A 133,681-nucleotide genomic window follows, 5' to 3' on the forward strand; every position below is an offset into this window, starting at 1 on the left:
GGAGATACAATGAGGACCACTGGCCCTGCGTTCTTTGGGTCCTTAAGGATGCCCCTAATTTCTCCCTTCCCCTTCCTCCTCTGAGCCTCAGGACCAATCTCAAAAACTTGTTTCAGGAACCGGTGTGGAGGTTGTGCCAACCTCCTAAATATCTAATGTGACTACACATCAAGAAATCAGGGAATCGACCACTGACTGGGTCCATCAACCAGGGACCCAGTACTTCATTTATTACTGGCCTCATCTGCCCTCACTCTAACAGAGGCCCACGATGACTCTGCATCTTCTGGTTTCAGTCTCAACTCTGCCCCTGTGTTCAGCAGTCCTCAAAATGTTTGAGTATTTCCTTTCTCCAGTGGGTGGTTACTTGAGTCAATGGCTGTTGGTTCCTTTGTGGGAGGAGGAGAAAAATCATTCTCTCTCCATTTGGTGTTAACTTCTTCCTCTTAAAGACTTGAGTTTCCGTCTGAAAATTGGCTCAGATCCAGATGCTGGGCAAGGAATCATAGTTGCTCATTTGGGCAACCGTCCTCAGCCACCTAGTTGTCTATCCATGAATGGTTTGATTTTGATTGAGGAGCCCACTCATTGGCTGCCCATCTGTTTCACCCACCCTTGTCCTGGGAACCATCTCTAAAACTCACCAGGTGACTTCCTCCCGACGCCTTAACTTCCCTTATCATGAGCTCATGCACGTGGCTTCTGACTGATACGCAGGGAAGCCCAGCCCTTTGTGCCTATACTGTTGTACAGTCCTATTGTCCCCACTCTGCTTGAATATCTGAACACCGATACCTCATACCAGCTTGTTTCCTCTTTATACTGCCCTAGTTCGCCACTGGTAAAAGTGTTACAACCTGCACATTCTGGAACTATCTACCTTATGCCAGGACCTTATCATGCTCCATCTACCACCAGTGCTGAGGGCCCCGGGGCCAGCCAGATGGCTGACCCAGATCCTAAAATCCTGTCTTAGTATCTGCCGCCTCCACCCCTTCCAATACAAATTATCCCAAGTGAGACTGTCTGGGAAGCAGCCTCTGAGATGGAGATCAGTCCATAGGAGTGCTCTTGGGATCAGGACCCAGGGAAGGAAAGAAGGTAGAGGCGGTGGAAGGGAGACATCCTCTGAGTTCAGGCAAGGGGGACTGGCTTTATACTCCCACACTGAGCAGGCATTGGGTATGGGCTGCCAGGAGGGAGGGAGCTGGGACCTGGGAGGGAGCTGGGACCTGGGGCAGGGCAGTCTCCAGCTGAGGCAATGCCAAAGAGGGTTAAGTGCTAAGGGCTGTGTCCTGACACAGTTCCAGAAGCTGGGGGGCGGGAGGAGATACACCCCTAAGTCCTGTTGGGGGGATTTAAGAGAAGCATCGCTCTTTCCACTACACCATAATACCGTTGTTGCACACACAGACTCTAGAGTGATACAGTAGTACATTACCCAGGATCCAGTGGGTATTCAGATCTTCCCATGGTCCCCAAATGCCTTTTATAGCTTTATAATTTTTCAATCCAGAATCTAATTAAGATTCACTCACTGTGTTTCGTTGACATGTCTATAGAGTTTTTTTTTTTTTAAGATCAGTCCCCCCCCAGTTGTTTTATAGGGCTTTCATTTATTTCTTTTTTGTTTTTTATGATATTTTTGCGAAGTCTAGGAGTTTCGTTATTTTTTTCCTTTTTTTTTTTTTCACGGACAGTCATTTTATAGAATGTCTTGCAATATTTCTCACTTGATGAGGTTCGTGCTAAACATTTTTGGCAACAATATTCTTACACAGGTTAACAGCAAGGGTCATTTTGTGCCATCGCTAGTGACGAAGTTTGGTCATTTGTAAACGTTAGGTATCAACCAGTCTCTCCATTGTCAAGTATCTTTTTCTTTTTTTTTTAACTTTGAGATTAATATGTAATCTACACGGTGATACTTTGAGTTGATTTGAATGACCTGCTTCTCCCCAACCTTTCACCACTCTGGTTCTATGAGCATCCATGTCTGGTCTCTTTCTGAGTCAGTCAGTCATTACTCTGGTGGTTAAGAAGTGGTGATTTTTCTAATCCCAGCATCTCTTTCTACCTTTCTCAGCAGATGTTCTAGAAACTTGCCTCATTTTTTCTAGTGTGCTATTAGTATGGAGTCAGACATTCTTTTTTATTCAGTGGGCTAGAATCTCTTCACATTATTCTTCTTTTGCTGCTTCTATTGTCCCGTGTTTGGCCAGCAGAAGCCCTTTCAGGCCGGTTGCTGTACGCTTTTAACGCACCGTGGTCATTCACTGGGTGTTTCCGTACTTGGTGGCACCAGATTTTTCGAGGCTCACCTTATGCTTTTCCCTGCCCTTGACTGGGAATTAGCCACCTCTCTAAGGGGCTCTGGTTCTTCCCAGTGAGGAGCACTATTTAGAAACCAAGATCCGAGCTCAAGCTGACCTTCATTATTACTGTGATTGCTTCAGGGCCTTTTAGTGGAGAAAGCTAGAAATGTGAATATTCCAAATGTCTGAAGCATACACTGATACCTGATTCAAACCCCTAACTCCATATTCCTTACCTCCCATTTCATATTGTATTTCTCTCCTCCCAGAGTGAGAACCCTGTTTTCAATTATATCAAATATTTGCTTTCTCCTCTAATACCTTTGCCTAATTTTTAAGCATTTGTCCTCTTTTTATATGCTTTACTCTGGTAATTTTCATGGTTATATAAAGATGACTCCCTAATAAAATGATTTATCCTAAATTTAGCGTTTGATGGATGCCCTAAACAAAACTCATCATTCTGTTCTTGGCCGTACAGTTCAGGAGGGCAGCTAGTGTTCATCTCAATTACTAATCGATGTCCAGTAGACAGCATCATATCTAGCAGGCAGTCAGTGCTCGATAAATGTATGCCTTCTAGAACAATTCATCTTGCAGTAGCTTGTAGGATTAGAGCACAACTATCTCTACTAATCCTGACTTACGCACTTTAATGAAACAGTGAATTTTACCGCATGTGTTTTCTCTCGGTGTTTTGAGAGAATGGATTCGAGGTGAGCTCATGGTGACAGAGAGACAAGAGCCTCCTGCAAGAGCTGCAGCGGCAGGGACAAGGGGTAACTGCTGTCTGGGTGTCACACCATCTGCTGACACACCAGGACCCAGTGCAGGGGACTGATCATCTTGAAAGCAGAGCTCTGACTCCCTCTAGGAGCCCTGGTCCTTATCATCTGGTCCCAGCGGAACACGGCAGTGCTAGGGGCTGGGATTAAAGAACTCAGGCCCAGCTGGTTACAGCCCAGGCGGAGGGGGCCCCCAGCATACTGTATCAGATTCTAAGTATTTGGCAAGCATTAGCTCATTTGATTTTACAACCCGATGCACTAACTACTATCTTCATCTCCACTTCACGGATGTTAAGACTGATGGAGTCAGTCACTTGCCCCAGATCACACTGCCCGTAAGGGCTGATCGGGGTCTCCATCCCAGAGGTGCCATAAAAAGTCATAGAATAGATATTTTAAGATCTGCAAGGTCTTAAAAGGTTTACCTATTTTCTCCACCAAAATACAAGCGAGGGAAGTGACACAGGCAATGAGATCACACCCAGGAGTGACACACGTAAGACCACGGATGGAGCAGAACGTCCACACTCGAGACAAATGGAGGGCTGGCGCCATGGGGCCCCACAACTGTTGTCCCCCCTTCCGAACCTGTGAGTGGTATGCTGAGCCTCATGGATTTCTACTCAGCAACGTGCTTACATTCCTGCTCTTCTCCCTGCTGTGTTGTCTAGAACATGCAGTGCACCCTCAGAGAAGCATTCTGCTGTCCTCGAAACTGGAGATGGACCGGCGTGTTTAGAAGCAAGACAAAAAAACGCCCCCAGCCCCATTCCTTGCTAACATTCCTGAAGGTGACCTGGTGGTTTGAACACACGTACGTGTCCACCTGATGCCTCAGCCTCATTCATCAACCCACCCAGTGACTCTTGCAAAGGCTCAGGGAAGCTAGAAAAGGACCCTGGGGGCCGTTCAGCTTCTCCCCTGCAGCCCACTTACAGGAAGGCAGTACTGTTCTTACAGGCTTGTGGTTGCTCATCAGTTTTCATATTACTCACTGTTCAATTCATTTTTGTGGAAGTAGTTGGCAAAATAATAAAGCATTTGAAGATATCTTTCTAAATAGATTAATTTATTTAATGGTTTTGAGAAGTCAAGAGCAGCATACAAATTGAGAATGGGTATATATTTTTATTATTTTTTATAGTTCCATAGTCTTTTTGTAATTTATGTATTACTTTTATAATTTATATATTACGTTTGTAATTTAAAAAAAAAACAAAAAACAAAAAAACTAGGGGAGCCTGGGTGGCTCAGTCATTAAGCATCTGCCTTCAGCTCAGGTCATGGTCTCAGGGTCCTGGGATCAAGCCCTGTATTGGGCTCTCTGTTCAGTGGGAAGCCTGCTTCTCCCTCTCCCACTCCCCCTGCTTGTGTTCCCTCTCACTCTGTCAAATAAATAAATAAAATAAAAACCTTTAAACAAAGAAACAAAACTTATTTCCCTATTTTAAACAAACCCTGACATTTTGGCATGGCTAACTTGTGCATAATCAGGCTAGGCGTCCAATCTTAATGGTTATCTAAATGTGAGTACGGAATGAATTATCACACTGAAAGGTTTCTCAGTGGAAAACTTGACAAAGATAGGTAAACTTGGAAAAGATATTTAAATTTTATTTATTTACTGAAGATTTATTTATTTATTTATTTTTTAAAAGATTTTATTTATTTGTTTGACAGAGAGAGATCACAACTAGGCAGAGAGGCAGGCAGAGAGAGAGGAGGAAGCAGGCTCCCCGCCGAACAGAGAGCCCGATGCGGGGCTCGATCCCAGGACCCTGAGATCATGACCTGAGCCGAAGGCAGAGGCTTAAGATTTATTTATTTGAGAGTGAGTGAGAGGGAGATTAGAGAGGGAGAGGAGACTCCCACTGAGCAGGAAGCCCAACTCGGAGCTAGGTCCTAGGACCCTGAGATCATGACCTGAGCCAAAGGCAGATGCGTAGCGGCCTGAATCACCCAGGTGCCCCGGTGTTTAAACTTTATAGATGAGAAAGAGCAAATGACTCCTACAGCATTTTTACTTCATTTGGTTGGATGTTCTTTTCGAAAGAGCATAAGAATCAAAGCCTGGGTTAGCCTGTGGCCTGTTGCCTCTTCCTTCCTGCCCACCCCAAATACTCTGGACTTTTGAATGCCTCTTCCTTTCTGCCCACCCCAAATACTCTGGACTTTTGAAGGGTAGTCTGGAACTGTGAAATCAGCAGAGGCTCTTAAATTATCTTCTTACCAAAAAATTTTAGCAGTAGCATATCACTATTTTTAGATACTTTTAACATCTCATTGTGAAAACTACTAGTTACTGTTTCTATGTAACAAGAGAAGACAGTGACTTTCTTATGGTAAGTTGTTTATTGTAAGATAATTTACAAACATCTTGCTGTCTTTATTGGTTAAACAGTGGACCAACAATTTCTTCTGACAAGGACAGCAGTAAGCTAAAAATAAAATCAGCTGGCTGAATTTTTCTTCTTTACCTGTAAAACAAAGTACAGAACAAATAAAAGTCAGTTTTGGAGGGAAAAACAGCGATATCAAGAGATAACACCTGTTTAAGTGGGGTTTAAAGAACTGACTTTACATAATAAAATGTTACTATAAACTAGCTGTTCTCAAATTTTGGTCTAGGAACCTTTCCATGGGGTCCATGAAGGCAAAACTATTTTTCTTATATGCCTGTTTTACTCATTCTGAAGAGTATATGGCATTTTCTAGAGGCTACATGATGTGTACTATCAGGACAGAATGAATGCAGAAACAGGAAAATCTAGCTCTTTTCTGTTATGTCAGACACGAAGGGGTCCTGAGAACCACCACTTTTCACTGATCTGTATTTAATATTTCAAAATAATGCTAAATCTCTATTCATAAAGTTTATTTGATTAAAACAACAAAAAAGCCCCTGGCATTACCCATATGCTACCACAAGCTGGCAGCTACTATAAATGGGCCAAAATCTACATCTCAGAGAATCTGTTTCAGGGTTGCTTAATCAGCGTCAATCATATCTAGCTGGATTTCTTTTGGAGGGGTTTGGGGAGAGAGTGTGAAATACTGCCACTTTACCTCTTGCCTGAGGGCGAAACTTGGTTTTCATTAATCCCTGGTTATTATGTTAGGAGAAAAGACAAAACAAGCCAGTCAAGAAGCATTCCATGCTAGTTAATCAGGCATCATTTCCAACTAAAAACATCCATTTCCGTACTCGGTATCTTGAACATACGATGTAAATTCGTTACCAAAATACTCGTTTAAAACAGATTCAATGACTGTTATAAAAAGTTACTAATTTTGGTCTGGTTTAGAACAATAAAACCATGTTGATGCAAGAAGGCAAGACTACGCAAGTATAACTGAAGCCACTACTTCTCCTATGAATAGCACACAGTGTATTACCAAAGAGCCAAATGTGTTTGTATTAAATAGTACAGTTTTAACCCAGATAACTGATAGGTTACAGAGCATGCAATCCATTCATATAAACACGCCAAGCTTGGACTGCACAGCCAACCCTTAAGAACGGATTTAGTCTACTTTTCTAGAAAGCCAAAATTTAACAGTCAATTTCAGATTCTCAGTTTTTATGTCCCAATCTCCCTCTCCTCGTTTCCCTTGGTTTTGCTCCTCTTTAGCCAGGTTTCCCAAGTTTCTAGAGTCCTCAATACTGCAGATACTGTATCCTCACATTTTATTCCCAGCATTCCCTTTTCAAGAGCCAAACCGGATTCTTGGTTCTTTGGAAACCTTCAGAAGGCAGCTCTCTCCCCCAGGCCTCCTCACACTTACCACCAAGAAAACAGCTTAGCATTAGCAATATGATACACACCAAGGAAGAGAATGAATAATATGCTTATGTAATCCTCGCCTGAGCCCCCACATTATAGAGGACAAAACTGAGTCACGGAGAGAGCATCTCAGCCAAGTTTATCACGCTAGTAAGTGGCAGGGCCATTCATCATTGCGCTGTGCTCCCTGACGCTAAAACAACATTAGTGACTAGACGAGAGATGGGTTAGTCTTAACAAAGTCATGCTTGGAAAGCAAAATAAGACAAGGACGCCTTGGCTAGCAAGGCTGATGGATCTGACTGACAACTTATACAATGGTCTCCATCAGTTTTATGTGTCTCTTTGGCATTCTGCCCAGTTTCTATCCTGGACAGACTACACTTAAGGACCAACTTAAATTTCACCTTAGTGACAAACCTATCTATCCCTACTTCTTAAACATGGATCCACATTTTCATACAACTAACGAAATGTTTTTTCTCCCTCTTCTGAGTTTCCATTCCTTAGGGCACATCACTCATTCACTCAACAAATATTTACTGAGACGGTATGTGCCAGGTGGTAGGGCTACAAAAGTAAGACACGGTCACTCCCACGCCACAGGAGTATAGGCAAAGGCAATTCCTAATAAAATAGTGTAAATGCTGAGAAGGGGAAGCACAGGACAGTAAACGATGCCCCACCCGAATGGTGAAGGAGGACTTTCTGAAAGAAAGGCTTCTCTCAGTTCAGCACAGAGAAGTGGGAGTCTATCAGAGGAAGAATCCAGGGTGGAAAGGAAGAAAAGGGCATTTCAGGCAAAAGCGCACAACATGTTTGTAGAACTGGGAGTACATCCATGCGGCTGAAGTTCAATGGCGGTGGCAAGACTAGATTAGAGAGTCTAGTGGCCAGAAAACACAGGATTCCGTATCTCAAGCTAAGGTGTTTTGCAGGATGATTAGGTAAGAGAATGGATTCTACTCTTTTCCTAACAGTCTGTTGCAAGGTCAGACGGTAAATACTGTAGGCTTTGTGAATCACATACTGCCTCTTTTTTTAAACAAAATAACTCCTTCAAAATGTCAAAACTGCTCTTGGCTCTGAGCCACAGTACACTGACGCCTTTTCTCCTGCAATTTCTAAGGTGTCTCTTTTCCCTGTGAGAGCTGTGAGCTCTCTGAGGGCAAATATTGTCTCCCCTACATCCTCAGTGTCAAGCACAGGGTCTGACACATTAGGGGCCCTTGATATCCTTGTTAATTCAGGAGAGAAATGACAAGGATCTGCATTACGTGGCATCACGTAATATCAAGGGATATTTAGAAGGTAAAATTTACAAAACTTAGTCATCAATTAAGAGGAGGTGAGAAAGAAGAGTCAAAGATAACTTACTATATATTTACCTCTCATCAAGATCACCTGCATGTTTTTGTTATCCTGTTACAACACCAAAGCCTTGATCACATCCTCTGACACTTCCTAGTGCTGAACTTGGCACATGGTGGGGGTTCAATTTAGTCATTTTAAAAACAGAATCCCCATTTTCTCAACCCAGGCTTCACAAACCCTAACATATCTAGACAACCAAGAAATTTTCTTGAGGAAAATGGTACATTATTATAAGGTACTAATATAGAAAATTTAGTTAAGGAAAGAACCAATTTTGACCAAAATTTACCAAAACACCGGAGATTTACATGAAACCAAACCCAAAACCAGTCCTACAGGGGGAAGGCTTGCTTTATAATGTTTTAAGTTCCAAAGACAGGTTTTATAAATGATAGTGAATTATTTATATCCTTATTCCTAATGCCTTATTCCTCATTCCTAATCATTTACATCCATACTCCTAATGGTACTCTAAAGCTTTCCTAATGTTCTAGAATAGCAATATGCTGATTTCTAAAAAGAAGAAACTAACCCAAAAGTTTCGGTGTGAGACAAGCAGAAAAAACAGAGATCTCATTTTCACCAAATCTTAATTAGATTACAAGGTTAGGCAATGGATCGTTTCACCTTGAGCAAAACAAAACTGAAAGCGAAACGCTCCCGTTCAGCCAGCAGACACGGAGAGAGGAGGAGAAGTGTCTGAAGGGTGTCCATCTGCTGCTACTTACAGAGCTGCTGCACCAGAGATGATTTCAATCAACTCTTTCGTGATGACAGCCTGGCGGGTGCGATTGAACGTCAAAGTCAGTTTGTCAATCATTTCGGCTACAAACAAAACAAAGGGATTAGACAACGCAATCTAATACTAGAAAGAATCATTTGTTCCTTAACATATTCACAGATGCATGTTGCTTAGTTCAAAAATAAGAATTTTTATGTCTCTTTGGGTAGCAAGCCTGCCCTCTCAAAAATTTCACAAAGGTATTTCTACCTCTTCCACAGACACCTCTTCAAAATACTTGCAAACTCACTGCTACCAAGTTTCATATACTTCCTTTAAGGTAGAGATGATTATTTTTCCATCTTTTGAGATGAAAAACTCAAGGAAGGACATGGTCATTGGTCTAAGATGTCACGGAATCAGTGGCAGAGCCTGGGACCAGATTCTTGTTCCCTTGCTTCCTGGTGTGCTTAGGGACGGTAACGTTTGGCTACAAAGGTCCTCACGCTACGCTCAGCAGGAGAGTGCTCTCAGAGGAGACCCGCTGTTGCTTACAAGCGTTCTTGCTGGCGTTGTCCATAGCCGTCATCCTGGCACTCTGCTCACTCGTGGTGGATTCCTTTAGCGAATAGTAGATGATGTTGGCCAAATTGTATTCTTGGTAATTCTGCAGCACGTCGGCATCGACATCGTCATAGATGCTCATGCTCTCTGTTCAAACAAGGCACAGATTTCTTTGAAGTTATACAGTAAAGAGGGATTGAATCAAAAGAGCTTACTACTATAAAAACCCTTAATAATTACAGAGCAGAAGTCAACAAAGTATTCCGTTCTCGCAGTTTCATCTATTCCCACTCCGCGAGTACGGCAGATTTTCAGAATATAATGTGCGGAAGCAAAGCACCTGATACTCTACTACAAATGCTTAACGTAATGAAAACTAAGAAGCCAACAATTAAACTAACATCTCCGCATTTCATGGTCATGAAGTCCTCTGGACAGCATACAACTGGCACAAGGTAAGCAAATACTCAGTAATTTTTTTTTTTTAATAAAAGAATTAATGAAAAAATGGAAACTCGTACAGAAATCCCAAGCCAGCCATCTGATAATTGGAGAAATCTGCAGGTGTCCATCAGGAAAAATGAGAGGGAAATGGGATACGAAAGTGTCGGGGCAGGAATCAGAAGCCAACATACATCTTGTTGATTATGCTGCAGAAATTTAGAGGCACAACTCAACCTTCATTGGTTAGGGAGAAGTGCTGAAGTACTATTGTATTTCATCAAACTTAAAATGCTGTGGATGATACCCCTGATTTTGGAACCATTAATAAAGTAACAAGAGTCAATCAATTAAAAATGGCATGCCACTGACTGGTAGGAACATCCCAACCTCAGAGACATGAAAATGTTAAAGAAGTGTACATCTTAATACATGAGATACTATGTATAGAAGGAGGAAATGCCTCGGGAAAATAAAATCGGTTCCAGAATATTATTTCTAGGACGCTTCACTGAGCAATGATGACGTTACTCCACAGTAGGACAAGAGAACTGAGTGGGTCAACATCAATCAGTTCTGGTCACGACTCCGGAGCTGCTACTCGGGCTGTGCTTCGGCAGAGTTCCCAGAGACGGCAAAGCCAATTCTAGCCACGCTCTTCCATCTTTGAGAACAGAAAGCATGTGGAATCATGTATTTATTTATATTCTATTAATGAAGGAATGGAGTAGGAGTCATTAATGAATGGATTAAGAGATCACGGACGCCACTGACAGATGGTGATAGAGCCCGACTATTCGGCGGCTGCCGAAAAGGCCACCCTGACAAACACTATTTTCCCAAACATCTAAATCTCTGCTTTCTACACAGGAAAACACCTTTCCTGCAAAAACTACTTACCAGCACTTGCAACGGTTTCAAGTGAAAAAATGGGCTTTTCTTCTGTCTTGTAGGAGATGACAGACCTAGAAATTATACAAATATCAATCTCAAAATAATATTTTAAACTGTTAAGTATTTACTTAAAGTATGAACATAAGCATGAAAAAGCTTTGATTTCTAAGTTTTTCTTGCCTGAACTGATTAAAGATGATAGACCCTTCATCAAATTCATATCCAGAATTTAGCAGTTCAAGGGCAATGACGGATGCATCTCCAAAAGTAGGAGGTTTTCTTCCCACTTCTTTGAAGGACACCAGAAACTGGTCCGAGTGAGTCCTATAAGAGAATCAGGAGATTACACAGAGTAGTGTAAAGGAATACGTCTGCCTAAATAACACAGGGAACGAGGAAAAGTATTATCACTGTGAATCAAGTTTTTTGGCGGGGCCAGGGTTCGGGGGATAACAGGGATGCCGTCACCGAATGGAGTTGTTCCATCCACTATCATGATTATTTAGTGGCTGCAAGAACTAAGGACTAATCATCAGGCCTCTCTTGTGCTGTATTTCTCTCCTTCCCATCTCAATTAAATGCTGCTGACTTCTGACATTTCTAGGCTGTGCTGGCTTGAGAGTCCTCGTTCATTTAAAATGCCAACTGGCTTTTGATATTCCTGTCGTGCTCCACTCATGGGTTGGATGAAATAGAAACAGGAGACAAGTAAAAAACAGAAGAAATCTATATATTCTGATAGTCCTGAAAAAATGCAAATAAAACCCTCTCTGTGGGTATAAAAACAGGTAACCAAAAAAAGGACACCGTGCTGAGAGAGACGATCGAAGACATTCCCCTTACTCATGCTTGCACCCACTGCCACACCAACAGTATCTATTTCAATTACCTATGAAGTATACCCCTGATTTTATCACCAATTCCAACAAGCATGACTTCCTTCCCGGCTGCTGTGAGCGTGGCCACCTCATTTTTCATCTGTTTAGCAACCGAGGAATGAATAGCACCACAGAGCCCTCGATCTGAGGACACACCGATAAGCAGGTGCTTCTTCTTGTCTTCAGGCACCTTAATATCAGCTTTTTCATACAGAGCTTAAACACAAACAAACAAACAGCAAGAATTTAAAACTATGTAACATATACAAAATACACCCCAAATCCCTAATTTACCAGACTTGAAGGAGTTGGCTGTTTTCGAAACGATGCGTTTTAGTTCAGGTGGCATCAAACAATACAATCAAAGCTGTCTGTGTACTTGATCCATCTACCATCAGGCTGAAACCGTGAAGGGTTCAATCTCTGTATGATAAAGGCTCCAAAAGCCAATTAATGGCCAATTTACCTCAAATGTTGACTTAAAGAAATCTCTAGTACAACTGAAGAATTTATAAGGAGGCCCGAATCACAGAGTACCAGCTTACCTAGCCTTGTGAAGGATGCAGAGCTTCAGGATACAAGCAAAAAAGTAAGAAGCAGGTACTTACTGACCTGCTCATATAACCTGCGTATCAACTCTACAAAAGCCGCTGGCATTAAACCAGCAGATGCCACTCTGATTTTGGGCATTGCTTTGACCACCTCACTGGGCTGGTCCAGTCTTGTAAGCAGCAGGGGCCAAGAGGGGATAAAAAGGATGAAATATGCACAGATTTTACTGGGGAAACAGAAGAAAAGGCTGTGGGAGAAGGCAGGAAGGAGTCAGGAAGGCCATCACATCCTGACGCAGGTCTGACCTGCAGGAAGGAGGGAAGAGGGCTTGGGTGGCAGCTTCCCGGAGCACTGTGCAGTTTAGGGGAAGTTCAGCAACACCGCTGGGGGGCTGCACGTCTCCCAAGGACGTGCCTGCTCGAGCATCCTGCCTGCTCAGGGACCGGCTAGGCACCGCCTGTGGGAAGCGTGGCTTGGGTGCGGACGCAGGGTGAATTCAGTGGCTGGGCCCCCGCAGGTACAAGGCGTGTCCTCACGGCCACCACAGTCACCCATCTCAACAAAATTCCTGCCATCACCTCTGTCATTACAGAGCAGGAGTTTTCTGATTCAAATATTTAAGATGATCAACCACTTAATAGCTAACAGTTAGTACTGGGTTTGAAGGACTTCAGAACTGATCGGCAGCCATGGCCTGAATTTTTAATGTTACCACAAATAGTCTAATCAGACCTGTAAGCCAGCTGCTTCTTTGTGAGATAATTTTGTGATTATGGGCTCTGGAGGGAAACAAATTTATTACATTTTCTCGTATCAGCAAGAAAGGTGAATAGTGAAGTAACTTTCCCTTTCCATATAAACAGGCTAGAGTAATTTATCAACCAAACTTTACTGAGCCACCAAGGTGCTTCGGATTTATTGTGCAGCGAATGGGACTCGTGAGAGCAAAGGGCTGGAGGCGATAAGGACGGCTGGAACCTCGCCTACCTACCAACTGTCCTCTGACCCGTCACATGAAACTGAATGTGGCATTTTTAGAGCGAGGACTCATTTCCACCACAGCCTACTGCTCTATCATCTTCTCACGCAAAGTTTTTTTTTTTTTTTAAACCAGTATAAATGGATGTTTAAAAAATATGAAAGAGCACAAGAAACTTTTACATGAGCAATTAAATCTAACATGTAGATGTATTAATACAGAGATAATACATAAATTTTCTTCACTTTGGAAATAAGCAGAATTTGCCTTCTTTACGGTTGACGTTTAAACGTTCTACTCACGTATTCCTGAGTCCTGTCCATGCCTGCCCAGTCACCTCCGCTGCAGGGTATCACCTTCGCACCCCGCAGTCTCAAACCAGCAATATCACAACCTCATAGGATGAAGTCGAGCACCTGAGTTGAATGCACTATATTTCTAAGTTCTTTTGAATATATAGTTAATAGTCTGGGCAATTTTTCAGAGTATTTTCAACACGCACAGAGTCACATACAGCAGTTAACAGGCAGGCTTTGATGCCAAACCACCTAGGCATGTGACCTTGAGCAAGTTAATTGATTTTAGTGTTTCTCAACTGTAAAGAAGGGACTCTAGACATTCCGACCCTCGTAGGGTGGCTGTGAAAAATGAGTAACGTCAAACACAGAGACTGGACCTGTTGTCACCAAGCACCAGATAAGTCATTAGTGGTGATCTCTGTTAAACAGTTCTTTGTAATTTGTGAATTACACCCTTCACTTACCCAAAGACCCAATCCCGTATACTCGGGCTGGTTTCAGCTCCCTCTCAGCTCGGGCATATTTTGCTGCTGCTACCATTTTCATAGACTTGGTGATTTTCTGGATGTTTTTGATTGACTTTAGTCGTCTGGTAACTGAAAAACAGAAGTACTGTGTCATGCTAAAAGGGTTCTCGTTTCACTTGTGAATTTATGGCAGTAGCTTTCTAAACTGTAAGGTAGAAAAATCAGCACTTAGACGATCGACTAACAGCACAATGCTGAGGCTTGATGTCAGAAAGAGTACCGAGCAAAGGTTAAAAGCCAGCTGCTGCTCAGACAGGCAAGGTGGCCACGTGAGTGCTAACAGAAGGTCAAACCCAGCTGCCTCTTAGACAGGACAGGATGGCCACAGCACATTATACATTTAAAACATTTAAATACATTGTCATGTATTTAATTAAAAAACATTAAGTATTAAAAACATTAAATACCATTGTCATGGTACAGACAACAGAATCAGAACAACTGTGTGTTGCCTCACACTGGTCTTTTCCAAAACAAGTTCAATGTCACACACATATGAGCTAGAATTATTCTGTCAATTTTGATCAAATATACAATGGGCTAAAGCAGCATATTTTTATTTGTCAAAATTTAGCTTTTCTTCATTCACATATTGAGATAAAGTACTTACTATCTTTTAAAGTTGCCATATTTCGAACTTGGATCCTGAAAAGGAAGGTTTTAAAAATATTTTAGTTTTCTGAAAACAGCCCCATAATCTAAGAAAAACCATCAAAATTAATGAATTTAAAGAATGTCCCACAAGGAAACAATCTATTAAACACAGGACTCTGATATACATATATTTATACACACACATATATATTTAAGCCCTTAATGATACCAAACCCTACTGCCAAAGGCCTCATTTTGTCTTCCCTAGCACAGACCTTCCACCGCAGTCACGATGATCAAGTTCACACATGCTCTTGCCCCACCTTCATGCCTTTGCCTGTACTGCTTCCACGACAGAAAAGTCTTCTTCCCCTTCTCAGGCTATCCAAGTATACTGAAAACCAAGGTCAGCCCCCTCTAAAAAGCTACCCTGAATTCCTTAGTTCGCTGAAACTTCTTCAAGTAACACTTAGGATCAAGTATACATTCTAATATGACCACACGTGTGAAAGTAGTTTATTTAAACCAATTTTTAACTTCTCCAACTCATGCTAAGCAAGGCACCTGGGTGGCTCAGCCGGTTAAGGGTCTGCCTTCGCTAGGTACTGGGATCCAGCCTATAGTCTGGCTCCCTGCTCAGGGGGAGCCTCCTTCTCCCTCTCCTCCCCACTCATGCTCTCTCTTTCTCTCAAATAAATAAACAAAATCTTTAAAAAAAAAAAAAAGGTACTAAGCAGCTACTCTGCTCCTGGACATGGTCTGTGACCACAAGAAGCTCACTATTATCTCATAAACAAGATTCATAAAAACTTAAGATTTACATAAAATGTACGTTAAATATTTTTCTAGTCTTTATGACTGAAGTGCTAATGCACAGAAGTAAAAATGATTTGACTTAAATATATGTTAAACACACACATGTGTATATTAATAAAAGCCACATTTATAAGAGATCAATACCAGAGGACTGCCATCTTACTAAGGAAGACAACATGTTATCAAACAGAAATTATCTGTTAGCCCTTAAATCTCTACAAAGTGTATGCATTGGCTCAGAAAGCTCCATGGGAGAACGGAAGAATCTGTAGATTTGTGCATAAATAAAGAAGGCCTAAGGAGGACATTCCCAAATAGGACGTACTCTTGAACCTGGAGACACAGGTTGGGTTAAGTTTAAATTTTATTTTATAGGTAGCAGGGAACAATGAATATTTATAAGCCACAACCAGTTTAGTTTTTCAGTGAAGTACCACGGACGGCAGCGAAACCACAAACTGACGCTGGAACACTGACGACATGGGGACTCTGTGGGATTGCTGCAGCCTCTGGACTGAGAAGGCAAGAACCTCAGCTACCGTGCTGGCAACAGGAAGATGAGATGTATGAGCAAGTTCTTAAGAGTGGAAAGGAAACCAGGAAGAATGATTTCCACTTTAATGACCTGAGTAGATAGCATTGTCGTTAACCAAGGTAGAAAAACTGAGTGGGGATGATCTCTCTAGAGATAATGAACTTGATTTATTTTTTAAAATTTTTTCTCACCATAGCACATACTTTCCCCACTGTCCATCACCTAGGCACCCTATCCCTCCCACCCCCGTCCCCTCCAGCAACCCTGTTTGTTTCCTGAGATGAAGAGTTGAGATAATGAATTTTAATGAATATGACACAAAGCCCATGGGATGAGGTGGAAATGTCCAATGGGTTTGGGAAAAATGTGAGATTTTTGAGACTTGAGAAAGAGAACTGTAACTCATGGAAGATGAAAGCTGGTACCAAAATAGGCAAGTAGAATTAGAAGCAGAGGGAGTATTTCCTAATTTTATGAGGCCAGCATTACCCAAATATCAAAACCAGATAAAATCATTTTAAGAAATGAAAATTAGAGGACATTATCTCTCATGAACATAGATGCAGAATTCCTCAACAAAAGATTAGCAAATTGAATCCAACATGTATTAAAATGAATTATACACCACAACCAAGTGGGATTTACTCTAGGTATACAAGACTGGTTCATCATTTAAAAATCAAATAAGCGGCTCAGTGGGTTAAGCCGCTGCCTTCGGCTCAGGTCATGATCTCGGGGTCCTGGGATCGAGTCCCACATCAGGCTCTCTGCTCAGCAGGGAGCCTGCTTCCCTCTCTCCCTCTCTGCCTGCCTATCTACTTGTGATCTCTCTCTGTCAAATAAATTTGACATTTTAAAGATTTTTAAAAAAAATCTTTAAAAAATCTTTAAAAAAAATCTTTAAAAAAATCAAATAATATAATGCATCACACCAACAGGTTAAAGAAGAACAATCATACGGCCAATAGATGCAGAAAAAGTTTTTTACAAAATCTAATGCCCATTCACAGTAAAAAAAAACAAAAAACCAGCCAACCAACCAACAAACCCTCAGCAAATTATGAACAGAGGATTTCTTGAACCTGATATAGAGTATCTACCAAAACCCTCTGTGGTTTAATGATGAGAAACTACGATTTTCCCCCTAAGACTGGGACTAAGGCAAAGATGTCCTCTTTCCTTACTCCTATTCAAAACTGTACCGGAAGTCCTGGCTTAGGCAGTAAGACAAAACAGGAAATAAAAGGTATACAGATTGGAAAGGAAGAAATAAAGTTGCCTTTGTTCATAAACAACACGACTGTCTATGTAGAAAATCCCAAAGTATTGGCAAAAAAATCCTCCTAGACAATTTACAGCAAGGTTGCAGGATACAAGGTCAAAATATAAAGAAGTCAATTGCTTTCTTTTCACAAGTTATGAACAACTGGGAATTTCAAGTTAGAAAAATAATAGCATTAAAAAAAAGAAAGAAAGAAAGAAAAAGAAAAACAATTAGCATAGAATTGTAGACTTAAAAATGGTGGTACAAGGAGCACCTGGGTGGCTCAATGGGTTAAGCGTCTATCTGCCTTTGGCTCAGGTCATGATCCCAGGATGGAGCTCTAGGGTTGGGGGGTGGGGGTGGTGCCTGCTCACCAGGGACTCTGCTTCTCCCTCTCCCTCTGCTCCTCTCCCCAGCTGGTGCTCTCTTTTTCTCTCTCTCTCAAATAAATAAAATCTTTTAAATAAATAAATCTATAAATATATAAAATACATACAGAAATATAAATAATTCTTTCATAAATGGTTAAGATGATAAATTTATGTGTTACTTTACCACAATAAAATAACACACAGAAAAAGACATATAAATCTAACAAAATATGCTACAAGAAAACTACAAAACTGATAAAAGAAAGATCTAAATAAATGGAGAGAGATTCCATATTCATGAATAGGAAGATTCAATGTTACTAAAATGTCCACTCTTTCCAACTTGTTCAATACAATTTTAGACAAAACCTCAGCAAGTTAGTTTGTATATATCAATAAATCGATCTTAACATTTATATGGGAAAGCAAAACACCCCAAATAGCCAACACAATATTGAAGAACAAAGCCAGAGAACTGACAGCGCCTGATTTAAAGACCTAGTATGATAAATCTGGTAATCCAGACATTGTATTGGTGAAAGAATGGGCAAGCAAATCACGAGAAGAGAAGACAGAGCCCAGAATTTCACTCGTAAGTGAGATCAATAACAACAACACAATAAATGGAAATACAAACAAACTGGCAGTTGCCAAGGTGAGAGCGGTGGTGGTGGATGGGCAAAATGGGTGAGAAGGGAAGATACAGGCTTCCAGTTACAGAATGAGTAAGTGAGGGGAATAAAAGACACAGTGTAAGTCAGAGAGAATCCAGAAAGAGACCCGCACGAATACAGTCAACTGACTCATGGCTGACACAGGAGCAAAGTCAGTTAAGTGGAGAAAGGATACTTTTTTTTTTTTTTTAAATATTTTATTTATTTGACAGAAATCACAACTAGGCAGAGAGGCAGGCAGAGAGAGAGGAGGAAACAGGCTCCCTGCGGAGCAGAGAGCCCAATGTGGGCCTCGATCCCAGGACTCTGGGATCATGACCTGAGCCGAAGGCAGAGGCTTTAACTCACTGAGCCACCCAGGCGCCCCGAGAAAGGATACTCTTTTTCTACAAGTGGTGCTGAACACCGGACATCCATATGGAAAAAATATTAACCTACATAATAATTCTACACTTTGGGGCACCTGAGTGGCTCAGTGGTTTAAAGTCTCTGCCTTCGGCTCAGGTCATGATCCCGGGGTCCTGGGATGGAACCCCACATCAGGCTCTCTGCTCAGCAGGGAGCCTGCTTCCTCCTCTCTGTGCCTTTCTGCCTACTTGTGATCTCTGTCAAATTCATAAAAATCTTAAAAAAAAAAAGCTTTAAAAAAATAATTCTATACCTTTCACAAGAATTAACTTGAATCACAGATCTTAAGTGTAAAACACAAAACTGTAATACTTCTGTAAGATGTCACAGGAGAAAATCTAGGTGCCTTGGGTCTGGCTCTAAATTTTTAGATAAAACATGAAAACCATGATCCATGAGAGAAAAGTGATGAAGCCAGACTTTATTAATTTCAAAAACTTATGCTCTGTAAAAGACACTATTAAGAGAAGGAAAAACCAAGCCACACATCAGGAGAAAATGTTTACAAAACATGTATATGATAGGGGCGCCTGGGTGGCTCAGTGGATTAGGCCGCTGCCTCTGGCTCAGGTCGTGATCTCAGGGTCCTGGGATCGAGCCCCGCATCAGGCTCTCTGCTCCGTGGGGAGCCTGCTTCCTCCTCTCTCTCTGCCTGCCTCTCTGCCTACTTGTGATCTCTCTCTGTCAAATAAAAAAAAAAAAAACAAAAAAAAACCATGTATATGATAAAGGACTGTTAGCTAAAACATATAAAGAACTCTTAAAACTCAACAGTAAGAAAACAAACCTAAATAAAAAATGAAAACATCTAAACACAAGTCTCACTACAGATAAACACATGGCAAATTTGCATTAAAAAAAAAAGGTGCTTAGTATCTATCATGTCATTAGGGAATTCCAAATTAAAACAATGAAATATCACTTCACACCTGTAAAAATGGCTAATTATTATTATTATTAATTTTTTTTGAGAGAGGTAGGCAGAAAGGGTTTTTTAAAAATATTTTATTTATTTCATAGAGAGAGAGATCACAGGTAGGCAGAGAGGCAGGCAGAGAGAGAGGGAAGAAGCAGGCTCCCTGCCGAGCAGAGAGCCCGATACGGGGCTCCATCCCAGAACCCTGAGATCATGACCTGAGCCGAAGGCAGAGGCTTTAACCCACTGAGCCACCCAGGCACCCCCAGAAAGAGAATCTTAAGCAGGCCATAGGCCCAGCATGGATCCAGGCACAGGGCTTGAACACACTACCCTGAGATCATGACCTGAGCTGAAACCAATAATCAGATGCTTAACCGACTGAGCCATCCAGGTGCCCCAAGAATGGCTAAATTTTTTTTAAAAAATGATAATTCTAAATGATGGCAAACATGTGGAGCAACAGGAACTCTCACTAATTGCTGGTGGGAATACACAATGGTATGGCTACTTTGGAAGATTGGAAGATGGTTTGACAGTTTCTTAAAAATCTCAACAGTCTTAACATATGATACAACAATCTCGCTCCTAGGTATTTACCCAACTGAGCTGAAAACTTATGTCTATACAAAAACCTGCACATGAATGTTTATAGCAGTTTTATTCACAATCGCCAAAAACTGGAAGCAACCAATATGTCTTTCAATATGTGAATGAATGGAAAAACAAACGTGTACATCCATACAATGGAGTTATTCAGCAGTAAAAATAAATGAGCTATCAAGCCATGGAAAATATGGAGGAACCTTAACTGCATATTGCTAAGCAAAGAAGCCAATCTGAAATACTATATTCTGTCTGAGTCCAACTATCTGACATTCCAGAAAAGACAAAACTATGACAAGAGTAAGATCAGTGGTTGCCTGGATTCTGGGGAGAGAGTTTTAGGGCAGTGAAACTAGATACATGTCATCACGCACTTGTCAAAACAACAAAAAGAATGACCTTAATGAAACCACGTACCTTAAGAACGTATCACTATGGTTTCATTAATCGTGGTACATATACCACACCAATGCAAAATGCGATTTAAGTGGAGAAACTGCCCAGAGTGGGATGTGGGTATACAGAACTCTCGTTACTCAAGTTTTCTAGGAATCTGAAACTGTACTAAAAAATAAAGCTTCTTTACAGTATCTTCAGAAAAGGATATTATAAAATTATGGTTATGATCCCATTTTTGTGACTGTATGTGTTTATGTGCATAAAAAGTCTGAAAGATCATAAACAAAACATTATTTTTAACAATCTCTCTCTCTTTTTTTAAGATTTTATTCATTTATTTGAGAGACAGAGCAAGCACAAGTGGCAGGCAAGAGAGAAGCAGGCTTCCCAGATGAGCAGGAAGCCAGCGTGGGGCTTGATCCCAGGACCCTGGGATCATGACCTGAGCCAAAGGCAGAGGCTTCACCAACCGAGCCACCCAGGCGCCCCAATAATCTCTTGACTTATTTATCTTACTACTAGTATTTCTTTTAAAGATTTTATTTATTTGACAGAGAGAGAGATCACAAGTAGGCAGAGAGGCAGGCAGAGAGTGAGAGGAGGAACCAGGCTCCTCACTGAGCAGAGAGCCCGATGTGGGACTCAATCCCAGGACCCCAGGATCATGACCTGAGCCGAAGGCAGAGGCTTTAACCCACTGAGCCACCCAGGCATCCCTCTTACTACTAGTATTATGCAGCCATAGAGAAAGAAATATAGAGAAGAGGACAGAGACTACAAGAAAAATGAGATTAAGCTGTAAGAATGGATCCACTAATGGAAAAGATAAAAGCGGTCAAATACTTCCAAGCTCTGGACTTCAGAGCACACTTCCTGACATACCAACCATTCCATTAACATCTTTTTATAATGGAAAATAACATCATTTGTTGATTTTTTTTTTTTTTTTTTGGTGTATCAACTTGTTCACTCCGACCAATCTAAATGTACAGAATGAGGAGCGACATTTGGACATTATGGATTTAGGATATTCCAATTTAAGGGACGTAAGTTTCTAGTCAGAGAATATGGGGAATAAATCTAACTACATGCCATATTTGGATGAACACAGAATGCTTTGGTTTCCCTAAATATCCCAAGTGAGAGGTATGAAGAGGTAGATCTTTTGTGATTCTTTATGCTGGCACACGCCCTAATTTTCTACTTTGAAGTGCTCTCATGTTTAGCTTTCATTCACTTCTAAAGACATCGATGTTACTCTGTTTTTAAGTACAACTTGAGTACATACAACAGAAAACCATAAGCTGACCCCAACTCTCTCTAGGGGCAGCTTGCTTTACTGAATATGTAATTTTTGCAAAAGAAAATACAAAGTTTTGAATCAGCTATTTGTTCTGGAATACTGCAACAAATCCTGAGAAATCCTTGGGAGATTACTAGAGAAACCTGAAACATATCAGATATAGTGGACAGAAAAGTCAGAGTTGTGGATTACCATTTTTTTAAAAAGATTTTATTTATTTATTTTTGTGTGAGAGAGAGCGAGCGAGAGAGTATGAACGGGGGGTAGGGGGATGCAGAGGAAGAAGCAGGCTCCTCACTGAGCAGAGAGCAGACGTGGGGCTGGATCCCGGGACCCTAGGATCCTGACCTGGACTGAGGGCAGATGCTTCACCAGCTGAGCCACCCAGGCGCCCCTGTGGATTACCGTTATTCACTATGATCATACAGCAGTGTTAGCAAAACTAAAAGTAGTAGAGAAGGGAGCCAGCAAGGTTGCTGGGGGAAGGATTCCTCAAAGAAAATACAGAGTTTGCAAGACTGTGAGGGTATATAATGCTTTATAAATATAAACATTAATGAAGCAGCAGCAGCAGCAGCTAATTCTTAGGGAAAATGATGAATTAGGTCCAATTCCAATAATAAATGATTGTATGAAAGTCCATCACCTGCCTGTCCACCAAAAAAATAACTCCCTGGCACTTCCTCCCCCACGATCACCCATGATCCAGTCTCGTTTGGCAAGTACAAGAAACCTTCTGACATTTTATGGAGGAACTGCATAATGTTGTTTACAGTTTTCAGTTCCTGTCTTTGGACGCACACCAGCATTTCCCCTACCACCTCTGTTCTGTACCAACACGGACTCATTTAACCGTCGTGTAACCCAATCAACTGTGCACTATTATTACCTCCATTTGACAGATGAAGAAATAGTGGCAAAGGCACTAATGTGTCTAGGGTCACACAGCCAGGTGAGTGGCCGTCGCGATCCAAATCCTGGTAGCTGGCTCCCGAGTGGGTGGATCTCCTATACCGCACACCCTGATGCCTCACATTTTTTTTTTTACTTTTACAAATAAACATCTGCCACCTCAATTTTGGGATGCGATCGGCCTTCTGTCTCCTGAAGTGCCATTTCCCTTCCTTTTCAGCGCACATAATTCAGTTTATGGCTAGTGATTTGCTACTGTAACACACTCCCGCTTTAGAGAATGGGGAACACGAAATAGAAATGTATATTCCCCTGATTTGAAGACAGAAAAAAATCACACTTGTCTTCCTTATCTCCATTTTCTTAAATGCAACTTAAAAACAAGTTCCCAAAATTTAGTGTATTTTACTGATACCCTAAACAATTAATATAACTTCACTAAGATTTTAATAGGGCCTAATATTTAGCCAATGTCAGGAAGCTAACCTCCCTGAAACAAAACCTGTAAAAATAACAAGCTGCATTTTTAAAGCTTCCAATAACCAAAACAGAAAGTGCCCCTTTATGGTTCCGTAAAAGCAAAGCTATTTTTTCTCCCCTTCCAAATTAATTCTGTGGAGTGTGAAACATTAAGGTGGTTTTCATTTCTGAATTTAAAAGGCAATTATGAGTGGGAAGCAACAGGGGACCCGGAGTAACAGAATAACTTGAAAATGTTTTCCCTCAATGCTTGATGAATATTCATAACCTACCAGGTTAAACCAACATTCTAAAGGTAAGGTTAAGGTCAGGACTACAACCTATCTATCTGTCAAGGTAGGTTCCAATTTAGGAGTCTAGCAGTTATGTCAGACTACTCTTACTTAAAACCATCCTTTATTTTAAGATTTTAAATTGCTTTATAAGGTTTTTTTTTTTAAATTGCGACAATTTTATGTAAAATATTTTATCCCAGTTTCAGAAACTCTTTCCACTGGATACTACCTCAGGTAAAAATACTGACAGATGACATTTCTGCACAGCAACAGGGGAAGGAGAGCTGATGTTTGCTGAGCACCACTGCACGCCAGAAACTGTCCCGTAAAGCTAAGACCATATGTATTTGTTTACCATGACTTTTTAGTACTTTCCACAGTACCAACTTGGTGCAGGGCAGACACCCAACAAATGCGTGCTGGGTGATTAACAAATGGGACAACCTACGTGACAGAGAATCCAACTAAGGTGATTTAATTGCCATGAGTACTCATTTTCAGTATTAAAAAAAAAATCTGACTTTGAAGGCAAATCCATCAACAGTTTTCGGTGGGTATTCACACCCGATTTCACTACCTCATTACCCTAATTTTTTTCTCTACTGTTAAGAATTCTTGGCTTAATGAAAAACGAACCTATTTCCATTAAGGCTCTACAGTCCCTCCGCAAGAAAATTAGGACACAAAATCTACTTTTGCGCTGCAGCTCGTTAGCATTCTTCCTTACTGTGAAACCGAAGAATTGCGACACTCAGCTTTTAGCCAATAATCTCCTCAGCACCGTGTCTGAAATTCTTCCAGGCTCTGTCTCGCTTCAAGACATTTCATCCTATTGTATGGTACGACCCACAAATCAACATTTATCTGCCCATTGCTTGGCCTTCTAATACGCAGGGTTTTATCCCGGAAACCGATGTTTAAAATCCTTAAACTTGCACGGCCGTTCACAGACCGCGTTTGACAGCCATCCAATCTCCTCCTCAGGACCTTGGGACCATTTCATGACCTTGCAGGGTTACTGCTTCAACATAATGGTTTCAAGACAGTGCTAGGCGTCTCTACCTTCTGATCGCCATCAGACGGATTTTTAGGGTCCCTCTTGCACCCGAACTACCACAAGCCCACGAAAGCACGTATTTTACACAGCAGTGCCCAGCCATGAGCCCGCGCTGCGGGCTAAGCGCTTAATACACGTCCCGGCTGAACCGAACGGCTCTGAATGGCCCATGCAAACCCTGCCCAACACTAGAGGGTTTCAAAAGGCGTCAAGGGCAGAAAGCACAGCTTAACCTTCCCCTCCCCCTCTGTGGGCCCGGGGACAGACTCCTCGGTCTTCGCCTGTGCCCGGCACGCAGCAGGGCCTCCGTAAGTATGTATTAGCTGAGTGAATCCAAGACCGCCCTGAAATCAGTTCAGACTAAAGTCTCAACCCCGAGGTCCCAGATGACCGCTCCTCGTGGCCCTCACCCCCCCACCCCACCCCGCCTCAGGAGACGTGGCGAGCCCTTGCTGTCACCGCAGCCCCTTCGTGCACCCTTCCCGGATCGGAGGGGCTTCCGGCAGCTCGGGCTTCTCCGGGCCTCCTCCGGACAGGGGTCCTCGCAGGCCCTGCGACCCCTGTCCCGTCCCACTCGCCTCCACTCGCTTCCTCCTTCCCCTGACCGAGCTCCTCCATTCCTCGTAACCCTCCCGTCCCTTCGCAAGCGACCATACCATTGCGGCTGCACTGCCCAGCCCGAGAGCACAACGACGCCCGCCCGAGAGAACATGGTGGTACCGGCCCGGCTGAAGGTCGGTGAGACAGGCCTCACCGCGCCTGCGCGGGTCCTTCTCCAAGCGCCCTCCCACCCGGCTTTCTCCTTCAGTCTCGCTTCCTCCCGCCAGAAGGAGGGAAGCCTCGCGAGCGTTGCGGGGCTCAGCCTCCTGAAGCCCCACCTCCTTCCTATTCGCGGCTGGTATTTGTCCCGCCCACCCACCCTCGTCAGCTTCATTCCGCTTCCGGTTGACGGAGCGCTGGGGTTCAGCAAAGTTGACGCTGAGGTGGTCGCGATGGGGAAGTCAGATTTTCTTACCCCAAAGGCCATCGCCAACAGGATCAAATCCAAGGGGCTTCAGAAGCTGCGCTGGTATTGCCAGATGTGCCAGAAGCAGTGTCGGGACGAGGTAAGCGGGCCTGGACAGGGCCCTGCTGGACATCCAGGTTCAAGCCCCTGGCGCTGGGGTTGAGGGAGTGGATCTCGGGTCCCTTAGTCCGGGCTCCGCGCTGCGCGAGTCAGCTAATCAGCTCCGCAGGGCCACCCTTAGCTGCAGCCCTCATCCTAGGGGAACCGTAGTCTTCGACACCTCTTTCCTCCACTATCTTCCTCCGAAAAGAAATGAAATAAGAAAAGGTTTTGCAGGTCTGGTAGACGTGATGCTACCCCAGCTGTCCTAAAACGGGGTTGTTGGACAGTGCTGTGCCGGATGCCCCGGGGGAGAACAGTAACAATCGTCTCTGACCTGACGCAACTCAAGAGAAGCAGGATGGTTAGGATTCACAGCTCTTTTCGGGGTCAGATGAAAAAGGAAACAGAGCCCTGGCACAGTACTCATCTAACGAGCGTTTAGGGAGCGCCTACAGTGTGCCAGGCCCAGGATATTGCTGTGGATAGGGTAGTGGGCGGGAGTCAGACTGTCAGAATCCTGAACCCCAAGCCGCCCCGCTGCCTAACTGTGTAGTCTTCGCCAAGTTGCTTCTATTTCCCTCTGCCTGTTTGCTTCTCTGGTAAAGTGGAAGTAACAGTTGTACCTACCGGTAAGATCGTGAGTTTTAAATCAGTGGATTATGCGTATAGTCGCTGAGGGTCTCTGGGGAGATCTTAGAGAGTTTCGTATGCCGTGCAATGGAGTTTATACTTTTTCTCATTAGTGAGGTGGATGATAAAGCACTTTGAAGAATTGAGAGCAAGCTAGTGACAGGATCATATTTTTCTCTGGAGATTGAGTTGGGTTGGGCAGGTGCAGAGGAACACTGGGTAATTGGAAGAATCTACTCCCGTGTTTCTGCCAGCGAGGGATGAGATACTGAAGTAGGACTTACATTGAATAACACTGATGCAGTTTTTCTTTTTCATATCTCTCTAGTTCATTCTTTTTTGGTTTTTATTTATTTTTAAAAAAGATTTTATTTTTAAATCTCCAGCTGAGCAGAGAGCCGGATGTGGGGCTCAATCCCAGGACTTTGGGATCATGACCTGAGCCAGAAGGCAGAGAGGCTTAACCCACTGAGCCACCCAGGCGCCCCCATTTCGTTCTTTTTTAATAGTCAAAGTGAAATTCTTAGACAGAAAACTAGAGACCAGTACAGTGAACATCCATATATCCATTACCCATATTAAATATTTTAAATAACTTGGCCTGTCTTTGTTTTTTTAAGAAATATTTTATTTATTTACTTATTTTTAAGATTTTATTTATTTGTGGGGCGCCTGGGTGGCTCAGTGGGTTAAAGCCTCTGCCTTCGGCTCAGGTCATGATCTCAGAGTCCTGGGATTGAGCCCCGCATCGGGTTCTCTGCTCAGCAAGGAGCCTGCTTCTTCCTCTCTCTCTCTGCCTGCCTCTCTGCCTACTTGAAATCTCTGTCTGTCAAATAAATAAATAAAATCTTTAAAAAAAAAAAAAAGAAAAGATTTTATTTATTTGTTAGAGAGAGCACAGGCAAGGGGAGTGGCAGGCAGAGCGGGCAGAGGGAGAAGCAGGCTCCCCACTGAGCAAGGATTCCTGATGTGGGACTGGATTCGAGGACCCTGGGATCATGACCTGAGCCGAAGGCAGCCCCTTAACCAACAGAGTCACCCAGACGTCCCTTCAGAAATATTTTAAACTAAGTTCCAAGCATCATGATATTTCATCTCTAAATACTTAAGTATGCATCTCTAAGATATTTGGATATTTTTCTACATAGCCACAATATACATCATCCCACATAACAAAATTAACAAATTCTCTCTTTTTTAAATTTTTATTTATTTTTAATTTTTAAAAAATATTTTATTTATTTATTTATTTGACAGACAGAGATCACAAGTAGGCAGAGAAGTAGTCAGAGAGAGAGGAGGAAGCAGGCTCCCTGCTGAGCAGAGAGCCCGATGCGGGGCTCGATCCCAGGACCCTGAGATCATGACCTGAGCCCAAGGCAGAGGCTTTAACCCACTGAGCAACGCAGGCGCCCCAACAAATATTCTCTTATGTCATCTGATACACACTCCATATTCACATGTCCTCCCTTGCTCCCACAAATGCTTTTTAAAAGTTTTTTTCAAACCAAGATCAAATCAAAAGCTATGAGTTGGATTTGTTATTAGGACTTTAAAAAAATAGATTTTTTTTTTTTAAGAGCAATTTTAGTTTCACAACCATAATGAGTAGAAGATACAGAGATTTCCCATACACATTAGAGCCCCACATATGTACAACTTCCCCATGATCATCACCTTGCAACAAGGTGGTACTTTTGTTATAATCAATAAAACTACATTGACACATCATCATGACCAAAGTCTGTAGTAGGGTTCACTCTTGATGTTGGACATTCTATGGGTTTGGACAAACACATAATAACATATGTCCATTACTATAGTATCATACAGAGTAGCTTCGGTTCCTTAAAAATCTCTGTGTTGGGTTATTCGGACTTTTAATTCTCTCTCAATTCTAAACTGAGTATAGAACATACGTGTCTTACTCTTTCTACTGCCCCCCTGAAACCCAGTTCTTTTTCTTTTCTTTTTAGTTAATTGTTTTATATGAGTATCCTTGACACACATTACACACACATTAGTCGCATTAGTTTCAGGTGTCCAACATGATCTATACCTTATGTATACACAACAAGTTTGTACTTTATGCTGTGTTCACAAGTATATCATCTGTACCATACAACATTATTACAATACCGTTGACTATATTCCCTGTGCTGTGCTTTGTATTCCCATGACATATTCATTCCGTCATTGGAGGCCTGTATCTCCCACTTCACCTGTTTTGCCCATCCCTCCCCCGCCCCCCCCCCCCCCCCCCCGCCCCCTGGCGACCTTCAGTTTGTTCTCTGTATTTATAGGTCTGATTGCCCTTTTGTTTTTGTTTATTCATTTGTTTTTAGATTCCACATATGGGTGAAATCAGGAAATTTGCCTTTCTCTGACGTATTTCATGTAGCATAATACTCTCTGGGGCCATCCATATTGTCACAAATGGCAAGATCTCGTTCCTTTTCATGGCTGATACTCCATTGTCTGTGTCTCCATCCAGCTTCTTTATCTGTTCATCTTTCTTGATGCGCGTTGCTTCCATATCTGTGCTTTTCAATCTACTGTGGTTTTTCTGACATTGACTTGAAGAGATTAGACCAGTAACTGCCTTGGAGCATTGCCACTTTATGGTATGAAACAACTAAGTTTTCTTGTGGTTGTCTTTCACCTTCCTTCTTTAACTTACAGTTTCTGTAAACTGGAACTTAGAGCTGAAGGCCTGATTAGGTTTGGGTTAAATATTTTGGGGAAGACTGCTGCATAGGCGATCCCATGTATTTCCTATTACATCACATAAGGAAGCCCATAAAACCTTATAGTGCTAAGATATTTGAGTAAATATGCTGGCCTGTAAAGTAACAGTAGAAATTAATATTTTCCCTTTTGCAAGAGCAAGTTACCAGTAAGGAATATATCTAATCTCCCATCAACCTTTTACTTAGGTGTTTTAGCATCCTTGTCGTAGTCCATTGTTGCCTTAAGAGTTGCAAAGGGAGGGGCGACTGGGTGGCTCAGTGGGTTAAAGCCTCTGCCTTCGGCTCAGGTCATGAGCCGACACCGGGCTCTCTGCTCCACGGGGAGCCTGCTTCCTCCTCTCTCTCTGCCTGCCTCTCTGCCTACTTGTGATTTCTCTCTGTCAAATAAATAAAATAAAAATAAAAATAAAAAAGAGTTGCAAAGGGATTTTTTTTTATATTTTTCTAAATTTATTATTGGCTGCCATTCTTTTATAAAAATGTCCTTTTCCTCATTAACTAGGGCTATTTGATCCTTAAATGTTACCATAAAATATGGTTCCAATGGGAAAAGGAGGATAAAGGCTTAATTCTTCCCCTTGGTTACCAATTTCAGAGTAAGACGTTTGGTGGTGGTTCTGTCCTATTTGCCCTCAAATCTGTTCATTGCCTTCCTTCCCTGGAGAATGACCTGCAGAAGGAGAAACTGATTCCTCCAAAGTCTTCCCGGGTCTCCCTATCTCTCAGTGTTGGAAGATTGAGGGAGAAGGTGGTCAGATCCAGAATATCCCCTCCTGCCCGTCCACTCTCATGGGTTTCTAGAATTGAATAACATCATTTTATTTCCACTTTATTGATTTATTTTCAATTTATGGAAAGTAGTACTGGTTTTCTCATTTATGAGACTGATACTAAGTTTCCTTTTAAGATACATTGAAGTAATTCACGGGTACTACACAGATGAGGTAGAAACAGTATGGGTAGTCTATAGGCAACCAAAGCCTGGGAAGCTAAACAAGATGAGTGGTGACATCAGGCTAATGATGTGGGATTGAGCCGAGGGACGGGAGAAGAGTTCTTTAGGAGGAGGCGAAGCGGGCTTGGTGATACACGGAAGGCGGACCTAGAGGACGACTCGAGGGTGCCTGTCTCTAAGGTTCCCTGTGGGTGTGCGACTGTGCTGTTCACTGAAATGGGAATACAGGAGGAGAGATGCATTTTTCATTTCTCTTTCTATGAAGAAGGTGTAAATGTTAAGTCGGATAGATACAAAGCCAAAGCTTGTAACCCTTTCACAGTCGTCTGAAGAAGATGCAGGTTCAGTGTATTTAACATGAGGTTTCTGTGATATGCCACGGTGTATTTCGGATAATGATCTAAGGTAGACTGAAAATAGTCCCCTTAATGGAAATTCACTACCGACCCAGTTTCCTTCATTCCATCCCTCCGAGAACTCGCACAACACTACATGAAGTAAGCGCTCAACAGAATTTGTTAAAGTGATTTAAAAAACAAAATCACACACACCCAAAAAACACACAAAAAAAACCAAAGTCACTGTTCTGTCAGATTTCTTACTAATGTCAGTTTTCCAAAGCAGTGTTTTTCTGTCTCTGTCATCCATGGTTATACTTTAATTAGGAGTGTTGCGTAACTCAACCTCGTAAAAAACTTTTAAATAAAATAATAGCTTAAAGCTAGTGATTTTTTAACTTTTTTTCTTTTTTTACAATTTATCATCAAAGAGCAGCTTTTTAGGGTTGATTACGTACTTCTGTTTAGGGCCCCTTATGATGACATACATCAGAATGTAACTGCGACCTTTGCATCTTTGTAGAATGGCTTCAAATGTCACTGTATGTCTGAATCTCATCAGAGACAACTCTTGCTCGCTTCCGAAAATCCTCAGCAATTTATGGATTATTTTTCAGAGTAAGTAACTTAAAGACATCCTTTCCTCATGAGCTTTATTTAGTCGGACATTGAGTAGATGCTTAGTATTTTCTGTATTGGGAGCTGTGTCCATTCCTTACACATTAGCACGATAGCTGTAGTACCCTGTGCTCAGGTTTTATTTTCCTTTGACAGTTTATCATAGTATGAAATTGTTGCAAAAGTGCTTCTCACAATTTAGTCTTGCACTTCAAACCTAAAATACTATCTTTCTTTCTAACTCGGTTGTGGCTCAGAGCACAGCTCCGGAGTCAGACCGTCTGCCTTAAAGCCTGCAAGTCCAGGCTTCTCTACTCAGGAGCTGTGTGACGGGCCGAACCACTTACATTTGCTTTTGTCTGTGCTTTTGTCTGCTCATCTGTAAAATGGGACTAAAAACATCATCATCTTCCAAGTGTTCCCTTTATTCTATGCAGTTTATTTAAAGATTAATGAGTTAATATTTCTAATGTGTTTAGAAGAGTACCCAGTACTCGATTAATAGCTGATAATTATTATTACTATTAATGTCCAGTTTTACTTCTAGCTCTTTCTTTCCAAAGTTCTAGACCTTTTGGTCTTAGGACCCCTTTCCACCCTTAAAAATTATTGAAAAACCCCAAAGAGCTTTTGTTTATATTTGATATTGATACTTGATAGTGATACATTGCTATTTGTAAATTAGACATTAAAAATGAAAAATTAATGTATTTATTATTTTATTTAAAATAACAATAAGAGGAGCTCCTGGGTAGCTCGGTAGGTTAAAGCCTCTACCTTCGGCTCAGGTCATGATCCCAGGGTCCTGGGATCGAGCGGCACATCGGCTGTCTGCTCAGCAGGGAGCCTGCTTCCTCCTCTCTCTCTGCCTGCTTCTCTGCCTACTTGTGATCTCTGTTTGTCAAATAAATAAATAAAATCTTTATAAAAAATAACAATAAGAAACCTATTGCATGTTAAGATAAATGAATTTTTTAATTTAAAGAGCATATCTTGGGGCGCCTGGGTGGCTCAGTGGGTTAAAGCCTCTGCCTTTGGCTCAGGTCATGATCCCAGGGTCCTGGGATCCAGTCCCACATCAGGCTCTTTGCTCTGCAGGGAGCCTGCTTCCTCCTGTCTCTCTGCCTGCCTCTCTGCTGCTTGTGATCTCTGTCTTTCAAGTAAATAAATAAAATCTTAAAAAAAAAAAAATAAAGAGCATATCTTTTCTAAAACAAAAAAGGTAAGAGTGGCATTGTTTACATTTTTGCCAACTGCAATGTCTGACTTAATAGAAGATGGTTGGATTCCACAGCTGCTTCTGCATTCAGTTTGTTTCAAAATGTTTTGGGAAACACAAAGAAAACCCACCCTGTTCATAGATGTAGAGCTGGAATGGGGTAATATTTTAATAGTCCTTTTCAGATAATTTTGCATATTCTTCTTTGATATTACATCAAAACAATGGCATGGTAGTTTCTTAAACTTTTTTTGGGGGGGGGTTATTTATTATTATTTTAGAGGTTGTGCACCTGGGCTTGAGTTGGGGGATGGGCCAAGGGGAGAGAGAATCCACAAGCAAACTCTCCACTGAGTGTGGAGCCAGACGCAGGGCTCGATCCCAGGACCCTTAGACCATGACCTGAACCGAAATCCAGAGTCAGTGGCTCAACCACCTGAACCGCCCAGGCCTCCCTGGCATGGTAGTTTCTTAAAGATTAGTTGCAGTGTAGAATCTGAAACCACATCAGCAAACTTTTTGTACCCTATTACATCATGAACCCCTGACCTTTCACTTTGTACTTCTCACACCTGCGTGTGATTTTATATCATCATGCATTGGTCATTTGTAAAATATTGGCTCACCGTGTATTCGGAATGGTGACACATTTCATGACATAATAGCATAAAATCACTTTTATTAATATCAGCGTCGGTGTCATCAGCAATGTCTTGAAGTTTTGGAAAGTACATCAGACTCTCAGTGGCTGATGCTAACTTGCCAGATGCGGATTTTTGCTCGAAAGCTCAAATTTTATCATTGGCCGCAAGTACCGTCAGTTGTTTTCCTTGACATGACAAGGCTCCCTTTGTTTATGCTTGAGAAAATGTCTACTAAATATCCAGTTTGGAGTAATCATGGTTGATCTGTCAGTCATTGTTTCCCACAAAATGGTGCTCTGTGGAAAAGGCAGTTCAGCACGTGGCCCAAACAACGGCACAAGTGATTTGCTCACCACAACCACTGACCAGCGGCAGAAGTGGTTAACTCATAGTCGCATTTCATCACACAGGATGGTGGAAGGTTGAGTTGTAATACTATCAATGATACTGCATTGTCAAAGACATTCTTGATGAAACTGACATTGACTTTCACTGCGAGCCCCTGCCCATGAAGAAGACCTGGGCTAGTATACTGTGGCCTCACCACCCACTGCCTAGACTTGGCTAAGATGCCAGCAGGTTCGCCCTGCATGGCTTTTGTGCCATCAAGGCAAGTAGCACAGTGAAAAAGGCAAAGAGGATTTATCTGAACCAACCAAAGCTATCTGGAGGGGCACCTGGGTGGCTCAGCCAGTTTAAGCATCTGCCTTCAGCTCAGGTCATGATCCCGGGGTCCTGGGATCGAGTCCCACATTGGAGTCTCTGCTTAGTGGGAAGCCTATTTCTCCCTCTCCTTCAGCCTGCTGTTCTTCCTGCTTGTTCTCTCTCTCTTTCTCTCTTGCTCTCTGCCAAATAAATAAAATCTTTTTTAAAAAATGGAAAAAATTAAAAATAAAAAAACTGTCTGGAATACCACTAGGCTACATGGGCCACATTTGGGGAAATACCATTCTGGCAAGAGCCGTCCGCACTAGAGCCTTCCTCCCCACCCTCATCCACTGTGTCCACGGTAGCTGCCCTCCACCTCCGGCAGCCTCTGGAAGGGTCGCTTGTGCCTCTCTCCATCTTCCTCTGTATCTTTTCTTAACTGTCCATAAACACCTCTCTGTTTTCCATTCTTTCCTACTCCTCCTCCCGCTGCTTACTGTCTTCCTGTCTTCCTGAATGCTTCTGCCTGTCCCCCAGCTCCTCAAATGCAACAACGTTCTTCAGGGCGCCCACTTGGCTTTCTCCTTAGTACACAGGAGATTTGTCTTGAGTTGTAGATTTTTTTTTTTTTCTGCACAATTCTTTATTTCTGAAGGCTCTCTCAGAGCCAACATTTTAAAGCTAAGGGCAGTATTCTGCCCACCACATCTGCTTATTATCCTCGGCTGGCTGATGACTTCCTACCTGGAATGCCAGTCTGGGAAGTCCTCATCAAGTTTCCTCTACGGTATCCTTTAAACTTGCATCCTCTCCATTCTCAAGACTCCAGTAATAATAGTTCTTATTCTCTCTTGCCCAAATTAATTCCCTGATTTCCTCACTGGGCCCCCAACTGCAGCTTCCGCTCCTCCCAATCATGCTTTATGCCCGTGGGTCACAAACCTCTTCACGCATCCGAGTCACCTGGAGGGCTCGGGACCATAGTGGCAGGTTCTGGTGGGGCTAGAGACTTAGCATTTCTGTCTAGTTGCCCGGTGATGTCAATGCCACTCCTCTGGGGACCACTCTTTAAGAATTCCTATTCTATACTTTCCGCAAGATTATCTTTCTAAATCACAGATTTTCACAGACTAATTCCTCAATAAATTATTTGGTGCTTTTCCACGGCATGCATCAAACCCTCCCTCTTGAGCATGACATTCAAGATACTCTGAAGATTAGCCTTCCTGGTATTTTCCAGCTGTGTTTTGCACCCACACCCCATTCTTCTGTTCTATCCCACTGCATCCCCCATTTATATCTACTCTCAACCTTAGCCCAATTAGATTTTCATTTCCCAAGTGTGACGCTTTCGTATCTCTGCCAGCTGGGAAAGGTCTTCTCTTTCTCTTCACTTCTAAAGTCCTACTTGTTTTTTATTTTTATTTTTTAAAAGATTTTATTTATTTACTTGAAGAGAAACAGCGAGAGAGGGAACACAAGCAGGGGGAGTGGGAGAAGGAGAAGCAGGCTCTCCGCCGAGCAGGGAGCCCGATGCGGTGCTCAATCCCAGGATCCTGAGATCATGACCTGACCTGAAAGCAGACTCTTAAACCAACTGAGCCACCCAGGCACCCCTAAAGTCCTCTTTAGACTTTGCTGCCCATATTAGGAATCTCCCTGGCCTCCCCTGATACTTTGTTACATCTCTTGCAGTTTGGTTTCTATTGTGATTGCTTCTGCTAGATTGTAACCTGGGTCCGGATTTGTGTTTTACTCACGTATGTTTACCTGTGTTAAGGACACTTACCACAGTGTACTCAGTGCAGAGGGACACAGTGAGTACCAATTTCCCGTGGAATAAGGGAAGTTTTTTTACCATCAAAAAGACAAGTGTCGTTATGCCAATTCAGTAGCACTAAGACACTTGATGAAGGAACCTCTGCAAAGATGCGTAGTCACTTTGGTTATGGCTTCTCTGCCAACGCTGACAGTTTCCCTCCAGACTGACTTTGACCTGTCATTCTGGAAAGCTATAGTCTTTTGGGATTCCTTCCTTTTTCAGCTTTGAAAGATTCTTAACAGATATTCACATAGATGGTTCATGTATCATTGGACATTGAAACTGTATGGTGGCTTACATTTCAGAGAAATGATGCTTTATATTTGTAAAAGTGACATAATGCTTTCTTTTCCTTTCCGTATTAGGGAATTCCGAAATGACTTTCTAGAACTTCTCAGGAGACGCTTTGGTAAGCATCCTGGTGTTGCGCATATAGTAACATCACCATGTTGTAACCTGCCCAGGAGTGATGGTGTTGCATTTTGTTCGTAGGCACTAAGAGAGTTCACAACAACATCGTGTATAATGAGTATATCAGCCACCGGGAGCACATCCATATGAATGCCACTCAGTGGGAGACTCTCACTGATTTTACAAAGTGGCTGGGCAGAGAAGGTAAGAGTAAGACAGGATGTGACTAGTTGTTACGTGGCTCCAGTGCAAGGAGAGACAGTTGTCATAATTTCCATGTAAATTTATGGAAACTTGGACAGATAGGGCAATGAAAAACTGGCTGAGAGGAGCATAATCTTCCAGGATTGATTCTGTGGGTTACACTTGAATATGGAGTGTCTGGAATGGTTCTTTTGATCGTGCAAAGATGTATCACCAAAGCATCCCCTCTCATCTGGGGTAAGAATTACTATCAGTCCTTCCCTTTTTTTACCCCCTTATTCATTTTACTTTTGGAAGCCTTTGTTACCCCTGCTTAAGGAGGTAACAAATATTTAAATATTTAAATTTATTTATTTATTTATTAGAGAGAGAGAACACAAGTGGGAGGGGCAGAGGGAGGCAGAGGGAGACAGTCTAAATCCGATTCCATGCTGAGGGGGGAGCCCAATGCGGAGCTTGATCTCATGACCCTGAGATCATGACCTGAGCTGAAATCAAGAGTCAGACCCCCCCCCGACCAAGCTAGGGAGGCACCCCACAGAGTTCTTTAACAATTTGTTGGAGCTTATTCCATTTCTGATCTTCCTAGGCTAAAGCTTAGGAAGAGAGGAAAAAGAAATTTTGTGTCAATGTATTACTTATTCAGTGTGTTCCTTTATTCCATCTGATGGGGAAAATTTCTGCTTAGTTAAGTTAGCAGAATATCATGTTCTCCTTGAACTTTAACTACTTAGACACAGTTAACTAATTACTAAGCAAGATAATACTTCTTTCATGTGTTTCCCCTGCTTACATAGTTGACTTAACCTAGCTAGTGAAAAATCAGAATACTAATTTTTTCTGTCTAAGGAGGTAAAATATTCCACTTAAAATATCTAAGTGTCATCAGCTGTGAGCATGGAAAATTTGTGGGATGCATGAATTTGTGTATCTGAATGTGTTTGAATGAATGTGTTTGAAGGAATAAGCACATGATGCAGAGATCAAACACATTTGTATGTACTTTTAGTTTAGATTGTATACAAATCTTTTATTTTTAAATTTTTAGAAAATTTTTTATTATTATTTTTTAATCTTTTATTTTTTTTAAAGGTTTGTGCAAGGTGGATGAGACACCAAAGGGCTGGTATATTCAGTACATAGACAGGGACCCAGAAACTATCCGCCGGCAACTGGAACTAGAGAAGAAGAAGAAGCAGGACCTTGACGATGAGGAAAAAACAGCCAAATTTATTGAAGAACAAGTGAGAAGAGGTCTGGAAGGGAAAGAACAGGTGAGTGCCAGTATCATTCCAGGAAGCAACAGGAAAAGGTCTCAAACAAAATTTTTAAGCACTGAATGTAATTTTATAGGTCTCGTTCCTTAATTAAGAGAAGAAAGAACATGGCTGAGTGTAAAAGCCTAGGTTTTGGAGTTGAGACAAATCTGGGTTCATTTCCTAAGTTACTGCCTCACGGTCTGTGAGGAAGTATATAAGATTTCCTTATATACTTATCCTTATCCCTCGGATTCCTTATCCCTCAGGCAGCGCCGATAGCTAATGGGGGAGACAAAGCAGATCACATCACTTGGCTGGAATTAATGCAGTGCTTAGTTAAACAAAGTGTGGGAACCTGGAGATCCAGCACCCGGCCCAGCCTGGGGAGGGTGCAGAGTATCTGAAGGTAGCTACCACTGGGCTTGAAGAAGCAATGGGCAAAACGCAGATAAATGGGGCAGGTAGACGTGTTTCAGGTGGTCCAGGTGTTGGCGTAACTAGAGTAAGGCATTTATTTTAACAAATATTTATTGGGTACTCCCTTCTAGGCCTTCTTCTAGGCACTGGAGATAGAGCAGTAAACAAAAGGTAAAAACTCCTGCCTCATGGTGCTTACCTATCAGAAGTTATGTGTGTGTAGGAAAATAACCTAGTATATATGTGAACCACTAGCCATTTAGTATTTTTAAAAAGCTTATTGTGGTATAAAATACATGTGATAAAGTGTATGATGGGCGTTACTCTTAAGGTGACTAAAGCTCAGTGAAATTTTACACGTGGATGTGTCTTTAGATGGATGGATGGAAGCAGAAGGATGGAGAGCCTGTGTAGTGACCCCCCCAGATCAAGATACAGACCGTTTCCAGACTCACAGTCATTCCCGGTGAATAGTTCCCTTCCTCCAAGAAGGAGCCAGGGTTCTAACGTAGCACTATTGATTATCTGTTAGTGTATTCTTGAACTTCGTAGAAATGAGATTGTACCGTATACTCCCTGTCTGGCTTCTTTAACTCAAACAGAACGTTCTTTATGTTTCCTGTACCTGTGTTCTTTCCTGTCGGTGTTTAACTCTTTTTTTTTAAAGTGATGTCTGCTGCTCCATTTTATGAATATCACACAACTTACCATTCTCCTGTTGAGAAGTGTGTGGCTTGTTTTCAGAGTTTGGCTATGGTGAATACAGGGGCTCTGATCATTAATGTACATGTCTGATAGAAGCTGTTCAGTACAGAGCGATGCCGGAAGTAGCCGGTGATAAGAAAGTGAAGATCTGTTTATGAGTCAGCTTTTATACCATGTTAGTTGACCTTGATAAGTGATGGGTGCACGTGTTATAATGGTACTCTTTCTATATGCTTGTGTTAAGATGCATTTATTCACAGTCTTTTAGGAGTTTTCTGTATTAAAGTAAAACAATGGTTAAACTGCTGTAATTGTCAAATTTAAACCCTTGCCTAAGATCTAAAAGCTTTTTTTTTTTTTTTAAGATTTTATTTATTCACTTGACAGAGAGAGATCACAAGTAGGCAGAGAGGCAGGCAGAGAGAGAGAGAGAGGAGGAAGCAGGCTTCCCTCTGAGCAGAGAGCCCAATGCGGGGCTCCATCCCAGGACCCTGAGATCACGACCCAACTAGAAGGCATAGGCTTAACCCACTGAGCACTCAGGCGCCTCAGATCTAAAGCTTTTTATTTCTGAAATTGACTCACCTTTTTCATTTTTAAACCTCTGCTTTCAGTAGAGGGACAATGGTAATTTCCTATTGTGGAAATTAAGAAGGATCACATCTTATATGGAGGAAATTCGTTTACCTTTTGTAACATTTTAGCTTAATTCCACTAAAATCTTCAAGTTAATTTGCACTCTTTAAGTATAAATAGCATCCTCCCCTTAAAGGCGGGGGAAATCCTACTGCTCAGTGTTTCCTCATTTCCTCATTTCACTCTTAAATATTATCAGTTTTTAAAACGTAACATCTTGTCTTTTGCCTTCCTTTATGAGATCCTAATGGAGAGAAGAATATCTCAGCTGCATCGCAAGACAACATTTTTTTTTTTTTTTTTTTTTTTAAACACATCAGCCTCGAGGCTTTCACTGTCTTGGAAAATGCAGTTTGCCTCTTTTTTTTTTTTTTAAAGATTTTTATTTATTTATTTGTCAGAGAGAGAGAGAGAGCAAGCGAGCACAGGCAGACAGAGTGGCAAGCAGAGTCAGAGGGAGAAGCAGGCTCCCTGCAGAGCAAGGAGCCCGATGTGGGACTCGATCCCAGGATGCTGGGATCATGACCTGAGCCAAAGGCAGCTGCTCAACCAACTGAGCCACTCAGGTGTCCCCGCAAGACAACATTTTTATTAGTAGAAATGACAGTTAACATTTATCAAACCCTGTTGCAGGCGTTATGCTAAGTGCTTCCTTTATTTTATCCTATTTTATCCTCATGACACCTCTAGATGTGCATAGTATTCCTATTTCATAGACAGAATAGTTGAGGTACAGGGAGATGGTGAGATTGACAGGTGCCGGAGCTAATAACGTACAGAGGGGGGTTTGACCTGCGGTTCTGCATGAGTTAGTCTTAGGCTCTTGATCTTAACACTAAACGCTCCCACTGTATAGAAGGGTTTTGCTTTTTAAAGTAATTCTCTAGCTAAAATTCTTTTCTATTTTTTTTTAAGATTTTATTTATTTAAGAGAGAGAGAGAGCAAGCAAGAGAGAGCATGAGCAGTGGAAGGGAGAGGGAGAAACTGACTCCCCCACTGAGCAGGGAGCCCGATGCGGAGCTGGTTCCCAGGACCCTGAGATCATGACCTGAGCCAAAGGCAGATGCTTAACCCACTGAGCCACCCTGGCACCCCATCCTCTAGCCAAAATTCTTAAGGTTTATTGTTTTATGTTGTTTCCTGTTTAAATTGTAGTAGAAATAAAAATGTAGGTAATCTTCTGCAATGTGGTACAAAGAAACCACTTTTTTCCCCTTTGGAATAATTCTCAGTTGAAGAATATTTGCAGCACATATAATTTCTTAACTAGGATCTTAATCATTTTATTTTATTTTTTAAAAAGATCTCATTTATTTATTTGAGAGAGAGAGAGAGAGAGAGAGAGAAACAAGCAGGAGGGAGGGAGAAGCAGATTCCCCACTGAACAGGGACCTCAATGTAGGACATGATCCCAGGATTCTGGGATCCTGGCCAGAGCCTTAGGCAGATACTTGACCAGCTGAGCAACCCAGGTGCTTGGATCTTAACCATTTCAGAGCTGCATGTTGGAGCTGCCTTGGCAACATAGGTAGCAAGTCATAGTTTGGGACTCTTGAATATTGATAGGAAATGCACTGTGAACCAAACAATCATCCTCTTTTTTTCTTTATTCTTTCTTTCTTTTCTTTTTTTTTGCCTTTTAGGAGGCCCCTATTTTTACGGAATTAAGCAGAGACAATGACGAAGAAAAAGGTGGTTTTACTTTTTTCTTACTCTTTTAATATGGATGATTTTATATCGGCTCTGCCAAAAACTAGCGCCATGTTTGGGGGCAAGATGTATAATCTGTCTGGAATGCATTGTTTTTACCGGTTTATGAAAAGGTAACAATGAACCAGGTAGGGTGCCGTCAACTACAAGTAACAAAACCAACTAAAACTAGTCTAAATAATAAGGAAATATGTTGCCAGAGTAAGAGTCCCAGAAGTAGAGCGGTTCTGGATGCCAGGCCGTCTGTCAGCCGCTGGACACAAGGTGGCGGCGGGCACTTTGGCCATTGTATGCACACCCACCTTGTCCAGAGGACGACGGAGGGCATCTCTTCCGGAGTCCCCTGTGAGCAAGGAAACTTTACTTAGAAAACACTCCTCCGGCCAGCAGACTTCCTTCCGAATATCACTGGCCGGAGCATATCAGCCTCCACCTGAAGCAGTCACAGGGAAATGAAGTGGGATTATTCTGATTGGTTTAGAGCAAAAGAACCTTACTAATACCTCCTGAATCTCCCCCCCTCCTAATCGCATCACTTCGGACATTAGGTTTTCAACATACCAGTTTTAGGGGGCCACAGACATTCAGACTCCAGCTCCAAACCATGTGTAAGAGCTGTAATATACACCCAAACAGACTTGGAGTCCTGTCCCCTTAGCACAGGGAGGGGGAGCTGTGGAGGCAGGGAGTGGCCAAGGCAGTCGTTGGTAGCTCAATTCCCAGCTCTGTGAGCATTGCTCAGTATTATCTGCAGGAAGTCATCCTCTCTGGGTAGCTGGGTAGCATTCCCGCTCTTGTTTATTCAAAATGTCCACCAGCGTCTATGTGGATACATTCTGATCTTATCTGATAAGTTTTATAATTTTCCTGAAACATACACGCATGCGTGCACGCACGCACCAACACACACACACACTTACTATATGTATGATGAAATATGCATGTAAAAAATATATCATTTTTTCCTTCCAGTTACATTCTATTTGAATAAAGGAGCATGTAGTTCGGCAGCAACGTCCTCCAAATCCAGGTGAGCTCCAGGAGCAGACCTCTTGGAACTTGAGAGTTTTGTGAAATGCTGATGACTACGTTTTAAAAGCTTCAGGACTGTGAATTTTTTTTTTTCTGGTTATAATGTTTTCCCTTGTCTTGTTTCCGTTTGATGGTGGTTTGATTTTGTTTGTTAGGAGCTATTTTTTTTCCTTACCTGTCCATGATGATAGGATGCTTCTGAGGAAAGGCACATTTCGAGTGAATGCCTCACATGACAAGTTCTTGCTTTCCTGCGGGTCTTTCTCCGCATAATGGTCCCCTCTGTGTAACGCTATTGATTTTTCTATCACAGCTCACTCACCGAGTTTAAGTATTAGCTGGGGGATACAGTTTTTGTTCTGCCACCTGTGTTAAGATGTTGTGAGACAGAGACTAGGTTACTCACGCATCTTCTTAGCCCCTGGTGGAGGGCACACGTGCCGGTCGGCGTGCACTCGTAGCCGCCTCCCTGCTGCCTGGTGTAGTCACCGAGCAGGGCCTGACGGAGCTTTTCAGTAAAAGGCCACATAGTCAATATCGTAGACGTTATTGGCCATCGGTCTTTGTCACAACCACTAGACTGCCATTGGAGTGAGAAGGATGCCGCAGACAGTGAGTCAACAAACGCACGTGGCTGTATTCCAGTAAGATCTTATTTCTGAAGACAGGCAGCAGCCTGCCTCTGGCCCTCAGGTTGGAGTTTGCCAAGCCCCAGCATGGTGCGTGGTCAGGCGCCTCTGTTCCCTTTGCACCTTCAGTGCTTATCTGTCCTTTCCCCAAATATTTATTCACTGTCTGTGATGCACAACGTGTCCGGTTTGGTTACGGAGATTAAATAAAACGAGACAACGCATACTCAGGAAAGGACCTTCCTACTGGTATTTCCCAGCGTCTAGCAGAATTTTGTTTGGGGTTGGCCAATATTTGCTATTTTACTTAGTATTTTAACATGTGGTTTATTTAAGAGCTAACTCGGTTTTCTTGGGTAAGTTGTAGGCCAGTGCTTCTTGGCACGGCTAGGTAAGCGGCCAGGAGATGTGAAGGAAATAGATTGAACCAATGTACAGCTGCTTCGGGATGTCTGGCCAGAGATCTTCGCTTTGACCTAAACGTTTCAGAATTGACACCTGTGTTAGATACACGAAGGAGGTGGTCAGTTGGGTTCCACATACGGCACATTTGAAAGGAAAATTGTTTTCACAGTATTGGTAGGATATGACCTAGAAGACAGATTGTTTTCACAGTATTGGTAGGACATGACCTAGAAGACAGATTCACATGTATCAACCCACACGTGCCTTACGGTTTTGGACCTGTACCTGTCTCACTCAGTTCTCCCTTATTGCTTGTTGTTCCTGAGTGTGAATAAATGTTAAAATTGGTCCCAGTGGCCCCCAAACTGGTCTCCCTTGTATTAGTTTTCTATGGCTGCTGTAACAAATTAGCATAAACCAAGTATCTTTTTTTAAAAGATTTTAGTATTTGAGACAGAGGGAGCAAAGTGAGAGAGAGCACAAGCAGGGGGAGGGGCATAGGGAGAAGCTGACTCCCCGCACACCAGGGAGCCCAGTGCAGGTCTTGATTCCAGGACTCTGGGATCATGACCTGAACCAAAGGCAGACGCTTCACCAACCGAGCCACCCAGGTGCCCCAAACCAAGTGTCTTGAAACGCAGAAAAGTTTTGTGTCTCTGGAGGCCAGAAGTCTGAAGTCAGTATCCTTGAGCTGAAATCAGGCTGTGTGTGGAGCCACACTTCTTCCAGAGGGTCTGGAGGGGCGGGGTGGGGAGACGTTCTTTGCCTTTTCCAGTTTCTTTTGGCTCTTGGCATTCCTTAGCTTGTGGCTGCGTCCTTCAGTTTTCAGAAGCAGTGTCTTCCGGTCTCTTCTGGCTCCGTCTTCACATCACCTCTGCGTGTCACCTCTGCCTGTTTCCCTCGTAAAAGGATGCGTGTGGTTGCATGGAGAGGCCACTCCCGCCACCCACAGTAATCTCATCTCAGAAGCTATAACTTAATCTCATTTGCAGAGACCCTTTTGCCAATAAGGTAACATGTATTAACTCCAAGGATGAGGACCTGTTCCCTCTGGGGTCTGCTAGTTAGCCTTCTTTCCCCGATGCTCTGGCGTTATTAGGAAAAATAGTTTTATTTGATTAAGTTCTGTAAGTTCAGTCTCAAGTATCCATAATAACTTATAAGTAGTGTCACAGGTAATACAATGGAAAGACTCGTCTAAATTTTCTTTTTCTGAGATTATGGTCTATTTTAATAGAGTTTGAGATTTATTTTCCTGTTGATTTATCTCTCTTGTTTATCTAAAACTCAGAATGAACGAAAGGCTCTGGATATAAAGAATTGATACTTGATATTATATTGAGGCACAGAGACAAGCCCTGCTTCTCCAGTGTTTGAACAGAGGTTACTCGGTTTCCATTTCTGTTTTGGAGCTTTTCTTCATTAATTGTGTTAGGACCCGCTCCAGTTCCTGATAGCAGAATTGTAGGGCTGTTCTAGAAGCAAACATTCTATTTCCAATCTGTTACTGTTCATTTCTTGCCTTGATTTTAGCCCCATCTTGCCCCATCTCGGTTTGTCAGCCTCTAATAGAATCTTCGGTGCAGAGGGATGTTATTGTTAGAGCAGCTAGTGTAATACCAAATATAGTACACAGCTGGGGTGCCTGGGTGGCTCAGTGGGTTACACCTCTCCCTTCGGCTCAGGTCATGATCTCAGGGTCCTGGGATCAAGCCCCAAATCGGGTTCTCTGCTCAGCGGGGAGCCTGCTTCCCCTGCTCTCTCTCTCTGCCTGCCTCTCTGCTTGTGATCTCTCTCTCTGTTAAATAAATAAAAATAAAATCTTTAAAATTATGTATATAAATACACAGCTGGGGCGCCTGGGTGGCTCGGTTGGTTAAGTGCCCAACTCTTGACTTCAGCTCAGGTCGTGATCTCAGGGTTGTGGGATCGAGCCCGCATCTGCCTCCCGACTTGGCAGGGAGTCTGCTTGAGATTCTCTGTCTCCCTCCCCTTCTGCTTCTCCCCTCTGCCTGCTCATGCAAGGGACAGAGTGCACTCTCTCTCAAAAAAAAAAAAAAAAAAAAAATTAGTAATAATACACAGCTGAAAAATATTGACTATTTTTTTTGCATTTTAATGTTCATTATTGAGATTGATATTTAATTGCCTACTCTTAAAATGATTTGTACAAGTATTCTTTTTTGACTCATGTTTTCAGATAAGGAACCGTGGTAAAACATTGTGCTGATATCTTTTGCAGGCAAGGGAATTAGCTTATTCAACTTCTCAATATAATCTTGATTATACAAACTTCAGCAGTTTTGAAAAATCAGTTTTGATTTTTCTAGAATATCCTTTTTATCTAGGCTCTCAGATTTGCTATTTTATTCATCTTTGGAATACCGACTTTTTCTTTTCTTGTTATTGTCATTTCTTTGGTTTCCATGTTACTGGCTTCTGTCCTTCATAATTTCTTCTGCCAACATTTCTCGCATTCTTCCTTATTCGTTTTAGCTCTAATAGAATCTTGATGTTGCGAGCAGAAGGATCTTTCTAAATGCTTTTCTTTCACCTGTGGGATAACTTGTCATTTTTGTCTGTGCTGCTTTGTGACCATTGTGATCCAGCGTCTCTCCTGCCCCTCGCCCTCCAGCTATGCGGAATTATTTGCCCTGTCCGAATTGAGCTGTGGTGGCTCACCCTTTCTTGCCTTCGCCTCTTCTGACCTCCCTTCCCAGACTGTCCTTCCGTGTCTGGTCTCCCACAGGAGATTGTGAGATCCTGATGGGCTGTTCTGTTCACATTTTTATCCCCGTTGCTTGTCACACTGTACACATGTAATAATGCCAAAGAAATGTTCTTGATAGAAAACTTTTTTCTATTGAGTTTAGTTTTTTTGTGTGGTAAAGTACATATACAGTTGACCATTTTCACCATTTTTAAGCGTACAGGTCAGGGGCGGTAAGTAGCTTCACATTGTTGTGTAGCTGTCGCCGGTATCCATCTCCCGGACTTTCTCATCAGCCCAAACTGAAACTCTGTCCCCATTAAACACTGAATTCCCCATTTCCCGGTAGCCCCCAGCTGCCAGTAGCCTCTATTCTGCTTTCTGTCTCTATGGATTGGACCGTTCTAGGCTTCTCATAGGAGGAGAAGCACACAGCAAGTGCCCTTTTGTGCCTGGCTTCTGTCACCCACTTTAATGTCTTTAGGGTTCATCGTTGTTGTGACACGTGTTGAAATTTCCTCCTTTTCGAGGCTGAATCATATCCTTCTGTGCGTGCGCACCGCATCTGCTTCACGTCGTCCTCGGTCAGCGGACACTGGAGCCCGTCCCACCTCCGGGCGATCGTGAGCAGTGCTGTTCAACACGGGCGTCCCTGCTCCGGGCCTCTGGGGGGAGACCCAGCAGCCCAAGTGCCGGGTTGTATGACGGCGCTGCCTCGCTGTCTGCCCCAGCAGCTGCCCCAGTTGCCATCCCCACACCAGAGCGCAAGGGTCCCAGAAACAGAATCAGAACTTAGCAATCTATTCAGAGGATTGAATTATGGGACAAAACCCAGTGAGTGACATTTCAAAAGGTAAATGTAAAACCTTAAAGCTCGGTGAACAAAGAACACCTGCCATGATGGCCGAGTGATGGAGTCCTGACCTGGGCCCCTGGACAGAAAAGTAGTCGGGGGGGGGGGGGGCGTCTGGGGGGCTCAGTCGTAAAGCGTCTGCCTTTGGCTCTGGTCATGATCCCAGGGTCCTGGGATCGAGTCCCACATCCAGTTCCTTGCTCAACAGAGAGCCTGCTTCTCCCTCTGCCTGTTGCTCCCCCTGCTTCTGCTCTCTCTCTCCCTCCCCCTCTTCCTCTGCCCCTGCCCCATCTCCCTCCACTCACACTTGCCCCTCTTAAAAAAAAGAGTCCCAATAAAGTTCTGTTTTCCTGTTCATCACACTTTCTGTCTTGCTTATCTCCATGGTAGCTTCATGCATGGATTTATCCTTTGTTCGTCTTTTGCAGATAGGACAAACTAAATGATTACATGGGTAAGAGTCATTGAAATATTAACTGAGCATGTGTTTTATGTGAGTCACAAGATAACAGCTTGCTCTACAGGAAAAGAATAAGTATATACGAATATATACACATTATTATATGTACATATCATATAGGCAAAGGATTAGAATACAAGATGGCATAAGATACACGCTGGAAAGTGCTATGGCAGTTCAAACCCTCATGAGGAATGGATCTTAAAGACTTGGGACAAACGGAGATAATTGGAGAGATTGTTCTAGGTATAAAAGAGGTGGTTTACAAAGGCCTAAAACATGGCATGGCTCCGTAACAAGTTATTCTGAATGGCTGGTGTATATTATAAGTCAGAAATACCGTTTCTTGGGGCAGTGGTGACAGTTTTATACCACACTGAAAAACAATTTACACTGTCACTTCGAGGCAGTTAGGAACCATCAGAAATTAGGTGACATGGTGAGATTGCTTTCAAAACATAGAAGTGACCGGAATGTGCTAGACTTCATTGCCAACCTCTTATTTAATCCTTGGATGAGGAACTGAAGCTTAGAAAAGTGAATCGCCCAAGGTCAGAAGCAGAAGTCCCCTTAGACCCTGATCCACCGAATCCCGAAGCCGAAGCCGGCATTGTTACCACTGGGCTGTGCTGATCATGGTGGGCACTAAGGGAAGGGGCGAGGAGAGGGACAAGGGTGTTAAGGCAGGAAAGGTCACATGTTCTCATGCTGCTTAGGGTCCTGCAGGCCTAAAGACAGGTCCTCTCTTGTTTTGACTAATCTGTTGTAAATTAATCATGTAACAGATACCTTCTGTACTGTTCCCCTGCACGTTCGAAAGCCGCCTTCTGTGCATAGGGTTTGTTAACAGGCATGGCTCTTCTTTTCACCAGTTCCTTGGGACCAAGCGCATTGAGTACCATCGGGAATGCAGCATCAGTTAAACGGAAAGAATCTTCCTGGAGCTCAGCTCAATCAAAAGAAAAGAAAAAAAAGAAATCTGCCCTCGACGAAATCATGGAGGTATAGTTTACGAGCTGCTTATCGACGACGTGTTAGCAGTTAGAGGAGTGACATAATTCAAACTAAGGAAAGTTTAGTCTCACTAATTCCTGGGTTAACATAAAGTCAGAAGATGTACTCAGATAGCATTGGGGGAAGGGAGTCTGGCCACAGTTCCTCTGAGTAGAGTTGGAATCCCTCATCACAGGTTTATTTACTTGCCTCATGCTGTCTTCAGAACTCTCCGTGTGTTCATGGTCAGTGGAATTCAAGCAGAAGGGCTTGGGCAGTCACTGAAACTCAAAACGAAAGCTGTTTCCCTTCCGTGGCCCTGTGAAATGGGCCTCCTCCACGGATCCCTCCCACCAGCCCCTGCTCTCCTTCTGCCTCTGACTTCACTTCCCACCTCCTAGCCAGCGAGAGGAAGCCAGGACACATTTTTAATTTGACTTAGCCTGATGGCTAAGCCTGTGTGATGAGTCCTTCACAGCCAGTGATATAAGATCTAGGGCCACACTTTGGCTCTGAAGCTACCTGCGCCGCTAGAGCGGTTCTAATCTTTCCGTCTCCCTTTCCACACACAGCCTTACCTTGTCAGTGCATTTATGAAGTAAGTAGGAAAGAGAAGAAGGACCGGTGAAGGGAAAGAAGAAATGGATAGAAGAAGCTGACTTGTTTTTTCCTGTAAAGTCATCGTCCCAGCCCTCCTCTTCATTTGTGAAGGGACGGAGGCAACTGTTCACTCTTTCCCATTTCTGGGGGCTCTCACTATGCAGGGTGGTCTAAATAGTTGAGAATCTAGTATAAAATGTACACTGGGCGATGTGGTCACTCCACCACTGAGCAAATACTGAGTCGCTGTTATGTGCTGGGCGTCGTGCGAGGTCCTGTGTCACCGTGGTAGGGAGAGAAGTACAGCGCCACTGTGTCACAGGGCTTTCGTTCTTGTAAGAGACATTCCATGAGCAAGTGAGCCAGTGAGTACAAGTGTGAACAAGAGAACCAGTATTACTACAAAATACTAAGTGCTAAGGGGGTCTGAGGGCAGGCTCTGGGGTACAGCTTGTGAAAAGGTGCCAAGGCCGGAAAGATCTGGAATTCTGGCACCTGAGGGAAAGGTCCACGTGGCTGGAGCATGGTGAGTGCAGGAGCTGGGTAGCATTCACAGTCTGAGAGAGAAGGTGGAACAGCATCTTAATGTGTCTCAGTAGGCCATGACAGGAAGTTCCTGAGTCTAATTCAAAGTAAATTGGGAAGCTAGACCGCTCTGCTTTGTAAAAACCTGCTAAATTTAGAACGTTCTTTGTTTGTATTGGAAAGTTGGAGACATTAAAATGGGATTTATTATCAACCAAAAAATGGCAGCATCTGTCCCATTGAAAGTTGGGACTTTGGATTCACTTACTCCGTCAGGAAAGAAAAAGGTGTCACGTGGCTCCTCAGCAGCCAGACGGCGCTCTTTGTTTGGACACCCTTGTGCTTCCATCTCTCGTGGTTAGGTTTTTCCTGCCCTACATTCACAAGATTTATTATCCTTATCAAACAGAGAAGCCTCTTTTGGCTACCACCGTAGAACTAACTGTGCTGCGCAAAATTTTTTTGCAGTGTTGTGTTTTTATCACATGCAAACCTTGCTTGTTTCCCAGCTTGTGGCATGCACCCAGGGGGAAGCCGGCACATGGCCTTGCAGTCTTGGCTACGTAGAGGTCGCTTGTGTTTATTTTCTTGGCCAGTTGACGTGCTTTATCATGTATTTTTATAAATCGAAGTGTGTGTGTGTGTGTGTGTGTGTGTGTGTGTGTGCATTTTTAAAGATTTTTATCTTCAAGTAGTCTCAACACCCAGTGTGGGGCTCGAACCTGGTGGGGCTTGAACCCACAACCCCAAGGTCAAGAATCACACCCTCCACCAACTGAGCAAGTTGTTTTTTTTTTTCTTTGAATCAAAAATTGGAGGAAATGGTTATTTGTGTTTGTCAGAGCTTGTAAATTACACGGATTTCTTTGGGGTATATGTTTTATGGTGTTTGCTACATAGAGTGGTATTTGAAATAAATTGAGGATTCTAAAGAGAGACTTCTGTGTCTTCTGTGTTCTCCAGATCGAAGAGGAAAAGAAAAGAACTGCCCGAACAGACCACTGGCTACAGCCTGTACGTACCCAGCTGGGGCTCATTGAATCCTTTTAAAAAAGTGAATCATGTAAAGAGACTTGAATTTCTCAAAAATACTTAAATCATAGGGTTAGATCTATAACTTTCCTGACTTTTCTTTTTATCTGATCTTCAGTGATCAGTTGCACCTGTATTGGAGAGTTATTTCACGTGTATAGGCTGGTAAGATTTCTTGAGTTTACGCTAGATTCGTTTGTGGACCTCTCGATTTTAAGCCTGGAATTATTTCCAGTTTTTGCTATAAGACATGGGTTGTGTTTTCAGAAATGAGACTGAAAAGTAGAACTGTGAATGCCACAGCATTTGTTTTCAACTTAGAGCTTATTGAACTTAGATTCTCCCTTTAGATACTTTGTCGAAAAATGCTGGTTTTCATTTCACAAACTCAAGTAGAGCTTTGTATTTTCTCATATATTTATTTTGATGTTATTTTAAGATAATAATTTTGAAACATTCAAATAATTTTAAACATTATTATTTATTGATGCTCTGTTTTGAGCCTAGATGTGAAGTTTCCAGAAGACACTCAGGGTGCCTTCATTAAAGCTTCTGAAAGAAGCTAGTTTGATCAACAATAGGAGACTGAAAAGTTGTGAGAGTGTGTGTCATTTAGATAGTTTTGATTTAAAAAGTAAGATTAAGGGGCACCTGGGTAGATGAGTGGGTTAAAGCCTCTGCCTTCGGCTCAGGTCATGATCTCAGGGTCCTGTGATCGAGCCCTGCATCGGGCTCTCTGCTCAGCATGGAGCCTGCTTCCCCCGCCCCCTCTCTGCCTGCCTCTCTGCCTACTTGTGGTCTCTGTCTGTCAAATAAATAAGTAAAATCTTTAAAAAAAATAATAATAAGATTAAGGGAAAGGTCAAGAAATCCAGAGTTCTCATTCGGATCTTCATTGCCCTTCTCCCTCTAAGCAGGAAAACAATTTCACTTCCATGTCTTAGTTTGTGGTCTTCTACATGGGAGGCATTTCTACCTGGTGCCTACGTGAAGGCTCAGGAAGCAAGTCAGCTAACATGAAAATCCTCGCTGCTTTAAATAGCGAGTGAGTCCTATATATGAATTATGTCAGTGAATTCTTCTATCAGCCCAATAAGGTAATTCCTGTTATTAATTCCCATTTTAGAGGTGAGAAAAACTGAGGCATCAGCATTTGAGTAATTCCCCAAGGTCATAGAGTAAGCAGTAATACAGGATCTCCCTGGCAGTTTTATTCAGTAGGTTGTGCTCTCAACTGGTCAACCGACCTGCTTCCTGCAGTGTCTCAGGCACCCTGACTCCCCATCTCTGAGGACAGGGTTAGTCAAGATCAGCAAAGGCTGGACCTGAAGGGAAGAAACCACCCATTTTTGTTTGTTTGTTTTCTCCATTCCAATAGCTGGCGTGTGACTATGAATAGTTTGATTATTGTCTATGAAAACATAATCAAGAATTTTGCTGAAAGCAGTCATTCTTTCCCAGAGAGTAATTGACAAATTTTTAGCAAAGTGTTTTTTTTCCAAATTAATGCCACCTTCCAGTGTCCTGCAGTGAATTCGGATTTTCACCAGCCTCCTAGGTGATTCTGATAGCTCCCATTTATTGGTTTAAAGGAAAAAGGAAAAGAAACCAAAAAATAAAGAGAGAGAGAGAAAGCATTCCAAGTTTTAGTCCAAGAATTTTCTTCCCATTGATAATACTTTAAATTCAATTATATTTTCTCTTTGATAGTTCTCTTACAATAAATTATTCAAATGTTTTTCCTGCTATAGAGTATTACATTAAAAGTGAGGATCAGTGTGTCTCTTATGTCGAAACGCTCGATATGTTTGTTAAAATCACCAGGAGTCCACACAGACTGGAGAGGGGTTTATTGTTTAAACTCAGAAGAGAAATAGCTTGAACCAATCTATTGTGTAAGCCCAATGATGTAATGAATTAGCTTCAGATTTTAAGTGTGTACCCATGAGGGCCTTTGAGAAATTTAGCCCAGAAATACTCTGGCTAAATCAGAGAAGCTGTTTTGGCATTACTTGGCTTCGTTTAGAAAGTCCTAGATTCTCAGACTAGAGGCTTAAGAATAAGCCTCTATTTTCTCCATTTTTAAGAATAAGCCTCATATTTTCTCGTGTGTTTTTCTGCTATAATATATCCTACCTACAAAGTCCTTATTGAATTTTGATTAATAAAATTTAATTGACTTGTGACCATCTAGTACCTCTGTTACATTCACTTGAAGGAGCAAATACAGAATCACTACAGTGACTATAGCGTGAAGTCAGGCGATTGAATTTTCATGATCAGCTGCTAGACAGCTGATCTAAATCAGGAAAATGATGATAAAGAAGCAAACGCAGAATGCATTAATATGAAATAAGCCCAGGTTTCTCTCCCATTGGAGAATTAGATGTTCAGAACGATACTTTTAGCGGGAGCTAATCTGGAAGGATCCCATCTGTCTCAAAAATTCAGAGTAACCTGATGAGAAAAGAACATTGTAGAAAATGTCGTGCGTAAGCTCTCAAAGGCTCAGTTCCTTGCAATTCACAGGGAGACTTGCCATCTGAGTTTTTATCAGCAATGAACACCAATGGTGTAATACCTTTGGCCCTTTTCACTTCCTTGAATGGAGAGAGAGAGAGAGAAGCTGTCTGTAAGAGACGTGGATTAATAGGGTTGAGATTGACAGATAAAAGTCCTAGATTTCAAGAGACCTTCAGTGTGGAAATCAGCCTTGAGACAGGTATTTTTTCCCCTCCTGGTAACTGTGTTGAGTAAAGGGAGAAAGAAGAAATAAGAGATCACTAAGGGAATGTTTTGCATAATTGGGAAGGCTTGGAACTCAGAATTTCTTATTTAGCAGAGCAGCTAACGTTTTGCTATGATTTTTGGTAAACATGGTTTAAAGCAAAAGAGTAAAACTGGAAAGCTAACTTATGTCTTCCCTTTCATCTTTATTTTTTTGTTCTTTTCTAGGAAATCATTGTGAAAATTATAACCAAGAAACTCGGAGAGAAATACCATAAGAAAAAGGGTGTTGTGAAGGTAAGGACAGGAGGCTGTGAATGGGATTTGTGGAAGGAGCTGGGGGTGGCCGAGTCAAGCCATTCTGATATTCCTGAAAAATCACATCCTAGGGCCGGAGCATTGTGTCTTGGGTTCTTGATGTTCCATATGTCTTTATCATTTCCGTAAAAGGAAAGCTGAATTCATAATTGCTGGGAAATGATTCCTTTGCAACCACAGTTTCTAGGTCACTTTGCTGTGTTTTCTTACTGGAGCAAATAGCACGTATAAAATCCCACCGGCACAGCTTAAACTCGCGTGCTCTGCGCGTCTTGCCGATTAGTGAGACACTCCTCTTTGTTAACGAGGGGCAAGATGATTATGTCCAGAGGGTTCCCAGGCAGACTTCCTTGTTGTCTTTTGCCCGAGAAACTTTTAGTTGCTCTGGGATTTTAAAATTTAAAAGTCGACACTCCAGTTCTTTCCTCTGTTTGCCGTTCCTAAATAGTTCCATCCTGGAACCCAGCATTGTGCATGCAGAAATGCCCTTCTATTGTACTTGGAGCTAGGCATTCTTCCTCTCACTGTATTTGCTGAAATCGTATTCTAAGATCACCAACCAGTCCTTTATTCTTTCCAGACGAAAACTTTCACTAAGCCTTGAACTGAATTCTTTATTAGGAAGCATAGAACCACTATACTGTACACCCGAAACTAACATAACACCATGTGTGAATGCTACTGTAATTAAAATAAAAATGTAATAAAAGTTTTAAAATTAAAAAGAAGCCTAGAATGAGTAGTCATATAAGGAATCTATACAATAGTGTCATTTATAAAGGAGTTACTCTTACCTTTTGAGTGGAATTAGTTTGTTTTTCATCTTACCTATTTCTGTCCTTTGAAATTTGTTGCACTTATTTCTGCTGTTATAAAATGTTGATTTCACATGACAGGAAGTAATTGACAAATACACAGCTGTTGTAAAGATGATTGACTCTGGAGACAAGCTGAAACTTGACCAGACTCATTTAGAAACAGTAATTCCAGCACCAGGTAAATCTTTTTGCAGACCATTTACTGTGTATGCTATCGAAAGGAGTGATTCCATCCTTAAAACCATAGCTTCTAGGCATGACTGGACAGTTACAGACACGGATTTCCTTTCCAGGAGCATATAGCGGCTGGTAGAACTCATGAGCTTCGTTTCGGGTGACATGGGAATTTGCCTACCAGTCCTCTGTGTAAGCTGTTTTGTGGCTGAATCCATTTTCCCTTCCTGGGATTCATTTTTTTTCTTTTTTTTTTTTTTCTGACATAAAACACAAACTCACAAGGAAAAAAAAAATCAATCATACTACAGTTATTATTAATATATTTCCCTTGCTACCTGAGATAGTAAAGTAAAAGTCTGTATCGTATTGTTTTGTTTTTTTCATTTCCTTAATTGTCTTCATCATTTGTGTACTTCTAAATACCTAGTCTGAAAGCTGCTATGGTTAGTGTGTTTGGCTCTGACCCAAAGCCTTCGTAGTGGCGTCATTGCTGGCATGGTGATAACGTCAGTCTCTAAAACCTCCACTTACCAGACCCTTTATGCTTTCCCCCTAAAATAAAACTCACTTTACGGCTTAAAATTTTTTTCGGCGTCAGTGAGATGTAATTGACACCCAGTAAGCTGCACTCATATAAAGTATACAATGTGATCAGTTTACACCCATGAGTACTGTCTCGAAACCATCCCTACAATCATGATCATGAATGCACCCATTACCCCCCGAAGGTTTTATCCCCTTCCTTTATAATCCTTCCCTGCCACCCCTCTGCTTTCCATCGCTACAGAGGAGTTCCTGTCGAGAAGTTCATATGAATGAAATCATACCATGTTTCCTGTTTTTTGGTCTAGCATCTCTCATTAAGCGTAATTATTTTCTGTTCCTGCATGTTGTGTGTATGTGTAGCTCACTTCTTTCTGTGTTAACTAGTGTTTCACTGTATGGATGTACCACTTTCTGTTTATTCAGTCACCTTTTGATAGACATTTCAGTTGGTTATAGTTTTTTTGGCTGTTACAAGTAAAATTTCCAAGAACATTCATATGCAAGTCTTTATACAGACATACGGTTTCTTTTCTATTGGGAAAATACCTAGAAGTAGAATAGCTCACTCATAGGATGTATTTAAATTTTTATGAAACTGCCAAACCATCCTGTGATTTTTAAGAAGAGGCAAAGTGGAGCGCCTGGGTGGTTCAGTTGGTTTAATGCTCGACTCTTGATTTCAGCTCAGGTCATGATCTCAGAGTCCTGAGGTCGATCCCTGCATCAGGCTCCATGCTGAATGTGGAGCCTGCTTAAGATTCTCTCTCTCTTCCACTCACTCTCCGCTCATGCACCCTCTCTCTCTCTTAAGAAAAAAAAGGAGCCAAAGTAAGCTAAATTTTTCCTGATCATTTCCGGACTATCAATATTTCCCCTAAGTACCTTCTACTCCTTGCAATCTAAAGCTAAAACATATCCCTTTGACAAATAAGTGGAAAAAAAAAAAAAAACATGGAGGATTCTTAAAATGTTAACAGTGATCAAGACATACAAGCTCTCCGTTAGAATATTACAGAGTTCTAAAATGATTAAGAACTTCTAAGAGGGGTTTTGGTTTTCATTCAGTGGTCAGTTGTGTTCATTCGGTGTAACTGCACTTTGCTGTAACCAAGTAGGAGAAAAGGGTGAACCTTTCTTTGCTTTCAGTGTGATACTCTTTTCTGCTGTAGGAAAAAGAATTCTCGTTTTAAATGGAGGCTACCGAGGGAATGAAGGCACCTTAGAATCCATCAATGAGAAGACCTTCTCAGCTACTATCGTCATTGAAACTGTACGTATGTCGACACAGAAATTTCTAAATGCTTTAAAAATGTGCCATAGTTCTCTTTCATTGGGTTGGTTTGGTCTTCGTTTTATTTTAGAGTCTGGGTTTTTTGTTTGTCTTCTCTCCTGTATGGAAATCTGTCAGTTTAGTTTCTGCAATGACTCTGCCGTTATAAAGTATTTTGTGTTCTGATTTCAAAAAAGAAATGCGTATGTGTCTTAGTCCGCCCGAGCTGCTGTAACAGCACACTGTAGGCCGGGAGGCTCCTAAGCAAGTGTGCTTTTCACGGTTTGTTCTGATGGCTGGAAGTGCAAGAACAAGGCAGTCAGGTTTAGTGTCTGGGGAGAGCCTACTTCCTGGCTCATGTGTCCTCACCTGGTGGAAGGGACAGGGCAGCTCTCTGGAGTCTTATAAGGGCGCCGGGCCGTTCACGAGGGCCCCACCCCCATGACCTCATCACTCTCCAAATACAGTCCCACAGGACGTTATTAGGTCACAACTATGACTTCTGGGTGGGACACATTCATTCCATAGCAATACTTATTGTGTAAAACCTGAAAAGGACAATTAAATACAAATAGCTTTAAAAATTACCCATAATCCCCCAGCTAGATAACTCCCTTCAATATTTTGATCCGTTCCTTTCTGGTTTTGTATTTGATAAAATTGTATGTAATGTACAATGTATTGTCTCACATCCCCACTTTTTTTTCTCTCACATCTAATACAAAACTCGATTTGGCACGGTATAATAGAGTCAGAAGTAATGGGGGGAAAGCCCCAGACATCAATATTTTAAACAGTCTGCTCCTCCTTTCATAAAGGGCTAGAGGGTAGCAGAGATCAGTAGAGTAATTTCAGGAAGTGTGATGTGCACATAAACTTGTCGACTGACAGAACGGATGGCCCGTGGACAGGCCTGCGAGCCCGGCCCTGCGAGGCCTGAGTGGTCTCCCGCGCGAAGGAAGGGCCTGAGGCAGGCTCCCGCCCATGACCCCCTTGCGGCCTAATGCGTTTTGGAACTGCAACAACTGCTGTGCCTCTTGCGGGGAAATCCGTTTTCACACCCCGTCCCGTATGCGTTAGCATTTGGGGGGATAACAGACGCCTCGGAGAGTCCAGTGACCGTCCCGAGCGCTCTAGAACTGCAGGCATCTGCCCAGTGTCATGGCTTGACCAAAGGCCTTTGTACTTGATAATGAAAGATTCGATCTGAGTCATGCCTTTTATCTGGGAACTTACTTCCTTCAGATACAGTCATTATCCTACGTTAAAGGAGTAGCACTATAAAAAGGATCAAGGCAGGGTATGATTCACAATAAAAAACACTGAAACCTCCCTTCAAGGTTAGAGTCGTCATCATCATCATTTTATATTTTGCGAGAGAGAGTACCAGCTTTCAAATTTTAACCAAAAGATGCAATAATAAGAGCCAAGAATTACTGAGCTTATACTCCTGTCATGTTCCAGATACTGTTCTAAGCTTTTTAGTGACTCATTTATATTTCGCAACAGCCCAGGAACCTAGGGCCTGTTAATACTCCCTGCCTGGGGACGCTGAGGGCACTGAGGGGTCAAGTCACTTGTGAAGGTGGGATTTGGTCAGTCTGGGCTCAGGGCCCGCATTCTTGCCTCTGTGTTCCCGGCTGTATCTGCGTTAGTGACAGGTGTTCTTTCCCAATACCCAATGTAATCCTTTTCCCATTGATTCGGATACGAACAGAAAAAGCAAATACATTTAAAGTTGGGCTCATTTTCGGTAATAAAGGCCAGCTGAACTGGCAAAGCTAAGCTAGACAAACATGTTCACATACAAGTATCTGAATTGCTTCACATGATATCTGCTCTTGAAAAGGAAATCCCCAAGTAGCGCAAACACGGTAGAATCTAACCTCCCATTCTTTCTTTTTTTTTTTTTTTTAATATTTTATTTATTTGACAGAGAGAAATCACAACTAGGCAGAGAGGCAGGCAGAGAGAGAGGAGGAAGCAGGCTCCCTGCGGAGCAGAGATCCCAGGACCCTGGGATCATGACCAGAGCCGAAGGCAGAGGCTTTAACCCACTGAGCCACCCAAGCGCCCCTAACCTCCCATTCTTGAAGTCCACGATAGGTGTTCTCAACCAGGGGACAGCTCTTCTCGGAGGGGTGACTTGTGAGCCCAGGAATCTTCCTGCTCGTATCTCCACCACCATCCACGAGTGGCTTTTACAGTTGCCATGTGCTTCACAGAGGCCACGGCCAAGCATGGTCACTTCCGTTTCCCTATGACCGCACCTCCCCACGCGGGGATCCAGGGGAAAAGCATCCTGAGAGCAGAGGACACACCGAACAGCCAGCAGGTCCCTGCCACAGCATGTAGTGATGACACGTTTCGCATATCACTGACGAAGTCACGGCACTTTGTAATGAGTATGACAAGGCAGAGTTTGAAATTCAGAGTCGCAGAGAAACGGTGGCTACCGTAATGGGATTCTGGGGGTATGGAAAAGGCACATTTGACTCTTTAAGTGTAGTGTCATTTTCTTGTGTTTAAGTATCTGTTTTAATCTTTTGTTTGTTTGTTTTAACTTGTAGGGCCCTTTAAAAGGACGCAGAGTTGAAGGAATTCAATATGAAGACATTTCGAAACTTGCCTAAGTTTGAAAATTTATTAACACATTAAAATCCTAAAGCATCAAATTGGTGTTCACCAAGGCATTATGAGACTCTACTGTGTTAGGGTGTTTCTTTTGTATAAAGCAAATGGATTTATTTAAATATTACTGTATAGTTGTTCAGCTAAGCTTACAGAAAAATCTAATTATGTCTCACGAAGTATCAAAACAATGTAATTTTGTTCTTGGTGTTTTTGTTGCCTTTGTAATATTTCCTTAATGCTTTTTAATCTTCATTAAAAGAATGTTACTGTAAAGTGTTTTATATAAGACTATTCAGAATCCTACGGTTAGAGGAAGTCCTTCATATGCTCTCTATTTTCTGTAGTAAAGTTGTAAACTATAAATGTAATGACATTTTAAAAAGTCAGACTATAAACAGAGTCACGGACATGGACATGTCCGTGTCCGTGTCATGGACGTGGAGTTCACACACCATATAATTTCACCCATTTAAAGTATACAGTTCAGTGGTTTTCCTTACATCTCCAGAGTCGCGCACCCATCTTCACTATTTACCTTTAGAACATTGTCATCGTCGCGAGTGCTCACTGTCACTCCCTGTCCTCCCTCTCTCCCTAGCCCCCGGCCACCACTAGTCTACTTCCGGTCTCTGATTTGCCTCTTCTGGACTTCCTGTCAGTGGAATCGTACAACATGGGGTCTTCTCATGACGAGCTTCTGTCAGGTAGCATCATGTTGTCAAGGTCTGTCCACGTCGGCACGTGTCAATACTCCCTTCCCTTCTTGCTGAGCGGTAGTCCACTGTGTGGATAGGCCACGTTTTTAAAAATCCATCAGTTGGTGGCCATTTTGGCTGTTTCTGCTTTGGGGCTATTTGGAGTCATTCTGCTGCAGGAACATTCAGGTATAAGATTTTCTGGGGATATACGTTTTCAGCACCTGGGAATGGAGTCTCTACGTCTCACTGGAACTCACGGGATACCATGTTTAATATTTTGAGGAGCTGCTGGGCTGTTCAAAGTGGCTACACCATTTTACAATCCCATTGATGATGTTGAACTAGACATTTTTAAGTAATAGAGCAGTGGCTTATTTAGGGATGCAAAAGATAGGCAATTGTCTCCTACTTGGGTTGTGAAAAAAAAAATCTTTAAGTAAATGAATATATAATTCCCAGGACAAAAGGAGTAGGCCTTAGCTTCGTGTGGGGTTCCGAGTAGATGGCCAACCTTATCAGGGATCCGTCTCTGTGGCTCTTCTTTTCTCTGCATTGGCTCCACTCTCAGCCCCTCACACCAGCAAGATGCCTGCCAGCGTCTCCCGCTTCACATCTCCCCTTTCTCCCACAGTTCAAACACAAGACTGGAACGGAGTTTTAACTGGTCCACACCAGGACAGATCACTCCAGATGCAAGGGTTGGACTAGACTGATTGGCCAGACTTGGGTTGTGTGCCAGCCCCGAGGCCATCTCTCTTGGACTTAGCATCAGGGAGAGGTGAGAACTTCTCTTGCCAGAAGCTGGGAGAACATATGCTGGTGAGCAGAAACAGAAGACACGGTGTAAGGCGTAGTAAGAGGATGATGTCGGTAGCTTTGCCAACATGATTCTTCCAGGAGGAATTCGAGTGTTTCTGAACTAACTTGACAGCACAGTCACATGGAAAGGAACTGGGTTTTGGAGTTGAGCAGACTTGCAGTGGAATTTTGGCTGTTCTTTTCACCAGCTGTGTAATCTCAGAAAAGATCGTGTTCTTGAGTTTCCGTGTTTTTAATGTGCGAATTGTCAAAAAAGAAAAGAGGTGTCCCTTTAAGGTTCTTGAGAGACACTACAGAAAATACATAGAAAGTGTCAGACATGGTGGTGTGCGGTGGTTCAGTAAATGGAGCCACATGTCTGTGGCCTGGCCTGGAATTAATCTTGCCCGAAGAATTTCAGGACGGAGAGGGTTCTTTCCAATAATAAAACGGTGAATAACCGCAACAGAGTTCACATTGCCTCCCCCACATCTCTGTTGGGAATCACCTCCCTGGTTTTCTTCATAGGAAAAAAGGTTTCCTCCCTCCCTCCCTCCCACATTTTTATTCTTTTCCCCAACATCTTCCTGAAGTTATCTTCAGAATAAACTCAAGTGGCATCATTGAGGTCACTTTTAACTTAAAAATCTGAAGCACAAAAATATGATTCTAAGTGACAGGACATGTTTTCCTGTAAGTTCTTAGAGCCCTGTAGTGGTTACATTACACAAAGTGACTGCAGACACCTAAAAGCAAGTTTTATATGGACTTTCTTTTCAAAGTATTGCAAGCTATTTTTCTTTACATAGACCTTTGGGGGGGGCAGTTTTAAGTTCACAGGAAAATTGAGCAGAAGGTATGGAGATCTCTTACCTATCCCCATCCCCACACACACACAGCCTCACTATCCACGAGCCCCATCAAAGTGCACGTTTGTTATAATGAACCCATGATAATGACTGACTCTTCATCATTGTCCAAAGTATATAGTTCATATTAGGGTCACTATTGGTATCGCACATTCTACAGGTTTGGACAAAATGATCCTGAAACATACTCACCATTACAGTATCATACAGAGCAGTCTGACCAGCCTAAAAGAATCCTCTGTGTTTTGCCTATTCATCCCTCTCCCTGCAGTTCAACCCCTTGGTAACCACTGGTTTGTTGGTTTGTTGGTTTGTTGGTTTTTTGCTGTCTCCATAGTTTTGCCTTCTCCATAATGTCATCTAGTTGGAATCATACCGTATGTAACCTTTCAGATTGGCTTCCTTCACTTAAAAATGTGCACAGAAGGTTTCTCCATGTCTCTTTGTCGCTTGACAGCTCATTTCCTTTTAGTGCTACATAGTATTTCTTTTTCAGGATGTACCATAATCTACCCATTCCCCTCCTGAAGGACATCTTGGTTGCTTCTATAGTTTGTCAATTATAAATAAAGCTGCTATAAACATCCAGGCATAGTTTTTACATGGACATGTTCTCAACTCGGGTCCTATGGTAAGAGTATATTTAGTTTTCTAAGAAACTGCCAAACTGTCCTCCAAAGTGGCTGCACCATTTTGCATCCCCTCCAGCAACGGTTGAGAGCTCCTCTTGCTCCACATCCTCACCAGCATCTGGTGTTGTCAGTGTTTTGATTTTTGGTCATTCTGATGGGTGTATAGTGGTATCTCATTGTTACTTTAACTTACAATTCCCTAGTGACATATGACATTGAGCATCTTTTACATGTGATTTTGGCCATCTGTGTTTCTTTGGTGAAGTGTCTGCTTAAGTCTTTTGCCCATTTTTTTTTTAATTGGGCTGTTCATTTTCTTATGGAGTTTTAAGAGTTCTTTGTGTATTTTGGGTAACAGTCCTTTATCAGATACATCTTTTGCAAATATTTTCTCCCAGTATGTGGCTTGTCCTCTCATTTGTTAGAAAGTTATTTTTCATCATCCCACTTGAGGTCATATCAAGTTATTGCTAATAGTGTCTTGGGAAATCAGATCCCCTGGGTTTTCTTCATTGGGAATGCCATTGGGTCCTATTGCCTTCTTTGCTGCTTTCCCCGCCATGTGCTCCTGTCTATCCATTTTTGCTGTCATGCTTGAGTGAACTCATTCACAAACATTTACTGAGTGCCTCTGGTAAGTAAGCCATTGCAGTAGGTGCTGAAGATTTAGGTGTCAGAAGCAGGTATAGACCCAAGATGTGTGTTGTGTAGGAATTGACAATGTTCAGTGAACATTCTTTCAAACGAAATGATTGGTCAATAGAGAGAAACTTAATAATCTGGGGCAGCTGCTTAAAAACTTTACCCTAATCTCAGTAAGAGAGTCCATCAACTGATAACAAGATACACCTCAGTTCCTACTTTGCTAAAACAGTATCACTGGATTAGAATATGAATCAGCCTTGATTGTTAGGTTGGTTATAGGGTTGACTGAAGTGTCCCCAGAAATGTTAAGGGGATAACTGAATCATTGCACGATTAAAAGGAAACATCCTTGATTTTTCTTTATCCTACATGGAGATCCCAGAAAAAAGTCACCACTATAGACTAGGCCAGTGCAAAAAAGTGTTAAAATAATAATACTAAATTCTTATCGCATCTTTATGTATACAGCACCCATGAGCAATAGTTAAGCCTTTTCATATATATTCAGGCAGCCAGGGTCTCTGGGGTGTCTTACATCTTTCAGTTGGGATAAGGCTGAAGAGGAAAATGCCACTTTTTATGGTATTAAGTAATCCTGTAAAGCACGTAGAGTGAGTTGCCTATGATCTCACACCAGTAGGTACTAAAATAACTCCTGATTCATAGTTCATTTTTACTACACATTGAGAGAATCTTCAATTTACTTTTTTCCCCCAGTTATTTCCTTGGATTGCCAACTCTTCAAAAATGTCTTTAATTTTCAGTAATCTAAAAACACAAGCAAACATATAAACTTATGACAGAGATGCAATCTGAACCAAGGGGCCGTTTTTTTTTCAAACATGGGCTCTCGTTTCCTTGGCAATAAGACGTATATATATATTTGTGTGGTTTAATAGAAACCACTTACAAACAGCTTTGAAGCTCGGCTACAGAAGTCCTAAAGATGCCTATTACATATGACAGAGAGCAGCCCTGTGATACCCAGCTGAGATGTCAGTGGAATGCCGCTACTCTATCCAAAATTAAATATTGACCCATTCCCAGTGGGTTGCAAAGTGCTCCAGAGAATAAGCAAATATAATACAGGTACTTGTCAGGTTGTTTTCCTTTATCGCTGAAAGCAGAATACTTTCAGAAACTAATCAAGAGGTAGACAGTGGAAGAGTTTCTTCCTTTCCAACTATCACTGTTAATTTGGTTCTTTCATTTGAAATTCAAAACGGAGTATTCATTCGTAACTCTAATTATATAGAGAAGGCATATTACTGGTCTCAGTGGGGACACATGGACAGTATGAGTACAAGTTTAAATTTATTATTCAACACACCAGCTATTAATAAAGGTTTTGATAATTTGAGTAACATGGATTTGACTTTAACTCTAGTTTATTTAATAGAATCCTTGTTCGGTATCCTGTGTATAAATGCACAGCCCAAGATCATCATCATTTTTTAAAAAACTACGGAGTACATATAAAATACTCGGAATCAACCTAAACTTATACATCTAAAGGTATAATAGTCTTAAGGTCTAAGTTTTTACCAAGTAACAGAATTAATTCTAAGAACCCACTTTTAAAGGTTGGGTTAAATATGAGCATTTTAAGATCAGTATGTTTGAAATAGAAAATGGGAGAGATGTCGTAGACTTTTTTAATGTACCACAGATGAAGCTGAAAAGCAATGCCATTCACCTCTTCAGCCTTGGGGTCACCTCTGGATTCTAGAAATACCACATTTCTTTAATACTTTATAATTAGGTCAAAAGATAATCACTTGATTCTTCAAATACATGCTGGGTGTGTCCAAAAAGGGAGTTTTGTGTACTTTCTAAATTAAAAATGACCTTTACTAAATTATGGAAGGAATGCTTCATAAAGGTGTATTTTTAAACATTTTTTTTTAAGTGCGATTTTACCAGTTTGGCCTTTGGAAATATATTCCAATTCTAGGAATCGATTTTTAAAGGGCAGTTAGAGGAAAGGACAGACTGAACAATGAATCAGATATGCACCATATCACCAAGATCCACTAGATTAATGCAGACATAATGAAGTCGTCCAGTTGGCGGTTTAGGTATTCTGCCTTACAAATGTTGTTAGCCTTTCGTTAGGACATAACTTGCTAGTCAAATTTATTTTGAAATAAAGTCTCATCATCCAAGGTTTAATAACGTATGTGGCATCACTCTCAGGAATTGCTTAAATACAGACAAAACGTCTACAAGGAATACTCAGGGAGCCTCTGCGTTCAAGATCATTAAATCTGTGTGAAAGGTATGGCTTCCAGAAAATTTGGAACTGTTATTGTCTCCGAATTCATAATAACATCAACACTGTGTGCAATTAGCCATGTGAGGTAATGTCCAGAGCGATATTAAATACATGAAGAGTTTGGGACCAACACCATCCCTGAGGTGATCTTGGGATAATGTCAGGGAGGAAGACCTGTTAGGAGAGATTGTAATTTAATAAGCAGAGACCCACGCATTTGTACAGTATCTTATTGGGAAAATGGCTTTGAGAACAGAAAGAGGTTGGTGAACCAAGGCGTTGTGACAGTGTATTTTATGTGTCACCTTGGCTGGGCCTTGGGGTACCCACAGAGTGAGTCAAACATTAGTTAGTTAGGTGTTTCTATGAAGGTGTTTTTGGATGACATTTACATTTAAATCATAGACTGGGTGGAACAGAGGGCCTGCCCTGAGTGGGCCGCATCCAATCAGTTGAAGGTCTGCAGAGCAGAGAGGACGGCCTTCCCCCAGTGAGTGAGAACACTCTAGCTGCCTGTGGATTTCATCTGCGACACTGATTCTTCCTGCCTCGTGGCCTTCAGACAAAAACATCGGCTTTCCCTGGGTAAGCAGCTTTCCTTTGCATGACCTTGACGAACACCTCCTAACATCGGAAAACTCAACAAAATCCTAAATCCAAAGTGTTTATTTTTCTTCAGATGTATTAACAGGTTTTATAAACCACCGTGACGTCTGGCTAGTGTTTTAATTATTCAGACTGAAAAATGACTGCAGGGAAAAACTTGACCTGCAGAAAATTTCCAAAGCCATCCATCTTTAAGGCCTCTTGAGAAAGCTATAAAGCTGAGGCACAAAGTAATCCTTGTAATGCCCATCGATGAAACCTTTTCCACTGTTGTGCACAAACCAACAGGAGACCTCCGTTCCAAACACTCTGTCTGTTCGGTAGTCTTTCTGCAGACCCCTGCAAGGGAAATGGTGGGTATGGTTAGGACACAGTCCAAGACTTGGTCAGCCTGCATATCAGGAAAGAACAAAGTTCCCTCCCTTGCTGTTCTTTGTAGCATCTTCCTTCTCACACCAGATCTCCTCGCCCCTCTCCATCTCCCTCCCCAACTCGGAAGGAAAGTCATTATCTGGGGTTTGGTGTTGGAAGGACAGAGAAGCAGCGTATCCCTAGATAATTCAAATAACCCTTTGGAGATTGACCAAGACAGCCTTTTCCAGCAAGGTGAAGAGTGCGAATTAACTTTCCGTTGGAAAGAAGGCGGGAACCCAACACTGTAGTGTGTGGGCTAACCCCAGGTCATCTGCAGAGTGAATCTGAGATGCCCCCCACCTTCCCTGGGTGGGTGAGTATTTAAAGGAGATACCAGCTGTTTCTGAGACATTCATGCCTTTCCCTTAAAGGACAAAGAAGCCAACGATTTAAAAAGTCATAGGGCATATTGTCACTCGCAAGCTTTAGAACGTATAGGGTAGCACACGGTCCCAGGTCAATTTGGTTTGAGTGACGAGTGGAAGAGCGCTTGCAATAGTTGAACTTGAGGCCCAACATTCACCTTTGTCATTAGAGGCTAGCAGACGTGCGTTCACCAATCTCAGATGACTTATCTTACTATGATTAACGGTGCTCACCGTTCCTTTGTCAAACACACTCACTGACGCCCACTGGTAACTCACTGGTCCCCAGTGAGTCCGAACCAGCTGAGCGGTGTACTCATGAAGAGCTCATCATTTTATTTTGATTTAAGATTGTATTTGTTTACTTGACAGAAAGAGGGAGAGGAAGAGAGCACAAGTGTGTGTGGGGGGGTGTCAGACAGAGAGAGAGGAGGAAGCAGGCTCCCTGTTGAGCAGGGAGCCTGATGCGGGGCTGGATTCCAGGACCCTGGGATCATGACCTGAGCCGAAGGCAGATGCTTAACCCACTGAACCCCCCCAGGCACCCCCAGAGTTCATTATTTTACTTCCCAAAGCCATGTGTGGTGGTACATATGGCTGAATTATGGCTGCAATTTTATAGCTTGCTTATGTGGAAACCAATGACATTGTGTGCAAAGAAGATCATTCTTATTTTTTTTTTGAAAATCATTCTTATAAAGCCAAGTTGATTGCTTTGTAAAAACCCTTAAAATGCAAAATCAACAACAATAACAAAAAAAACAAAAACAAAAAAAACCCCACCTGCTTTAAAATGCTGTCAGATACCACAGGGGAGACTGTAATCAAGGACTGGGAGAAACTGAAAAGATTGATAAGAACGTTACACTCAATGCTTGGCGATACGGAATTCTCACCTCACAATGAGCATACGGATATGATTGGCATGAGGAAAGCTACACAAAAATGCATTTGGTAGATTCATGCTCAAGAAGAAGAAGAAGAAGAAGACCCCAGTCTCATGTGGACACATCCATACATTCTCTAGCACTATGGTTCACAGGTATTTTTTTTTAAAGCTGTATTTATTTTGTTTTGTTTTATTCTAGAGGGAACGGGGAGGGAGGGGCAGAGGGAGAGGAAGAGAGAGAATCTCAAGCAGACTCCGTGCTGACTGCGGAGCCCCATGTGGGGCTCGATCCCACGACTCTGAGGTCATGAAACCAAGCTGAAACCAAGAGTCAGGCACTCAATGGACAGAGCCCCCAGGTGTCCTGGTTCACAGGTATTCTTGCGATTTCCTTCTTTATCAGCTTTTTCAGTAACCCAGCTTATGACCATATGGCTTGTAATGCATGATGGGGGACTGACAGTGTAAGGGCCTCGGCCTTTCATGGTAACTACTTGTCTACCTGGTCCTTACTCGCATGGAGGCCGGCCTGCCTGCGGCATCCTGACGCAAACTGGTGTGTGTGTCTGTTCCTAAGGAGCTGTTGAGTCTGACATCAGGAACACTTGCAAGAGCTTTTCAGGCTTGTATGTGACTGTGTGAGTGCAACCCCGAGACACGCTCTCCAGCACTGTTGTACGCCCCCAAGGCCTACCTGGTGACAGTCAACGTGTGTCCCTTCACTTCCATGCTTGCCTCTGGCTTCTCGGGGACCTTTCCCGGTCGTTCATCGAAGATACGGACTTTTGGCTCGTGCATGAACTGACCTAGTGAGGCAAAGTCCAGACGCTGATTCACATGGAACCCAAGGGCCAATTTAAAAAAGCAGCCTTGTGGTCATTTGACCCGAACTGCATTTTGGTACCCACCTACCCACCCCCCCCGAATTTCTAAGGTAGAAAGACATATTGAGAGGAGAAGGGCAGAGTGATGGGAGGGATGGGTCCTCCCCAGGAGCAAAGCTGGCTGGCTCATGCCACAGTCATCTCACATACGAGGCTGACCGGCCGGACCAGAAGTGGACCAGAACACCCACCCTGATGACGGGCTGAGCACCTGCCACGTGGCTCAAATCTCAGGGACAAGGTTTACAATGCCACATGCTTCAACTGGAACCAGTCCTTAAAAAGTTGCAGGGGAAAGTGGACCTAGATGCCTGACTTCCCAAACCAGTTCACCTCTCTCCAGTTAGGAAAAAAAAAAAAAAAATCTCTGCTATAAAATTGAAAGTCTGTGTTGCTCCTCTGTTTGTCCAGTTTGTGAGGATGAAATCCTGGCTCAGGGAGAACCTCACCTGCAGTAGCAAAGGTCTTGGCTAGAGCCTCACGGAGACCCCTGCGCTGCTCTGCGGGGCCACGTGAATCACGTTTGCTATCTCTGTGCATTAAGATCGGACATCAAAGCCCCTGATGGTGGGGGAGAGACTGACCCTCCCAGGGCCAGCAGTTCTGAAAGACAGTGGAAGACTCAGGAGCGTGCCTGTGATCTGCACTCGAACCATCCCAGGGCTGGACGGCCTCTCGCTGACCCATGTGACCCGGAAGCTATCCCAGGGCCAGGGACCAGGTAAGTGGACTGCCCTAGAGCCCAAAGCCTGCCTAAATGCTTCAAGACAGCCAACCCGGAACTACGCTGCTCGTAGTTCCCACAGGAACACCCACGTCTTCCCACAGAAACCCAGGAGAGGCTCTGGGCTAAACCTGTTGCTTCCGGTCCCTGACTAAAACCTGGCCTTCTTCTGTGGCCCTGCAGGGTGGGACATGCCTCTTTGTTTCAAGGGGGAACTGACTGACAGGAAATGTTTCTGTCAATGGCACCGGCCCTTGTGTGTTCTCAGTCCCCTCTATAAATCAAGACCCGGGCACACAGTGTGGCCCCAACCTGTCCTTTGAGTCCAGACCCATCACTGTGCAAGTTCTAATGTCCCCAATTTGCTCGAGACCCAGACCCACTTGCCAGATGGTCGATAGACACCGTACCTATCAGTCCATGCACTTTAGGTGAAAACTTGTTTGTGGGGGGAATGTAGATCCCCAAAAAGTCTACATTCACTGGATGCTTCTTCCAAACACGATGGAGTAAAACAGAGAAGGACATGTCTTTATCCACAGTGATGGTCACAGTTTGCTCTTTCTTCACAGAGACAAGCACCCTGGGGTGAAAAGCAAAATGGAGTCCACATTTCTAGAACATACTGTTTAGGAAACCATGCCTCCCACCGTGAACCTGAGCTCGCCGTCCCGCCCTGGACAATTCCACAAGTGTTCTAGGCCCTCTACAGCATTTTTTGGGGGTCACAGAATGTTGTTTTCACTCCTGGCTCTGGAACTCTGCCAGTTTCTGTGTTTGTATAAAAACAATAAACAGGTGATCATGGGAAAATATGACACAGTCACAGTGGTCTCCAGGCACACTCTGACACGGAGCTGGCCGGAATGTTTGATGGATTCCTTCACTTATCCAGCACGTATCTACCGAGGCCTCATCACATGCCAGGCTTCGGGCAGGTGCTGAGACACACAGTGGCCACAAGACGTGGACCCGGCTCCCAGGAACAGGGTGGAGGGTGGTGGGGGGTTAGGCACCAATCATCTTTCTAAACCTCGACTTCTTTACATTTAAAATGATGACTAAGTTCTACGTTTTGATCATGGATTTCCGGATTGATCTGTGTAGTCACGCGTGGAGGACAGGCCCACGACCGGACATGGTAATACTCACCTCTGGTTAATGACGCGAGCGGTGTCAGACCAGGAAAGGACAGACACCCGAGAGCGCCGGCTCAGGGTAATGGTCTTGGTGCTGATTTCTATTTTCATGTCTTCGCTTTGGAAATAAAATCCCAGTGTTCCAAAGTAGGTGCTGAGTTTTTCGTTCTTTGGTTTCTTGGCACCAATGAGCTGTCCGTTGACCACAATCCCTGGAGAAGAAAACATGCTTTCATCTCTCTGTGTGCCATGTTTTTGCACATACAGGCAGCATCAAATTTATAAAACTTGACAATATGGGAAAAGTGTTATTTTTTGGCTTGATTTCTTATATCATATTTTTTTCCTGAACAACTTTCACTTTGTTACTATGTCTTATTATACTTTAAATGATTTATATCACAGTAAGATCTGCTAGTTCGCACTCAGTTTCTTAGCTACTCTGATTCCCTTAGGAATAAATTTAAAATTCATTGCTCACCAAGTATCAGAGTTTGAAAAGCACAGAGCTTCTATTAAGGTGGGAAAGAAAGAAATCCCAGGTAGTGACTATAAAACATGGCAATGATCTCATTGCCTAGTTCAAATACAGCATCTTTTTATTTTACCCGATTCTGGATCAGAAACAAGGTTGAGAATCTTTCCAGGTTCTGAGTCAATATTGAAACAAATATTCTTTTCGTTTTTTGGCAGGTAAATGATGAAGTGTGGGTCATTTTCAACTGGAAAATAGAGAAAAACGAAATCAAACAAAATCATAGAAAGGAGGGCAACACTGAACAGTACTTGATTCCTGAAACCTTTCACTTAATAAGAACAAACAGTTCCAGCATTTGTACGAGATGCTAGGTTCTGTTCTAGCTGTTGGGGACCAGTGGTGTACACAGACCCACTGTCCCTTCCCCATGGGACAATTCAGAGTTTTAAGTTATTTTACAACTATAAAGTATACTTCTTCTGTAGCTATCATTGATGATCTATGCTAGAAAGACACAAAGAATAAGAAAAGCACACAACACATCGTGTCTACATGGATACTACATACGCATACCTCCAGCAGTGAGTGTTGTATAGATAAAACAATGTGTGTGTTTTTAAGCAGCTATACACGATACATAAAAATAAAGGAGACATAATGTTATTTGTTGGCACACCGATGGATATTAATCAATTCCGAGAACAATGACGCATCGAGCGACTCTCAAGAAAGAATTCCTTAAAAAAAAGAAAGAAAGAATTCCTTTGCTGCTGGACAACCTTATTCTGATTGATCTTTCTTGTTTGTTTGTCTAATCATTCAACAAATAGTTGGTGAGAAAAAAAAAAAAAAACAACCCAGGTCTATCCAAAGCACTGAATTAGGCAACATTTGGTGTAGCTATAAATAAGTCATGGTCTTATTTATAAGACCTTCAAGAAAGTCACAATTTAATGGAGTGACCAAGATTCTCTCCTGACCAAACTCCACTTAGGCTCCTCCAACCTTTTCAACGAGGCCTCAACTTCTGGACTCACATGTTAGCCTCTGCGCTGTCCAATTTTAGCAAGAATCCTGGTAGGTTGGGTTAGGTAGGATCCCCACCCTCCCCACTGAGTACCCTCAGTATCTAACTGGGTTCCTCATTCCCCACCGCCCTCCAGGTGATGTCGGATCTCCTGGTTGCCGTTAGCAGGAAGCCTGTTCCGTTGCTTTGACCAGAATCCCCCTCACTCCTGACGTTCCCTCTGTGTGATTTCGCACTCACCTCCCCATGCTGTATTTGGAGCTGAGTCCAATCCTCTCTACCCAACCGCAAGACCCCACTGCGGGGGTCCCCATACCCATCGCAATGGTCCCCCTTGAGTTAAGGTCTTCCAGACCGTGTGTGCTCTAATGAATATCATGAATAATTTTTTTCTTCACAGTGTTTCTTTCATAGAGACAGACACAACCACTGAGGGAAGAGAGAATAAAACAAATGACACAAAAATGGCACGAGCCAGTCGCTCAGAAGGTAAAGACGAAGGGTGACCAGCCCCACCTGGCCACTTGAGAAAGGCCTGGTGAAGGAGTTCGCACAAAGCCTTGAAGTTAGGAGACGCAAAAGACACAGGAGAAACGGAGGTTTTATTCTGAGTACACAGTGCGGAGGTATGAAAGTTGGCGATTTGTTTGCAAAGCACCTCGATGTAACTAGGGGATGGGTTCTTGAAGAACGTAGAAAAAGACCGAAAATGGGGGTCATGGAGAGGGGCGGAGCACCACACCAAAGACTGGAGCTTTAAGTTGGGGAGCTCTTTGAAGTTTCTGAGAAAAAGTGCGACGTGATTTGATTTGGGGGAAATTACTTGTCACAGTATAAACTAAGTATTGGGACATGGATGTGGGAAGACCAGTTAGCAGCTAACGCAGCAATTACCCAGGCAAGAGACATCACACTGAACGGGAAACGGGATGGAGGGGGGAGGAAATATTCCATAGTTCTGTGGTAGAATCCAAGATGTCAGGTAACTGAGCGCCCAGGAACAATTCAGACCAGCCAGGCTTCCAGCCCGAGGCACTGAAGGGCGGGGGGTGGCGGGGGGGTGGGTGGGGAGGTGGTAGGGGACGGTTGGAGCCGTAAGAACCACAGAGGTTGTCTTTCCCAGATTAAAACCGAAAGAGCAAACTTCCATTCACCGAGAGGCTGTTGTTTTCTAAATGTCACCACAAAGTCCCATGCGAACATTAACTCAACTAATTCTCCTCGTGTCCTCGCACGGGACGGGTCGCCTGCCTGAGGTCCCGTTATGGGGTTGGAGTGTGGCAGAACTATGACCACAGCCAAGCTGTCCCACGACAAGCCCATTCTCCCACCCACTCTGACACACTCCCTCATGTTCAAGTGCGTGTTTCACAACACGAAATGGAAGATAAAGGAATCCACAACAGAAGTACAATCTGGTACTTCTCTGCACCCCTCACACTACAAAACTCTTGCCATCAGGTCAATAAATACTTGGTGAGTGGATGTTGTGTTGAGCTGGGCAATAGAGGGCATCATTAAAACGCAGAACAATGGAACTTGCATCTCTTTTTCAATTAAAAAAAAATCATTTTGGTATGAGAGCCTCTTCCTTTACACAAATACGGTGTTTTGAAATATTTTTGGAAGGACCTGGCTTTTATTAGACATCATGATTGATTCTGCCATTTTAATTAACCCAAATCGCATTACTCACACCTGCTAGTGGGTAACCATGGATCGGTACTGCCCTACTGAACTGATACCATTCCAGACGGCAGAAGAGAAACATCATACTTAGATTAGCGTCCGTAGCCTTACATTTCGATCAGGTTGAAGGCAGATGGAGGGCCGCCAGGACTAACTTCACAGATTCCTGAGGACCTGGGCTTTATGAGCTCCCATGGGGAACCAGGTATTATATTATATTATATTATATTATATTATATTATATTATATTATAGCTACCCCGCAGTTTAACACCACCCCCCGTTTTACAGGTGGACTCACTGAGACCTAGAGAGGTTCCAGAGTCTGGCCCACTGCCCCAGGGGCAGAGTCTGACCCCGGAACTGTCCAGCTCTCCAGACCTTTTCCCTTAACTGCATGGCACAGCAGACTATGTAAACTCAGAGGGAACCTTACTGAAAAGAACTCGAAAACAGAGTTAGCTTTCTCGCTATGTATTTCTACAGAAGCTTCCTTCTGTAACCTGACACGGGGATGCCCTCCCTTCACGCGTGGTGTCCTGCAGCCATAATCTCGGCGGGGGAAAGAGATTAGGAAGCGGCGAGAGACAACAGGAAGCCACACTAAAGTGATTTTGATTGTACAATGAATTGCGTCTGATCTTTAATAATGACTTTTATCTATCGACTATCACGTGCTCGCCCCTGAGATGGTTTCACAAAGTCAACAACCTCGCTGCCTGAGTGTACTTATGCCTATTTGCAACATGCAGGAACATGAAGAAACTTACTTAAATTCACATACAATCTCCGAAGAGAATGATCTTTGCATTGATACCCTGTGGAGCCCCCTGGTCTGAGAAGAGCATTTCTTCCACTCCCAAGGGTTCAGCTCACCCAGCTGGAGATGGAGTGCTCTGGACTGGACTGGACCCCCAAGCTTCATAGGTTGGAACCCTAACCACCAGCACACGAAGTCTGGAGGAGGAGCCCCCATAAAAGAATTGGTGCCCTGCTGAGAAGAGACCCAGGAGAGCTTCGCCTTCCTCTCTGCAGGGCACACAGAGAGGTCATGTGAACACACAAGAAGATGCCGGCTGTATACAAGCCGTCCCCAGCTGGCACCTTGATCTTGGACTCCCCTGCCTCTAGACCTGTCATTTAGACCCGCTAGGCTAGGGTATCTGGTATGGCGGCCCAACCTGATTAATACACAGGGTCATCTGCTGTTAATGGAGGTCAGTGGTACCTACAACAGTCAACTTGTTTACCAGGACTTTTTCTTAACATCTATCAATGCTGCACACGACTGTGACCCGACTGGGGGCCGGGTCGTGAAAGCCATGGGAAGGCCTCTTACCTCTCATCACATGTGGGGGAGGAGTTGCCTCGAGCACCTGAGCTCCCAGCACAGGCATCGGGATCATCGGTGTCGGGGAAGGGTTGACCCAAGATGGAACTGAACTCGGACCAACCTTGCTGCCGTAGTACAGGGCACCTGTGTAGAAAAACCTGTGGCCGTTAGTTTCCCAGTGTATTTTCCATGGAAATTTCTTACAAGGTCAAGAATCTATGTTATGTGGACCCTGAAGGTTCTCACTAAGGTTTTCTCCCAGTAATTTTATTCCAGAATTTTCTCTCTCCCAGCTCCTCCTGTCTTTATACTGTGTGGGCCTGCTGGAGGGATCTCTGCAGAGTCTGGGACCTCGGCTGTGGGATCTGCCCCCCAGGGGCGGGAGAAGGGCCCCACGTCTTCATCCTAGGCCAGGGAGATGACGCCAGGCCGGCCCCTGGAGAAGTCCTGGATTACAGTCAGCCCCTGCCTGGATCCGTTCCTATTTCCTCACTGAACAACAATCTCAACAATTCAGTTCCTTGACCAACTAGTTTCCCCTATTGGTTACAACAAGCTCATTTTGCTTTCAGACACACAGGCAGTCTTCCTGTCTTGGAGAAAACAAGCAGCAGTTCACCCAGGCATCTTATCTAGCTGATAACAACCATTTAACCAACGACAGTTTATCTAGGGCGAGTTTCTCCCCAGATAAATTGGCTGTGGGGCCCCAGGCTCTTGTAACTGGGATGTCAGAGGTCAGAGCTCCTTGACCCCTGGACCACTCTGGCAAACATGGCGTCTCACTCGGACAAAATTAAAAATGCAGAAAGCGGTCCCTCAGGTACGCAGGCAGCTCTTCAGACTGTTTCAACAGGACTGGGTCCTGAGAAACGGAGGGCAGGGAGAAGGTGATAAGCCAATGTCTTCTATACTTGGCTCACGTGTCCCTGAGCACACCTTAGAACCTTCCACAGGGCTCAGGAATCAAGAGTGGCTTTTGTAGCAATTTCAAGTTCTCAGCTTCCACATCTCCCTCTCCTAAGAAAACCTCTTTCTCTCGGTTGAGAAGCAGAAGGCGTGCTCTCTCACCAGAAACCTTCCAGGAAAATGGACGTAGCCGGAAATTGGAAAGACTCCAGTTCATTGCAAGGGACACAAAACTTTTTGCAAGTCAGATAGTTTCCAATTCTTTGCTTTAAACCAAGTTGAAGCAGGACCCAAGGTATCACATGTTAAATCATTAAAAATAATTTGTGCATCCTAGCCCCTATGTGAGTTTGGCAGGTAACTCTGAAGAAGTTGTAAGTGAGTGACAGTTGCTGTGACCAAACTCATCCCGTTCTTCTCTACTCACCTATGTCAACAAGATTTATCAGGACCTAGCCTATAAAATTTTTTAAAAAGATTTATTTTTAAGCAATCTCTACCCCCAACTTGGGGGTCAAACTCATAACCCCAAGATCAAGAGTCACACCTCCACTGGCCAAGTCAGCCAGGCACCCCTACAATTTTTTTTTTTTAAGTAGAAATGACACTGAATCCACTGATAAATAACATTTACACATAGATACTAAAAAAAAAAAAAAAGTCACATTTTTTCATTTTTAAGACATGATTTTCAATCAAATTTTACTTAGGGATATCATATTTATAATCCATGTATATTATTTTGACCAATTATCTACTTGTCGCAGGTCTTAATAAAACTCAATCTAGAAAAAAATTTTGAATACTCAGACTCTAAGGGTCCCAACATATTGAAAACAATTTAAGTTTGCAAACATTTTTCTTGCAGAGGAACAGGATGGTCAGTAAAAGACTTTCTGGCATCACAGTGTATTACACTGAGATGTGCTTCTGCCAGGAACGGAAATACCAGTTCAACTAGAAAAACAAACAATATAAAATTTCTGATAATTAAAATAGCGTTTGCTCGTGTATTCTTTTAATGGATGATGGAGGGTACCAACTTAGGTATTCCATGCCACCAGATACACTGACAAGAGTGAAGCAACAGGTTTATTTTAAAAGTTCAATGTTGGGACGCCTGTGTGGCTCAGTTGTTTAAGCGTCTGCCTTGGGCTCAGGTCACGATCCCAGGATCCTGGGATGGAGTCGTGCATCGGGCTTCCGGAAGGGAACCTGTTTCTCTCTGCCTGCTGCTCCCTAAGCCTGTGCTCGCTCGCGCGCTCTCTCTCTCTCTGACAAATAAATAAATAAATAAATCTTTAAAAAACAAGTTGAGTGTTTATACTATGCCCAATATTAAATTCGCTACAACTATTTAAGCGTGGCGAAAAATGGTTAAACACTGATTTAAACAATGCACGCGGGGATACACAGGTCTTCAAAATTCCTTTGGGAGTTAAGGGAGCCAAAGTTCCAAGACCACAGCAACAAACTACCCCAAAGTACACTGACAGGAACAGCTCGACACGCAGGGGCCCCAGGGCTGGGAGCAGGAGGCAGGCTGTGGGGAGGGGAGCAGAGGCTGGAGGCCCCCCGGTGCAGGCTAAGGAAGCTGCCCCGTCCTATTCCTCCACGAGACAGAAGCACGGACCTGAGCAGCAGGAATGGTCTTGGGGGGGCGAGTCTGCCAGCATGCGCTCGTCCCCAGCCTCGTTCTCGATCACCATTGCGGTGAGCGGGGTCACGATGTGATGTTCCAGAGACATCTGCAGGATTGTTTTTGTAATTTTCCTTTTGGCAGCAGCTGTAGGAGCCAGGCTTCTGTATTTGGGAAACAGAGAACATTCGAGACATTACTGCACTTAGTCCTACACCCCACACCCGCTCTGGGCTCAGCCGGGACCCTGGGGACCACAGATAAAAGAGGGCTAATTGGCTCCAAGAAGCCAGGATTTTACTTAGCCATGCAGTCCAAAGGATTTTTTTGTTCATAGACTTTCTTTTTCAGACCAGTTTTAGGTTCACAGTAAAACGGAGGAGAAAGGACAGTGATTTCCCAGACCCTCCCTGTGCCCACACACCACAGCCTCCCCCATTATCAACAACCCTCTCACCAGAGTGGTGCATTTGTTACAATCTATGAACCTAGGCTGACATTTCATCATCACCCAAGTCCGTGGTTTACGTTACGGTTTGTTCTTGGTGGCGCATGTCCTATACAGGCTTTGACACACGTGTGATGACATGTATTCACGATGGTACTATCGTACAGGACACTTTCACTGCCCTAAAAAATCCCCTGGGCTCCGCCTGGTTGTCCTGTCCACCCCCCCCCCCCCCAGTCCCCAGCAACCACTGATCTGTTTTCCGGGGACTGTTCCTGGAAAATCAGTATTTAACTTCAGCAACGCGCTGCGTCTCTGCAGTTTTGCTGTGAATGCACCCAGGATGCTTCGGTAAAAAGGGGCAGGGATAGTTCTTGTTCAACGGCAAGCCCCAGCTACAGTCCCATGTCGGTTTTATAACCTTACTGACATCACGGAATTTCTCTGTGAGTTCGGTCATCCAACCGCACTTCGTGTCTTCCGGACCTAGCTCTGAAGACTGTTCCACCTCCCTGGGAACCTGATGTCAAAGGTGGGATGGGGCTCGGGTGATTTTCTTCTTCAGCACCTGCCATGTTACTCTGCTGCACGTGGTCCAAGAGCTTTGTGTTGCCCGGGAGTGGGGAGTGTAGTTTTTATACTGCACAGGTTAAGTGCAGGTCGGCTGAGAAGCCAGAGATGAGAGAGCCCCTGGCTATTTCGGAACCCATCCTTAGGCGATATTAGAATCGTAAATTTCCCTCTGGACAATAAACTTTTCAAAAGTATATGCAAGTGAACTACTGATACTCCCGCAACCTGGATCGATCTTACAGACATCATGCTGAAGGAAAGACGCCAGAAACGGACGAGTACAGGTTGTATCATTACAAGAAGTTCAGTCACAGAAAACTCACTGATGGTGACAGTGATTTCTACAGCAGGTGGGCGTGGGCATTCTGAGGGAAGGAGAACAAGGGACCCTTCAAAGAGGACAGGAGTGTCCTATAACGATCTGGACAGTGATTATTACGTGGGTGACACGTCTAAGAATTGATCATCAAACTGTACGTTTACAATTCATCAGCCTCACCCACTTTGTGTATCGACCTCAATAAAAACGAGAAAAGAGTGAATTCAGCTGTACTTAAAGTGCTTGGAGCCAGTGGAAGTTGACAATCCAAATCCCAAATTAATGTGCTGCCTTTCTTGGTTCCAAATCCCTTTTGTGTATTACCACAATCTTACTTTCGCAAATCCCTGTTATGTACACTCTTCTCTTCTTACCGCTCAGCCAGAAGTTGGTTGATTGTCAGATAGGCCCACAATTTCCTGGTGAAATCAGGATCTGCATGCTTGTCTTTTGATAGAAAATCCTCCAAGTCGTCCATTTGGGCCAGAGTTTCCAAGACTAACTCCGTGTTGGCCTGGATGATGGGGGATTCAGTGGAAAGACATTGGAAGAGCAGAACTAGGGTTCATCAACCCACATTATTCATATCTACTGTGAGCGAATCAGGACATTAGGTAACTTCAAGGGAAGTCCAGAATAATTCATAAGAATGCAAAACAGGAAGAGCCTGCATCCAAGGTTTGGGATTGGCTTTGGGATGAGAAGGGATGGATTTGCAGAATGGTGTGGGGACCACGGCATAGATATTCTCATGCCTTGCCCTTCACTCCACTGCTTTTATTCTGCCTGCAAGATTCTTGGGATGCAAGATATTAACCTGTTAATATCCAAGACACACTGTATCGAGGGGACTGGTTAGTATTTTTAGAACTAAGGAGATAAGCAGAAGTACCGAGGTGGCCGTGATGATGCTCTGTAATTGTTCCAATTTATCAGGGTTGTATTTTCCTGCCACCATGATCTCAGAGCCTCCAAAATAGTTGTGGAAACTGTTCTGAGTGACATCCGAGACTGACAAGTGGGGGTAGTTGAACTGAACATTCCGGAGCAACGGAGTAGAGACCTGGTTGTAGAATTTCTACAATTCATAAAAAACAGAGAAATCATTATTGTCCTACTGCTTCTTCGGTCTGAAGCACTTTTTTTTAAGATGGGGGAGGGGAGTGTGGGCAGAGGGAGAGAGAGCATCTTCAGCAGGCCCCATGCCCAGCTCAGAACCTGACGCAGGGCTCGATCGCATGACCCCGAGATCATGACCCGAGCTGAAATCAAGAGTCGGACGCTCAACCGACTGAGCCACCCTGGCGCCCCTAAGGCACTTTATGTTGAGATTCCTCACACGGTTAGCTGGTATTTCTTAATTTATTTTCACAGGATCTCTGTGGAAAGCTGTGGGACAAGGAAAGCTCTCACAGTTATCCAATGAACTGAGACAGGAGAAACTAAAAAATTGTTAAGAATCTTATCCTGGACTTGAGAGCCCAGCATATTTTTTTCTTTAATAACCAGATAAATACTTATAAGAAGAAAAGTCAGCTGGGTTGATATTCCCAAATTGTCCCCTAGCCTTTTCCTGTTCCCAGCTTTAAATATGGTGCCTGACACTGACCCATGGCACCTGGAATTGACACAGGGTGGGGTAAAGTATGTTCTTCTTCTATGTCTTTTTCTTATCCATGGAGGCAAACTAAACAAGTAATTTCTCTCCTTTACCTTCAAGAACACTTACAGGCTATCGTTTGATCTTTGTTGCATTATAAAAAGTTGATACCGAGATACCAATGCACCTTAAAAGGGGAAACAATGACCACGATGGCAAGGAGGCCTGGAGAGCCCAGAAGTTTCGGCGGGGCCTAGGAGGACTTGCTCAGGGAGTAGGGAAGTGCATCCCCCTCCTGCCTCCCATCTCAATGTCAATGCAGAGCAAATACACATGCAAGGTGGGGTGGGAAGGGAATTGAGCACTTTCTCATCGTCACGGCCGATTGCAGCTGGAATGATGACAACTGTAACTCAGATTTGGCAAGTTGAATGACTTTGAGTGAAGGAGGAAGAAAGAACAGAAAAAAGGTGTTACTTTGAGCTGGGAGGATGTGTCCTGATTTCCATAAATCCTCTGAGCCATGCCACGGTTTTCATTGGATAGTCTCTTCAAAAAATCGTAATCAACGTCAAATCCTATCCCCAAGCTGAACAGGGAGATGTTGTCTCGCATGTTCTGCTTCACGTTTTTCTGAATTTTTGACAATTTTAGTTCACCTGAAGTGGATGACAACAGAGATGAAGAGAATGAGGGACAATGTTATAATGTTTTTTGAAAATCCACGGAGGGTGGTTTAGCAAAATTTGTCCCACTTCCCCTTTGACCCAGAGACTCAACTCTACGGGTTCGTCTTACAGGGAATGGCACACGCGCAATCGTACACAGCCACGCTATTGGGCGTAGCAACAGATAGAAAACAAGTGCACAGTAGTAAGAGAGGTTGGGCAGATGATGATACATTCAACCTGGGAGATATTATGCAACTATGTAGTTACTAACCAGAGCAAGGTAACTCTGTATTTATACTGAATGATCTCACAGATATATTTTTAAGGGGGGAGAACAATGTAAAAATTGGTATACGTAGGATGTATTTGCATACAGGAATGCATATAGGTGTGTGTGCGTGTGTGTGTTCACACATAAATGTGTGTATACGTGTATGGAGTACACACATATGCACAGAATATCTCTGGAAAGTTACACAACAAATTGCTAACCAAAGTCTTTGGTTAGCAATTCCAGTGACAGGAATTGGAAGGTCAAGGGGCAGAAATAAGAAGCAGACTTAATTTTTTGCCATGGTTCCTTTTCTTCCTTCTGACTCTATTCTCAAATTGAATTCTTTTATTTTTTTCAAGATTTTACTTTATTTTTTAAAAGTAAGCCCTGCACCCAGTCGGGGGCTCGAACTCCTAACCCCGAGATCAAGAGTCACACGTTCCATCCAGTGAGCCAGCGAGGTGCCTCTCAAATTGAATTTTACAAGTAACCTGATCCCAGGGGGGAAGAAACCCTGAATCTACCACAAATAGTATATAAAGTCTCCCATTCTAGTCTCGCGATTAACAGAACGGGTGCTTTTTGTCTAAAACTCTAGTGGTCGCAGTCCTGACTGATGCACTTGTCAGGCACCGTCCTTGTCGACGTGACGGACAACACAATCTAGCATGCACTCTTGTATTCGCCAGTAGAAAGACACAAATGAAGCAGATGAAGGAAGAGGATGTGACAGAAGCCAGGGGACGTGGGGCCATTTTGTGGGGAAAAATGCGTAACGTAGAGAATGTATCAGAAAGAAGTCATTTCTCCCGTTGCCTTGAGGGACTGGGGGAATGTGGAGAAGGATGGAATACTTGCAGACTCCAGACTTGTCCTGGGCACCGGGGACTGACACACTCATCTCATACTCCCGTACGTCACCTCACATACCTCACGTTGAGAGAAAATGTGATAGCGAGCTATCACAGTTCGTACTCCAGTTTCGAAACAAGTGCTTTCAAGAGCATCACCAAAAGTGTCTGGGACTGGGTTCCGGGATGGGGGGAGGTGGTGAGAGTTCCAGGGCCCAAAGAAGCCTCCTTTTAGAAAACATGGAGCTACATGGGGCACCTGGGTGGCTCAGTGGGTTAAAGCCTCTGCTTTCAGCTCAGGTCATGATCCCAGGGTCCTGGGATCGAGCCCCACATTGGGCTCTCTGCTCAGCAGGGAGCCTGCTTCCTCCTCTCTCTTCTCCACTTGCCTCTCTGCCTACTTGTGATCTCTGTCTGTCAAATAAATAAATAAAATCTTAAAAATTTTTTTTAAAAAATAATTAAAAAAAAAGAAAAGATGGAGCTACAATGGTTTAGAAACCCAGACAACTGCCCGCAGATATCCCATTTGAAGCGAGAGTGAAATATTTGTCACTGGAAGATTGAAAAGCTACTTGCCTACTGTGGGGTCGCCGTCAGAAACCAAAATGATCAGAGAGACTGACTCGGGGTCCAGCATTCCCAAATTATTGGCTTCGTTCAAAATAAAGATGGCGCGCAGGAGGGCTTCGTTGATATTGGTGCCTGTTAAGGTAAGAGTGTGTGCTGTTCCGTTACGTAGTCTCTCTTTGCACAAAAACTGTCACACCCTGGGTTCAGATTCAGCTGTCTGGTGATCACCCATGTGTCATTTTACTCAGTCCCCAAATCCTTTGATGGTTTTCCAACTGACACAAATTTCCTCCAGGCTGGGCAAGATTCCCCAGCGGAGTAAAATTATTGACTTTGTAGTAAACTACTCCCTTAAAAAGGAATTCGTCCTTTCAAAGCACCGGTCTGTCGTTTTGTTAAAGACCAAACTGAAGGTCCCTCAATCAGCCTTGCTGACGTGCTGGGACACTGGTCGGGGGACAGGGGCATTTTGTGCTATGAGAGTAGTAAGAATTCTAGTGTCCCTTGCTGACACCCTTTTCTGAGAAAGATTGGGATGGTTGCAAACTTGTGTGGGAAGGGTTACGCCTTGTACTTTCACAAGAAATTAACACTCGTCGTGGAATAATAATACACACATTATTTAAGGCAGGCCATTGCTGGCCGGGCAAAGACCACCATGGTAGGGAGTGACACTTCCCGAGTGAATGAAGATTTGGACTCCGTGAACGTTTCTCAGTGGGCTGTGGGATAGAAAGTCATTCACCTCCACTGGGCTGGATTTTCTCAATGTACTTCTTGGCATCCGTAATCTGTGTTTTAGTAGCTGAGACCAAATCATTTCTCCAGGTTCGAACATTGTGGTTGAAGTCAACCACAGAGAATTGGTCTTCAGCTCTTAAGTCATCCAATATGGTCTTCATTGCTTCCACTGTCTGTTTCAAAGAAGAATGAACAAGGGTCTCATTACTTAAGCTCTCAGTCCAAGAAGAAAGGAGGAAGACCAAGCACTCCTCCTCTCATCTTGCAAGTACCAACTCAAGCTGTCCTTCTTCCAGAAAACCTCTTGAAACCACCTCAGTCAACACTGACCTCTCCCTCACTTAATCCTAAACATGTGTTGTCTGCATTTTGATACTGAAACTTTTACTGTTTATTTTGTTATGCCCAATAATTTTGACTGGCCTCAGGTTTCGTTAGGAATCACAAACTTCAGGTGCCCCTTTAGTGGTGCCTGGAAATTAAATATATTTCTCAAGTCCAGCAACTCACCTTCTCTAAAATTACTATTTCTCATCTCCTTTCTTTTCAAACTACCAACACCTCTCTCTTCCTGTCTCAGCTCACAACCTGGATTCCTACGGCACTGAGACATTAAAGCAACCAGAAGAAAACATCCACAGTCTCCCAGCTTCCTGTCTGGTAGCCTACAAGAACTACCAGTATTTCTACCTGAGGCACATCCGTCCACTGGTGAGCTAGCTTTCATTCTCTCTCATCTCCTCGAGGACACGGCTTGAGCAACTGGCCTCTGCATCTCCTACATTCAAAATTTACCTCTTCTATTGGTGCATTTCCATAAATATAAAAACATGCTGTTATTTCTCATCCCTTTAAAAATCTCACTTGTGCAGCGCCTGGGTGGCTCAGTGCAATAGGCGTCTGCCTTCGGCTTAGGACATGATCCCAGGGTCTGGGAACTGAGTCCCAAGTCAGGCTCCCTGCTCAGTGGAGAGCCTGCTTGTCCCTCTCCCTCTGTCTGCCACTCCCCCTGCTGGTGCACTCTCTCTCTCTCTGACAAATAAATAAAAAGAAAATTTTTTAAAAAATAAATAAATGAATAAATAAAAAAATAAAATAAAAGCCTCATTTGTATTCACACCCATCTCTCAGTTGTCCTCTGCAATAGAATTCTTTGAAAGATTGGCCCAAACATACTATCTGCAAATCTTCTCTTCCTATTCTCTTTCACATCTGCTCCATTCATGTTTTCACCATCAGGACTTCTTAAAATTGCCCTTGTCGAGGTCACAGTGCCTTTAATGTTGTCAAATCCAAAGGACTGTTCTCTCTTCTTATCAGACTCAATCGATGAACGGTATCTGAACCAACAGGTCACACCTCCCCCTTAATAAAACTTCCTCAGTATCTTCCAGAACCTCAGACTCTCTTGGGTTTTCTCTTCCTCTCAACTGGTTGCCTTTTCTCACTCTTCTTTCTTTGCTGGTTCTTCCTCTCCTCCCTGAATTCTGGCTCAATATCCTAGGGTTCACTCATGGTCTTCTTCTCTGACTACACTTGGTCCTGGTGTTCTCAGTAGTCTCATTGCTGTAAATACCTTCCACAAACTGGTCGGTCCTAATCGTACATCTTGACATCTCACTTTGGAACACCAGACTTGCATAGCCAATGGCCTCACTGACCTCGGTGAGCTAGGCGTCTCAAACTTCACATGTACAAGACCGAGCCCCCGATATGCCCCACGAAGTCTTATTCTGCCCGTCTTTTCCAACTCATTGATGGCAACCTTCACCCCACCTTCCGACTGCTCAGGCTAAGAGCTCAGAGCATCTTGGGGTCTTATTTTCTTCTCCCATCTCACAGCTTTAGGAAATACTGCTTATTCTACCTTCCAGTTAGAGTCCAGAATCCTATCGCTTCTTGCCACACCCACTACTGCCACTCTGGTCCATGCCGCCATCGTCCCCTGCCTGGATTACTGCAAGAGCTGCTTTCCTGACCTTCCTGTTTCCACCTTCACCTCCATGCCAGGCTCTTCTCAACACAGCGGCCGGAGATGGGCTTTACAGACTGTCATGTCATTTCTTCCCTCAAACCACCCAGCAGCTCTCCATTTCTCTCCAAGTTAGAGCCAAGGTTCTCACAGTGCCCCAAGGGGCTTCATGTCATCCGTCTGGTCCCTTCCTTTTCCCTCCCTGCCGAGCTGCTCTCTGCTCCTAGAACATGCCTGGCACACTCTGACTCAGAGCTATTCCCCTGGCTGTCCCTGCTGCCTACAGAGGTCTGCCCCAGAGAGCTGCATGCCTTTCCCCACACCTTCTAAGCGGTTCCCCAAGCCCTTCTCAACAGAAGCACCTACTTAGATGGCAAACCTGTCTAAAATCTTAATTCCCTGAAGCAGGCCCTCCTGATTCCTAATACGTTCCTCTAAAAACAAACCAACAAAAAAATCCCAAAAACCTTTTTTGTAATACCACAATTGAAGATACCTTCATTTTCTATATTTTGTAAAGAGTTTATTTATTTATTTGAGAGACAGAGAGCAGGGAAAGGAGCAGAGGCAGAGGGACAAGTAGACTCTGTGCTAAGCAGGGAGCCTGACGTGGGACTCCATCTCCCGACCCTGAGATCGTGACCTGAGCTAAAACCAAGAGTTGGATGCTTAACTGACCAAGCCATTCAAAAGATACTTTTAAATGCCTTATTATGTTTATTGTTTATTCTCTGTCCCCATCTTCTCATAGAATGTAAGCTCCATAAGCTCGCTTTGGGGAAGGATGGGTTTTTTTTAATGCTTTTGGTCAATTTTTTTTTTTTAACTGATGAGCCATGTGCCTGACACACAGTGGGCGCATAATATATATTTGTTACATGCACAAAAGAAGGAAGGAACAAGTGAACACATGGCTGTATTAGAGTAGAGATTCTCAAGGGAGGGCAACTCTACCCCCAGGGACGTCTGGTAACATCTGAAGGCATTTTTGATTGTCATGACTAACGGGGTGTGTGCTAGACACCACCAGAAGGTCAAAGCTGGGAATGCTGCTGAACATCCCACCACACACAGATCAGCCCCTACAGCAAAGAATCATCTAGTCCAAAATGTCAGCAGGGCCACTGTTGGGGAAGCTGGCATTGGAGTGTAATGTCCTGTCCTTCTTTTGGATCCTAGAACAGTGACGAACACTTGGGTGGTCAGAAATGATTAGTCAATGGATGGATGGATAGATGGATGGATGGATGGATGATTGGTTAGTTAATTGTTCACATTGGTTGGATGGATGAGGTGATGGATAAAATAAGAAATGGCCTTGTTTGTTCTGTAGAAAGGCACCTACACCATTTAATCCTGGGTTAACCTCTACTGAACTCCAACCTGGAAGACAGGAGACGGGATGGCCACCCTCAAGGAATCGTGGTGTAATCGGAAGAGATTTCAAAGTCACTCATGCACAGTGCAAGGGGGTAAAGTAAAACAGACGGAAGAACAAGACTATGAAGCAGATGATGATCCCGGGGGAAGGAAGGGCGGTGAGCCAGCCTGAGTTGACCACGATGAGGCCTGGGGGGAAGGCACACTGAATGTCCGCCATGTTGGGAGGGGACGGAAGATGGTGGGGAGCCCTGAGCACCCCTACCTACCAACAAGGAGGCACTTACTTGTTTCATTTTTATTCCCCACATGGACCCACTGACATCAATGACAAAGAGGATGTTTTTGGGAATTGGGTCCAGGCTTTCCGGAGCGAAAAAGTGGACAAAATATCCATTAAATACCTGGAAAACAGAACACACTGTTTAGCATGCAGGAAGACGGGGCTCCAGGGACTAGGAGAGAAAAGACGAGCCTCAGGGAGCAGGAGGCGTGCTGGTCCTAAAGGGAAGCTCAGTGTCCCTCTACCTCTCTCATCCTTCCTGCTCTCCCCAACTCCTCTCCTGGGAAGGTCCAAGCCTTCTGGGTAGTTACACTCCCCAGGGCATTTCTCTTTGCCCCCTCCATCCACCCAGTCCATGGAGAGCCCGCCTTCCTGGCACCCTGCTAGCCAACAGCCAATCAGGCAGAGTTTCTGCCCTCACAGGGCTCACAGGCCCACCCAGGATCCAGACGAGTAAAGAGACTGTAGCAGAGTGTTACGTGCTGTGATCAGGAAAACAAAGGACACTGAGAAGACCCAGTGGACGTGTATCTGGCTCGGATGGGGGACTCCTTCCCAAGGAAATGGAATGTACACTGGGCTTGAGCGTGAGTTTGGAGTTGGTCTGCCAGCGTGGGCCTGGGGCAGAGTTGGCGGGTGCAGGTAGGAGTGGGTGTTCTAGACCAGGCTGAGAAAGTATGGCACACTAGTGGTTCTGTAAGGGGTTCAGCGCAACAAGGGCTATAGAATTCAAGAATTCAAGGAATTAGAGTGGAGAGTGAGCAGGGCGGATCACGAAGGACCTTTATCAACCCTGTAGAAAGTTTAGATAGTTCTCGAAGCTACTAGAAGGCCGCTCCAGCTAGATTCCGGATCGCTGTCTTTGTCTTCTGCTCTAGACTCTAACGCCTGGCTCCCCTCGTTCTCTTTCCACTGTCTGTTGGTCACTTCTAGCAGGACAGTACAATGCCCACCCGGTGAATGTGTAGCTGTGGACACTTCTCTACCTCCCTGTCCTGGACAGAAGCACGGGCTTTCAGACACCCTCTACGGGCTCTTACCTCAGCACAAGGGAAACACAGACGTACACCCAAGACATGACAAGAGGGGAACGGAAACTGAAGAAATCTCACAGTGAACACTGGCCCTGGAATTTGCCACCAGCCCAGATCTTTCTCTTGCTTGTTCCGTCCACCCAGCCCCATAACCTCTCTGCTTTGACAGTTTAATTGCAAAGGGCCTACATAGGTGACCCAAAACTCCCATTTTGTGATGTTCTTACTGTACTTCATATAAGGCCTAGAAGTACCCTTCTGGGACAAGGACATGAAACTCAATGACGTTCCATTTGGTTTTCTTGACATGGAAAGATGAGGCTTAGTAACACTTAGGGAAATAGGATTTTAGTCCCTTCTCTGTAACCACCTCCGCAGCTTGGAACCAACCCAAAGCCAGGGTGCTTTTCCACAAGAAACCTTTGTTTGGCCTCAGCATGGCAATTCTCCTCAAGACTGTTCTCACGCACCTCAAGTTCCCCGGCTTTCTCTTCTCTGTTCACGTCATACATCACCACCAGCTCTCCGTCCACTGCAGTCTCAGGGCAGCTGGGGCATTTTCTTTGCTGTGCCACAGAGGGCTTGAAGGACACATGTGCCTGGAAAGAACAGGGACATCAGAGCCCAGTCTCTGCACTCTCCCTCCCCAGATGGGGGGCTGACACCTTCCTGTGCACACAGGTGGAGAAGTCTTGCCTGTAGCTCGATGGCCGGCCCACACCCAGGCAACATCAGAAGTCCCATTCCCAATGCAAGGGACAATGGCCGGGCATGCGAAGGGGTGCTGCTGCCCAGATCGGAGGACTTCTTACGACACTCAAAGAATTCCTCCCTTCCCCCATCAGAGAGATGGCAACCAGTGTAAGAGTTTGTGAAAGGGTTCCTAGAGGAGTTTGACCCTTCCGCTGCTGGTTGTCATTGGTCAGGAAGCAAAGAGAATTAAGCTGAACATTTCTTGCTGGGACTAATGAAAATCCACAACATAATATGTGGAAACTGTCTTTTAGCAACGGTCAAGCACATAACTTGAGGGAAATGGGGGCCCAAAAGGGACAGTCACTTGTCCAAATGCAAGGAAACAGTAGATTTTGCTCAAGGATCTCTGTTCCTTCACAGAGTTCACCACCTGACTGCTTTTCTGCTCCCCAGAGCCCAGGTAGAACAAAGAGCCCCCAAGCTAGTAACCACTTAAAGAGTCCTGGCAACACGCAACACGTACGATACCTTCTGGCGTCCTTTAGATATGACTGGAACACCATCAAAATGGCCATCAAACGTGTCAGGAACATGGAGAAATTTTATTCCCTGAGGTTCAATAACCCACACGTCTACCTAGAGATGGGAGAGAAAATTACTCAAAGCATCGAGATATCTTTCAAGGCTTTTTGTGAGCACAAAGCATCATGACTACATCCTCTGTTGTTCTTCTCATCTCCAGGCTTTCCCAGAGGTGACCCAGTACGGTTCCCTGATCACCCTTGCACCTTCCTTAACTGCCATGGGATCTCATTCATCTGCCCACGGGGGATGAAGACCCTTTGGGCAACCCAGTGCTCCCCTTTTCTTGCTTCATTCCTCTGGGTTTCATTTGCCATCTTTATCTTATTCTATCGTTGTTGTTTATAAGAATATTCATGTTGTCAAAGGAAACAAAAGAAGGAAAGCCGCTGTGAAATGATTCTACCCTTAGTCTCTGGGTCTGCCCACCAAGGACCAGGGTCTTTTTCCTTTTCTGTCTATGTGCTTTGAACAGAGCAAAGCAGGAGGAAATAAATCCCTTTGGGTGAACCTTGGAGAAACCGTAGTCATGGCTTTCATTTCTCTCTATGGACTCCAAGTTCTCTGATAAGCACTTCACATGTACAAACTCATTTAACTCTTACTGATGCTCTTATTATCTGTTTTATTTGCTATTGCTTATTTTATGGATGAAGAAACAGACTCAGAGTAACCTTGCTTGGAAGTGGTTGAGCCAGGCTTCAAACCCAGGGCCCAAGCTCCTAATACTTTCTACACTGCTGCCTGACTTTCAACGGCTTGTGCTCTGTCTTTTCAGTTGACTTTGCCACACTATCCTCTAGCTCCAGGCCACAATATCCTATTTGTTTTGTCATGAGATTTCCCAGCTTTGGCACACACCCACTTAAATGTGGGGCCATCAGATGGAGCCCTGTGCACACTGGTTTCTTCACTACCTCTTCCTCATTTACGATCATTTATAACACTGATGAGCTCTCTCTCCTTTGGAAGTCCCTGGCTTTGGAATCACACTAATTTTTTCTCTGATTTTTATTTTTTTAAAGTAGGCGCCATGTCCAGCATGGAGCCCAACACAGGGCTTGAACTCACGACCTTGAGTTCAAGTCCTCAGCTGAGATCAAGAATCGGATGCTTAACCAACTGAGCCACCCAGGTGTCCTTCCAATTTTTTTTTTCAATCTGCTTTCATAAAATCATGGACATTTGTCTAAGCAGAGCCAACACTTTCTTTCTTGGTCATTACAAATTCCAGCATAAGATGTGAGCTTAATTTGCCTCCAAGATTCCCATTAGCTCCAGGTTCTCCATGTTGGTAAGAACTAAATCTACAGAGAATCAGGTAGATCAGATATCCCAGGACATTTTGGGTCATTGGTTGAGTAGCTCCTGGGGGAAAGGGAGAAAAGCCAGGGAGCTGCAGCAAACTGGGTCCGCTGCATTCATTCTTCCTTAAGGTTCTACCTATAAACAAGCTGGCTACTCAGGACAAGTTCAGTCTATCCTTAAGAGCATAAAAATGGCAAGAGGATCTTTTCCCTAGTGTCACAGAAGCTATTAGCAGTCCTGAGCTCAATTTGATGCAGACATGGCCTCCAAATCTGGTTAAACACTATGCTTTGGGGATGTGTACCCAAGGTCCCATAGCTGGTTCATTGACTGGTTGGGACCAGTCCATGGAGGCCTTGGGTCACTTGCCATATTTGTTGGCGATTCTGCAAAAAACCAGCTAAGGGAGTTGGAATAAAATATTTTTCCAAGATTTGATACATCAGGAAGGTAAGGATGGGGGTTAAAAAGAGAAGTGTTCTCTGTGATTCCTGTGAGGGAAATGTACTTCCAGTTGGGTGGCCCTTCTGGTGGTGATTAGAAAGCTTTTGTGGGGGGCACCCGGGTGGCTCAGTGGGTTTAAGCCTCTGCCTTCGGCTCAGGTCATGATCTCAGGGACCTGGGATCGAGCCCCACAGCGGGCTCTCTGCTCAGCAGGGAGCCTGCTTCCTCCTCTCTCTCTCTGCCTGCCTCTCTGCCTACTTGTGATCTCTCTCTGCCAAATAAAAAAATAAAATCTTAAAAAAAAAAACTTTTGTGGAATAAAACAAGGAGAAGGTCTAACATTCTGATTTCCCCTTATCTCTGGATAAGATCAAACCTCTTTGGAAATATATTTCATAGACTGTTAGAGCTGGGAAGTACCTTAGGAATCACCTGGTCTAACCTTCTTTTACATATGAGAAACTGAAGGCCAGGAAATAGGTTCGCCCAGAGTCCACAGCTGTGAGTGTTAATTCTGGACGGGAATTTGGGAAACTTGCCACTCTGTCTAACATTCTTGCTAATAAATGAAGACTCTGTCTTCTTTTAAAAACAAGGAATTCCTGGGGTGTCTGGGTGGCTCAGTCATTAAGCCTCTGCCTCTGGCTCAGGTCATGATCTCAGGGACCTGGGATCGAGCCCCACAGCGGGCTCTCTGCTCAGTGGGGAGCCTGCTTCTCACTCCCACTCCCCTTACTTGTGTTCCCTCTCTTGTTGTGTCTCTCTCTGTCAAATAAATAAAAAGAAAATCTTCAAAAAAAATAAAAACAATGAATTCCTAAGAGCATGGTAAATTTAAGGATGGACAAAAATTTCAGAAATGTAAGAAAGATTTATTGCTACATGGTATGTGTGTTAAAAATCATTATCTTCTGCTGGCGAGGATGCAGAGAAAGGGGAATCCTCCTACACTGTTGGTGGGAATGCAAGCTGGTGCAACCACTCTGGAAAAAAGCATGGAGGTTCCTCAAAAAGTTGAAAATGGAGCTACCCTATGACCCAGCAATTGCACTACTGGGTATTCACCCTAAAGATACAAACGTAGTGATCCAAAGGGGCACGTGCACCCGAATGTTCATAGCAGCAATGTCCACAATAGCCAAACTATGGAAAGAACCTAGATGTCCATCAACAGATGAATGGATAAAGAAGATGTGGTATATATACACAATGGAATACTATGCAGCCATCAAAAGAAATGAAATCTTGCCATCTGTGACAACATGGATGGAACTAGAGGGTATTATGCTTAGCGAAATAAGTCAATCAGAGAAAGACAATTATCATATGAACTCCCTGATATGAGGAAGTTGAAAGGCAACGTGAGGGGTTTGGGAGGTAGGAAAGGAAAAAATGAAACAAGATGGGATCAGGAGGGAGACAAACCATAAGAGACTCTTAATCTCACAAAACAAACTGAGGGTGGCCCGGGGGTGGGGGGTCGGGAGAGGGTGGTTGGGTGACGGACACTGGGGAGGGTATATGCTATGGTGAGTGCTGTGAAGTGTGTAAACCTGGCGATTCACAGACCTGTACCCCTGGGGCTAATAATACATTATATGTTAATAACAAAATAAAAAATTATTATTTTTTTTTAAGATTTTATTTATTTATTTGACAGAGAGAGATTGCAAGTAGGCAGAGAGAGAGAGAGAGAGAGAGAGAGAGAGAGAGAGGAGGAGGAAGCAGGCTCCCTCCCGAGCAGAGAGCCCGATGTGGGGCTCGATCCCAGGACCTGGGATCATGACCTGGGCCGAAGGCAGAGGCTTTAACCCACTGAGCCACCCAGGCGCCCCACAAAATAAAAAATTACTTAAAAAACAGGGGCGCCTGGGTGACTCAGCGGGTTAAGCCACTGCCTTCGGCTCAGGTCATGATCTCAGGGTCCTGGGATCGAGTCCCGCATCAGGCTCTCTGCTCAGCAGGGAGCCTGCTTCCCTCTCTCTCTCTCTCTGCCTGCCTCTCTGCCTACTTGTGATCTCTCTCTGTCAAATAAAAAAAAAAACAATTAAAAATCATTATCTTCATGGACTCAAACTCAAATTCTTGGACTAATAGCATACAGCCTAGTCTCAAATCTTAATTGTTTCTTAGCTCTGTGTCCATTGGCAGGTTATTTACATATATCTGTAAGTCAGGGCTAATAAGATATACTTTATAATTTGTGGGGAGGAATGAATGACCTAGAAGTACCTTATTCAAAATATTCTAGAACTATTCTCATATCATTAACTCAGTAGCTAAATCCTACTATTAACAACCTCAGCACCTGCTTCACTGTAGGCAAGTTGCCAATCACATCTATTTACCATGGGATTCATGGAATTGAGCAAGAGAGGGGTGCCTGGGTGACCCAGTCAGTTAAGCGTCTGCCTTCAGCTCAGGTCATGATCCCAGACCCCTGGGACTGAGTCCTGCATTGGGCTCCCTGCTCAGTGGGGGAGTCTGCTTCTCTCTCTCTCCCACCCCCACTCATAGTTTCTCTTGCTAACTCTATCTCAAATAAATAAATAAAATCTTTAAAAATAAAAAAGAATTGGGCAAGAGAACGGCACACATTCACCAACACTGCCAGAAACACAGCCAGGGTCACATGATGAGCTGTGCAGAGCCTCCAGCCAGAGCTGCAAGAGGGCACTGAGATCCAGCCCATAACCTGCCTGCCAAGTCATGGGTCCTGACATGGAGCTGCATTTGTCAGGTCAAGGGCACCTTTTCCTAATTTTCACCAACGCCCCAGATGTGCCGGTAGGGGCACTGAAAAATGATGCAGGGGCGTGTGCCCTGAGAGCGAGCTGACGCCACATGGCGGTCATGGGAAGAAGGTCGGTTCCATCGGTCTGATATGCACCTTTTCAAACTGGAATGAAAATGTCACCATGATCAATTATCCCCTAGAGTCGCCCCTGCCTGGGGGTCTCACCTTCCTATCTGTCAGATGGAGAGGCAGATTGGGAACATGGTGTGGCCACCGAGGCCGAGACTGCAGTGCCGTAGCTAGGAGACCATGGGTCAAGGAGAGCCAGTGGCTGCCAGATGCCAGGAGAAGCGAGGAACAGATTCTTTCCTGAGCCTTCACAAGTAAGGCCCTGCTAACACCTGGATTTCAGACTTTGGTCCTCCAAAATTGTGAGCAAATGAATTTCCATTGTCTTAAGCCACCCCAGCTGTAATCGCTTGTGGCAGCAAGGCTAGGAAATCAGGAGCCAAACCCGCACTGGAGTCGGTCAGGAAGCGTCCAGATGGACTCCAAACCCATGGCCGTCTTGCTGACTGGCACGCACCCGACGCCACAAAGAGCGGAGAGCAGCAGCAGGTGCAAATCGGGGCCGGGAGCCATCAATGGAGGGGTCACTGCACGCCCTGCAAACCCCGGCTCACCTCCAAGTGTCTGGCCAGCCGCCCCGGCTGCAGATGGAGCCTGTGTTCATAGGATCCCAGCTTCCTCCACTTCACTTCCTGGTAGTGAAGTTCAAATTGCACCTTCGCTCCAGCGGGGATATTTACTTCGGTTTTGAAGTTTTCCATATCCAGAGCCCTGCTCCTAGAAGTTTAAACCCCCAACATAAGTCAGCACATGCACGATGGAGGACAGGACCCCGCATCCATGCAGAGGGCACCCAGGCTTTTGTGGGCCATCGGGGCTGCTCAGGTGTTTATGAAAATGAAGAGGAGGTTTGATTGAGATCACTGAAAGTTCTAGGGAACTTTAATTCTACCCACAGTTGGGTCTCCTGTCCTGCCTGATCTTTTTCCTCCAGAGCGTTGTGGAGATCTGAGTGTTATCTGCAAGAAGCGATCAGGGACAGATCCCTGTTCCACGCCGGGACCTTGACACATGTCATTTCTGACACGGCAGCTCTGCAGGATGGATATCAACACCCTTGTTTTCAAGATGATAACAAATGAGGCTATGAGATTATTAGTAAATGGCTCAAGACAACTTGGCCACCCAGGCATGGAGCCGGGGCTCAAACCCAAACTGATAATTCCAGGGATAGCCCCCATTTCCTCCGCTGCATCGAAGGCTCATTCTACAGATTCTTTGCATCTTTAAGACTCTTCAGGAAGAAGAAATTTAAGATCCCATCAAGTGGAATATGTATTTCCAGCGTAAGCCCCTGTTTAAATACATACTTATGGGGGCGCCTGGGTGGGTCAGTGGGTTAAAGACTCTGCCTTCGGCTCAGGTCATGATCCCAGGGTCCTGGGATCAATCCCTGCATCAGGCTCTCTGCTCAGCAGGGAGACTGCTTTCCCCACTCCCTTCCCTGCCTGCCTCTCTGCCTACTTGTGATTTCTGTCTGTCAAATAAATAAAATCTTTAAAAAAAAATAAAATAAATAAAGAAATAAACACATACTTATGAAGGTCACTGTGATCATCGCTTGAGGTGTTTGGTTTTAAAGAGGAAATGGCAGCAGATTATCAAATGAGGCTGATTTGGGCCTGGGGATTGCATGGGAGCAGCTAGTGGCTGAGACCTTGACCCTCTCTGGCCCAGCCCTTACCTCACCAGCCCCGCCGTCTTGCCTTTGGCTCTGGCCTGGGCGTAGAGCGCTCGACCCACGGTCTTCTCCTTAATGGAGCTAGTGAACGTCGTGCCGTCCACAGTCCTAAAAAAACGACAGGAGGCCCCCGAGTCGTTGAGTTTTTCCGAGCAGTAGTTTCAACCAAACAAACGAACAAACAACCAACCAGGTGGGTTTAGGGAATGCGGGCAACTATCACTGTGAACCGAGAAGAAATGAGAAGACGGACATCTGCCCATCTCCTAGTCAGGAGCCCCTCGATCTGAGAGAGTCATTTGAGAGACAGGCACCCATCCTACAAGCTTCCCCTCAGGCTCTGTTGCTTGTGTTTAAAATTATTCCTCATTTTTGAGTTTTACCCTTCAGGTTAAGCGTTGTTCTTTTTGGGTAGCCCTCCTGAAGGACAAACATGGCGAGGAGAGGTGACAGATAAATCACGAGTTCTCTAGCTCACGTTTGTTTAGACGATGATTCTAATAGCCTGGCACTCATACTTTCCAGCAAGGGTGGAAAAGAGTGAGGGAAGAGGGAAGAAGGTGCAGGGGAATCCCTCTGCAAATTTGTGTTTACCCCTCTAACATCTCCCTTCGGGACCTCTGACTTCCCTCTGTGACTCCATCTCTGCATACCTTATTTTAAGTGACGGTCATCTAATGAGTTCCAAGTAATGATGGGTCAGAGCCATCTGATTTACAGAATTTCAGAAGTAAAACGGACCCCATGGCCTTCAAGCGGACAGGATCTCTCACCATGTGAAGAATGCTAGATGTTCTGCAGCGTGAAGGCTAATTTCCTGTCCCAAGTACCAGTGCTATGCCTGGTGAGGCGCACTTGAAGGCCACCTCTTTCGATGCGAAGTCAGCACCAGGAGACGGTGACTTGCTCACGGTCACACAGTTGGTCAGAGATGGAGCTCGAACTAGACCCCACATGTCCAGGTCTGTAATATTGCCCCCAACCCATACTCGGGTTCAAAGACCAAGGAGTTTTCTCAAAAAGAAGCTGTCTCTAATGGGAGAATATTTGGAATCTTGATAAACAAAAAAGCAGAAGAAATATTTTGAATAGAAGAAATAGTTTGTGCAACTCATAGGAAATGGCGGTGATCAAGTTGGCTACCTTCTCTGGTCTTACAAATTCAGCCCTCAGTGGAGGGAGACCAACGTAAATTGTTGTTGAATTGTTGTAATTCTATCTTTTTTTTTTAAAGAGTTTATTTATTTATTTGACAGACAGAGATCTCAAGTAGGCAGAGAGGCAGACAGAGAGAGAGGAGGAAGCAGGCTCCCCAGTGAGCAGAGAGCCCAATGCGGGGCTCGATCCCAGGACCCTGGGACCCTGACCCGAGCCGAAGGCAGAGGATTTAACCCACGGAGCCACCCAGGCGCCCCTGTAATTCTATCTTTTGTCACCTCAAACCTCCTATGACATGAGAGGGAGAAGAAGAAAAGAATAAAGGAAAACAGAAAGAAGCAGTATCTAGAATAAATTCTGGTTATGTGGCTTCAAAATTAAAATGTATTATAACAGTTCTAAATATACTTTTTCAGACCCAGTATCATCTAATGCCACTACATAGAATCTCTTCTTTCTACATTTCCTTTGTTAGAACAGACTGCCTAAAATTTTTTTGAAAAATAAATTTCTAAGCCAATTCAAAGGATACCAACTCAAAGTCACCTAATGCCTTTTCCCCACCTACTTTGTTTAGTTTAGAAAATATAGTTAATGTGCTCTGTAGTTTCTAGAAGAAGAAGTTTTTAGACTCTATTCATAGTTATTGTTGGTTACCTTGGTGGATGAAAGACCAAAACAGATGAGAAGTAACTCAATCGAATGTCTTAGTAAAAAAAAAAAAAAATAGGTTTATGCAGAGCCTTGTGTTCTGTTCTAGGCAACGTGGACAGGCCATGGCCAGACAGAGCACACTCTGGGGATGGCTGTGTAAATGGTTGGGGGTAGAAAGCCATTCAAATATTTGGAAGAACATGGGGTGTTTAGCTTTGATGCATAAAGCCACCGAGCGGGACCAAGATAAGTGGCCTCACTTTTTAAAAAGCACTGGAGTGGCTGAAAAATGTTTTTCATTATGGAAATCTTCAGACAAAAAAATAGAATAATAGAAGAAACCTCCATGACGCCATGCCTGAACCACACCATTATGAGTACTCAGCCTGTCTCATTGCCCCTCGACCCCGCCCTCTCCTTCTCGATTATTCTGAAGCCAATCTCAGTCAGCAGACCATTTCATCCTCGAACACTTCAGTATGTATTTTGCAGAGAATTAGAAAAAAAATTTTTTGTGAGTGGAACCAGAGTCACTGGGTAGAAGCGGAACAGATTTCAATGAAGTAGGAGAAATAATTCTAACAGACCTGTCCCTCATTGAGTGGATTGCTCTGGGAAGTAGTGAGTTCATCATTAAGGAGATATTCAAGTCAAGCCTGGATAAACCACCTGTCCTCGGTGTAACAGAGGAATTCAATCACTGGACAGGTGATTGGATTTAATCCGTGGTTCTCATGCTTTTTCCCCATAGAGAAGCATATGACAGGTGACACGGAACGGCTCTGCACTCCCTATATGGTTTCCCATAAGCCATGGCAAATTCGTGTATTTCTCCCCGCCTCCCACATCCCCTCCCCCACAAGAAAGCCGATTAAAATGCAAGTAAGTGTTGTTACCGGAGAGACAGCTTGGTTGCTTTAATTTTTTAGACACCAGAAGCAAATCATTCCCAAATTCTGATATTCTGAACAGAAACAAATCATGGGGGCAAAGCCCATGATGACTCTTGACCCCCAGTGGGTCCACAGCTCTGAGAGTGAGAACCAGTGTAGCAGCTGGCCATTAAGGAACATTCTAACCGTGAGGGGGTTGGAGTCTCTGAGTAGAGCATACCCAGTTTCTGGTCGACATAGGGGTTACTCACATGGAAAAGTTAGAGATGAAGGCTCCTTTGGGAATCTGAACGTCAAACACTGCGTTCTGAGGCTCTGGGGAGTTGTTCACCACTTTGGTCTGGATGACGGTGCTGGCCATACGAGAAGTAATAATGGACTGCACTTTATAGCTATAAAGAGTCACTTGATCAGCCTCTTCCTGTAATCGGCAAGAAAGCACAGGGGGACTCAGAGCAAAATTACCCAGAATTCCACCACGTATTTCGTGGTGAGAGCATTACATTTTAGTATGAATAATTCTCAGACACTGATGAGCATATAACTTGGATAGTATTAAACATTCTCCTAACTTGGAACCCTCGCTCCCAGGCAGAAGCCCGCCTTTGTTTTGAAGTAGCTTGAGATGCCCTTCAGCTCTGAGTCTACTAATAACGACGTTTAAAAGGCAAATACAAGTAGAAAATGGTTGTGGGACACAAGATTGGATTGAGAAAGTTCAGGAAATAACTTCAAAGGCAGGACCCTAGCCCGAAGAAAGGAAAAGGATAGCAGGGTTTTAGGGGACCTCGGCTGTATCTCCAGAGGGGGGCAAAGCCAAGGGTACAGTGGGATGGAAAGACGCATGTCGTCCCCATATTGCTATCTTCCTTCTTCCATCTTTTTTTTTTTTTTAATAATTTTGTTTATTTATTTGATAGAAAGAATGAGAGAGACAGGGCAGAAGCAAGGGAGCCACAGAGGGAGAGGGAGAAGCAGGCTCCCCGCTGAGCAGGGAGCCCAGCGCAGGGGCAGATCCCAGGACCCCGGAATCATGACTTGAGCCAAAGGCAGACGCTGAACCCACTGGTCCACCCAGGCGCCCCCTACCTTCTTCCATCTTATCTGTTATGGTGCCATCTTCTTCCCATTCTCTTCTCCTTCCCCCAATTAGAACAAAGTAGGACACACTGATGGGAGTGAGCAAAAACTGGAACATGAAGGGTAAGTATCTTGTCGATGCCGTGACGGGTCCAGCTCTCTGGACCTCCTTTGCTAATCCTTCTGTCCTGATTTAAGGCAGCTCCGGCCTAACCACCTGCAGGCCATCACTGTGCTGAAAGGCGGGGTACTGGAAGCACACATCTTTCAGGGGACGCCTGAGAACCCCAACCTCCTTCCGGGCTATGGCAGAGGTGACCCATCGGGTCTTGCTTTCTTCTCCAAGAGGATTTGCTTATTTCAATACTAGGCGTCATCCCCACAACTTTGTTGGCCAAGAGTAAGCCTTTCAACCCTGTAACAGCCAGCTCACCTCAAACTAAGACCAAAGTCCAGGCTGAGTTACTTGGCCTTCCTACCCCTTAAAGGCGTGCTTCTCGCAGTTTCTGTCCGTTGAGAGCAGGAAGTCAAAGGAAAGCACTTCCTTTTGTGTTTTCTCGACACAGGAAGGACTTCTTTGAACATCTCGGGGAATCGGACCGTTTCATGTTCGGGAACTCCTTTCCCACACTGTCTACCCCTCTCCCCCCAAATCCTCTAGGTGTCATATTCTAAATTAAAACAGCTATATTGGAATGAATATGTATGCTTGGGTGAAACCTAGGTTTTTCGGCAAAACTTGAGAGAACAGAGAGAAAGGACATTTTTCAGCTCCTGGTGATATCTCTCCTAAGTATATACCATATACTCTTTCATGCTGAATTTTAGCCACACTTCCAAACAGAATTGGGCAAGAGGGTGTTTCGAAAGTCAGGTAAATGCTCTCAGGGCTAGAGACAAAGAGGCAGCCGTATTGATCTCCTGAGAATAGGTAACAGGAAAATCATTCAGTCATCAATTTTTAACAAAATCAAAGTAAACTCACCATCGTTTCTCCAGATTCTCCGGAAACACTTCTCTGTGAAAGGAAGGCAGATAATCATTTTTCAAAAGTGTGTTACTTATTACCTAGGGGACAAAAACTGCTTTCTCTCAATCAAAAAAAAAAAATTTTTTTTTTGTCCCTTTCAACACTGAGCTACAATTCATTCACTGGAGCCGAGCATAAATGCCAAATATTCTTGAAAACTATTTTCCCACTGGTGTGTTTCTTTGAACACATTTCTCGGCCACTTTGCAAGCACACCATTCTTTGATATAATGCTGGAACATGTACTTTTAAATGAAAATACTCAACGGAACTCATGCTGAGTGGCCTATCTCCCTTTCTCTGGTTCGATTTTCTTAATAGCTGAATAATAATCTGGTTGCCCCAGGCTACCACAGGGCTCTGGACTTGTCATTTCCAAGGTCCATAGTATATTTGTCCCCTCACCCCAGCAGTCATCCTTCAGATCTCAGCTCAGGGAGATTTTCTCTGTCAAGCTCTCTTACACCCACCCCCAAACTAAGGAAGCCTTCTCTTATTAACTTTTCACGGCAGCTAAGCTCTTCCTTCCAAGCAAGACAGCGGGAGAGCCTGTCTGTCTCCTCCATTGGACTGGGCTACATGAGGGTAGGGATTTCGAGGCATTTCCTCTTTGGGGTGGCCCTGGACTGGCACAGGGACTGGCGTGTGGAAAATCCTGCACTTTCACTGCTGTGCTAGGGAATTATCCACGGGAAGGACTGTCCTCTAGGCACGGAAGGCTGAGTTGGGTTTACAAGTGGGTGAACATCTAACGTCTGTGGGACTTTGCCAAAATAAGTCAGGTGCCGGATACGAGGCTAGCTAGCCTGACCTGACTTGGGGTGAACTGAAGTTTTAGAGAGTCTTACGTGACCTCGTGAGGTCAACAGTTGACTTCTTTTGAACTTTTTGAAGGTGATTCACAATGACGAAGTTTTCTCTCTTGTGACTAGATGACACGAGAACCTGCCCATTGGGTTTTTATATTCTTGGTCTACAAGAAACCGGGACTTTGAGAAAGTCCAAAATTCTCATCCAAACAAAAGAAGTCATAGTGTTGCTTCCATAAACACCCCCTTTCTCAGCACGTGGCCTGCCTGGGGGAGAAGCCACTCCCTTCCTGGCCTCCTGGAGAACTCATCCCATGAGTTAGAGGATGCATCCCTGCTGTGGGATGACTTTAGGATGCAGCCTGGAACCTGGTCAGTCCCTCTGCCCTCTGAGCCTCTCCCCAGGGCAGCAGTGACCGCGGGGTGTGGGGGAGGATGTGGGCTCAGTGGCCAGCATCTGCCACCACTGAGAACAGCAATGCCCGCCTAAAAGGAAATCCCTCTGATAAGACAGTGAACTCATCCCACCATCTGAGAATTTGAAGAAAACACACAGCCATCTATCCTGTAAGGAACTAAGGTGACCCATTCTGATTAAAAAAAAAAAAGAAAAAGCTCCGAGAAAATCTAGCAGAAAGCATCTTAATCCTTCCCCCTCCTTCATTATCTCTTTCACAATCCTTTTCCCTTATTTCCCCCTTCAAGACTAAGGCTTGTTGTACCTGATGCCTCCGGTTCTCTGGCACAAACTGAAACTTGCCTGGGGCCAGTTCCACAAGATCTCCGTATTCTGCAAACTTAAAAAAGAATGTAGGTTTTTTTAAATTTCTATTAATAAAAAAGATCTAGAGCAAAGGAGGTGGGTAGGGACAGGCATAAGGGCATTCACCCTGTTTCTCTATCTTGTTTCCTATACCTTTGGGAAATCCTTTTTTTTTCTTTCTTTCTTTCTTTTTTTTTAATACAGAGACTTCTTTAATGTATTTATATTTGCTAGCTATGTCTCAGAGGTGAGAGCATGGACGCTAGTCTCTTCAAATTTGTTGGATGAAGGAATGCACTTCTTCGTTTTCTGGAAGATGACAGGACTCAGAGGTCGGGGTCACAGTAACCCAGCGATCAGTAGGGTGTCTGGTAGACTGGTCTACTGGGTAGACCTTGGCATCAGCAAGAGCAAGAGAAATGTGCCCATAGGTCTTGTCCAGTTAAAAATGTTGGAGAAAAAATGCTGCTGGGAAATGAATACCAGTAAGAAGTGACTGAAAAAGCACAAACACATTTGGGTGTCTTGGCTTCGATCGCTGCTTCTGCCGGTGAGATTTCCAACACACTCTGGCGATTCTTAAGGTGTTGGAAAATAAGATAATTTCTAAGCAGACAGAGTGATTTTGTTTTTTCTTTTCCCGCAAATACGCCATCCTGTTCTTTGGCATTTCTGTGGGTAAGCCACTCTGCAAGGATTACAAAGTCTCTGCATTTCCTAGGATGTTCCCATAACACACGTTCCTTTTCTGGCATCGAAATAGCTTTGGCATGACTTCCAAAATAACTCCGTCCAAGACTTTCCTTATGTGGGGGATGGCCAAGGGTGCTGAGTGGAAACCTTGGCCTCCCTGGAAAGAATCCCTGCACTCTGCCAGCCCACTTGCCATCTCCCCTCCTTAACAGCAATCTTGAAAGTGTCTTGATGACAGGGTTTACTGCTCATGTAGGTAGGAAAGACAATGCTGCTTTGATAATGACTTTTCTTGGATTCTTAGTGCAAGAGTGATAACGATGTATCGTCCTTGTCACAGCTAATAATTATTAAGTGCTTTCTAGTGCTTGCATTGTGATGGGCAGTTTACATGCGTCATTGAATTCCCCTAACCCCCCTTTGGGTTTGATCAATTATCCCCATTGTTTAGGTAAGGAGTAGGCAGCTGTGTTCCAGAAATGTCGCACTGCGGGCCAGTCCACTGAATTTGACTGAATTCTCCTGCAAAACCCATTAACGCTTTAAAAGGTAATTAGAACAATGAATACTCCTGCTCGGGTGAATTTTACCATAAATTCCCTTTCCCCACAGTACAGGGTCCTCGAACAGCAACAGCCACAGGCTATCTGCTGACCCTGGGTGGAGGCCCACAGCAAGGAGTTTTCCGGGAGTACTTACTTCTGGAAGTCCACTGGTGGGGATCTCAAAGCCCTGTGTTCCAGAAACAAAGATGCAGAAGAGAAAGCACGTGAGTCGATTCATTCTGCCCAGTGGCTTTGCCAAGCTCCCCGTGCGGGGTCCCAGCAGAACTCCGCTCCTCGCTGAACCCGGTTCAAAGGAACGGCAGGAAGGGTTCGTGTTTTAAAAGAAGAAAAAAAGAAGAAAGCTCTCAGACTTTGTTCAAAAACAGGACAAATATTTGTTCTGGAGTTCAAACTTGAGCCGTGGGGGTGGATCCGCCACCCGGAGGTTATCCAAACAGCCGAGCCAGAGGTAGACCCTGGGCTGTGAGGACAAGTCAAGGTCAGATGGACGTGCTTCCTTTGGTTTTTGCTGATTGCTGCTCCTCTCAGAGTCAGAGCAACCCGAAGATCGGCCTCATCCTCTCTGAAGGACCCAGGTGGGAAACTAGAGAGGGAAACAGAGTCAGAGAGCCAAGGGCCAAAGTGCAAAGTTTCTGTAAACGAAATCCTTTTGTTTCAATGAAAGCAGGAGAGGTTGAGCAAGAGGGGAAAAAGAAACTCCGTGGTGATCTGTGCAAAGCATTCCCTGCTGGCGTTTTCCCCTCCTCTTTTATAAGTAAGTAGCTTTTGCAGTAGAGAACTGGGCAGGCAGCTGGGCGGGACACGAAGACGTGCTGAAGAGCGTGTGTCTGAAACCAGGAGTCACGTTGGAAAAAATTAAGAAACACTGTGCGGAAAGGTCACTTCTCTTAAAAAGAGAAGCCAAGAGATTAGTATTTGTTGAGGGTGCAATTCCTAATCTAGAAAATTGGAGAATTTCATAAAAAAAAATTCCTGGAAGTAGCAAAATTGTTTAGCCAAACAGCACGGTACAAAGTGAACCCACAAAATCCGTCACATCTCTCTTTATTAGTTAGTGGTTGCACCAGAAATAGCACGGAGAAGTCCTTTTTTACTAATTGTATCAAAAGCACATAGGAATTTAAGTCAGGGCAGAGATTTATAATAAGAAACATCTTAAACTCTGGTAAAAAGAAGGAAGTTATGCATAAATGGAGAACTGTATTCTTAAGATACTAACTGTTAATGCTAATAGTTAAAGGGGCTAATAATTAAATCATCAGCTAAATTTATACATACGTTTTTATTTTTAAAAAATCTTTTAAATCTTTAATTTTTAAAATCTTTTTTAAATGATTTTATTTATTTATTTGACAGACAGAGATCACAAGAAGGCAGAGAGGCAGGCAGAGAGAGAGGGGGAAGCAGGTTCCCTACTGAGCAGAGAGCCCGATGCGGGGCTTGATCCCAGGACCCTGAGACCATGACCTGAGCTGAAGGCAGAGGCTTAACCCACTGAGCCACCCAGACACCCCAATATATATATTTTTTAAAAATATTTTATTTATTTGAGAGACAGAGAGAAAGAGAGAGAGAGCAGGAGCAGGGGGGAGGGCAGAGGTAGAAGGAGAAGCAGACTCTTTAGTGAACAGGGAACCTGATGTGGGGCTTGATCCTGGGACCCTGGGATCGTGACCTGAGCCAAAGGCAGATGCTTAACAGACTGAGCCACCCAGGCGCCCCAATTTATATATATAACTTCATAAAATATTGATGTTAGTGTCCCATAGAAGAGTTTATGTAACTGGAAAACTCTATAGGATGAAAAGACAAAAGCCAAAGAAACATGGTTTTTAAACAGTAAGAATCATGCCCAGTTTTAGGTTTTAAAATACATTAAAAAGCACAAGTTTTTTTTTTTTAAAAACATGGTTTAGAAAAATAAAAAAATAAAATAAAAAATATGGTTTGGTGCTTTAAAATATTGATACTAACCTGGCGATTCACAGACCTGTACCCATGGGGCTAATAACAAATTATATGTTAATAAAAAATAAAAAATTTAATAATGAAAAAATAAAATATTGATACTAATCAATGGAATAAAAGAGTGAGTCCAGAAATGCATGCCATATAGAATATGCTACTTAGAAACCTATAACAACAGAACAATAGGGAATGAATTCAGTCCTTAAGACATGCTCCTGGAACAATTAGATAATGGTATGAAAAGGAGTTAACTTAATCCATACATACCTCCGATACATAACAAATTTAAACGGTTTGAAGAATTTCATGTCACAGGAGTAATGAAAACTGGGTAGGCTGCTATGCGCTGGCTCTTCTTTTAGGCACTTAGAAAAGAAAACGATAGCATGAGTAAAATATACATGATTAGCAAAACTAGTTAAGATAACTCAGTTGGGCTAACTCAGTCCGTTAAGCATCTGCCCCAGCTCAGGTCCTGGGATTGAGTCCTACATCAGGCTCCCGGCTACTCTGGGAGCCTACTTCTCCCTCTGCCTCTCCCTCTTTCCCTTTGTCTCTCATGAATAAATAAATAAAATCTTAAAAAAAAATTTACTAGGACCGGTGAAGTTGCAGCCTCCCTACTCCTCCTTTACAGAGGAAAGCAGGGAGGCTTAGAGAAGTCAAGTGACTGACTCAGTGGCTGGAGGCAGGACAGGAACCAGAGACCTGAGGCCAGCAAGCCTGCACCCTGCCCTGTCGCTAGCCAAGATGATGGCCTGGGGGTGCCTGGGTGGCTCAATCGGTTGAGCCTCAGACTCTGATTCTGGCTGGGCTCCTGGTCTGGAGGCGGGGGTGGGGGGGGGGGTGGGGGGATGGGTAGTTGAAGGGTGTCATGGGATCAAGCCCTAAGGCAGGTTCCATGCCTCAGCAGGGTCTGTTTCTCTCCCTCTCTCTTCCCTTCCCCCTGGCTTGTGCGCACACAAGGGCTCTCTTTCTCTCAAATAAATAAAGAAATCTAAAAGAAAAAAAGAAAGAAAAGAGGACGTTCTGGCTCCTGCCCACATGGGGACACGCAGACCAGCGGAGAGATAATGCACAAGGAAATGGAGAATTCCAGTACGCAGGTTAAAATGCTCACACGGCATGAACGCAGCTTTAATTTACTATAAAACACGTGTCTTGATCCTCACAGCTAGGTGGGGGCGAGTTCCAGGACCCGCAGCGGATGCCTGAAACCTCGGGCAGTCCTGACCTCTCTACCCACTGTTTGTCCTACATATTCGAACCTACGACCCACTGTTTGTCCTACATATTCGAACCTACGATAAGGTTTAATGTGCGAATTAGGCCCGGCAGGAGACGAACAACAGCTAATAATAAAATAGAGCGATTACACCTGCACCCCTGGGGCAAACAATGCATTATATGTAAAGAAAAATAATTAATAAAAAAAAGAGCGATTACAACAATATGGTGAGAAAGGTTCTCTAAACGTGGCCTCTCTGTTCTCTCTCTCCGAATACCTTAGAGCCGGCACCGACCCTCCTTGCAGAGACTGGGGATGACAACGTGCCTCGGGGAGGAGATGGCGTGGGGGACGCATGCGTCGGGGCGCAGCGAGGGGCGGCCCGACCTTGCCACGTGGTCGGAAGACCATCCTCTTCTAGCTCGCGGTGGGGACCGTGGGGAAGCCACCCCGGAATCTGGACCTCCGGAGAGAGGGGGACGAGAGAATTCCGCCAGAAAGCAATGAAGGGTCCTGCGGTGCGGGAGTCATGGGGAAACCGACGGCCCCACACGCTGGGGGGCGCCGTGCGCTGCTGCCTCTCTCCGGGGAGCACCGCGAGGAAAGTGGGGACTGCAGACCCCGAAACCGTTGCCCCGCTGCCTCTGCTCTGGGAAGAAATTCCCGGGAAATAATTCAAAGGGGGAAAAATCGAAAGGAAAACTTCATGCCGCAGAAATAGGGACAAGAAGGAAACTGGCAGATGATGGGGGGATGGCGAAGAGAGGGAGGGGTTCGTTGGTGATGAATTCGTTCGTGTTCCGTCAGCACCGGCGGAGACTTGCAGTTGTACTGGGTCCTGGACACCGAAAGGGCGCGGCGTGAAGGCGCGCGGAGGCAGGGGCGGCCGACTGCGCTGGAGGCGTGACTGCCCACTGCGCGGAGAGGAGAGACGGTGCTTCCATCCGGGCGAGAAGGAAGGCCAGGGTCTGTCCAGGCTGACGGCAGGAGAATGCCCCTTGCGAAGTGAGCCTCGGGTGTGCAGAGGCAACTGCGGCATTCGGGGCACGGGGCCACCTCGGGCTGGTGGGAGATGGCCACGGGGACACGGGCAGGAGAGCCCGATACACTGTGTCAAGGGACTCTCGACTGGGCGCTGCGGGCAGTGGGACCCGGTGGAGGATTTAGAGAGGGACAGAGTCGTGATGAAAACCACAATTTATAAAGATACTTTGGGTGCAGCCGGGATGATGGAAATGGAAGACAGTGCCCAGGGAGCTCCCGAGGAGGCTGGCCGTGCTCGCGCAGTAGACGGGCACGAGGTCTAACCAAAGGCAGCAGCAGTAGGGCCGATCGGAAGATGCTCCCATACCACGCTGTATATTTATGTCGTTGGCAAGTACGTGCTTTTGATACTTAAGAGTGTAAGTGTGGGGGCGCCTGGGGGGCTCAGTCAGTTTAGCATCCGACTCTTAATCTCAGTTCCAGGTGTGACCTCAGGGTCATGGGGTGGAGACCGTGTCAGACCCGGAGCTGAGTGTGGAGCCTGCTTAAGATTCTCTCTCTTCTGCCTCATTCTCTCTCTCTCTCAAAAAAAAAAAGTATGTGCTAATTATTGGTGATTAATATTTAACAGCATGCAGATTCGTGAGGGCATATATTTACAGCTGTGAAAAAATGTGCAAGTTCGCAAACAGCCAAGAAATCTTGGTGACTAAAATGTCATGTCTGGGTGGAGGGTTTATGGACAATGTATTGTTTCTTCTTTAGGGTAGTGGTTAAGAGCATAGGGCTTTGGAGTCTGTCTCCCTGTGTTCATAATTCTGGTTCTTTCCGTGGGAATCCACGGAGTTAATCCCCTGGCTTGAAAATGGATATTTGGGGGATATTTATTCAAATGCCCAGGGAGGACAGATGCAGGTGACACATGGACATCTGGGTTAAGTGGGGACTGGGAAGCCCCTTAAGGAACATCACAGGGGGAGTCACTGAGCCACGCTTCGTGGCTGCCACGCAGGTACCGGAAGGGCCAGCTCTGAGAAGGGGTCTTCCTCAGGCATCATTCATAGCATCCTGTCACTGATTTTCTAAAGGGCCTTGGAGGGAGAGGTACCACAGAAATTCAAAGTATAATTTTTTTTTTAATATTTTATTTATTTGACAGAGAGAAATCACAACTAGGCAGAGAGGCAGGCAGAGAGAGAGGAGGAAGCAGGCTCCCTGCGGAGCAGAGAGCCTGATGTGGGGCTCGATCCCAGGACCCTGGGATCATGACCCGAGCCGAAGGCAGAGGCTTTAACCCACTGAGCCACCCAGGTGACCCTCAAAGTATAATTTTTAAACACACAAAACAATAGTATTGAATTGTTTGGGAATGTATACCCATGTAGGAAAACTAGGAAGACGTGCATTAGAATAATACGTTTGCATTTTCAGTGATGGTTTCCCAGCATAGGGAGGGAGAAAGGGAAGGAGGAGATGTCGGTAGTAGCCGGCTTTAATTCTTAGAAAAAAGAACTTGAAACACAGTGAAAAATATTTGGAAATGTTTATTGTTTCATGTATAAATATATGCTTATGTATGCCTATTTTTAAGTTGTGATAAAAACACAGAGCATAAATTACCCCTTAACCGTTTTTTAAAAAAGATGCTATTTATTTATTTGACAGAGAGAGAGAGAGAAATAGAGCACAAGGAAGGGGAGCGGCAGGCAGAGGGAGAGGGAGAAGCAGGGAGCCGGATGCGGGACTCGATCCCAGGACCTGGGATCATAACCGGAGTAGAAGGCAGAGAGTTAACGGACTGAGCCCCCCAGACGCCCCTCCCTTGACTATTTTTAAGTATCATTAACTGAAAGCAACTTGTTGTGCAACAGCTCTCTGGAACCTTGCCATCTTGGAAAACTGAAACTGTACAATGACTCCCCATGCCCCCTCCCCAGCATCCCACCTCCTGCTTCTAAAAGTATGACTATTCTAGGGGCGCCTGGGTGGCTCAGTGGGTTAAAGCCTCTGCCTTCAGCTCAGGTCATGATCTCAGGGTCCTGGGATCGAGCCCCCGAATCGGGCTCTCTGCTCCGTGGGGAGCCTGCTTTCTCCTCTCTCTACCTGCCTCTCTGCCTACTTGTGATCTCTGTCTATCAGATAAATAGATAAAATCTTTTAAAAAAAAGTATGACTATTCTAGACACCTCATCTAAGTGGCACCACGTCGTATGTGTCCTTTCTGACTGGCTTCTCTCAGGGAGCATGATGTCCTCCAGGTTCATCCATACTGGTGCGTGTGACAGGACTTCTTTCTTTTTTAAAGGCTGAATTAAAGTCTCTTGTATGAATTTACTTTCTCTTTATCTGTTCACCTTCCTATGGACGTTTCAGATGCTTCCACTAAACATCTATGTTTTAACTCTTCTGTGAAATATTTTATAAATAAGGACTTGAAAAGTAATTTTTACAAAGCGAAATATCAGCTTCAAGTCAGTTAACAATGTTTTAAGCAACGGATAAGGATCAATGCGGCAGAATAAATAAAATCACTTGTTTGGTACGCTGCCTAATTTTGTTTAAAGAAAAGAGTTCTAAGCTAAACAGGTGTGTCTATGAGTTAGAGGTGAGAGTGGACTTTGCAGGGAATGAAGGTGACCTGGGCTGGCTTGTCTGTGTTGTTGCGGTTTTGGTTGGCGCGCTCTGCATGATTTCGGTAGTGAATTTACCTTCTCAAACGCCTGGGCTCAGCCAGCAGTCCCCATGGTGAGCATTTCTAGGAACAGGCCCACTGAGGCCAAGGGCACCTTCTCTCCATTCCCCCGTCATTACTATTACTGTTTCTGGAACGCTGGCAGTGTTTTCTAGAGGATGCGGCTGCTTTTTGCGAACCGAACACCTCACCCTCTTGCTGTTGTGGTATCTGAGAGCAGCTCTGAGACTGCCATCTCTGCTCAGAAATCCCTACTCTGTTCCTACAGACGACCCAGCCGACCGATGCTCAGAAATCCCTACTCTGTTCCTACAGACGACCCAGCCGACCGATGCTCAGAAATCCCGACTCTGTTCCTACAGACGACCCAGCCGACCTATGCTCAGAAATCCCGACTCTCTTCCTACAGACGAGCCAGCCGACCGATGCTCATGTTCAAGGCTCTTGGCCCTCATGCCTTCTCAGGCCGATCTCCTGAAGTCCTGTAAGCGCTCTGTCCCCTGCAGCGCCAGACTCCGTGCTCATCCCCAAACATTAGTACTACGTGCTTTCCCTCACACGGTTCCCCTTCCCCAGAGAGGGGCCCCCCCACCCCGCTCTCCAGTGTCTACGCATCCCAATCACATCCATCTCCCGAGGCCCGCTTAATGGCTACTTTGGTCCCAAGCGTTCTGCCGGTTCCCCGGCTGACATCCGTTCCTCGTGTCATTTAGGGGCTGCAACAATGAGGCATGTCATGGGCCTTCCGAAGTTTTCCCAAGTGCAGACCCCAGCCCCTCCTTCATTCGGCCTCCATTCATTGCGCCGGCGCTGCAGACAGCGGGCACTTCAGTGTCTTTGAACGTGGCCGGCGCTTAAGAAGGGCACCGGTTTGAATCGCCATTGGAAGGTGATAAAAGTAGTAACTTTTCCCTCCCATACCTTGTACTTTTCAAAATGCTTTCACATTTTGCCATGATGCTATTTGGCTCCCAAGAGCCTGCCACCTATAGGTTTGTGACTCCCGCAGGTTACTGTATCTCTGTCAATCTGTTTCCTCATCTGTAGAATGGGACTATGACGTCTACGGGACGGGGAGGGGGGCTGTGACGAAGAGCGGAGGAGGGGGTTAAACCTGGCACAAAGCGAGTGGCCTGTATCATCACTGTCATCCTTCTCAAAGGCGAAAGAAAACCTGCTGGAAATGTGAAGGTAAGCACAGGGCCCAGAACAGAGTTGTCTGTACTTTTCTGCCTAGCTTTTCCCTCGGCCTTGGGAATGGCACAGCAGTGTGTCTTCTGGGAAAATGTACTTCCTGGAATAACGGAGGAGAGAAAACAAACCCTCCCCTTCCTTGTGTAGGACAGGCTGGCTGAGCTCTCAGACGCGTGGGTGCCTCAGCCCAGTCCTCACGGGAAAATGCCTTCCCAGCTTTGCCTTCTCTGCTGAGATAACGCCTCTGAGCAACTGAGAGCCTATGGCAGGTTTTTCAGAAATAATTATGATTTCCAACATTATGGCCCCTTCCTTCAATCATTTCATCTCCTGATTGTAATCAGATATTCAGAATGACCTCAGCACAAACTACGGGCAACCTGGGTCACTCTTCTCTCTTCAAGCTGATGGCCTCTGTCCTAATCCCAAGGTCTTGGGAAAAAAAAACACCATGTTTGATCTCTCTTGATGTTCAGAGGCCCCATGGCTCCCTGTCAGGGAAATGTGTATTCAGGTCACTGGTTCCTGAACCTGGGGCTTTCCCAGCCGGCCTCGGGCCTGGCCAGCGTGGTTGGTGAATTGAACGTATCTACCGTTCCTTAAATATTCCCAATTTGTAGGGTGGAAATCACTGCTTGAGATGCCGCAAGAATATTCACTTGCCTATTTGTGAAAACCAACAGGAAGTATGAAGAAGAAAATGTCACTATACTGTGATGTTGAAATCACATAATAATTCACATAGTACTCAATGAGAATTCTAGGGAATATCGATAAACTTGAGATTCGTGACTCTGGGTGTAAGTCATCGTAGCTTAGCTAGCAGCATGGGAAAAGCTAGCACGCATTTGTAAAACTGAGTTCGACTTTCACCATCATGAAGGAGTATATTTTTAAAAATCCAAAGTTGAAAGTAGCTAACTTACAAATAGCTCTGACACTTACTTGCTTGTTCTTTGGTTCAGACGAGGCATAAAGTGGAAAAAGTCTGCGTTTTACACATATTTTATCTCTGATGCCTTCCTTCTCGTAATGAAATTAAGTTGTTCTGTCTTAGGCTCTTCAAGGATTATTTATTTTAATTTCTCTAGATGATATTCTGTTATTTGGTCATATCTCCCCCTCTCCCCACCCGTCAAACACACCCAGTAAAGCTGTGGTTTAGTGTAATTTGGGGCCAGAATGTAAAGAATTTTTGGAAGAAACATGTTACAAATTGAATAGAGGTACCACAAGCCAAAAATATGAAATTAGAGAGTGTGAGCCTGATTCTGTCCTTGTTCTCTGGCCTTGCTACTGAGTCATTTCGATTTTTGTGTTCCTTCAGAAGCTCCCAGTCAAATCCACTGCCCGAGTAGAGACAGTGGGGCGAAGGGGCACCCCGTGGCCACTGTTATAAGTCAGTTCCAGTATAGCAGCTTCCAGAATTCTTCCCAGGGCATCTGGGTGTTTCTGGTGGGAAAGGATGTCACCGGAAACTGCTTTCACCATAACGCTGTGATCTGGTGTTGATGTCCAGGCTGGGAAGTACCTTCATACGAGTTATTGTGGCTGCCTCTCAGGTGTAAATCGGGTGAGGGGTGTCTTTAGATCTCTGAACCACAGGGATGTTGGAGCTCATCTAGCCTGATCCCTTAATTTAAGAGATGATAGAAGAGAGGCTCAGAGTTGTCCAAGCTGGTAATGGATGGAGAAGGGGTGTTGGGCAGAGATAAGGGGACAGGTTCGTAGTGGCAACAGGCTCGGAGTTTAGTCATCTGGTTCCAGAGCCTCGCTACTAACCACAGCCCTAACCCGTCTCTCTTGCTCACTAGCTGACTTTGGGCAAATCTCGGTGGGCCTTGCTGTCCTCATCTGGAAAAGGGGGGATAATAGCACTCATGTACGAGCACATGGAAAGGACTTCCTGGAACACATTAAGTGCCCAGTTAATATTAGTTTTATTCTTAAGGTATTTTAATAGAATGAACATAGGTAGGAAGAAGGGCTGTCCTTGTTAGCTTTTCATCAAGGGCTGTCCACCTTTGTCCTCCCCCTGACTCCCATTCCTCTCTCTCCTTCTACTGAGATAAAGGTTGAAAGGGATCTGGGATAAGAAGTGGAGTGAAGAAATCATAACCAAGAGGGGAGCTCCCTTGTAAGAGCAGTGCTGGGAAGTCTGAGAGCGGGAAGAAGTTGAGACTCGTGAGAGATACGTACACCTAAACGCACTTTCCAAACTACATTTGGAACAAGTGAGAAAAATTAAGAAAAGCAGAAGGTCTTTGGCCAGGAAGAGAGGAGGTCATGTGATGGAGTAGTTTATTTACCTTGGTTACCTTATTTACCTTGGTTTTTCTGTGACCACCAACCTGGGAAGAGTAGCATAGCAAAGGCGAGGGGGATAATAAACCCAAGAGAAGTGTGGACAATAAGACTGTACTGGAGTAATTCAAATGAGTCATCTCTAGGACCAGACTAATGACACTCCAGGCAACTAAAAAAAAGTTCTAGGTTAATAGAGGTTGCAAATTAGTACTATTAGGTTGTTTCAGTTTTCTTCCAAAAAGGAAAAATTTAGATTCTAGAAATGAACATATGGGGAGCTCAAAGTTGACTTTATTTGGGAAAAAAACATGTCTATTTGGAAGGGTTTTGACAACTAAGGCTCACTAGATGGGGGATACAAATACAGAGGAAGTTTCACTGGGCACTGAGGAATCAGTGTGGAATTGGAGCGTCAACGGACCACAGAGGCCAAGGGAGAGCCTGGGCGCTGAAATCTTAGAGTGTGAGTTCACAGGAAACAGGAGAGACATGTGAAAACCAAGGTAAGCTGAGAGAAAAGTGTAAAGACATGCTGAAGGGTCAGGAAGCAGGAGAAATGAAAGCATGTTCAAGTGCATGCTGACGTTGCCTTGAGTCCAAGGTCAGGCATTGAAAGGCAAACTAATTTGTCAGCAGAGTCGGGAACTGGTAACCTACATAATCCATGAACATTGCCCAGACGTCATAGCCAAGTTCTTCCCCTGGATTTTTGAGCTTGTGAATGGCAAAGAGCCATTTACTGCCTAAAAGATCAGTGATTATATAGTGCTTGATTAATGTCAAGTTGAATGCATTTTGCTTCTTTTTACTGTGGTGTTTCCAAACTGGAGACCCAGAATTGTTACAAGCACAGATGGATTTTAATGTGTTTATCATGGGTGAAGTGGAAAATGAAAATAGAATGATTTTTCAACTGGTTAATTATAGAACCAGTTGTTTGAACAAATCCAAGCACAAAAGCTTTGATGAACAGATTGATGTTAACTTGAGGGAATGAATTTAGTGGTGAGAAACAGGGTCCTAAAATTCACGGAACCTATTCAAAATAAAATATACTCAGAATAAACTTGAACGAAATGCTGAACAAAATGGCAGACGACAGGTAGTTGGGAAGGATGCTTAATGTTCTGGAGGACAGACTGAGAATTTAGAGGCATCTTTATAAGCAAAAATAAATTCTAAAAGCAGTCCTTATTTCCTGACTGCATTCTCCAATGTACACTACACCAGGAATTCTGCATCCAATTCTAAATGAAGTATCATGGACGATTTTAATAAACTGGAGGTAAACCATGGAAGGTAGTCAGGTGAGTTAGGGATTTGACAACCACATGAAGACACAATGTAAAGACGCAGCTCAAGAAAAAAAGACTGTTGAACAAAGAGAACATGGGGTGGATATGACAACTTTCCAAGTATGAGACCTCTTGGCTAAAGAGGAGGTTCATTATAATGTGACCGTTCTGTGGACACTCCATGCCAGAACGGACAAAAGGAGTTAGAATCCAGGAAATCATAAGCTGGAAGAATCTGGGCAGGATGAGCAAGATCCACACTGTATGAGCAGGCTGTGAGCAGGGAGAGGTTCAGCTGGGTAAAATCAGGCCATTCTAGAACTAAGACCACTAATGCCAAGAGCCTGCCGGCACATTCCTCTGAGGTGCAACTTGGCAGGATTCATTAGGCCAGGATGAGGTTCCATTGGTGGTAAACGGGGCCAGACTGTCTTGTGGAGATGGGCGGAATCACCATATTTCCAGAGAACAGCATCTGGAATGTTCCATCCTTTTTTTTTTTAATAAAGATTTATTTTTAAATAATTTTTTAAATTTTTAAATAAATAAGAATTATTTAAATCTCAAGAGAGAGAGAGAATGAGTGAGGGGAGGGGCCAAGGGAGAGGAGAGAGAGATTCTTGAGTTGACTCTGAGCAGAGCACGGAGCCCAACACGGGGCTTGATTTCATGACTTGAGATCATGACCTGAGCTGAAACCAAGAGCTGGACCCTTAACCAACTGAGCCACCCAGGTGCCCCAAGCAATGTTTTAAAACAGCAGTTTAATATTTTTCCTGCATCTGTGGGTTGACTGAGTTCAGATGGTGGTTCTTCTGCTCTGTGTGGTGTTGGCTGTGCCCACAGTCAGCTGGAGGCTTAGCCGGGTTATGACATCCAGTACAGCTCGTTACACAGCTGGCGTTGGTGTTGGTGTTGGCTAGGCGTTCAGCCTACGCTGTTGACCAGAACATCTCAGTTCCCCCAGGTGGCCTCCCCGTATGAGTTGGGCTTCTTCCTGTCTAGCAACTGGGTTCCCAGAGGAGCATTCCCAGGGGAGCATTCCAAGTGTGCCAAACTGAAGCTGTGGCTCTTGTAGGGACCATCCTTGGAAGTTCCACAGTGACACTCCATTACATTCCACCAGGTAAGTCAACTCTCCAGTCTCTCCAGATTCAAAGGGAGGGCAAATACATTCTGTCTCTGATTAAAAGAGTGGTGAACAGGGGCGCCTGGGTGGCTCGGTGGGTTGGGCCTCTGCCTTTGGCTCAGGTCATGATCTCAAGGTCCTGGGATCGAGCCTGGCATCTGGCTGTCTGCTCAGCAGGGAGCCTGCTTCCCCCTCTCTCTACCTGGATCTCTGCTTACTTGTGATCTCTGTGTCAAATAAATAAATCTTTAAAAAAATTTAAAAATAAATGAAAGAGTGGTGAAGCGTCTGGGGCCATCTTTGATCCACTACAAGGAATAATGGGAGATAAGAGATGATATAAGGGAAGAAATTTTAGAGACTTCCAAATAACAAGCAAATGACTGCCTAAGGGAGGTTATTATGAAGATTAGTTGAAATGGCACATATAAGAGATCTTTATAATAACTGGTACATAGCAAGTTCTTATTAAATAGTAACAGCTAGAATAATAATACTAATTATAAAATTATCATTATTGTTACTATTATTAATGTTGTGTCTGTCACAACTGTGTTGAAACAGAGGCTGCAAGATCAGATTTTAGGAAGAAATAGAAGGGATTCCTGCATTGAGAGGTTGAACTGTAGAAAGATGTACTCCAACAGGACTACAAGTTTCCATTATTCAATGGAAACCTTAAAAAAAAAAAGGCTTCCTCAAATTTCTCACTTGTCTCAGAGCACCTCTCCTTCTCCCATGCAGCTTCTCTCTTGCCTCATCTAGAGGACAGAGCATTCAAGGCAGGTTTTGAAAATAAGGCGGTATAAAAATAAAGACCAAAAAAGAAGAGTTTCTTTCTTTCTTTCTTTTTTTCTTTCTTTTTTGCTAAGATTGATTTGAGAGAGAGCAAGCAAGGAGGGAGTGAGGCAAAGGGAGAGGGAGAGAGAAACTGAAGCAGACTCATGCTGAGTGCGGAACCCCGAGAGGTGCAATATCTCACAACCCTGAGATCAGACCTGAGCTGAAACCAAGAGTTGGACGGAGGCTTTAACCGACTGTGCAACCCAGTTGCCCTGAAAAAGAAGTATTTGGGGTCAATGTGGTTCTATGGCACTCTTCAAGATATAGTGAGCAAAAGCAAAAATCCTTTGTAAGACATGTGTTTACTTTTATATAAGGCCTTACTTTTTCCATAGGCTCTGATCTATAGAAAGCAATTTACTATAGTTTTATGTCTTTTAGGTGGAGACTGTCAATTCATCTGTCTACGCAGTCGGCTCCTTGAATATTCCTGCGTTGGTACAGATAGAGAGCAAGAGAAGAAACTTAAAATCACAGCTGATTGTAGCTTTTGTCCCTAAGGGAGTGGTGTCCTTTCTCTCCAGAAAATGCAATTACACACACAGCAGTATTACATCACAGGTTAGCCCTAGCTTTGCCTGGTTCCCACATGCCCGGATTTCAGTTACTGTGATTTAGTTAAATAACACCAGTCCTCAGCGAACACACTTCCCATTTCAGTGCCTCGCAGTACATCCCCGGGGCTAGTTGTATCAACGCCTTCGCCGCCAGCCCCTCCTTCCACCAATGGACGCTTCAAGGTCAGGATGGACAACCAATGACGTCACAGCCCGCGCTCTTTCCGGATTGGCCCCTGTGGCTATTCGCACAGACAGCAGAGCGGTGCTTGTGCCGCCTCTTCGGCTCCACGTGATCGGCCCACGTGACGTCTTACAAAATGGCTGACTGAAAGAGCTCGTGGGCCTGCAGGGTCCCTGCGAGGAAAGGAATTGGAATGTGAGCGCGGGTGGTGTCAGGGAAGAAGGGGCCCGGGGAGTGTTGCCTCCGCTGCTCCTCAAGACCCCTGCTAGGCAGCCAGAAAAATCTGTGAAGGCTAATTTATTGGCATCCCTGAGGGAAGCGGTTGCAGTGAAAAGAGTGTCTCAGAGAAAGCGACGCTGCCAGGAAACACGATTGAAGGCACGCTTGGAGCCGTGCCCGACAGGGAAAGCACAGACGAAGGGTTCGGAAGGATCCAGACTCGGAACGGGGTGGACGATTCCTGAGGTGCAGAGAAGATGCTCACTTGGTCTCCTAAGTCGTGCAGTGGGCAGGAGGAGGCCAGCGCCGTCCGAACCGCTGGTAAGTTTTAGCCAAAAAATGGAACATGGTCATTCGTAGTATTTCCCAGGTTTGAACTTACGGTGTGTTAAATAAATACAAGTTCGGGGCGCCTGGGTGGCTCAGTGGATTAGGCCGCTGCCTTCGGCTCGGGTCATGGTCTCACGGTCCTGGGATCGAGCCGCGCGTCGGGCTCTCTGCTCCGCGGGGAGCCTGCTTCCTCCTCTCTCTCTCTGCCTGCCTCTCTGCCTACTTGTGATCTCTGTCTGTCAAATTAAAAAAAAAAAAATTAAATAAATACAAGTTCAAGTATTGTTAAATTTCGTAGGCATGTGTAACCGCACAGCGTAATTCCCAGACAGACTTTTTAATGTCTCAATGGAAACATTTAAAGGTCAAGGAGTTACCATAATTTTTGCTGTAGATTATGACGATTGGTTTGCACTGTATCAGCCTCTGCGATCATGTTTCCGGCCTCACGACAGAAAGTCTGAACTACTTGTGTGTGTGTGTGTCTGTGTGTGTAAGTATGGAAGTAAAAACACGCCCACACAGTATCTTACCCTGTGGTAAAAATGAAATCCCTTTTGTAATGTTTTAGAACCGTGAAGTGAACCTCCACTAGGGGTCATTTCGGGAATATGGGGACATTTTGGGGATGTCCCCGTAATTGGAAGGTACTGCTAGTAGAAGTTGCTGGGTGAGGTCAGGAAGGCTAGCTGTCCTGCACGCACAGGACGGAGCCTAATAAGAAAGCATTGTCTTGAGGACCACAAGACCTTTGAATGCCCTGCCAGATATTTGGTAAGTGAACACTTATGTTTGAAATTGTTTGGTTCTACAACATAATTCTATATCCCATAATATTTTTGAAATGTTTTAATACATCAAATCCGTGGAAGCGAAACTACTGTGTAAATTAAGGTATAATTGTACTTTTGGAAAATAATGTTGCTGATGGCAATGCCGCTTAGGGAGTCTGCGTCCCTTATCTTCATCAGTCAGAATTTGTGGTGTCCAAGTCGCAGTGATCTGTCCCTGGGCAAGCATCTGACTCCTTCCTAACATCTCATGGAGTTACACCTGAGCGAGTACCTATTGAAAATGAGATTTTATTATAGATTACTTTCTCCTTTAAAAATTATGGGGGTGGGTAGGCTAATTATGTGAATTTTATTTCAAGGTATAAAGGGAGTGTTAAAATATTTGTCGTAAGAAACAGGATATTGGATCTGACAGAGTTGAGAACAAGGGTTTAGAAGGAGACAAGACAAAGGAGTTGGTAACATGCTTCATATGTACCAGGAGTTGGGGAGAGAAGAGAGAAAGGAGCGTGATGAGAATGTGGACAAAGAATCTTTATGATCAAGAATGTATAATGCTGGGGCGCCTGGGTGGCTCAGTGGTTTAAGCTGCTGCCTTCGGCTGAGGTCATGATCTCAGGGTCCTGGGATCGGGTCCCGCATAGGGCTCTCTGCTCGGCAGGGAGCCTGCTTCCTCTCACTCTCTCTGCCTGCCTCTCTGCCTACTTGTGATCTCTATCTGTCAAATAAATAAGTAAAAAAATCTTTAAAAAAAAAAGAATGTATAATGCTTAATTTAAAAATGTTTCCTGTCTCCATGGGAGGTTTTGAAAGTGGTATTTTGGAGAATTTTAAAAAAGGTGAGGGATTTACCATGAATAGACTAGTGCATAAGAGAAAGAAGGAGGGTGAAGGGGCAGAGAGAAGGAGGGCATGCGAGTGAGAGCAAGAGAATTACTTTGGGAAGTATATTAGTATCGACTAGGCTACTTTTAGGTAACAAATAATCTCCAAATCTCAGTGGCTTAAGACAACAGGGTTTGGACGTATTTACTGTCCTTGCATTGTAGGCGGCCCTCTGTCGCCCTTGCTCAGAGGCTCAGGCTGAGAAAGCCATGGGAGGGAGGGTGGAAAAATGAGGAGGAGGTCATTGTTTGTATGTTTCTACTTGGAGTGACACATGTCATTCCTATTCATAATTCACCGACCAGAGCAAGGCACATACATGGCCATGCTTAACTTCACGGGGGCAGAAATTGTGATCTTTCCCTATGACTGGAAGTAGAAGGAAGCTAGGTTTTTGTGTAGAGTAATGTCTGCTACCAAAGGTTAGGAGCTCAGTGGGAATAAAAGTAGATGTTACCAGAGGAATTAGCTCCAGAATTTTTAGAAATCTTGGTGGGGGTGGGGAAGGGCTTGAATCTCTATCAAACAGGGAATAGCACATTCAAATGATATTTGCCTAGATAGCAAAGGTGACCAGCTGATGAAGGGTTACTGAGATCACAAATTTGCACCTTCCGCCAGAGGCTGCACCCCTGTCCTCTACGCACCAGATGCAATAGTGACTTTCCCTGGAGCGCTTCCATCATACTGTGAAGACAATATATCTTTGGGGTCAACGGGTAGGGAGAATGGTCGCATCTAGGGAACACGAGTGTTATTTGTAGGTGGCTGCTATGAAGAATTGGGAAAATTGGGGGGTGACAATCTGGAAGAGTCTGGGAGGATACTTTTACAGCCGCTGCTAATTGGAGCCAGTATCCCAGTTTTATTCGAAGTTTCTGTTTTTACTGTGATTTGTAAGTGTATCTGTGGCTTTGGGATGTTACAAATATACAATTCTCATAGCTAAGTAACTCACTGGGAAAGTCTTTCAAAATGTGTGTCCCCACTAGATGGCGTAAAGTGCTCACCTATTTTGAGCTGATACAAAGGCCCTTGTGCAAAGTAGGAGATGAACTTCGAACATAAATATTGACTAGGCAGCCAATGGTTATGAATATAATGTCATTCTAGAATAATATAATACGGTGCTGTATTGTAGTGTCATTAAATAAGCATACCGCTAATACCACTGGAGCCAATTATGTAGTGTTCCTCTCCAGAAACATATTTAAGTAGTCTTATAGTAGAACTGTTGATCTGAGATACAATACATGTGCATAATGAATACACAATAGTGACTCACAAGTATTACTCAAAAATTTTGCCTAGAAAACAAAACATGTAGATAATTATTTAGTAGTAAACTAATCAGCCAGTCAACCAACCAGTATTCACTGAATACTTTCTATATACAGTCATGTTGTTAAGCTTTTTATGGCAGTATAGAAGAATGGTTAAGAGCATAGACTTTAGGGCCAGACAGCCCAAATTTGCACTCTTAGTTTCAACCACTTACTAGCTATAACCTTGGGAAGATTACTTAACCTCTCTTTGCGTTGGTTTCCTTATCTGTAAAATGGAAATACTAACATCTACCTCACAGACTTATGGTGAAGGTCAGTCTTTGTAAAGGATTTCAAATATTGCCTGGAATATAGTGCCCTACAAGTGCTGACCTCGTAATAATTATTATAACCGGATTCTCCAGTTTACAGAGGAACTCAACATAGGGTTCAACTGAGCAAAACAGTATTGGGTACTTATTATATATAAGACACAGTGCTGGTCACTGTGGGTGAGTCAGAAGACTGTGAGAATGTGGAAGGCACGGTGTCTGCCTTGCAGAATCTAGGAATTTCGTAGAAGAGCTGAGATCACACAAATAAATAACCCGTGAAGAAACACAGAGAACGATGCGAGGGACTGTGACAATCTGGAAGGGGAAAGTAGCTTTTAAGTAGAGCTTCCCCAAATGGCAAGGGGTTCAGTGGGTGGGAACGTGGGGGAAGCATTCTCAGCCAACTATCAGCCTGAACAAAGACTCAAAAACAGGGCCTCATGGACATGTCCGTGGGATCTAGAGAAGGCTGCAGTGAACGGAGCAGGGAAAGTACAGTAAAGCATGTGTGGGAAGAGAGGATGCACCTAGATGATCCTGCCGGCCCGTGGATGCCCTGTTGGTTATTCAGTAGGCAATAGGCCGCTGGGTAGACCTACTTGGTTCCTTACTCAACAGTCATTTCTCCTTTTTCCTGGCCAAAAAGACCTGGCCAAGAAGGTGATGAGTCATGATTGGTCAATATGTATTATGACCATTGGATGCTGCTTTACTGTCTATTGGACTCCCCATCCCTTTGCAGCTGGGAATGGCCTTGTGACCCAGTTCTAACAGATTGGACATAAGGGGGAAGTTGATCGGCTGGCTTCTGAGAAAGAGTTTGCTTTCCCAACAAAAAGGACCGACATGGTTGGAGATGGTCTCTTCTCTCTTTCCTGTCTTAAGCATTTTGTAGGACCTTCAGTTACAGCAGTCTTCTTGAGACCCTGAGGTGACAAGGAAGAGGATGAAAAGTCAACACAAAGCAGGAAGATAAAAGGAAGGTGGGTACTGGCGGTGCCTGGGTGCCTCTGTTGCTTAAGCCCCCAGATCTTGATTTTGGCTCAGGTCATAATCTCAGGGTTGTGAGATCGAGCCCCACACCAGGCTCCATACTCAGCAGGGATTCTGCTTGGGATTCTCTCTCTCTCTGCTCCCTCTCCCCACTTGCAAATGCTCTTTCCCTCCCCCCTCCCCGCCAAAAAAGGAAATGTGGGTACTGGATGGGATAGTTGACTCAATGGTGGCAACCATTTGTTTGGAATTCCTATGAGGGGAAAAATAAGTATCATTATGAAGTTGGCCACTGTTCATTAGTATTCTGTTACATGCGGCCAAATACGTCCTGTCTGGTGGAATCGAGGGTTTCTTTTTAAAAAATTCTTGCTGTGGAAAACTGGACAGTTTCAAGGAAAAGAATGAAACTGGACCACTTTCCTACACCATACACAAAAATAAACTCAAAATAGATGAAAGACATAAATGGGAGGCCTGAAATCGTAAAAATCCTGGAAGAGAGCACAGGCAGTCCTTTCTCTGACATTGGCCATCTCCTGAGGCATGGGAAACAAAAACAAAAAATGAACTATTGGGACTACATCAAAATAAAAAGGCTTCTGCAAAGCAAAAGAAACAACACAATTAAAAGACAACCTACTGAAGGGAAAAGGTATTTACAAATGACATATCTAATAAAGGGTTAGTATCCAAAATATATAAAGAACTTGTACAACTCAACACCATAAAAACCAAATAATCTAATTTTAAAATGGACAGAAGACATGAATAGACATTTCTCCAGAGAGGACATCAGATGGCAACAGATAGATGAGAAGATGCTCAACATCACTCATCATGGGGGAAGTGCAAATCAGAACACCATGAGATACCATCTCACACCTGTCAGAATGGCTAAAATAAAAAACACAATAAACAACAGATTTTGGTGAGAATGTGGAGAAAAGGGAACCCTTGTGGACTGTTGGTGGGAATGCAAACTGGTGCAGCCACTGTGGAAAACAGTATGGAGGAGCCTCAAAAAGTTAAAAATAGAACTACCCTGTGATCCAGTAATCACACTACTGTGTATTTACTCAAAGAATGTGAAAATACTGATTTGAAAGGATACATGCACCCCTGTGTTTTTTTGCAGCATTATTTACATTAGCCAAATTATGGAAGCAGCCCAGGTGTCCATCGACTGATGAATGGATAAAGAAGACGTGCCATGTGTGTGTGTGTGTGTGTGTGTGCATGCGATGGAATATTATTCAGCCATAAAAATAATAAATCTTGCCATTTGCAACAGCATGAATGGAGCTGGAAATACTATACTAAGCAAAGTAAGTCAGAGAAAGACAAATAACGTATGATTTCAGTCATATGTGGAGTTTAAGAAACAAAACAAGAACAAAGGAGAAAAGGAGAGAGAGAGAGACAAACTAGGACACAGACTCTTCTTAAAAACTTATTTTGTTGGGGCGCCTGGGTGGCTCAGTGGGTTAAAAGCCTCTGTCTTTGGCTTGGGTCATGATCTCAGGGTCCTGGGATCGAGCCCCGCATCGGGCTCTCTGCTCAGCTGGGAGCCTGCTTCCCCCTCTCTCTCTGCCTGCCTCTCTGCCTACTTGGGATCTCTGTCGGTCAAATAAATAAATAAAATCTTAAAAAAATGTATTTTGTTAATTTAAATTCAATTAATTAACATCGTGTATTATTGGCTTCAGAGGTAGAGGTCAGTGATTCATCAATCTTTTATAACATTCAGTGCTCATTACATCATGTGCCTTCCTTAATGTCTATCACCTAGTTACCCGATCCCCCACCTCCCTCCCTTCCAGCAACACTCAGTTTGTTTCCTATGATTAAGAGTCTCTTATGGTTAATCTCCTCTGGTTTCGTCTTGTTTTATTTTTTTCCTCTCATCCCCTATGATCCTCTGTTCTGTTTCTTAAATTCCACTTATCAGAGAGATCATATGATAATTGTCTTTCTCTGATTGACTAATTTTGCCTAGTATAGTATCTCCAGCTCCACCCATGTTGTTGCAAATGGCAAGATTTCATTTCTTGGTGGCTGCGTAATTCCATTGTGCGTGTGTGTGTGTGTGCGTGCGTGTATACATGTATATATTACATCTTTTAAAATTATGTTTTAAAATATTTTTATTTATTTGTCAGAGAGAGAGAGTGAGAGGGCTCACAAGCAGAGAGAGCAGCAGGCAGAGGAAGAAGCAGACTCCCCACTGAGCAAGGAGCCTGATGTGGCACTCGATCTCAGGACCCTGAGATCATGACTTGAGCTGAAGGCAGATGCTTAACCAACTGAGCTACCCAGGCATCCCTATACCATGTCATCTTTATCCAATCATCCGTTGATGGACATCTGGGCTCTTTCCATAGTTTGGCTATTGTAGACATTGCTGCTGTAAATATTGGGGTGCACGTGCCCCTTTGGATCACTACATTTGTATCTTTGGGGTAAATACCTGGTAGTGCAATTGCTGGGTCATAGGGTAGCTCTGTTTCAGGAAACAGACTCTTAACTATCGAGAACAAACTGATGGTTACCAGAGGGAAGGTGGAGGGGGAATGGGTGAAATAAGTGACGGGGATCAAGAGGGCACTTAGCATACACTTATCAAGAGGACTTTTACTCATGATGAGCACTGAGTACTGTAGAGAGTTGCTGAATCACTATATTGTACACGTGTAAATAATATTAACACTGTATGCTAACTATACTGAAATTAAAATAAAAACTTAATAAATATAAAGAGATAAAATACACAATTATGAATACAAAAAATTCTTATGGAAAATTTCAAAACATAAGTAAAAGATTACATGATGCACATGATGACCACTTTTCACAGAAAAGACATATTTCCTTTATTTCCTTACTTTCTTTACATTTTCTCCCCAGCATACTTACACGTGTTGCAAATTTGTAATTCCAAGTTCCCCCAAATGTTAATTTACCATGTTAATGCTATTGGAGTATGAGAAATCTGGGCTTTGTTTTTGGTTTTATAAATGTAATTTGTTTTAAATTCAGGTGCAATTCACATAACATAAAATTAAGCATTTTAAAGTGAATGATTTGGTGGTATTTCATACATTTACAACTTGGTACAGTAACCACTTCTAGTGAGGATGGAGAAAGTTGAACACAGAATTCATAAGTAAGCACTGGGGGCTCCCAGTCCCTGGGTTATTGCTTGGTCTTGCATTAGGCTTGAAGCCCTCCATGGGGGTGGATGGCTGTCCTCTCTTTCCCTAAACTGGTCCTTGGCCTCTCATCAGGCACGTCCTCTAGGATATACAGGGAGGGAGATGAGAGGTAAGGGCCAGGAAAGACAGGGTTATGACCCAGCACAGGTGCTGTGATGGTTAACCTTATGTGCCCACTTGGCTGGGCCATGGTGCCCAGATAAGTGGTCAAACATTATTCTGGATGTTTCTGTGAGGATGTTTTTTGGATGAGATTAACGTTTAAATAGGTGGACTTTGGATAAAGCTGACTGCTCTTATTACTGTGTGTAGGCCTCATGCAGTCAGTGGAGGGCCTTAGAACACAGACTGACCTCTCCCAAGTAAGAGGGAATTCTCCAGTAGACTGGCTTTGGACTCCAACTCGACTGATTCTCACCCTGTGGATTTTGGACTCGCCAAGCCTCCACAGTTGTGTGAGCCAATTCCTTTTAGTAAACCTGTTTCCTGTATGTACACATCCTGTGAGTTCTGTTTTTCTGGAGAACTCTGACTACTACAGCCTCTCAGGACACTTTCTCCAGTGGGGAAGTCTCTAGCCCCAAATCTCTTGGCAGTTGCCATCTGCCCTGTAACTGTTGAGAGTAATTCCCTCAGCCCCTGGCTTTTCTCTTTACCCCCCTCTGTTGGGGTCATGTTGAGCATCCCCGTGGAGTCCTCTTCTGTGAAAACCAGGTGACCCCAAGCCAGCTGCTGAATGCACACACGGACATCCTGGGCGATGTGCTGTTCACTTCTTAAGTTGCCCTCTCCCCTCATGATGGCTTCAGCCAGCCTCTCGGGGAGGGGAGACACCATGGCCACCAAAAAACCTTCTCCAGGGGGATTCCTTACCTCAGCCTTTCCTCATCCACCCTTGAGGTGGGTGATGGGTGAGGAGGCACAAAACTGGTTTGGGGACACTCACTGAGAGTAACACTCATTTCACAATGTGGTAGGACCCATCATTTTGTTCTTGATCTTTGGGAATTCACCAAAAAAAATTCTTGTAGAAGATACTTCTCTTTCTTGTCTCCTCAGGATTGCAACATGCAGGCTTAGGGCAGGATACCAAGTAAATGCTCAGAAGATGTCATAGGTTGAATACCAAAGATCTACATGCCCTAACCTCCAGATCCTGTGAATGGGTTACCTTACAGGGCAGAAGGGATTTTGCAGGTGTGACTAAATCTGAAGATCCTGGGATGAAGAAATCATCCTGGATTATCTGGGTGGGTCCAATGTAATCATGAGAATCTCTGTAAGAGAAGGAAGGGGGGTATGGACAGAAGGAGCAGGCTCAGAAAGGGATGATGATGGAAGCAGAGGTTGTGGTAAAGTGGGACCATGAGCCAAAGTAGATGACTTCTAGAATCTGGAAAAGGCAAGGAAACTATTCTTCCCTAGAGCGTCTAGAAAGATCACCACCCTGCCAACCCTGTTTTAGACTTCAGGCCTTCAGAACTCTCAGGGAATACATTTGTATTGCTTCAAGCCACTAAATTTGTGGCCATTTATTACAGCAACTATATGAGGCTAGTACAGGTAGTCTCTTATAGCTTCTGCCACTAATAAATATATCATTCATGCATCGTACAAATATAGTATAGAAAATGATGTTTTGCTGTTGTGATTACAAAATTATCTTAAGACTCTTGAGATAAGGCAAGCATTATTGGTATTCCTCTTGAAAAAGTGGCAAAACCATGGCAATATAAAAATAAAAAGAAACTCCATTACCAGGTTAATTACACGGTCAGTGGCATTTTCTATGCTGAATTTAGTGACTTTGAAGATTTAAAATAGAATATGGCAGAGACTAAATGTTCAATAAAATACAGCAGCCTTATGAGGATATATAAGCTAGATGGCTGGGGTTTTGAATTTCTTTATCTTTTATTTAAATATAATTGACACACAGTGTTATGTTGGTTTCAGGTGGACAACACGGTGACTCCGCAAGTGTGTATGTTACGTTGTGCTCACCGAAGTGTAGCTACCGTGTGTCACCAGGCAGCGTGGTTACAGTACCACCGACTACATTCCCTGCATGCTGACCTTCTATCCCAGGGACATATTCATTCCATAACTGGAAACTCGTATTACCCACTCGTATTACCCAAGTTCCCCTCCAGCAACTTGAGTTTGTTCTCTGTATTTATGGATCTGATTCTGCTTTTTGTTTGTTGGTTTATTTATTGATGTGTTTTATTTTTTAGTTTCCATGTGTAAGTGAAATCATATCATACGGTATTTGTCTTTTTCTGTCTGACTTACTTCAGTTAACATAATACCCTCCAGGTCTATCCATGTCGTTGCCAATGGCAAGAGCTCATCCTTGTCTATGACTGAGTAATGTTCCAGCGTGTGTGTGTGTGTGTGTGTGTGTGTGTGTGTAGGACATCTTTATTTGTCTCAGTGAACACTTGGGCTGCTTCTATATCTTGGCTATTATAAATAAAACTACAGTTAACATAGGGGTGCTTGTATCTTTTTGAATTCATGTTTTCATTTCCTTTGGGCAGCCATGTGAATGTTTTGAAGCTCAGACAGTCATGGATTTATTAAATCCCAGCTCCACCATTTTCAACACCTGAAGAATTAACTTCACCTTCATGAAATCATATTTTTATTTGTGTTGGAGATTGTCCTGAGGAGAAAATAAGATGCGTCATACACAACACTTAACATAATGTTGGCATATGGTTGTAATAAGAGAAGCAAGTCGGATTTCTCTCTTATGTTTGTAAAGTTATCTTACAGGACTCCTGATGGAAGGGGGCACGTACTGCTGTATTTGTTTAAATGGTGGTGAAACCATGGCAAGATTTTTTAAAAAGATGCTCTATTTTATATAACCAGTGGCAGAGCTGAGAAATGAATGTGTACAGTAGGATTTCATTGGTCAGCACTTTCCCCTACTAGGTATGTCACGTCTAGTTGATAGAATAAACCAAGATATGATGACTTTCTTTCCTATTTTTGACTACACAGGTCAAAATAAAGGTGGTGACTACGGTATAGAGAAGGTAGGAGGTGACCACACACGTGCACACACACACACGCGCGCGCGCGCACACACACACACACACACACACACACTTTCTGGAAAAACAGCAGGCAAAGGTCCTTCCTTCCTTTCCCTGCCCCCTTCTCCACTGAGAGCCCCATTTTCCACAAGAACACAGAGTATAGTTAACTTTATTTTCTAACTTTTATTCTATTTTGAGATGACTAGAGGTACACAGGAAGTGGTAAAAATAATACATTCTATCCCCGTACCCTTCATTCGGTTTCCTCACTGGTAAGATCTCATATGACTATAGTGCGACATCAGAATCAGGGACACTGTCATTGGTACCTCACACACTCACACAGACTTCACTAGTCTTGCACACATGTGTGTGCTCAGTTGCCTGCAGCCAGTCACACATGTAGATTCCTGTGACCACCACCACAGCCAAGAGCCAAAAATGAGAGATCCTTTTTTTTTTTTTTGCATCTTTGCTAGCATTTGGTATTATCAGGTTTTTAAAAACTTATTGTAGTGCTTCTAATAGGTGTGTAGTGATATTTTGTTGTGGTTTTAACTTGCGTTTCCCTGATAGCTGGAGATACTGAACATCTTTTCATGTCTTTATCTGCAATACATACATCCTCTTTGTGAATGTCAGTTCATATCTTTTGTCCATTTCTAATAAGACTGTTTGTTTATAGTTGAGTTTGGAGAGTTCTTTACACAGTCTAAGTACAAGATAAGTTAGACAAGTGGTTTATTAGCTACGTGATTTGCAAATATTTTCTTCCAGTCTGTAGCTTGTCTTTTTATCCTCTTTGTGAGGTATTTTTATAAGCAACAGTTTTGAGTTTGGTGAAGTCCAGTTTAATTATTTTTTGCTTGTGTGGACTGTGCTATGGGGGTCATGTCTAGGAACTCTTCAGTAAGTCCAATGGAGGTGCTAATGGAGAGAGGAAGAGTCCAGGTTTCCCTAGCTGACTGAAGACGGTAGGCACGTGATACTGAAAGTCAGCAGACCTGGAAGAGCCTTGTGAATGGAAGGAGGGGACTTGGGGTGGATGGAGATGAGCCTTATAACCGGAGGCCCCATGGGCACTTGAGTCACTGAGTGGAGTCGAGGACAGCGGCAGACATATGGTCCTAACCAGATGGGGTGACACACACGCCAGCATGGAGAGGTTGTATCGGTCAGCAGCAGGCCGCTGTCGCAAAATATACAGACTGGGTGGCTGAAACAACATGTGTTTCTTCGAGTTCTGAAGGCCTGGAAGTCTAAGGTCAAGGGGCTAACCAATTCAGATCCTGGTGAGAATTCTTTTCGTAGCTTGTTGACGGTGGTTTTTTCACTGTGTCCTTAAACAGCTCTTCTTTTTTTTTTTTTTTTTTTTTTGACATTTAACAGGATTTTATTCTGGTTAAATATCATATAGCTATATCAACAAAATAGTTTTCCCAAAATTATGGAATATTTGATTTGGAAACTGTCATGGTTCTTCATAATGAATTACTTAATTTTCATCATCAATTTATTTTTATTTTTATTTGTTTATTTACAGTATAACAGTGTTCATTGTTTTGGCATCACACCCAGTGCTCCATGCAGTACGTGCCCTCCCTATTACCCACCACCTGGTTCCTCAACCTCCTACCCCCCCCCACCCCCCCACCCCCGCCACCTCTTCATAACCCTCTGGTTGTTTTTCAGAGTCCATAGTCTCTCATGGTTCATCTCCCCTTCCAGTTTCCCTCAACTCCCTTCTCCTCTCCATCTCCCCATGTCCTCCATGTTATTTGTTATGCTCCACAAATAAGTGAGACCATATGATACTTGACTTTCTCTGCTTGACTTATTTCGCTCAGCATAATTTCTTCCAGTCCCGTCCATGTTGTTACAAAAGTTGGGTATTCGTCCTTTCTGATGGAGGCATAATACTCCATTGTGTATATGGACCACATCTTCCTTATCCATTCATCCGTTGAAGGGCATCTTGGTTCTTTCCACAGTTTGGCGACCGTAGCCATTGCTGCAATAAACATTGGGGTACAAATGGCCCTTCTTTTCACTACATCTAAACAGCTCTTCTTAAAAGGACGTGAATCCCATCATGGGAACCCCACCCTCATGAGCTCATCTAGTTCTAATTACCTCCTGAAGACTCTACTTCTGAACATCATCACACTGGGGGTTAGGGCTTCCACAGATTAATCTGGAAGGGATGCGAACATTCAGTCCATAACACAGGTGGTGACCAAGGACCAGAAGCCCCTCCTTCATACCTCCACTCCATTCCCTGATGACTTGATGGAATTCAGAACCAACCCAATGGATAGGTAAGAAGGCAAAGAACTCTAAATTGACTAAGAAAACAATAATTTAACAAAAAACAAACCCATATTGATGATGTATCATGAATTGGCAAGAGTAAAGTTTGCTCTCCACTGGAGAATGGGAGCTCCATATGGGAAAACCTTGAGATGTAGGGAAGAAAGGATTGCATAGTTTTGTTCAGCAAGTCCGCACCTGTGAGACCCAAACCTGCTGCATATGTTCCATAGACAGGAGGGTTGGTGGCTTGCCGGCAGGCAACAAGCCCACGAGCACTGCCGAAAGAGCCTGGTGACAGCTCTGTTGTTAGGTCTGATTCATGGAGGACACTGTATCTGTCAGCATCAACCACACGACGAGCATTGTTTTGTGTTAGTCAAGAGTCTTCCAAAGTTGCACCTGTGGCTTTCAGGGCAAGTTCTCTGGACATCTCCCAACATGTGTCTGGAAGGGATCTGGCAGCTCTTCAGGGAGAAAACCCACCCTGTAGAGCAACTGCAGGTTTCTCTGGCTTCTCTGCCTTCATGCCCTGGAGTCAGAGACAGCATAGGGGATTAGTACCGGGCACTGAGTCAGGCGGAACTGAATGTCCATCTCCACAACAGCATCAGTGGATTCTCTGTGCTAGTCCCCGTCTTCTGTGGTCCCACGTTAAAGCCCAGAAAACCAGGACACCACTTGTTGCTCTAGGCATCCTGCCAAAAGTAAACAAAAAGGATTCTTCACTTGGCACTGAGATTGTTCACTGTTTAAGGAGCATTTCTATAGGGACAAAGCTTGGTTCATCTGACAAATATTTCTCCAGACCTATTTTCTGGTTTGGACTCACAGGTTAACGCACACGCGGATGATAAAGACAGCCACCACAGCTAATACCGAACAGCGAAGAACTGGCAAGAGGAAATAAGGTAAAATTAGTGCTACTTGTGCCTTCTGACAACCTAGGGAATATTAAAATTATATTCCTACATATAAATCTTAAAATTTTCCAAGGGAGGGAGATGCTTCCTGCGCGTGTGTTTGGAGACAGAGCGTAGCAGTCTCTGAAAGCAGACTTTTTGAGGGGAGATCCTTGAAGGAACAAGGGTCTCTGGGATAGAAAAATAGGGGTAAGAGTGGTGAATTGTCAGATTAGAGCTTGCTTCCTTCCCCATGTAGAATTTAAGTCTATCAGGAATGTGATAGTCTGAGAGAACATTGAGCATCCCATAGGGTATTATATTGAGGGTCTAAAGTTCACTTGTTCCCCCCAGTTCTTGTAATGATGACTCTTAGAAAGACAGATAAATAATAAAGTGGGATAATTGTGGTCTAAAATGTTTTTGGAAGTTGAGGAGTCAATATTATGTTTTCTTTGAAAATATTTACCTCCAGAGAGGTCAATACTCTGTCTCTGGTCTTGTGTCTGGTCACTGGCCACGCAGGCTGGTGTTACACAAATTCTCTGTGAAATGTACAATATGTAAAGCATACCATTCTAACTGAGTCTTCTTTACTTATTCATTAAAGCATATAAAGATGAATAAAACACAGAGCCTGCCCTTTACTGGGTCTTGGTTGAGTGAGAAAGACATGTAAACACAGAGATGGGGGCTCCATCAGCGGTCTGACTAGCACCTGTCTACTTGACCAGGGCTGTGGAGGAAGTGACATTTGCAGGATTGGGTGGGGAGCCACTGGGAGGCATTCTGGAAAGGAGAAGAATCCATGAAGGGCAAGGGTCAAGAGAGGGCTAGCGGCTGTTTGGGAAACCGTATTAAGATAAAATATGATGTGTTACTCTTCGTGATTAGTTGATAAATTCAGCAAGTCATCATCAGAAGAAATTAGAAAACTGCATTCTCTATTTCTGCTTCCCCAGATCGTCTCCTTGGGTAAAACTCAGTGGTTGGTAAAATGGGTAAAAAGTGGATGTAACTAGACTCCCAAGATATCCCGAGAAATATGGAGCCAAAGTTGAAGGGAATCCATTTCCTCCCTAGGCTTTTTGATTAAGGGAAGAAAAAAAAAAAGCCAAGGTTGTAAGAAACTGTAGCAACTATGCAAAGTTGTCAGGGGTCCAAGAAACCAACAAGGCCATATAAGTAGATAAAAAGGTGAGACCAGGGAGAGGGGGCAGGGGGAGGAAGAAATAGATGACCCAGATTAGAACAATGGCCTCATAGACACTCAAAAAGGAGCATGGGGCAAAGGAGGGACCGAAGGGGGAGCCCAGAGGACTTGGGGAGGACTTGAATCTCCGAACAGTTACACAGAGGAACCTGGGGCTTCAGGGTACACATTCAAGGGAGAGGAAAAGAGAACGAATGGACAATGCACCCTTTCCTCTTCAGTCTCTGCCCTGGCAGGCTTAGCCATCGGTGGGCGGTCTCAAGTGGGAGAGCAAGAGAAAGCTCCTAATTTTAATTATTCTGATGCTAAAATTTTGGGACCCTCGGCCCACCCTTCAGTTACTCAGGGAGCCATTTCCTAGCAAGAGCTGGCACAGAGGCCCTCTCTGACCTGGGCAAGGCAGCTCTTCTTAGTCCCGCTTTCTGCAGCCCTTGCTGCCGAGCTCCTTGCTAGATTCTGTCAGTGAACACCTGGGGCCTTGCCAGAGGCTTGTCTCTAATGGAGTGAGGTCCTAGGCAAGACTGTGAGGTGTCTCGGTGGAAAAATCCGGAGGGCGCTAGATGTCCTTTACGGTCTTTTGAGGTTTGTGCTTTGAGCTCTGAGGTTCTAAGGGCTTGGTAGTCTCGAAGTAGAAAACCAGCTCCTCTCGAGATGAAGTGAGAAACATCACTTCAAAAGACAAATGTTTGTGGGGATAGTTAATTAATTAATTAGATTTTAAAATTATTTTGTTATATTAATTTTCCGCCCCTTTTTTGGGCGGACAGTTAATTTTTTTATCCTTATTTACAAGGTCAATATAAATCATGGCCTATGTTTGTGAACAGTTTTGGAAAACTTTCACTGGGTCTTAATTTTATTACACCTACCTAGCTTTTAAAGACTGTCCCTATTCAGTCCTGCTGATGCTCACAAGTCACAAAGAAACCCATTATTAAAGACTATTATCATTTGCAAATACTGGGAATTTCGGAAACTTTCCCAAGTCCTGTAGCTAGATAGTGGCCAAGTTGGGACTATAGCCCAACCTTCCTCATCCCCGGCACAGCCAGCGCAGGCTCCCACCCCTAAGCCTTGCGTCTCCTAATTTCCTTCATCAGATGTTCATTAGGTGCTAACCATACGTTTAGCACAGCACTAGAACTTGTGGGAGAGGCTTTTCTGCAAGGAATTTCTGATCCCACTGGTAAAGCTGTTCTTAAATTGAACATCTTAAGCCCCAGCCCCATGGCATACAGTAGAATTGGAGAGTCCTACAAGATGAAGAAAGGAAAACTGTTCCTTGACATTGGACCTCAGCAGAA

The 133,681-nt window shown here is 43.9% G+C and overlaps 3 protein-coding genes across 4 annotated transcripts; 1 reads left to right on the top strand and 2 right to left on the bottom strand.

The window, feature by feature from the left end:
• Positions 1–5,436: 5,436 nt before the first annotated feature.
• Positions 5,437–25,535, bottom strand: ATP5F1C (ATP synthase F1 subunit gamma). Of its 2 annotated transcripts, XM_046010754.1 has the most exons (10): positions 25,384–25,535; positions 14,728–14,762; positions 14,055–14,186; positions 11,772–11,976; positions 11,063–11,206; positions 10,889–10,953; positions 9,539–9,694; positions 8,991–9,087; positions 6,170–6,206; positions 5,437–5,580 (listed from the first exon to the last, which is right to left on the bottom strand). In XM_046010754.1, exons 1-9 carry the CDS (start codon positions 25,437–25,439, stop codon positions 6,200–6,202), a joined length of 897 nt encoding a protein of 298 aa, XP_045866710.1. In that variant the 5' UTR covers positions 25,440–25,535; the 3' UTR covers positions 5,437–5,580; positions 6,170–6,199. The 2 variants fall into 2 exon arrangements, with proteins under 2 accessions (XP_045866710.1, XP_045866711.1); XM_046010755.1 differs by lacking the exons at positions 5,437–5,580; positions 6,170–6,206 and having other exon boundaries at positions 8,987–9,087.
• Positions 25,536–25,680: 145 nt separating this feature from the next.
• On the top strand, positions 25,681–58,827 carry KIN (Kin17 DNA and RNA binding protein). Its single transcript, XM_046010753.1, has 13 exons — positions 25,681–25,833; positions 31,032–31,126; positions 35,825–35,868; positions 35,952–36,074; positions 37,167–37,348; positions 40,736–40,784; positions 41,775–41,832; positions 47,764–47,893; positions 49,973–50,023; positions 52,997–53,065; positions 53,983–54,082; positions 55,797–55,897; positions 58,468–58,827. Exons 1-13 carry the CDS (start codon positions 25,720–25,722, stop codon positions 58,528–58,530), a joined length of 1,179 nt encoding a protein of 392 aa, XP_045866709.1. The 5' UTR covers positions 25,681–25,719; the 3' UTR covers positions 58,531–58,827.
• Positions 58,828–64,662: 5,835 nt separating this feature from the next.
• Positions 64,663–103,084, bottom strand: ITIH2 (inter-alpha-trypsin inhibitor heavy chain 2). The gene is made up of 21 exons (XM_046013880.1): positions 102,619–103,084; positions 101,186–101,260; positions 99,610–99,642; positions 97,796–97,965; positions 94,843–94,947; positions 93,713–93,875; positions 88,487–88,594; positions 87,733–87,861; positions 86,233–86,349; positions 82,598–82,766; positions 81,859–81,984; positions 79,961–80,142; positions 78,776–78,961; positions 78,258–78,397; positions 76,538–76,707; positions 74,002–74,139; positions 70,078–70,191; positions 69,483–69,681; positions 68,741–68,913; positions 67,417–67,528; positions 64,663–65,393 (listed from the first exon to the last, which is right to left on the bottom strand). The coding sequence occupies exons 1-21, from the start codon at positions 102,700–102,702 to the stop codon at positions 65,246–65,248; spliced, it is 2,841 nt and encodes a 946-aa protein (XP_045869836.1). The 5' UTR covers positions 102,703–103,084; the 3' UTR covers positions 64,663–65,245.
• Positions 103,085–133,681: the final 30,597 nt, after the last annotated feature.

The sequence above is a fragment of the Meles meles genome, chromosome 7 (assembly GCF_922984935.1).
Source record: "Meles meles chromosome 7, mMelMel3.1 paternal haplotype, whole genome shotgun sequence".
Classification (NCBI taxonomy): domain Eukaryota; kingdom Metazoa; phylum Chordata; class Mammalia; order Carnivora; family Mustelidae; genus Meles; species Meles meles.

What these genes read in the sequence shown, in the direction of transcription:
- ATP5F1C (XM_046010754.1), bottom strand. Translation starts at nt 25,439, where the DNA reads ATGTTCTCTCGGGCGGGCGTCGTTGTGCTCTCGGGCTGGGCAGTGCAG. An exon ending in ATCATCTTTAATCAGTTCAG is followed by an intron (nt 10,954 to 11,062) that starts GCAAGAAAAACT and finishes TATAATTTCTAG; the next exon opens with GTCTGTCATCTCCTACAAGA. An exon ending in TGAAACCGTTGCAAGTGCTG is followed by an intron (nt 9,695 to 10,888) that starts GTAAGTAGTTTT and finishes TTGTTTGAACAG; the next exon opens with AGAGCATGAGCATCTATGAC.
- KIN (XM_046010753.1), top strand. Translation starts at nt 25,720, where the DNA reads ATGGGGAAGTCAGATTTTCTTACCCCAAAGGCCATCGCCAACAGGATC. An exon ending in GCAACGTCCTCCAAATCCAG is followed by an intron (nt 41,833 to 47,763) that starts GTGAGCTCCAGG and finishes TCTTTTCACCAG; the next exon opens with TTCCTTGGGACCAAGCGCAT. An exon ending in CTACTATCGTCATTGAAACT is followed by an intron (nt 55,898 to 58,467) that starts GTACGTATGTCG and finishes TTTAACTTGTAG; the next exon opens with GGCCCTTTAAAAGGACGCAG.
- ITIH2 (XM_046013880.1), bottom strand. Translation starts at nt 102,702, where the DNA reads ATGAATCGACTCACGTGCTTTCTCTTCTGCATCTTTGTTTCTGGAACA. An exon ending in GAGAATCTGGAGAAACGATG is followed by an intron (nt 97,966 to 99,609) that starts GTGAGTTTACTT and finishes TGCCGATTACAG; the next exon opens with GAAGAGGCTGATCAAGTGAC. An exon ending in GGCTGGCCAGACACTTGGAG is followed by an intron (nt 88,595 to 93,712) that starts GTGAGCCGGGGT and finishes TCCCATCTCTAG; the next exon opens with GTAGACGTGTGGGTTATTGA.